Source organism: Leucoraja erinacea, chromosome 21 (assembly GCF_028641065.1).
Source record: "Leucoraja erinacea ecotype New England chromosome 21, Leri_hhj_1, whole genome shotgun sequence".
NCBI lineage: Eukaryota > Metazoa > Chordata > Chondrichthyes > Rajiformes > Rajidae > Leucoraja > Leucoraja erinaceus.
Genome location: NC_073397.1, coordinates 35,555,108 through 35,699,286, shown reverse-complemented (window position 1 = coordinate 35,699,286; position 144,179 = coordinate 35,555,108). Strand labels below are relative to the sequence as shown.

General features: G+C 44.1%; 2 protein-coding genes across 3 annotated transcripts; one reads left to right on the top strand and one right to left on the bottom strand.

The window, feature by feature from the left end:
- Positions 1–50,512: 50,512 nt before the first annotated feature.
- tcea2 (transcription elongation factor A (SII), 2) lies at positions 50,513–76,879 on the top strand. 2 transcript variants are annotated; one of them, XM_055652656.1, is made up of 10 exons: positions 50,513–50,730; positions 53,026–53,088; positions 54,675–54,780; positions 62,907–62,994; positions 65,366–65,496; positions 67,231–67,287; positions 69,388–69,542; positions 70,934–71,080; positions 72,872–72,943; positions 75,905–76,879. In XM_055652656.1, the coding sequence occupies exons 1-10, from the start codon at positions 50,662–50,664 to the stop codon at positions 75,911–75,913; spliced, it is 897 nt and encodes a 298-aa protein (XP_055508631.1). In that variant the 5' UTR covers positions 50,513–50,661; the 3' UTR covers positions 75,914–76,879. The 2 variants fall into 2 exon arrangements, with proteins under 2 accessions (XP_055508631.1, XP_055508632.1); XM_055652657.1 differs by lacking the exon at positions 50,513–50,730 and adding an exon at positions 50,792–51,251.
- A 4,148-nt stretch (positions 76,880–81,027) lies between these two features.
- On the bottom strand, positions 81,028–108,807 carry rgs19 (regulator of G protein signaling 19). The gene is made up of 5 exons (XM_055652655.1): positions 106,856–108,807; positions 106,635–106,766; positions 88,659–88,733; positions 87,012–87,246; positions 81,028–84,326 (listed from the first exon to the last, which is right to left on the bottom strand). The coding sequence occupies exons 1-5, from the start codon at positions 107,005–107,007 to the stop codon at positions 84,138–84,140; spliced, it is 783 nt and encodes a 260-aa protein (XP_055508630.1). The 5' UTR covers positions 107,008–108,807; the 3' UTR covers positions 81,028–84,137.
- Between the last annotated feature and the right edge of the window lie 35,372 nt (positions 108,808–144,179).

Genomic DNA, 144,179 nt, shown 5'->3' with positions numbered 1-144,179 from the left:
ACCCAGGGGAGGACACGGCTAGTCTTGACAACCAAACACAATGCTGCTACTTTGGAAGAATTGAACTCAGACTTGGTGTGCCTTATCAAAACATTAAATCACAATGGCTCAACTCACACCAAATTGGGTTGAAGCCAAAATCTCCACTTCCTTTAGTAATACTGTACCTCACTCGACCCGTACAGGAGAAACAAAAATATATTTTAAAGATTTTATTTTCAAGTCAAAGCACAAACCCAATTTCATTAACGTATATCAACTCTCCAATAACATTATTTCAGGACATGTCGAACATGAAAGGTTATGTTCGTACAATTTTATTTTCAGTAAATACAGCAGATAATTCAGGAAATATTGTGGTCATCTCTCTCACCTCCCATTTATTGGTAATATATGGGATATATGGTGGGGACAAAGTGACTATGCCACTGAGCTTTAATAGGATAAATTCATAAACAAATTACCTTTGGTAGAATAATAAATCCTTTAATCCCATCCAGTAATAACTCTGGTTTCATAAGGACACAAGTGATAGGAGCAGAATTAGGTCATTTGGCCCAACAAGTCTACTCTGCCATTCAATTATGGCTGACCTATCTCTCCCTCCCGACCCCATTCTCCTGCCTTCTCCCCATAACCTCTGACACCCGTACTGATCATTCTGTAGGTTTCTGTTGGTTTTTCTGTAGGTTTAAGTTTAGTATTCACGCCTGTACCAAGGTACAGTACAAAGCTTTGTTTGCATGCTATTCAAGCAGATCAGATATATGGAATATAAATCCAATCAAGTCAAGTAGAGGGGGCATCACGTACTCCATCGCCCCAGTCACACTGCTCGTTCCCCCCCACCTTCTCCTCTCCCATCCTCTAGTCCCATATTTCCATATCTATCCCTTTCCCTTCCCTCCTTCCGTCTACATCCCTCCCTCTGGCTTTACATTTCACTGGCACATTTCCGTCTCTTTTTCACATCTATCCTTCATCACTTACTTCACCCATCCGCCAATCACCCCTCCCACCCCTGCCTCACCTGTACCCACCCATCACTTGCCGAGCTTTACGGCTTTCTCCCCCTTACTGCATCAGTCTGAAGAAGGGTCCCGTCCCGAACCGCCATCTGTCCATTCCCTCCACAGATGCTGCCTGACACACTGAGTTCCTCCAGCACTTTTGTTTTGACCATCATGTATAACTTGGCAGGCCACAAACAACAAATACCACAAATCATATGATCCACTTGAATTTGCTTGGATAATAGGTTCATAAGTGATAGGAGCAAAATGATGCCATTCGGCCCATCAAGTCTACATCGCCATTCAATTATGGCTGATCCATCTCTCCCTCCTAACCCCATCGTAATAAATCAAATCTTTCTATTTCTGCCTTAAATAATATGAAATATAATAATAAATGGATTGATTTATAAATGCATATGTAATGTCAACGCATAAATGCATGAAGCACAAAATATATGTGCATGCTGATGCAACTGTCCTTGACTAGGATCGCTAACATACAGATAACAACACACGTTGGGTCAATTACGTACTGTAGAATATTGAGTTGCATTCATGATTCTTTGATATACGGTATTCTCACTGGCACTGGGCGGTCACGGTGGCGCAGCGGTAGAGTTGCTGCCTTACAGCGAATGCAGCGCCGGAGACCCGGGTTCAATCCTGACTACGGGTGCTGTCTGTACGGTGTTTGTGCGTTCTCCCCGTGACCTACATGTGTTTTCTCCGAGATCTCCGGTTTCCTCCCACACTCCAAAGACCCACTTGGCTTGGTAAATGTAAAAAAAAATTGTCCCTAGTGGGTGTAGGATAGTTAATGTGCGGGGAAGCTGGTCGGCGTGGACATGGTGTGCCGAAGGGCCTGTTTCCGCGCAGTATCTCTAAACTAAGCTAAAGATTACAGGGCATTTTGTAATTTTGACAGAAGGGAGAAATCATTGTAAGTGTAAATTCAATCATAGAGAGGCAAGACAGAGAGAGAGGAAGAATTCAGAAGCTGAAATTTACCAGCAGCTTTTGCCTGTATTTGCCCAATCACGCTACAGGCAGGAAATATGTTCCCAATGTTGGGGGAGTCCAGAACCAGGGGCCAGTTTAAGAACAAGGGGTAAGCCATTTAGAACAGAGATGAGGAAACAGATTTTCACACAGAGAGTGGTGAGTCTGTGGAATTCTCTGCCTCAGAGGGCGGTGGAGGCCGGTTCTCTGGATACTTTCAAGAGAGAGCTAGATAGGGCTCTTAAAGATAGCGGAGTCAGGGGATATGGGGAGAAGGCAGGAACGGGGTACTGACTGGGGATGATCAGCCACGATCACATTGAATGGCGGTGCTGGCTCGAGGGGCCGAATGGCCTACTCCAGCACCCATTATCTATTGTCTATTGTCAAAATTACATTGGCAGAAGTAGTTCTTAAAATATTTAACTTATCTGTATTAAGCAGCTGTATATCACAAATCTGTTCCAAAATTCAAATTACCTATCAATAATCAATGAAAAATATGATGGAATTTATAAAAACAGCATGTCCTTTTTTTTAAAGGTAGGATAATATTTAAAATAATACCTTTGGGTGACAAATAATTACCAGTATAATAACAACTGAGGTATCTTTCAAAATTACATTCAAATACTTAAATTAATTATATTAAACAAAGCTTTCAAAGTAATATAACAGGAAACAGTGAATGATAAAAAATAACAGTTATGTATACTTGAACATAAAGGGCAAGGATAATTACGTTAAAAAAAGAACACATTTTCTTCATCCCAATTAGGTTGCTTGAGGTATCTACTTGGAAAGGGATTTCCAATTCAGATTTATAAAACTCTAATTTCTATTATTTCAGAAGTTGTCCCATCGTTTTGGGCTCCCCTTGGTCAGGGAGCTGGTGAGTTAATATCAGCTGCAGCAACGTCAACATGTGGGTGAAATGAAAATAGCCTCATTGTCATCTTTTCCCTTCCTGGATATCAACTGAGGAGACATCTGCAGAATCGAAATTCAGTACCAGCTGTATGTACTTGGCCAATACTGAACATGGACTTGGCTGGTACTGAATATAGAGTGCTCGTAAATTTTTCTGCCAGTTTTTTTGCACAATTACTGGATGATGGAAATGCTTACATTTCAGTTCCATTTCATTGGTGTTGCCAAATTTCCCCATTAAATACAACAGTTCACTGGATATTCAACTTTCCAATTGTTACAATTTCAGAGCTGCCAACTCTCACGCACTGAGCGTGAAACTGTCGTGAGAAATTCTGTGATCACTGAGAATTTCAAAACCAATATCAACTGCATGGGCCGCAGGTGTTGGAGACCCGGGGCTGAGGGAGTGATGGAAGCAGAAGCAGCGACGGGGACAGCTGCGGATGGGGAGCCGGGGCTGGCGAATGTTTGCGGGGCTGGCAAGTGTTTGCGGGGCTGACGAGTCGCTCGCTGCAGCTCCGGCCATGGAACAGCCTCAGTGCAAGAGTCCCAGACCATTGGAGGCGTCGGAAGGGTTGTGTCGCAGCCGCAAGAGTCTCTGTGTGACTGGCATGGACCAGGCTGTGGCTCGGTGCATCCTGGAGGACAACCAGTGGCTGCTGGAAGTAGGTACCAAGCACTGGGCAGAAGTGGTGGAAGATAGTGGCCTTCCAAGGGAGGTGGTTGGAGAAAGCATGCTGCTTGGCTGCTAGATTTTCACACTGTAACTGCAGGAAAAATGTTCCCGATGTTGGGGGAGTTCAGAACCAGGGGTCACATAGTTTAAGAATAAGGGGTAGGCCATTTAGGACTGAGATGAGGAAAAACTTTCTTCACCCAGAGAGTTGAGAATATGGGGAATTTTCTGCCACAGAAGGCAGTGGAGGCCAATTCACTGGATGTTTTCAAGAGAGTTACATTTAGCTCTTGGGGCTAGCAAAATCAAGGGATATGGGGAAAAAACAGGAAAGAGGTACTGATTTTAGATGAACAGCCATTATCATATCTAAGGGCCGAATGGCCTATTCCTGTACCTATTTTCTATGTTTCTATGCTTGAGTATATGGCAATAAAATTCAACCACTCGATTTTGAAGCATTCATGCATGGTGGAGGTATAATGTAGTCATAGAGTGGAACAGTGTGAAAACAGGCCCTTCTGCCCAACTTGCCCACACACGCCAACATGTCCCAGCTACACTACCTGCTTTTAGTCCATATCCCTCCAAACCTGTCCTATCCATGTATCAGTCTAACTGTTTCTTAAATGTTGGGATAGTCCATGAACACGTAGATGAACATCCTCAAGGAGTGTAATTAGATGAAAACTGATTCAGGTGCGATGTTTAAGCGCTTGTTCAAAGAAGGGGCATATTTTAAAGGAGTGACAGAGATACTTACAGGGGAATGTGTGAGGAGGTTATTATTTGTCTTTAGTTTTAGCTTGAACCAGGACATTTGAAGATTCAAAGTTTAATATAGTAATTGTGCTGATACTGACTTCAACCAACCTTGTAATGAATATCATCCATTCCGGATGCCATTTTTCTGATGCCATTTAAACTTCACTTGGATTTCAATCACTTCAACGTAAAAGTATTTGGGAATGGGGAGCACTGGAACAAAAAAAATGCCCTTGGTACATTAACTGTAATATAATAATGTATGCATGTTGGTAGGTGCAATCAAAACAAAGATCTTTTTTTTATCATTGTTGTGTTATGAATACCACAGAAATAGCACAGTATGTACTCTCAAGATCACATTAAATAGAATATTATTGCTTAAATATATAGTTAGTGGACGTTGCATTGCGGAAATGTCCCAGCTGAGAGGAAGGCAGCAAAATACTGAAAATATTGGGGGTGAAAATAACTTCAGGACAGTTTGTTAGGAAAATGAAGGAAATGGTAACAGAATACTTATAAAGCTGAGTGAGTATAATTTTATGGATGGGAAATTGTGTTCAACCAATTGATTACTTCTTTGACAAAGTAACTAGCATGTTAGATAACAAGGAAGCCAATGGATGTAGCAATTTTTGTTATACAGAATTTGGTCCGTGAAGTGCCCCATTAAAGATTACCACATTAGATAAGCACCTGTGGACTTGAATGTAATAGGTTACGTCCAGGGGGTCAGATATGGGGCTTTATGTGTGGGCCAAATATATTGTCAGTGCAGAGGGGCTAGGGCCAAGGCCAAGTGTGCATCCAGAATCAAGGTCTGGAATAAATACTAGGTGTGCAGTCAAAGCAGGGACAATGGTAGTGTTCAGCACTGGGAACCTAAGCAGGTAAGCAGTTATGATCAGGGTAGAATAGGGGGGGGCAGGTGTAAGGCTGGACTCAGGGTCAGGAATAAGAGAGAGCATGCAACTGGAGTCAGGGCCAGAAGTAGTACCAGGTGTGCAGTGACACCCAGGTTGGTCAACATGGGCCAAGTGTGTGATTATAATCTGATTTCCATACATGAATACACTAAGATCATTCATGTGCTGCACTTGTTGATCAGAGCCTGGCTCCACTGTGGAATGTAATTAGGAATGTAATTTAGCCTAACCTTATTCATAGCTAATCCAATTTAATGCATAAATATTGCACTCAAGTGTAAGTTAAAAGACTTGCTACAGTATGCACCAGATTGCACAATTTCAAGCTTAAAAATGCAAAAGCTCTGTACCATTGGGAGGGGGACACCCCCCTCCCACACCCTCCCCTCTCCCTCAGTCACTACGCTCCCTCAGGCTTGGTCTCTCGATATTTCTCACTCCCAACTCTCACCCAATGTTGGCAGCCCTACAATTTGTGCATAATTCCACCCAGAAGCCACTGAATGGCCAAAGTCACTTGTGTAAGTAAGAGGAATGTGTAACATGCAAATAGAGTGGTAGAACCAAAGACAGCTACGACACAGAAATGGACCCTCTGCCCACCAAGTCTGCTTCAACCATCAAACATCCTCACTGCTTCAGAGATCCGGGTTCGATCCCGACCTTGGGTGCTGTCTGTGTGGAGTTTGTACGTTCTCCCTGTGACCACGTGAGATTCTTCCAGGTACTCTGGTCTCCTCCCACATCCCAAAGACATGCAGGTTAATTGGCCCTCTGTAAATTGCTCCTACTGTGTCGGGAGTGGAGGAGAAAGTGGAAAAACGTAGAACTAGTGTGAAAAAGTGATCAGTATGGACACGGTGGGCTGAAGGCCCCTTATCCAAGCTGCATCTCTAAAAAAATAAGTTGCTGCAACAAGTTTAATATTTGTTTGGCTTTAAATGTCTTTGTGTTAAAGTCTAATATTTATTGGACTTAAATAGCTATTTCAACCATCAACGTGAATATTTTATAATTTACAGGTTTTAATTTAACATTAGAGTCATGGAGCATTAAAACAGGCCGTTTGTCCCAACTCATCCATTCTGAGCAAAATACCCTATCCAAGCTAGTCCCATTGGCCCACATTTGATCCATATCCCTCAAAACATTTCCTATCCATATGCCTATCCTTTTAATTGCTGTTATTGTAAAAAAAAATCCTCAAGAAGTGCATTTTAATGGTTTATGATTAAATTCAGCATAGTGTCTTTATATTCAGTGAACTCCACAATGAAGTGTGGCATTAAGGATATCTTGTGAGCAACTTAATGATGCAGCTTCATTCACTTAGAGCAGCTTTCTCACAACTCCAGCGACCCAGTTCAATCCTAATCTCTGTTGCTCTCCGTGTAGAGTCTGCTCATTCTACTGCTTATTACACAATTTTCTTCTGGGTCTGCAGCTTACTCCCACATGTGCGAGTTGTTAGGTTAATTGGCCAGTTTAAAACTGCACCTGGGGTGTGTATGAGGGGTAGAATCTGTGGAGGAAGTTAATGGGAATGTGTGAAGAATAAAATAGGTTTAGGGTGAACACTTGCTTGATGGTGGAGATGTAATTATTGGGCCAAGGATTCTATCCTTTACAACCATGCCTCTATTAGTAATCTTCCTCCAGCAGTTGGTCACAAGCCATCATTGGTATTTAGTAAGCGGCAATATCACATTGAAACACGCTTTCACCTTGACAGACAAGATCACAGATGATGAGAAACAAATGTTATTCTTGGCATCATTCTTCCCATCCAGCATAACCCGACTAAAGGCCACGTCAAATTTAATTCCCCAAATCATTACTTACTCCTGGAATGTTGACATTTGCTGGCATGATGTCGTTTATGATAATTCCAAGATTTGAACGCATTGGATACTAAGTTATAGCTGAAATCTCTGTTTCCATCCATATTCACTGATAGAATTTTTTTTTTGTGGAGACATGCTGGAACCCTCAACCCATTTTTATTCATGAGATTATTTCCTTTACAGTTACGTAAAATGTTACATTTATATAAATTGAATTGAACAAATCTGATGGTATTTATCCATGCTGTCCCCGATGCACCAGAAATGCAGCGCCCTCGAATGACAACACCGCAGAAACCAGTGAACTATTTGCCAGAACTGTACAGCGGGCAAAATAAAATAAGCGTGATGGGAAACGGTCTTCAGCCCTACAATGCACAGAGTCTTTTACCCAGAGTAGAGGAATCAAGAATCAGAGGATGTATGTCGAGGTGAGAGGAGAAAGATTTAATAGAAAGGTCAATATTTCCATACAAAGGATGGTGGGTTTTGAAAGGAGCTGCCAGAGGAGGTTTGTGTAGGAAGGCACTGCAGATGCTGGTTTAAACCGAAGATAGGCACAAAATTCTAGAGTAACTAGCGGGACAGGCAGCATCTCTCGAGAGAAGGAATGGGAGACGTTTCGGGTCGAGACCCTACTTCGGACTGAAGAAATGTACCAACCCGAAACGTCACCCATTCCTTCTCTTCAGAGATGCTGCCTGTCCTGCTGAGTTACTCCAGCATTTAGTGCCAGCGGAGGTACTTGAGGCAGGTACTATGACAACATTCGAAAGACATTTGTATAAGTACATGGATAGGAAAGATTGAGAGGGACATGGACCAAGGGGACTAGCTTAGATGGGACATCTTGGTCAGCATGGATGAGTTGGGCTGAAGGGCTTGTTTCTGAGCTCAATGACTCTATCTATTACTGCGGGCTCTTCCGTGAACTTGGTAGATATATAGATGACGTAAAGTAAAAAACAGGCCAGAAATCTATTAGCCACGAAAAGTAAAAGGTACACCTTTGCAGCCACCCCTACTTTGGGCTCAGCAGAGTATTGACGGTTAGTCATAATATAATTAGACTTGGTTTTATGAAAGATAAATCAATTTATGATAGATCTATTGACTTTTTTTTAGGGCATGTGACATGGCAGATAAAGTTCAGTGAAGTCCAATTAAAGATATTCCGAGGATCTCAGAGGTTGATAGATGGCTCAGGACCGGTCTCTCGTTGTTGACAGGATGGTTCAGCCGCCTGAAGTGGATGGGTGTGGGTGTGAAAGTAGGATAACATAGAATTAATGTGAACAGGTGATCAAATGTTGGTGCAGACTCAGTGGGTGAAGTGCCCACTGTTTCTACGCTGCATTCTGTACGGTATGACTTTTGGTTTCTTCTTGTTGTACTCCAGTTATTTGAGTTCTGGATATCTTTTTTATAAGTCGTTGGACAGACACTCTATCCTTGTTGCTTCTTTTGGCGAACATCAACTTAAATGGTATAGTAGCATCAAGTTGGGATGTCGGTGCCAAGGGAGTAGCAAAATTGTTCTGGAGCAGAGTCAGAAGAAGGTCCCATGAGAGGAGCAGGATCTACCCACCCACAAACATCGTCCATCCCTTGCCTTCCAGAAGGTTCACCAGATGATTCCTGGCCTGACCTGCTGAGTTCCTCTCTAGAATTTTGAGGGGATTTTGAAACTTACAAAACGAAAGAGATCAGGGTTTTCCGATGTGGGGAAGTCCAGGACAAGGGGTCACAGAGGAACAGGGGGAAATCCTTTGAGAGGAAGAGCAGGGGTAGTTGAGGCCAGTTCATTGGCTATATTTAAGAGGGAGTTAGATGTGGCCCTTGTGGCAGAAGCGGTGCATGGCCTTTGCACCTAATTTCTATGTTTCTATGGTTTTGGACCAGAACAATCATGAGAGGAAGGCAGGTGGTAATCAGCAGAAGAATCTTTGCTGGTTTTGGACCAGAAATCATGACAGTTCACGAGGTTCTAGAGTCAATATTGAAGACTCCAATCTAGAACGCCTCCTCTGGTGGATCTGCTCTGCAGGACCCAGCGATTGTGATGGTAGAGTCTGGCAAGTTGTCTGTAAGGAATGATTCTGTGAGCGCACGCATGTCACACTGTTGCTTGACATCACTTCCAACAGACACATTCCTCTTGAGCCTTGCTGGCCCAGATCTTTGTGAAGAATTGTAAGGCTGGTAGGTACTATTGCAACGTTTAAGAAATGTTTAGATAGGTACATGGATAGGATATATTTAGAGGGATATGAGCCAAACACAGGCAGGTGGAACTAGTGTAGATGTGGTATGTTGGTTGGTGTGGACAAGTTGGGCTGAAGGGCCTGTTTCCATGCTGTATCACTCTATGAATGCGTAAAACTTTGCTATGGTAATGCCAGATGATCCTTCTGATTCTTTCTTTAGTGTGTTTTAATGCAGCACTAAGGCTTACTCTGCCATTTCAGTCATTGTCATTACTGTTAGTCTGGAGTCTCATAGAAACCCGACAGGGACGAGGTGGCAGATTTCCTTCTGACAATCCTGTAGCGTATGGTTACCATTATTTTAAATTACTGATCACTAGAGTAACTAACCTCAAATTCCACAACTGCACTGGTAAAGTTGAGCACATTTATGGTGTTAGCGGAGCTCGGATTCAGCCGCGGGACTGACATTACTTACCATCGCCCGGCGGGGTCACAACATCTGAAGCCTGGATCGCCTCGGCGCAGACGGAGAATAAGAAGGGAAGAGACAAAGACTTAAGGCTTTTGCCTTCCATCACAGTGAGGAGGTGCCTGGTGAACTCACTGTGGTGGATGTTAATTTGTGTTTAATGTGTGTTTTTGTCATTTTTACTATATATAGGACTGCAAGGCAATGAAGGTCTGAATAAATACCACTTTACTTTATAGTCCTGGGTGGTTTGACCACTCCACAATCACCCGGCACCCTCTATAACATGTTTTCCATAACTCTGCTCTGATAATGGAGGTTGTACTAATGTCTAAATTATTATTCAGGTTACATGACCTCATTGGGAAATGACTGTTCCATTTATTAACACTAAAAACGAGTTCTTCTCACGTGGCTCATGAATCAGAAGATAATTCACAGGGAGTGTTTCTGGAGGTTTACCAGTGGGAGGAGTGCAAATGAGCCTAGGGCAGAGGAGGTCCAAATACTGACTGTGGTGCCCACTGGAAGAAGCTATACGAGACATAATGTATTTAATAACATTACGTCTCTGATCACTGATCTTGTAATTGGGGGGGGAAGAGATACACAATAGTAAAAGGTACACAAAAGTGCTGGAGAAACTCAGCAGGTGCAGCAGCATCTATGGAACAAATATCATTCCTATAGTGAGGTGAGATGGGAAAGATTCAATAGGAACCTGAGGGGCAACTTTTTTCACAGGTAGGAAAAAGAGAAGTGTGAGGCAGGTAGGAAAAAGGGAAGTGTAACAAGACCTGGGTGTATTTGTGCACCAGTCACTGAAAGTAAACATGCAGGTACAGCAGGCAGTGAAGAAAGCTAATGGCATGTTGGCCTTCATAACGAGAGGATTTGAGTATAGGAGTAAAGAGGTTCTTCTGCAGTTGTACAGGGGCCTGGTGAGACCATATCTGGAGCAGTTTTGGTCTCCTAATTTGAGAAAGGACATCCTTGCTATTGAGGCAGTGCAGCGTAGGTTCACGAGGTTAATCCCCGGGATGGCGGGACTGTCATATAAAGGGACTGTCCCACTGCGGCGACCTAATCTGCGAGTTTAGAAGAGTTTGCCCTCGACTCAAACTCACAGCATGGTCGACACGTGGTCCAAGGAGATCCTATGAGGTCACTGGAACTCTCCTTCATACTCGTGGGAAGTTCCCGCATACTCGCGGCCTCAGCTAGGTCACGGAAACATTTTCAGCATGTTCAAAAATTTTCCGCAAGTATAATTTGGTCGTCATGGTTCTTTTTGACTCGTAGTGGAATGGAGTGGGGTCGCTATTTAGTTACAGGCAGTCGAGGGCAGCCGTAGGCAATCTCCTTCGCTGACCGGGCATTTTGATTGGCTCATTTGAGTTTTCAGGACCAGGGAAAATGCCCACTAAACTTTATTATATTTCTTAAGTGTCTCCCCCACCCCCCCCCTTCTCTCTCTCCTTCTCTCCCCCTTTCCCATTGCCCCCCCCCCCCCCCCCCCCCCCCGCACTCTCTGAACGACTTACCGTACACTGTGGCAGCCATTTACCTTCCTCTTCATCGCAGGTGTGAATTTCAGACAGCGCTCCCCCGCTTTCCCTGGTCTCCGCCTTTGCGAATGTGTGTGTGTGTGTGTGTGTGTGTGTGTGTGTGTGTGTGTGTGTGTGTGTGTGTGTGTGTGTGTGTGTGTGTGTGTGTGTGTGTGTGTGTGTGTGTGTGTGTGTGTGTGTGTGTGTGTGTGTGTGTGTGTGTGTGTGTGTGTGTGTGTGTGTGTGTGTGTGGTCGATCCAGCTCGAGGTTTTCCAGGCGTGTGCCCTCGAGCTTGAAGGTCGAAGACACTCTTCTTAACTCGTGGATTAGGTCGCTGCAGTGGGACAAGCCTTTTAAGAATAAAGGGGAGGCCATTTAAAAGTGAGATGAGAAAAAGTAGCGACCAATTCACTAGATGAATTTAAAAGAGAGTTAGATACAGCTCTAGGGGCCAGCAGAATCAAGGGATATGGGGAGAAGGCAGGTATGGGTTACTGATTATGGAATGATCAGCCATGATCACAATGAATGGCGGTGCAGGCTTGAAGGGCCAAATGGACTCCTCCTGCACCTATTTCCTATGTTTCTATAATAACTATTTAAAATACATTTGGACAGGTGCATAGATAGGAAAGGTTTAGAGGGATATGGGTCAAAGACAGGCAGGTGGCCAAAAGGGCCTGTTTCTGTGCTGTATGACTATATGACTGGCTAGACTCTAGTTATTTCGAGAGAGCTTGTATACAAAAATAGGGATGTAATGCTGAGACTCTATAAGGCGCTGGTCAGGCCGCATTTGGAATACTGTGAGCAATATCGGGCACCATATCTGAGGAAGGATGTGCTGGCTCTGGAGAGGGTCCAGAGGACGTTTCCAAGAATGATCCTAGGAATGAGTAGGTTAACCTATGATGAGCAGTTGACGGCAGAGGCTTTGTTCCTATGGTATTACTTACAGCATGAGCATTTCACATCACACACACACACACACACACACACACACACACACACACACACACACACACACACACACACACACACACACACACACACACACACACACACACACACACACACACACACACACACACACACACACACACACACACACACACACACACACACACACACACACACACACACACACACACACACACATAAAGCTTCACTTCCAAGAGAATCGTATGAGAAATTAAATCAATCATCGCACTATTGGTAAATTAATTTAGCACCCTAAGTTATCAAACATATAGCATGGCAGCTTTCACATTAAGCCTTCACTGGGAAAGATGACTATCGGACAATCCTTCCCTCTATAAAAAGTAAATCTCCAACATCCTGCGTTAGGTTACAGTGACTGTTGAAAGTTGGACACGGGACAGTTGTATTTCTGCCTTGTGGACAGGAAATGTTTGATGTTTCTGCTGCAGTGGCTGCACAGAGATAAGATCGCTGCAGAACTCAGCGCGGTGACCTCTCCCACCACCCAGCTCACCAGGCCTGGCGTCCGACGAGTTGGCCCTCACCCAGCTGCAGACACTTCTGCTCAGAGTGCGCCTCTGTCCCATACAATCCCTCACAGCCACTGCAGCTGCGCCCCACCTAACAAAGGAAATCTGCCTCAGTCTCCAGACTCCAGGACTTATTTCATTTAAACATACCATTTTTCTCAGCAAGGTCACACTCACAAAGAGTATGGGAATGCAAGTTGAGAGCTATTCATTCTATTTGAAATAGTCTATTTTGGAACTCCAGGATAGAAATAGATTAAGAGGGGAATATATCTGGCTTCCTCTCAAACTTGAATTAATGCAATTTAAATATCAACTATTCCTGATATTGACTTTGCACATAAGTATCTTAATTAGAATTTTAGTTTTGCACTCTATGATTGAAATATGACTGCCAATTATGCACTTTTAGAGTGAAAGAACATTTTATAAGGTCTGTGTGAATTTAAATCCAATGTTTTGTCAGATGTGCTATGAAATTATAATTTGATGCACACAAAAATGTAATTACTGATTCTGTTCCATTCTGTTTTGTAGTTTTTTTGCACAATCTGCAAGCATTGCCACTTTTCATTTCACTGCACATCTCGTATGTGACGAATAAACTTGACTTGAAATTCAAAAAAGAAGTACACGCACTGAAGTTATCTTCTAAGGTTGCGGAGAGACCTGATACAAACATACAAAACTGATGGAGGCATAGATAGGGTAGAGAGCCAGTGCCTATTTGCCAGGATGGAAAAATCAAATACTAGTGGGCACAGCTTTAAGTTGAGAGGGGAAAAATTTAAAGGAGATGTGCAGAGCAACTTTTTTTTTTTAACGTAGAGGATGGTGAGTGCCTGGAATGTGCTTCCAGGGGTGGTGGTTGAGGGCGGATATGATAGTGGCATATAAGAATGTTTTGGATAGGTAGACAATAGACAATAGACAATAGGTGCAGGAGTAGGCCATTTGCCCCCTCAAGCCAGCACCGCCATTCAATGTGATCATGGCTGATCATCCCCAATCAGTTTCCCGTTCCTGCCTTCTCCCCATATCCCCTGACTCCGCTATTTTTATGAGCCCTATCTAAATCTCTCTTGAAAGCATCCAGAGAACCAGCCTCCACCGCCCTGTGAGGCAGAGAATTCCACAGACCCACCACTCTCTGTGAGAAAAAGTGTTTTCTCGTCTCCGTTCTAAATGGCTTACTCCTTATTCTTAAACTGTGGCCCCTGGTTCTGGACTCCCCCAACATCGGGAACATGTTTCCTGCCTCTAGCGTGTCAAAACCCTTAATAATCAATGAGATTCCCTCTCATCCTTCTAAACTCCAGAGTGTACAAGCCCAGCTGCTCCATTCTCTCAGCATATGACAGTCCCGCCATCCCCCGAATTAACCTTGTATAAGTATAATGCAGGGACTGGAGGGTACAGACTTTGTGCAGGCAGATACGAGTTGGTCCTGGGATCATATAAGCACTTGCAGGTGGGTATTGAGTGAAAACCTCATTGATCTTCGCTGGAATGATTAAATTGGCTGCCAACTTTTCTGATTGAATTTCTATATCACGTAATGACAAGTATGTGACATGGAATCAGTAATATTATTATATTTAAAAATCAAAGTTTAACAGAAGTCAATATTTTTGCAATTTATTTCCTTTCTGTGAAACCAGCAACAGAATGAATAGCTCTCAACTTGCATTCCCGTTTCCACACCACTCCCAATGTTTATAATGGACAGTGGCTGTGTAGGAAGGAACTGCAGATGCTGGTTTAAACCAAAGATAGACACAAAAAGCTGGAGTAAGTCAGCGGGTCAGACAGCATCTCTGGGCAAAAGGAATAGGTGACGTTTTGGGTCTGAAGAAGGGTCTCGACCCAAAACGTCACCTATTCCTGTTGTCCAGAGATGCTGTCTGACCCGCTGACTTACTCCAACTTTTTGTGTTTACGATGTACACTTCCTTTGAGCAGGACTGTGTATTTCTTGGTTATTTTTTTCTCTAATTTTATTAAGTTCAAAATGTATCTTAGGAACCCCAGTTTTGACCACGTGGCCCTCACCTCCTTTACTTTCCATTCTCTGGGTCAACTCTGTATTTTCCTCTATGGAGAGTCTTCATTCTCTCAACTCAATCAATGAAAGTTAAGGTATTTGGTCAACTTACTAAGATGCACTCAGGAGTGATCTCAGGTGGGCTGCAAAAGCCGTGTTGCAATAGTGGCATCTGTGGCTTTTAGACTGGCACATCGATATGCAGGGAATGGAGGGATATGGATCAGGTGCAGGCAGAGTAGATTAGTTTAAGTTGGCATCATGTTTGGCGCAGGCATTGGGGCATAAGGGCCTGTTCCTATGCTATATTGTTCTACATTTCTTCAGAACAAGGGTCTCGACCCGAAACGTCACCTATCTGCTTCGCTCCATTGATGCTGCCACTCCCACTGAGTTTCTCCAGCATTTTTGTCTAGCTTTAGTTTAGCTTAGTTTAGAGATACAGCATGGAAACAGGCCCTTCGGCCCACCGAGTCCAAGCTGACCATCGATCGCCTATTCACACAAGTTCTATCCTGCATACTAGGGAGAATTTAAGGAAGCCGGAGAAAACCCACGTGGTCACAGGGAGAACATACAAACTCCGTACAGACAGCACCTGTAGTCAGGATCGAATCCGGGTCTCTGGTGCTGTCTTCTTCTTTCATGTGGCGTGCACAGCCTATTTGTTCTATTTGATCTTCCGTTTGTGCACGTCGAGTTAATTGCATTAGTCGAAACAGGGCGGACTATGTGAAGGTTGCAATCTTCCACCCCTCTGGTGCTGTAAGGCAGCAATTCTACCGCTGTGCCACCATGCCTGCACTGTACCTTAGCTGCAAAGCACCCTATCTGCAGGATGCACTATGGCAACTCATCTTTAGTAGCAAACTAATGGCCACAGACATTTGAATTTGCTGGGGCAATAGGAGAATATGTTTTGGAGACTCTGGACAGACTTTGACTGTAATAACAGCTGCAGTCTGGCCCAGCTAGTGCTGTGAAACTACAGTCCCACTACCCCATTGCATCAACCTCATCAATTTTCACAGTCCTTCCATTCAGAGAGAAACCTCAGGATATCTTTACCAAACTGCTACTTCCAGGTTATAAACCAAGTGGACACTCTCATCTCAACGCTACCAATATTGTTACTTGCATCTCAAGTCAAGTCAAGTCAAGTCAAGCCAAGTTTATTTGTCACATACACATACGAGATGTGCAGTGAAATGAAAGTGGCAATGCTCGCGGACTTTTGTGCAAAAGACAAACAACAAAACAACCAAACAAATTATAAACACAATCATAACACACATATTCTTTTACATAATAAATAATGTAAGGAAAAACGTTCAGTAGAGTTAGTCCCTGGTGAGATAGGCGTTTACAGTCCGAATTGCCTCTGGGAAGAAACTCCTTCTCAATCTCTCCGTTCTCACCACATGGCAACGGAGGCGTTTGCCTGACCGTAGCAGCTGGAACAGTCCGTTGCAGGGGTGGAAGGGGTCTCCCATGATCTCCACTGCTTGTTGCAAAATTCTAGATATTTGTTAGGCATTTACTTTCAATCTATTTTATCTTGCTAACCATTTTGTTGTGTGTTCTGAACATTAAAAATGTAAGTGAAAAAAATGTGCAAAAGACATACAAAATCCTCTAACAAAAGACACAAGGAACTACTGATACTGGATTACAAAGAGAAGCTCAAAGTACTGGTGCAACTAAGTGGGTCAGTCAGGTGGCATCTCTGGAGAATGCGGATAAGTTATGTTTCGGGTCAGACCCTTCTTTATTTCGGGTCGGGACCCTTCTCCAGACTGAAGAAAAGTCATCCATTCATGTCGTCCAGTGATACTGCCTGGCCTGTTGCACTCCAGCACTTGGTGTTTTTCCATAACATCTCTAACTCGTGTGAATCTTTGTTTATATCTCTTGTGGTTCAGAACTCACACTTCAAAACGAATAGAAGGAAAGTTGTCAGTTTTTACTGGCCTGGAGCAAGAAACACTGAAGCTCTTGCTAATCAGACAACTTTTCACATCAACAACGATAAACCTTTTGTACGTTTTTCTTGGAAAGTGGAGGAAGATTATTTATTGCTTGCTTGACTTAAGACATTGGTCGTTGGCATTCTTCTTGAACTACTGGAGTTCTATGTTAATGGTGCTTACAATGACGTTAGATAGGGGATTTCAGATTTACAATAATGAAGACGCAATGATATTTGTCCAAGTCAGAAGAATGTTTGTGACTTGGAAGTGATCTTGAAGGTGATGGCGTTCCCATGACCTTGATGTTTATGTCCTTTGTAGTTGTAGATGTTGTGAGACTCGGAGCTGCTGTCAAAGTAAGTTTGATGAGTTGATGCAGTGCATCCTGTAGATAATACACACTGCAGTCAGAGACAGCCAGTGGTGGACTCTGAGTGCAGGGGCAATGGGGCCAATTCAATGGGATCATCTGGATTGCACGAAGTAAATATTTTCAGCAATTAAATTACATTTCCTTGAAGTAACAGAACATAGTAAACACTGTAAATGTTGCATTCATGGGTATTTTTCTCATTACATGCACTGGATTATTATGTGAAACATCAAAGATGATCCATTACCACCAACTTAAAATAAATAGGTTTGTTTCAAACAAATGGACAGGAAAGTAGAAACAATTCACTGCAGGACAAATGCAGACATTTTCTCAACTTTTTAAACATGAACGTGCTTGTATGCACTTGCTCCTCTGTTTCTGGAAAGCATGTGTATTTATTTGCTGTGAGTTGTTATGTCTAAAGCATTGTTTGGTCACTTGAACTTTGCCTTAAATATCATTAGATCTTGAGTGATGTCTGAATGTATTCTGGACACTTCTGAACAACAGACGTGAAGCTCACCGTTTGACCTGTTTTTACAAAATGTTAAATGGTCAGATCGACATACACTACAAGACCTACACCAAACCCAAACCAATTAGGAGCAGACGAGGGCATTCGATCCAATCTGTGATCCCAGCTACAAAGGCAGATGTGTACAGCAATTCGTTCTTCCCCAGCACAATTAAAGCATGGAATAATCTCCACCCAACTATAGTTACCCAACCAGATGCAACTACATTTAAAGTAGCTCTTTCTTCCCAATAACCCCTTCTGGCTTAAGCCCTCCCTTCACCACCTCCAGTTTAAATTCCATTTGGAATATTTTGGAGGACCAAGAAACCAAGAAACTAGGTTTGTGTAAAACCAGGGCAATGATGCCTGCAGACACTGGAGTCTCCAGCAAAACATAATATGCTGGAGGAACTCAACGGGGCAGGCAGCATCTGGCGAGGCAATAAACAGGCAACGTTTCAGGTTGGGACCATTCTTCAGACTGATCATCTGACCTCAAATGTTGCATTCCCTCCCCAAATGCCCATTCCCTCCCCAGATGCTACCTGACCCACCGAGTTCCTCCAGCACTTTGTGAGGAGGGTTTTTGGATAGGCAGAAGGTTTAATTTTGTAACTAGCCCCTTGTTCGTAAAAACATCCCAACATCTATCCTGTCAAGCCCCCTTTGGATATTTTATATTTGAAAAGGGCTCTGCTGAATCTGCTAAGTTCCCAGAAACACAAACCAAAACCGTCTTGGCTCTCTTGGCAGGACAACCCTCCCACCCCAGGAATTAATCAGGTTAATCTCGTTTACACCGCCTCCAATGGTAATATATTCTGTTTCAGGTCAATACTAGGCACAGTATTCCAGGTGTGGCCTCACCAACACCCTGAACAACTGTAACAAAACTTCACATTTTAAATTCCATCCTCTTTGCAATTAAGGCCAACATGCCATTTGCCTTCATTATTACTTGCTAAACCTGCCTGCTGACATTTTCATAATCATAATCATATTCTTAATAATACTTTATTAGCCAGGTAGGTTTTGAAAAAATACGGGGAATTTCATTTGCCATACAGTCATACCAATAAAAAGCAACAAGACAAACAAAATACATTTTAACATGAACATCCACCACAGTGACTCCTCCACATTCCTCACTGTGATGGAAGGCGAACAAAAGTTTAATATCTTCCAATCTCAGTGATTCATCTATAAGAACATCTAGGTTTTGCTAATTTACTGTCTCTTTCCATTTAGATAATCTACCTTTCGATTATTTTTGAAGATAGACACAAAATGCTGGAGTAACTCAGCGGGACAGGCAGCATCGCTGGAGAGAAGGAATGGGTGACATTTTGGGTCGAGCCCCTTCTTCAGACCGATTATTTTTTACATGACCTCACACTTGCCCACAGTAAACTCCACTTGCCAGGATTTCACCCATTCACTCTATCCATAACCCTTTGCAGAAGCACAAGGTCCTCATCAGAACATGGATTCCCATCTATTTTCATGTCATTGGCAAAATTGGAAACCTTAGATTGTGTTCCCCTTCTCCATGTCAGTATTGTAAACATCTTCTCTGTGGATTGTCACCTTGTCGTGGTGGGAACCTTGTGTGGACCTGAGATCCTGAGAGCGATGCCATCTGGAGCTACGCTCCTGGTAGGGTCACCCATGGCGGTAAGGTCGAGGGGGAGGTCTCTAACAAAGAACAATCCAACCAAGACCTCAATGGCGGAACAGGCGGAGGACGATGGCTGACCTTAGTGGAGCGTCACAAAGGCTGGGAAGGCGGATGAAGGCTGCAGCAGAAAAGGGTCTCCGGTCGTCTTGGACTCCATGCCACTGGATCCTGACCCAGATCTGTTAAGGGCCGTGGGGTGGCTGTCTGTGCACCAGTCTCTCCACGTTAAACAAAGTCAAGCACAGGCGTCCTCCATGAGAGGACAGTCATACTCGTTTCCAGTGACCGCCGCCGACGATTGTAAACATAAACAATTGAGGAATAAGAATTGATCTATGGGACACCCCACTGGTTACATCCTTCAGGCTGTAAAGGAGTCACTTGTCCAACTCTCAGTCTCCTATGTGACAACCAGTTTTCAACATTTTAGTGCCATACTCATCTTGTACCTGTTCATTATTTTTCAAAATTGCTTTCCGTACTTTAAAGGGGTAACATTTACCAGCATCAGATGTCGTTCAGCATCTGAATAATAGTTATTCATGGTGTAAGCACTATCAGGCTAACTCAACTGTGGCCAAGAGGACATCATATTCAAAACACACAGTGCTGGAGGAAGTCAGCAGTTCAGGCAGCATCTGTGGAAAGGAATGGACAGATGATGTTTCTGGTGCGGATCATTCTTCAATTCCCTCCACCGATGCTTCCTGGCCCGCTGAGTTCCTCCAGTGCTCTGTGTTTTGCCTGAGATTCCAGCACCTGCAGTTCCTTGTGTCTCCGATCTCACGTTCAAGTTCAATTCACTCTTCAGCTTGTATTTATTCCATAGATTTACATCAGTGGGAGTGACAATTTGGACGATGGACACATGATCTGGTGCAGCAATTTTCAGTGGCTTTCCTTTCTATAGTTAAAAGACATGGAGGCAAGATGTCGTTGCTCTGTCACCATCCAGCTGAGATCAGTTCACATGGCGGCAGGGAATGCATATGGAGTATGGATATTAATAGACTCAGTGCTGGACAATGAATACATTTGCTGAAGTATTAGGCAGCGACGTTAAGAACTGTTGAGAATATGCCTAATAGCTAATGACAAATTACCTACAAACAATTCAAAACATGCCCATGAGTCTTGCCCAACGTGAATCTCTGAAAACCATTAAACTCAATCTGTCAGTCACTGGACTCTGGGTGGGGACAGTTGTCAAACCTGCTCTTTATATTCTTAAACAAATTCAACGAGACATTGGCCACCAAATACCTCCAAAATACTTCATAATTATATTTATGTCTTCGTCATGAAAGTATTTGCATATTTTCATGACATTAGCATTTATCATAATATTTTCAAAAGTTGTTGTGACATCAAGAATACTGTTTGCAATGAATCTGGTAGTGAATTCATATTTATTTCCACATCTGTTTTGCTATTCCAAAGATTTCTCTATTTTTATTCTGGCAGGATTTATTTATTTGTGACTTGCAATGTTTTCTCCAGAACACTGGAAGTTGAGGTTGAGGGGGAGACTTGATGGAAGTGTATAGAATTATGAGGGGTGTAGATATGGTAGAACGTCTGAACCTTATTCCCAGGGTGGAAATGTCAAAGACTAGAGGGCGCAGCTTTAAGGTGAGAGGAGCAAAGTTTATAGAAGTACGGGGTGAGTGATTTGAACGTGCTGCCAGTGATGTGGCAGAGGCAGATACGATAGTGGCATTTAGGCGGCTTTTAGTTTTAGATAGGCACATGGATGTGCAGGCAATTGAGAGAAATTTACCTGGGCAACAAGTTTGACAAAATATGCATTCCTGTGCTCAACTTTTCGATGTTCTATGTGACTTAAAGTGCAGAAAATACAAAATGTAAGATTAGTGTTGAGCTTCCTAATTGACTTGAGTAGACTCTGATTTGATTTTTGTGTTTTATACTGGAAACCAGAGTGTATACATTGTCAATACATTTACATTTATATAGTTAGACACAAAATGCCGGAGTGACTCAGCTGGACAGGCAGCATTTCTGGATTGAAGGAATGGGTGACGATTCGAGTCGAGATCCTTCTTTCTGCTACATTTATACAGCACAGCCTCCAGAAAAAAGAACACATTAGAGAGAGAGAGAGTCATAATATTATAGCTTCAAGTCTTCAATTGCCTCTGGCAATGTACTGTTTCAGGAGTTTAAGAAGGAACTGCAGATGCTGGAAAATCGAAGGTACACAGAAATGCTGGAGAAACTCAGCGGGTGCAGCAGCATCTATGGAGCGAAGGAAATAGGCAACGTTTCGGGACGAATCCCAAAGGAAATAGGCAACGTTTCGGGTCGAAACCCAAAGTCAAGAGTCAAGAGTCAATTTAATTGTCATTTGGACCCCTGGAGGTCCAAACGAAATGCCGTTTCTGCGGCCATACTTTACACACAAATAGACCCCAGACACAACATAATTACATTTTACATAAACATCCATCACATAGCTGTGGTGGAAGGCCAAAAAAACTTATCTCTCCACTGCACTCTCCCCCCCCCGATGTCAGAGTCAAAGTCAAAGCCCCCGGCTGGCGATGGCGATTGTCCCGCGGCCATTAAAGCCACGCCGGGTGGTGCGAGGTCGCACACCGGGTCTTGGTGTTGGAGCCCCCGGTGTGCGCTCGCAAAGTCCCGCGGCCATTCCAGCCGCGCGGGGCAGTGATGTCAGGCCCCGCTCCAGGAGCTCTTCAACCCCGCAACACGGGCGGGAGAATTCGCCATTGCAAAGGGTTTCGACCCAAAACGTTACCTATTTCCTTCGCTCCATAGATGCTGCTGCACCCGCTGAGTTTCTCCAGCATTTTTGTGTACCTACTGTTTCAGGAGCATGGCCTCATTACAATTGACGGAACACAGATGAGCTGCCCATTAAATCAAATTGAGTTAAAAGGTAAAATTATAACAATATAGTGTATTGATTAACATGGATTCATAATTTAGCATGATTACAGGTCTTTAGTTTGTTTTATGATTGCATTCATGATACAATATTGCATTATTAAATTAACATTACAGCATATTTATAAAGTAACAAGAAATATAGGAATGCAGATACATGTGTGAGTAATTCAATGAGATCACATCCAATTGTATCTTAAATCTTACGACCCATCTAGATTCAATAACCTTTCTATCCCAGCCTCTCCATGGATGCTGCCTCACCCGCTGAGTTTCTCCAGCATTTTTGCCTACCTTTTATGTTGACTTTTATAAATCACCAAGTTACTTTATATTCGTCATTAGGCAATTTACTGCAATGTTGTTAATTATTTGATTATGTTTTAGTTACATGGCAGAGAATTGCAAGGATGGGATTATGATGAAATACCACAATAATGTAGGTATGATGTTGATTCTTTTGAACGCTTAACTGAAAAGTTCACTGTATCAAAGTGCTCACTTGAGAATTCTAATAGTTATGCATATATTGCATCATCGTGATTCAATGATGCCTTGATTAATATCTATAACTACAGGTCAGTTTACAAGTTTCCTGCTTTTGCAAATGAAAGCCGAATTTGCTTCACTAACACGCATATATCAATAATTCAAGTTACTGCTCTGGTTTACCTGAATCGGAAAACGACGGAGACCATCTTTAGAACTAATTAAATTACCTTTTTATTACTGATGCTGGTGATGCAGAAGGGAGAAAACCAAACAAACTGAAAGAGCAGTAGTCCTTGTGTTATTTAATTGATTAAACTATGCTTCCTTTTTTTTGTTTTTTACTGGAAATCAGAGGAAAGGAAAATGTCAGTACATTTACATTTATAGAGTACAGCCTCCAGATGCATTAAATTAATTACCATCTATATCAGTTCAGAACTGAACCAAACTCCATGAACAGTTTGGAAGCAAGTTATTCTTTTGGTTAAATGAAGAAAAGTAACTTTATTAAGTGAGTTTTAAAACTTCAAGAATGCAATTCCAAACTTGAATAAAAAACTAAAATGTGCATTTATCAGCTGGCTTTAAGTTTAAGCAACGTTTGCTGTTGTTAATTTAATCTACCCGGCGTAGGGGAATCAAGAACCGGTGGACTTTGGCTTAAGGTGAGAGGGGAAAGATTTAAGATTAAGATAAAGATTGTCCCACTTTCACGACCTAATTCACGACCTCTGCCGAGTTTGCCCTTGACTCATACTCGCAGCGTGGTTGTCACAAAGTTGTAGGAGGTCGTAGGTGAGTCACAGCAGGTCGTGATGCTAGTCGTAGGTACTCGTGGCATCAAGTAGGTCAGGGCATTTTTTCAACATGATGAAAAATGTCCACGAGTAAAAAAGGTCGTGAATTAGGTTGTGAAAGTGGGACAGGCCCTTTAATAGGAACTTTAGGAGCATATTTTTCACAGAGGCTGTTGGATATATAGAACAAGCTGCCAGAAGAGGTAGCTGAGACAGGTACAATATGGATAGGCACGTGGATTGGACAGGTTTAGAGAGATATGGACCAAATGCGGGCAAATGAGTCTGGCTCAGGTGGGGCATCTTGGTTGGCATGGACAAGTTGGACTGAAGAGCCTGTTTCCATGCTGCAAGACTCTTATTGTTTTGAATTAATTTAATCACAGTAAGCTACAGCTTCATCTTAAAGTACCACTGAGGATACCGAGAACAACTTTTGAGCTTTTATTAATTTGGTTTCTTACAATAGAATCACACTAAAGAGCTATTTACTGAAGCTGTTTGTTTTATGGATTATTTCTGTAGTGGCCTCCTTATGCTGAAGGAAGAAGAAAGATTTTTTTTTTTTAATCCTTTGCCAATTTTTATCAAAGGAGGTTGTATGGTAGTTTATCAGATTACTCCGACAAGCCTAACATAGACGAATGCTATCGGTACTAACCAGATTGAAATCTGGCAGTGGTTTTAGGATAAAAATAAACAAATGGTTTTCATAAGGTGACCAGGATTTATGGGTGTGGGACTCCATATTCACATGAGCACATTTCTCTTTTAGTTGGGCTGTCACAACCCGCCCATGTTTCCAATTAAACAAAACAACAGAAGCCTTAAAGGAGTTGAATATTTTGTTTAATTTACCTTTTTGCCATCAGTTTCCCGTTACAAGGCTGGTCTTGGCACTGAAAGTGGACTGGCCATCCCGGTGTTTCTGTGTCGATAAGACCTGCTGCAGGAAGTTGTGAGGAGGCAGGAAGGAAATGCTATCGGCCTTTGATTGGGAAGCTTGGAACAGTTTGTGTTTTGTAATAGTCAGGACATAAAGTCGCCTTTACAATTTGTAGGCGCTGAGAAATCTCCATGCACATTTTCCATGCTTGAGAAAAAAGACCTATTTTCCAAAGGATCAATTTGAAGATTTGTGTTTACCACAACACAAGTGCAATGTGTTAAACATTGGTTGTGGTTTATAGCTAAGACCATTTACGCAAGCTTTTTATGAAAGATATTGACATGAAAGATGATTAAAATGTATATGAGAAAGACAGTGATGTTTTTCTCCAAATGACGTGCGCGGAAAGAAGTTTGTTAACCTGGCTCAGAAGTTGGTAAACACATCCCCTTCAGAGTGTAGATAAGACTTGTTTAGATTGAGGGCCCTTCTCAGTTTGCGAAGGGAAGACAGAATACATATGGTAACATGAGCGGTAAGACAGGTTTTTATACAGACTGCAGTGACTGTTTGCAGGCAAGTCTGGAAATGTTACCACCGTGATGGCCAGCTCGTTTTATATTATAGATTTTACATAGAAACATAGAAAATAGGTGCAGGAGTAGGCCATTCAGCCCTTCGAGCCTGCACCGCCATTCAATATGATCATGGCTGATCATAGATAGATAGATAGATAGATAGATAGATAAATAGATAGATCCTTTATTGTCATTCAGACCTTTCGGTCTGAACGAAATTATGTTGCCTGCAGTCATACACAGAATCAATAATAACAAAACATACAATAAACACAAATTAAACATCCACCACAGTGAGTTCACCAAGCACCTCCTCACTGTGATGGAGGCAAAGTCTTAGTCTACATCTCTTCCCTCCTTGTTCTCCCTCTAAGCTGAGGCGATCGATCCAGGCCGAAGATGCCGCTCTCCTGTCCAGCGGACCTCCGTGGTGATGTCGCCGCCGAAACCCGGAACGCCATCTGCGCTCCGAGACGGCCCGCCACAGCATCAGCTCCGAGTCCCGCAGTCTCCGCTCCGGCCCGCCGCCCCAGCTCCTGGTCCCGCAGTCTCCGCTCCGGGCCGCTGCCCCAGCTCCGGGTCCCGCAGTCTCCGCTCCGGGCTGCTGCCCCAGCTCCGGGTCCTGCAGTCGTCGTTCCAGGTCCCGCAGTCTCCGCTCCGGGCCGCCACCCCAGCTCCGGTCAGCCGGCCCAGCTCCGAGCCCCGCAGCATCAGCTCCAGGCCGCCGCCGAAAGCCAGAACGCCGCACCAGCAAGTTGGGCCACCGCTGCCTTAGCCCCGAAGATGGCCAGCCTCTCGTTGGTAAGTCCTGGCTGGCTCTGCCTCCGGAGCCTCGGGGTCGGTCGCAGGTTGGAGGCCGCCAGCTCCGCCATTAGGCCTCAGCGCAGACGGAGGCAGAGAAGGGGGATACGACACGAAAAAGTCGCATTCCCCCGAAGGAAGAGACAGAGAACATGTTTCACCCCCTCTGACACAACCCAACAAACTAAAACTTAACCAAAACAAGACAAAAAAACAACAGAAAAAAGTAAAGACAGACGGACTGCAGGCGAGCCGCAGCTGTTAACAGCGCCCCCACTTCCGGACATCATCCAACTCAGTATCCTGTACCTGCCTTCTCTCCATACCCCCTGATCCCTTTAGCCACATAAATATAGAAGGCTTGCTTCTTGCTAACTTGGGGAGAAAACAGAGTTACTCAATTCCATTCTGAATTGGAGGACTGGTAAGGTCTACGGTGAAGGAGGAGGAGATGGCTCCCATGTACTGGCAGTGAGCGTGGGTTATTGGGATGCTGGTTTATACCAAAGATATACACAAAATGCTGGCCAGGCAGCATCTCTCACGAGGAAGAATGAGTGGTATTTTGGGTCAGGACCTTTTTCCAGTCCTGACCCAAAACGTCACCCGTTCTATTTCTCCAGAGATGCTGCTTGACCCGCTGAGTTACTCCAGCACTTTGTGTCTTTGCTGCATTATGTATTTGCCCTTTGCACAGTAGAAGGTCCCATGTTGCATATTGAGGCGAGGTCTCACACATAACAAAGAATCTGCATTTCAGCACCCAGCCAAGGTATTTGCTTCTGGAGCATCAGCAAGATGCCAGCTTATAGACAACTCAGTGCTATTTTCAGACCATTACAATCATATTTAAACCAGGAAATGACCTTTCAAGTTGTTCTGTTTACGTCAAACAAGGTAAATGACTGAACAGCAGTCAATCACATTATATAACCATGAAAAAAAGAGGTTGCAATCACGACAATAACAACAGTGATGCATGTTTGAAAAATAATGTTGGTACTTTATATCTGAGCACATTGCGTGTAACATTTGAAAAGATTGGAGGAATATATGGGAACATGTATGGCTGACATTCATGGCTGACATTCATGGCTGGTTCATATCACAGAGCACTTTCAGGTAGGTCACAGTATTTGAAAATATTGATTCATGAAAGAGGCGTGATATTCTCTTAGGAGCTATGATACCTTGTCATATTGTATGATATCCGTTGCCGTCGCGGAGCTGGCCGAGACCGGAGCGGTGGAGGAACGCTGCTGCTGCTGCTGCTGCTGCCGCTGCTGAGTCGGGGGCTGCTACTGCGGGTCTGCGGACAGCGGCGCCGGGAGCCCGCGGCTCCCTGGAGAGAGACCGCTTTTCGGGGCTCCTGCAACGGAGAATTCTCCCGCCCGAGTTGCGGGGTTGGGGAGCTACTGGAGCGGGGCCTCACTACACCGCCCCGCGCGGCTGGAATGGCCGCGGGTACTTGCGAGCGCACACCGGGGGCTCCAACATCAAGACCCGGTGTGCGACCTCGCACCACCCGGCGTGGCTTCAATGGCCGCGGGACAATCGCCATCGCCAGCCGGGGGCTTTGACTTTGACTCTGACATCGGGGGGGGGAGAGTGCAGTGGAGAGATAAGTTTTTTTTGGCCTTCCATCACAGCTATGTGATGGATGTTTATGTAAAATTGTAATTATGTTGTGTCTGGGTCTATTTGTGTGTAATGTATGGCTGCAGAAACGGCATTTCGTTTGGACCTCTAGGGGTCCAAATGACAATTAAATTGACTCTTGACTCTTGACTCTTGTATCTCCTGATATATTTGTCATATACCGCAGAATATTAAACAATGAACAAGGTTCCGATTCTGATATCTTTCCCCTTTCTCATATTATTTCATAATTACATCATCCTATTAGCTTGAATGGCCCCATAGCAGAAGCGTCCATGTCGCAGGGCTGGAAACTGGAAGTATCCTGGGCTAATCCTGCTACCACCATCATCTACTGCGACAAGTGATGGCTCCCACTGATTGTCGCCGGAAGCATGTGTCCTTTTCAGGACGGACGATGACAGCGAGGTCAACACTTGTAACAAGATGGACATGAAAAGAAGAAGATTAGCTTGATTTCTTTCCTTGTTACTTGGTATTTTAACCTGTGGTCAGTATGAGATATCCATGAACCTTTGGTAATTAGTCTACCACCTGGATCATTTATTAGACCAGTCAAAACATAATTTGATTTCACGTCAGCATAAAAAGTCATCAGAAAGTTAAGAGTGAGCGCAACAGTTAAGGAATTGATAACCGGAATCAGAAAATTAAAAGCAATATCTGGATGTTTCAGTATCTAGGTCTCTTTGGGACAAACTACACTTTGAGAGTTACCTACAGAGCAAAAGCTGATGAGTTGCTTCCTTTGTCTGGGGAGCCTCAAAATATTGAGCAAAGTTTCAGAATAAAGTTTGGCCTACTTTGAGATTTGTAAGGTTTTTTAATACTCCACCTTAGATGGCTAAAAGGCTAAAAGGGAGTTTTGCTCAAAACTGGAGGATGAGATGGATGTTCAGCAGCTGTGGCAGGGCCGATGGGCCTACTCCTGCACCTACTTTCTATGTTTCAATCACTTCCGACACGGCAAAATCAAGTGGCAGCTCAAATAGACAGCAAGGCATCACTATCAGAGGAGCTCAATGCCTTCTATACGCGTTTCGATGGGGAGAACACTGACATGCCTTCTTGCGCCACCATAGCCCCCGATAACCAAAACTGCGGTCAGAATCCTTTGTGAGGGTTTTACAAAAGCACAAAAGAATGTGTAGGAAAGAACTGCCGAAACGTCACCCATTCCTTCTCGCCTGCGATGCTGGTTGTCCCGCGGAGTTACTCCAGCATTTTGTATCTAAGCACATTAGCATAAACTATGACTGCACATCAAAATGACAAAATGAGAAGAAAAAACAAAACCTAAAATGAGCTGTGAATATGCTGCCTTCTATTTATGAATCGGCATCCAGTGTTAAACCAGACACAAAGCGCTGGAGTAACTCAGCCGGTTGGTTGGCATCTCTGGAGAACATGGATAGATGGAGCCTTCTTCAGTCCCGACCTGAAACGTTACCTATCCATGTTCTCCAGGGCTGCTGCCTAATTCGCTGAGTTACTCCCGCATTTTGTGTCATTTTTCTGTGAACAGGTATCTGTAGTTCATTGTGTCGACAGTGTTAAACCAGGCTGGCTTCTGGCTGTTCACTGTCAACACAATACTAAAAACAAACAGCAGGAAAACTCAGCTTTCACACCAAAACATCACTTCCTACTTACAAATCTGGCCTTATGTAATGTCAAGGTCAGTATTATAATTACAATGTAAATAAATAATTGTCGGACACAAAGCATTATTTGCTTATTTTTCTGATTTGCGAATAAAAGTTCACAAATATAAATTGTAATCAGATCATTCACTGCCTCCATGGAGAAATGGGCTCCATATACTGGGAAGTAACATCAATATATGCATGGTCCTGCTGCAGTACACAGAGAACAACACTTTGAGTTACAGAACTAGTCTGGTTAGTATTAGGAACACAGGAAAAGTTGCAAAGAAATTAAGTCCATCCTCAGTATTAGAATTTTTGCATGTAAGGAATTTTTGCATGAAACCGGCTGTGTTTCTCCAGGATTTTTATCGACCTTCAATATTTCCAGCATCTGCAGTTCCTTCTTAAACCTATCATTGATATATTCATTGAGGAACACGTGACCAGGGACCGGGTCGATAACATTGAACAAGATGGTATTCCCACTTCTGGTGTCTCTGCTTCCTTCAGATCCCGCTATCTCTTCAGATTTACAAGCCACAAATGGCATTATTTAGGGGTCTGGCAGGATAAATGGGATGGGAAGGGTGCACGTGCTTAGAATGGAACTGCAGATACAGGTCTACATGGAAGATAAACACAAAATTCTGGGGTAACTCAGCGGTTCAGGCAGCATCTCTGGAGAAAAGGAATTGGCAACGTTTCAGGTCGAATCCCTTCTTCAGACTGGTTTCGACCCGAAACATTGCCTATTCCTTTCATCCAGTGATGTTTCTTGATCTGCTAAATTACTCCAGCATTTCGTGACTATCTTCGGTGCAAGTGGTTAGCAGGACTTGAGCAATTTCACGATTTGGCTGCAGATCAAATAATAATGTAGAAATAGGAATGGGGCAGGGGACTATATACAACATTTTAGGAGTCCTAGTCTAGCAGTAACAAAACCAAAAGGAGATAACGACATAATCCCTCCTGTCCCTGATGCAGAGATTCAGATTCAGATTCAATTTTAATTGTCATTGTCAGTGTACAGTACAGAGACAACGAAATGCATTTAGCATCTCCCTTGAAGAGCGACATAGCAAACGATTTGAATTAAAAAAAAAAAAAAGTGTCCGGGGGGGTGGTGATTGGCAGTCACCGATGTTTAGTAGAGTGACAGCCGCCGGAAAGAAGCTGTTCCTCGACCTGCTGGTTCGGCAACGGAGAGACCTGTAGCGCCTCCCGGATGGTAGGAGGGTAAACAGTCCATGGTTGGGGTGAGAGCAGTCCTTGGCGATGCTGAGCGCCCTCCGCAGACAGCGCTTGCTTTGGACAGACTCAATGGAGGGGAGTGTGGAACCGGTGATGCGTTGGGCAATTTTCACCACCCTCTGCAATGCCAGAGACAGAGCAGTTGCCATACCATACTGTGATGCAGTTGGTAAGGATGCTCTCGATGGTGCAGCGGTAGAAGTTCACCAGGATCTGAGGAGACAGATGGACCTTCTTCAGTCTCCTCAGGAAGAAGAGACGCTGATGAGCCTTCTTGATCAGATCACACTGGGGCTGCAAGGTAATTCATTGCTGGAAATGTACAGTGAACTGACTAGTGCAATGTGAAACGACTAGACGAAATTACCACACATTTCACTCAGTGAAAAATTGGATTTCAATTAAAATTTGTTGCGTCTAGTTTAGTTTAGTTTAGTTTATTATTGTCACGTGTACCGAGGTACAGTGAAAAGCTGTTTTTGTTGCATGCAACAGAATGCTACGCAATGTTATTTTGGCAGAATCATTGGGTTGTTTATATTTCCACAAGTTTCACAAGGCACTACATGGGCGGCACAGTGGCGCAGCGGTATAGTCGCTGTCTCACGGCGTCAGAGACCCGGGTTCGATCCTGACCACAGGTTCTGTCTGTACGCAGTTTGTACATTCTACCCGTGACCTGTGTGGGTTTTCTCTGGGATCTCTGGTCTCCTCCCACACTCCAAAGACGTACAGGTTTGTAGATTAATTGGCTCGGTATAATTGTAAATTGTGCCTAGTGTGTGCAGGATAGTGTTAGTGTGCAGGGATCGCTGGTCGGTGCGGACTCGGAGGGGTGAAAGGCTTGTTTCCGTGCTGCATCTCTAAACTAAACTAAACACCACAGTTTATGTCATTATCAATACTCATCCTTTCCTTATATTATATACTGCTTACCATAACTTCTTAATTGAGAATGGTAAAATAGCATTCAACAGGCCAGCAAAACCTGTAGCAATCACAGTTAGTGAACCCTTGTCAATTTGCTACTCTGATTTGTTTTTCTTCTTTTTCTGTTCCACATAAGAGGGCTGCATTTTGCATGTTACTCCAACACAACAATCTCAAGCTTATCGCCTTCATTAATGACATGATGTCAAAAATCTGCCTTTTTTAATCTTACTTTTCTATTTCAGTGGCATAACATTTGAAAGAATGATGCCCTTACATATGTTGTCTTATGAAACAGCTATTCAATCACTTAAAGGAGGATAAAGGTGAAAGAAATTGGCAGCTACTATTATTCTGGGAGCAGACAAGCAGGCTGGCATTTTAGTCCTTGGGGAGGTTTCAGTGAAAAGCTGTGAACTTCTGGTAATTGTGTTCTTAGGAGAAGACTGTATTGTTCAGCTTCAAGTGCAGTTTGCTGATGAGATCAGAGCAGTTGCTGTTAGCCATGAGATGGCTTGCTGAGTGTTCTGTCTGCACCATAAGTAATACGGAGATAAGAAAATTAACCCGTTCAACGTGTGACCAATGCAAAGTATTGATATTAATGCAAAATACCACGTTAAGAGCATTTCATTATCTCATGCCAAGAGTTCACCATTTTTCTTGAGACAAAATGAACTATTAACAAAATTCAACGGCAACATTTAAACCCAGTGAGCACTGGAATATGTTTTTTAGAGATAGAGGAACATTCGTAAACAGTCATCATGAAGGCAATAAGACGGATCTAGGAAATGGGAGTGCAAAGGTGAAAGATGTGACCACACAAACGCCTGAGAATATTTGTAAAGGAAGGTAGTACCTAGTGGGATTGGCAATGTTGGATAATAGAGTTAATGGCCTTTAGAGAGACACAGGTGGAAGTGGGGCAGGACAATGTGCAGTTGGCAGAGCTGCTGCCTCACAGTGTCAGAGACTCGGGTTCGGGTGCTGTCTGTGTGGGGTTTGCACACTCTCCCTGTGATCGTGTGGATATCCTCTGGGGGCTCTGGTTTCCTCCCGCATCCCAAAGACACGAGGGTTTGTAGGACAATTGGCCTCTGTAAATCCCCCCCTAGTGTGTGGGTAATGTTTGTGAATGGGATAACATAGAACTAGTGTGAATGGGTGATCGATGGTCGGCATGGACTCGATGGGCCAAAAGGCCTGTTTCCATGCTCTATCTCTCAATTCAATTCAATAGAGCCACGCATCTTGGATTTTACAGCACCTTCTGTGGTAGAGAATTGCACAGATGCACTCTCGCTGGGCAGAGATCTGTCTCCTCTCTCTATTCTAAATGGCATTCCCCGTAACCTCAGCCATCAGAGACATCCTGAGCATGCAAATACACCATAGATGTTACAATTATGTCTGTGCAATGAACTAGAAGGTCTTGAAGATGACCGAGGTTCCAAAACCCCATTTCAGATTAAAGTTAAACAATAATTGGCATCATAAATGGACTTGCAGCTAGATTAGTAAAGTACATCCACAGGTTCTTACCTTGATGAGAACTGTATTCCAAGAATCTTTAGGATAACTATTGACTGATGTGTCTTTTTCCAATAGATGTTCTCCCTGATAATACAAATGCATTTACTAGGAAGTATAGAATGCTTTCTATTCATCACAAGATGCAGCAAAATAATATCAGACATTTAAATGATAATCTATTGCATGAAGAGAGCAATGATCCTTTCAAAGTGTGGCACTTTAGGTGGTTGCAATCCTGAAATCAATCGAACCTGCACTTTTCAAAACAGCAAGTACCTCAATAATGTTGTTGGAAATGAGAAAATAATGATCGAAGTGCTGGTGACAGTTAAAATAGACTTTGCAATTTAATATTCTGTGCTTTCTGTGAGTCAAGCCAATCAAATCATTCCGATGAATTCCAAACATTCCAATATAAATTGCAGAACCAAATGAGTATGTAACCAAATGAAGGTCTGAAGAAGGGTCTCGACCCGAAACGTCATCTATTCCTTCTATCAGGAGATGATGCCTGACCCGCTGAGTTTTGTGTCTGTCTTGGGTGTAAACCAGCATCTGTAGTTCCTTCCAACACATTGAGTATAGCTTAATTCTGACATTACGAATTCACCCGCAGAAATGCCATATGATTTGTGGTCTTAAAGATCTGTGGATTGTCATGTCTGCGATGGAAAATTCAAATGGTGATGCGCCGGTTTCAAGAATCTCATGCATCATAATTCACATGTTTGCATTCTTGACTACCTATCAGTGGTCCACACACACTGCATGCAGCCTGAGCCCCATAGTTTAACACAGAGTGGATACACCACTTACCCAGCTCCAAACATCAACACTCACAGGGTTGCTGGTTTACACAGAAGATAGACTCAAAATGCTGAAGTAACTCAACAGGTCAGGCAGCATCTCTGGATAGAAGGAATGGGTGACGTTTCGGGGTGAGACCCTTCTTTGGACTGAGAGTCAGGGGAGAGGGAGACACAGGGTTGACCCTCTTCACACTTAGACTCGAAGACACTTTGACCCTCTTCACAATAAACTACACATATCTAATCATGAAAGTTGAATTAAATCAGTTGAGCGTTGTTCTATTAACATAATACTACTATGATTTAAATTAATATATGAATTGCAGGTATTATCTCAATATTTAAGAAACATTTTGACAGGTACATAGATAGGACAGGTTTAGAGGGATATGGGCCAAACGCAGGCAGGTGGGACCAGTGTCGATGGGACATGTTGGTCAATGAGGGCACGTTGGGCCAAAGGGCCTGTTTCCACACTGTATGACCATGACTATAAATGGACCAACTTACTCAGATGAATGGGGTCTACAAAAACATGCAGTAGAAACAAAGAACTACAGATGCCGGTTTATAGCAAAGATAGAAACAAAGTGCTGGAGTAAATCAGCGGGTCAGGCAGCATTTCTGGAGAACATGTTTGGCTGACAAGGCAACTGAGACTTCTGAGGATAGGTCCCGACCTGAAATGCACCCATCCTTTTTCTCCAGAGATACTGCTTGACCTGCTGAGTTACTCCAGCACTTTGCATCTATCTTCGACAACAGCATTCGTTCCCTAGTTAAAAATAGATTGCTAGGGAAAATAACAGTACGTTTGCATCCAAGCAATCAAAGGGTTATCATGTGCCTTTCTCTACTGCAATCTGACCTATTCTGGTAGCTACACTAAAATCATGTGTGAATATCAGCTGTAGTGTAAATGTACATTGAAGTTATGGGTATTAGCAAACAGATCACAAGTGGATACACCATCTGCATTTTTATCAGGTATAACAATAACATCAGGGAAACTGACTGCATTTGGTGACATGCATTTATTCCCAAACAACAAATGTTTGTAATGATATTTTGGCCTGTTTCCATGTTCAGCAAGGTTAATAGGAAGCAACAGTGGCCCTTTTCCTACTGTTAATAGCATGCATCCCCACTGGACAATGCCTTAACAGATCTATCTGGTTAAAGTCCAATAGGAAATTTCCTATGAGAAGGAGTGTGAGAGATCAGATGCATGCACCTTCCCATAGAACGCTTTACCAGGTCAATGTTACATAACCTTGCATTCTTAACAAAGGGGAAATATAATTATATCAGAATTCTGGAGGTCCTAGACAAAGAGTTCTCTGAAGTCTGAATCCTTGAGTTTAGTTTTTATATTTATTCAATATCAATACTGCTCATCTAATCGCATTGTCCAAAGTACAATCAAATTAAGATATTCTAAGCACAGAATTAGGATAACTGCATCAATCGAATGAGTTTAGAATGCTCCTAATAACTTACCAATGCTGAAATCACTAGTTAAGAGTTATGCCCCTGTCCCACTTAGGTGATATTTTAGGCGACTACAGTAGACTAGGCTGTCGCCACATGGTCGCCGGGGTGTCGCCTGTATGGTCGTGAGTCGTCTCCTCAGTCGCCCAAAGAATCGTAGCGTTTTTCTGGTCGCCGCTGGATTTTGAAATGTTCAAAACTTTTCGGCTACAGTCGGCGACATTCGGCTTGACTTGACCTCCTGAATTGGTGTTGCTGTAGGTTGTCGCCAGGATGACGTAGGTTGTCTCTGGTGCTGACTTCGGTGAATTCCATTGGTGACTGCCTACATCAACCGGCAACAGGTACCGGCGACTGAATTGTTTTACCTTGTCGTGGGTGGACGTAGGTTGACGTAGGTGTGGTCCTAATAGGTCGTGGGTGGACGTCCTAATGGGTCGCCGGTTGTCGGTAGCTCTCCGTAGCTTGACGTTGACTAGATTGTAGGTTGTTCTAGACATTGTCCTAGGCATTGTCGTAGGCGCGTCCTGTCGCCGATTGTTTGACGACCTGCTACGACTATGATAGTTGCCGGCAGTCGCCGAAAAAATATCCCCTAATTGGGACAGGCCCATTACATGGGATAAATTATGGAGCTTTTATTCATACAATTTTGTGTATCATCTTTCTTTCTAAGATGAATATTTGACAATTGTTTTCTTCTCTTTGGAAATGAATTAAATTCCTCCTCTCACATATTAAACTAATGAAAGTTTACAGCCACACTTTATAGCTAAGAATGAAATATTTTTCAAAATACATAATAAGGTTAGAAGCATGCACTTAAATTAGAATGGAAGCTGAAAAATAATTTGACAATCTTTGTGATTTAACCATTGTGCCGCACTATCTATCAAGCTGAATAACACTTTTCATAACCCCAAATTTTCACCTGAATGTGTAACAAATTTGGAAATTTTGCGTTAATTGATCAATGTCTATTTTACCTGACAGATTTTATTGTTTATATTTTTAACGGAGGTTTCGAGGTCCTCAGTTGACAAATCACTGCATTCCTTTTCAAAATTAATTATCCTTAACAGCAACATATGCTTTGGCAACCCTCCCACATCCTGTTAAAATCAGGAGGAGCCAAGCATAAATCACACTCGATGCATTCAAGATTCATTCTGGTTATTAAATCGTCATTCCACAGTCATGGAATTTGGTTAGATTCCATCAAAAATATAAAATGGTTAAAATGAAATTCACATTCTTTCTCAGGGACAAAAGAAAAAATTCCTGGGAGTTTTCTTTGCACTTTATCTGTGTTATTTCTTTTCTATTGCAGAATTGTGACCCCCCCCATCTATACAGAAGATAACTGCTAACAAATAACAACCTCCAATGCAACAGGACTGCTAAATCATTGCACTAGAAACACATCTTCCTCCTTCTTGTTGTCTGTCCTTTTAATGTGCTTGTATTATCCACTGAATAAAGAGAATCCACAGTTATTTGAACAATGGAACAGTATTGAAATCTTGCAATGCATAGACCAATTTGCAGATGTTAAATTAGGAGTCAGAGCCGCAAAACTAAACCATGGAGGCCATTTAGCTTGAATTTAAGCATGCTGACCACACCCTTTGGTACCTGTATTGCCTGCCAAAATCTGGAGGAATAGTGTGGCACAGCGTGAGAGTTGCTGCCTCTCAGTGCCAGAGACATGGGTTTAATCCTGACAACAGGTTCTGTCTGTATGGAGTATACACATTCTCCCTGTGACCACATTGGTTTTCTCTGGGTGCTCTGGTTTCCTCCCACGCTCCAAAGACAGACAGGTTTGTAGGTTAATTGGCTTCTGTAAATTGTCCCTATTGTGTAGGGTAGAACAAGTGTACAGGGTGATCGCTGGTCGACAGGGACTAGATCAGTGGTTCTTAACCTTTTTGGCATGCGTACACGCATACACGAACAAAATACTGTATGTGGTATGTACCTTTGTTAGGTTCCTAAAAATGGTCTCAACACATGGATATGTTATTTATGGCCTCTTCATGCAATGGTTGCTCGTGCAATTTGTAACAAGTCCCAAATAGGTGAGGAAGCTTTTTTTGCATTGGAGCGCTAATGCTATTAACACAATGACACTTTTCACAATTCATCCATCTTTCGTTGGAAATAAATTAAAATAGTAGAAATATTTAAAATGGTATGTGGCATAATTACAAGGGGTCATTTAGTAAGCCGGACATTTTGAAAACTTAAATTAGGTTGTGTAGAGTTTAGCTAAATTTAAACCATGCAGTAAACGCAGCCAAAGAGAAACACCCTGGCTGGGAACAGATCACGCACTGTTGACATGAGTTTCATAAGGATCCTAATTCTGGTAATGACAGAAATATGTTGGCACTGTTAAAACAATCATATCAAAAAATGCAGAGAATGCTTCCCTTTTAAAATTTCCTTAAGTTTGATTTTATGCCAAATTTATCAGAAATCAAGAATAATATTGGCATTGAAGTTGGTTTTCCAAAGTGGAGATATTTTCTTAATTTTGTCAATATTTCAGGTCTGAATAATCATCAATCCTTTGAATTATTATATTCATAATTTACAACAGAAATATGTGGAACAGTTACATAAGTAGGAAGGATTTATGGGGATATGGACCAAAGGCAAATGAGACGTCCAATGTGCTAACTTGGTCAGCATGTATTAGGCTGAAGAAACTGTTTCCATGCTGTATAATCCACCTCCAGTTTAAGTTCCATTTGGAATATTTTGGAGGACCAAGAAACCAAGAACCAAGACGCTATGTTCTTAAAGTTTCACCATTTTATTTAAACATTTGATGAGACAACAATCTTGCTCTGAATGCCAGCAAGACCAAGGAGGAAAAAGCTGAGGATCCACGATCCTGTCTTCAACAATGGGTTGATGGTGGAAAGTCAATTTCAAGTTCCTGTGTATGCGTATCTCTGAAATTCTGTCATGGGTCCAGCATATTGATGCAATCATAAAGAAAGCCTTCCTTAGATGATTGAGGAAATTCGGTATGTCGACAAATATTTTGTTGAACTTCTACAGATGTACGGTAGAGTGCGTATTTGACTGCTTGCATTACAGCTTGGATTGGCAACTCGAATGCCTTGGAATGAAGGAGGTTATAAAGCGTGGTGGGCACTGCTCGGTCCATCACAGGTACCGATCTCCCCATTATCTTGTAGGGCTAATTATGGAAAGAAATCTAGTTCCTTGCCTCTGCCCTGATAATAGTCATATAGCCTGGAACCAGGCCTTTTGGCCCAACTTGCCCACGCCAACCAACATGCCCAATCTACACCAGTCTTACCTGCCTGCATTTGGCCCATATTCCTCTAAACCTATCCTATACCTGTCCAAATGTTTTTTTTTTAAACATTGTAATAGTACCTGCCTTAACTACCTCCTCTGGTAGCTCGTTCCATATTCCTACCACTCTTTGGGTAAAAAAGTTGCCCCTGAGGTTCCTATTAAATCTTTTCCCCCTCTCCTTAAACCTATGTCCTCTGGTTCTTGATTCCCATACGCTGGGTAAAAAATACTGTGAATTTACCCTATCTATTCCTCTCATTATCTCATGCAGCTCTTACACTCCTCGTACTCCTGCGCACCAAGGAATAAAGTTCTAGCCTGCTCAACCTCTCTCTACAGTGTAGCCCCTTGAGTTCTGGCAACATCCTCCTAAATCTTCCCTGCACCCTTTCCTGCTTAACATCTTTCCTATAACAGAGTGATCAAAACTGAACATAATACTGAAACATGGCTTCACCTATGTCTTGTCCAACTGTAACATAACCTCCCAATGTCTATACTCAATAGTCTTGACTGATCATGGCCGATGTGCCGACAAAAAGCTGCACTTTACTGATTTCATCATTTAAAAGTGGGGTTACAATGAAAATATTCAATAATTCTAGTTTTACTGGAATATTGAACATGCCATTCTGGGTTGTAAAAAGATGCATCAGTACCTAAGTTTACTGATAGCAATTCAAACCAGCTTCTCACGAGTGACTCAATGGGTTTTTCCATTAAAGCAGGTTAACTTCGGCTGAGGTGCGGTTTCCTCCAGCCATGAACCACCCAAACAGCAGCAGAAAGTACAGAATGTCTGCTGCACACTCTAGGGGTTTTTCTTAGAGACACAAGTCTCATATCAGTGGAACCTGATGACATATACAATTTTTGTTTTGCTTGAATAACTTCCTTTGTCGTCTCATAAAAAGTCTCAAAAGATTGTTATTTATCGGTTAATTTCTGTTCAGTCATTAGACACTCCCTTCCTACTGATTTCCTGTGGACATATTTATAACTTATTTTATATTGTAATTGTTTAGAATCCAATTCACTTTTCATGATTAACTGGTCTTTATTGATGGACCCACCACCAAGATGGAGCTGATATCCCCATCAACCAAAACAGTTAAAGACTCCAAATATATGCATTTTCCATGAATGCAGAAGCACTTCGTTGGAGTTATCATTAAATGTTGCAATGCTAGGATAAAATAAGCTTAGTTCGAAAAGAAATAAGAGAGAAAAAAAACAGGAAACTACTGATCCTCATTTCAGCTTTAGGGAAAATGTTGGAATCTAAAATGAAGGGTGCAACAAAACACATTAAAAAAATTAATAGGATTCAGTAAAGTCAATCTAGATTTATGAAAGGAAAATCATGCTGTCTAATCTTTGGGAGTTCTTTGAGGATATGACTTGTGAAGTAGATAAGGAGAACTAGCATCTGTGTTATTTTTGGATTTTTAGGAAGTATTTGATAATATCCTACACAGGAGGTTAATTAGCAAGAGCACAAGAAACTGGGGGTAATATACTGAACATTACTTGAGAATTGGCAATTAGATAAAGAGCGTGTATGAGTGGACCATACTCAATTTGGCAGCTGTGACTGGTGGAGTACCTTGGGGATTGGTGATTGGCCCCCGGATTTGCACAATCTTCATCAATAATTTAGGTGAAGGGACAAAATATCATATTTCCACCTTTGTTTAGTTTTGTTTAGAGCTACAACGCGGAAACAGGCCCATCGAGTCCGTGCCGACAAGCGATCCCCACACACTAACACTATCCTACACACACTTGGGCCAATTTACAATTTTACCAAGTCAATTAGCCTACAAACCTGTACGTCTTCGGAGGAACTGTACCGCTGATAACAGAAAAGAGAAGTATTAATTAAATGGCAATAGGTTAGATGGTGTTGATGTTAAAAGAGCTCCAGGTGTTCTTGTACATACAGTGCCACATTCCAGCAGGTGATCAAGAAGAGAAATTGTCTGTTAGTCTCTACTGAGAGGATTTGAATATGCGAGTAAAGACGAATTATGCAGGAATTTGGTAAAATTGCATGGTATATAGTGAGCAGGAGGTACTTGCATATAGAAACTGGACTAGCACTGTGCCCTGTAGGGTTTAGAAGAATGAGATTTCATTGAAATGTACAAAATTTAAAGATCTTAAGAGAATAGATGACATTTTCCTTTGCTGAGGCAAATCCAGTCCACTATTTCAAATTAGGGTTGCCCATTTAGGCTTAAGATGAAGAGATATGTCATCAAAGAGTATGAAATTATTTGGACATTTTCTGCCATAGAGGGCAGCACAGTGACATGACTGGCTGAGCTACTGCCTCACAGCTCCAGAGACATGGGTTAGATCCTTACCTCGGTTGTTGTCTGTGTGGAGTTTGCACGTTCTTCCTGTGACTACGTGGATTTTTTCCGGGTGCTCCGGTTTTCTCCCACATTCCAAAGTCGTGCATGTTTGTAGGTTACCATAATTGCCCTCTGTGAATTGCCCCAGGTAGGTCAGGTATGGATGAAAAAGTGAGATAATATGGAACTAGTGTGAACGGGTGATTGATGGGTCTCAGTGGGCCAAAGGGCCTGTTTCTATGCTGTATCTTTCAATTCAATTCAATAATCCCACCTAATCTTTCCTCACTGATTGATGGTCAGACTGGACTCCATGGACTGAAAGGCCTGTCTCCATGCTGTATCTCTAAACTAAACTAAAGACTCAGTGTTGATGTAAAAAATAATACTTCTAATGTGTTGCTAATATTTTTGTGCAATTTCAGCATTCCAATTTCAGGTTTATTAAATGTAGAGAAGAATTAGAATTTGGACAGCAACTGAAATCACTTTATAAACATTCACACGATTAATTGTTCATATTTTAGTTGTTCAATGAAGTGGAATTGGCTTGATTGTTTTTACATACAGAGACCTGAAATTTCCACAGCTGCTGCCTGGTAAATCCACTCTCACCTAGAGTGGTTAACTTGGAGAGAACTTTGGAAGTAATTAGTTCCAGGTTGATGGCAAGGAATGAAAATCTCGACAGTTGGTTAAGCCACACATCCAAGCAAATTTAGTTGCTAAAGCTGCCAATAGGCTAACATGATTATAAATGTCCCACATATTCACAAAAAATAAATAAAGATATAAATGAAAAAATAAGGCTACATCTCTGGAGGACATGAATTGATGATGTTTCAGGTCCGAACCCGAACTGTCATCTATCCATGTTCTCCAGAGATGCTGCCTGACCATTGAGTTATTCCAGCGCATTGTAACTTATTTTTCCAGTGTTATGTTTTAGACAATAGACAATAGGTGCAGGAGTAGGCCATTCGGCCCTTCGAGCCAGCATCGCCATTCAATGTGATCATGGCTGATCATCACCAATCAGTACCCTGTTCCTGCCTTCTCCCCATATCCCCTGACTCCGCTATCTTTAAGAACTCTATCTAACTCTCTCTTGAAAGTATCCAGAGAACCCGCCTCCACCGCACTCTGAGGCAGAAAATTCCACAGACTCACCATTCTCGGTGAGAAAAAGTGTTTCCTCGTCTCCGTTCTAAATGGTTTACTTATTCTTAAACTAATGTAATTTTAATATAATTCAATGACAAATATGAAATAATCCATGCTTTAAAGCATTTTGAATTTGCATCATAATTTAATTCTGAAAAATAAGGGCTTCTCAAAGCAATTGATAGAAAAACAAGTCTTATGTGACAGAACATTTTCAATTATCGACTGATATTTGCCAATAAAAGGTAAAATGCTGCCATCGTGTGGTGTCTCTTATATCTAGCAAAATATGTACAATAAACAATATAAAAGCAGTGACATATATTTTTAATTAAAACCAATTAAAAATGGCTCATTTTAGACAATAGACAGAGGTGCAGGAGCCATTCAATGTGACCATGGCTGATCATCCCAAATCCGTACCCCGTTCCTGCATTCTCCCCATATCCCCTGACTCTGCTATCTTTAGAAGCCCAATCTAGCTCTCTCTTGAAAGTATCCAGAGAACCGGCCTCCACTGCCCTTTGAGGCAGAGAATTCCACACTCACAACTCTCTGTGTGAAAAAGGTCTGGTGTGCAATTTAAACATACTTAATATCTTCATCATTAATAGCGCTGATTTGTAACTACCTTTAGAACATTACAATGCATCATTCCTGTCAGTCCAAATCATATCATACAGCACACCCTTGTTTTCATCCTCTGTGTTCTATTTATGTTTGACCTGGGTGGTGTTCCTGGCCATGTTCTTAAAACCTGTGCAGACCAACTGGCTCACTATTACCAAGGTCCCCAACTGCTTTAAAGGGGCATCCTTAATACAGGTGCCCAAGAGTGAGGTGACATGCCTCAACATTTACAGACTGGCAGCACTCTCGTCCATTGTGATGATGTGCCATCAGAGGATGGTTATGCTCAAGAAAACAGCTATCATCATCAGAGACCCACACTACCTTGGCTATGCTCTCATCCCGCTGCTACCATTGGGAAGAAGGTACCATCGAAGGGATCTATTGTAGACGCTGCCTCAAAAAGGCAGCCAACATCATCAAAGACCCACAACATCCTGGCCACACACTCATCTCACTACTACCATCAGGAAGAAAGTACAGGAGCCTGAGAACTGTAATGTCCATGTTCAGGAACAGCTTCTTCCCTACAGCCATCAAGCTATTAAACACTACAACCTCATAAGCTATGAATTACAATAGACTATTATTATTATTATTATTATTACACTGTTATTGTTTGTTCTTTTTTTCTGAGTTTTTGTAATATTATTTATTATGATTACATATTCTGTTGTGCTGCAGCAAGTAAGAATTTCATTGTTCTATCTGGGACATATGACAATAAAATACTCTTGACTCTCTTGACCCTTGAGCCTGAAAGCCATTATCTCCAGTTTCTTCCTATCATTCATTAGCCACTGCACAGCCTTAACCACACCATAGCTTAGCACCAAACTGCTATGGACATTGTGCAGATTGCACTACAGATTTTTTGGTTACCAAATAAAACTAATAATTGATATTATTCTTTATTGTATATTTATTTGTTGTGTTTTATTAATGAGACTCTCAAGCTGCAGCAAGTAATAATTTTATTGTTCTGATTCTGGTCAATTGTTTCAATCAAATTATTAATATGAATTGTAAACAGCTGAGAGGCCAATACTGATTCCTGTCAAACCCTACCAGTAACAGCTGATGAATTAAAAAAAGACCCATTTATACTAACTCACTATATTATTTTCTTAGATGTAAGATGGTGGCGCCTCGTGGCAGCGGCCTCTCAGTCTGTCTTTTAAAATGTTTTTGGCCTGTTGAGTGTACAGTTTGGTTGTAGTTTATATATTGTTTTTAGCTGTGTAATAGTGGGGGGAGGGGATACTTTCAAATCTCTTCCGTACGGGGACCCGACCTTTTCCCTGTCGGGTCTCCGTTGTCGTTGGGACCTAGCATCGTGGAGCGGCCTCCAACCGGAACGACCTGGGGGCTCCAGTCGTGGAGCCTGCGGACTCACCATCGTGGAGCTGGCTGGCTATGACGGCGCGCGGCTGCGACCCATCTTCAGTGCTTCGGAGGCTCCGGCTGCAGGCCCTGTGAACGGTGACATCGGGAGCTCGCGGGTCCCTGGTGGGAGACCGCTTTTCGGAGCTCCCGCAACGGCAACTTCTCCCGCCCGAATTGCGGGGTTGAAAACGACCCGGAGCAGGGCCTTACATCGCCCGGCGCAGCTTTAACGGGACTTACCATCATCCGCCGGGGGCTCCAACATCAAGACCCGGAACAGGGCCTTACATCGCTCGGTGTGACCTTAACGGCATTTGGTGCGGAATGGGTCGAGGCAGGGGAATTAGTGCGTGTTGGTTGGAGTAGGTTAAATTGTGAGGGGAGAGCGCGGGGGATGCCAGTGGCGTTGAATGGGGGGAATCTGTGCAGGATGGATGGGGGGATCAGTATGGGATGAATGGGATTAGACAAAATACTGGAGAGTTACTACAGTTTTTTGGGTCTATCTTCGGTATAAACCTATCTTCGGTATAAACCAGTATCTGCAGTGCCAAGCCGGGCTAAATGACTCGGCATTTAGGTTGCTCGGCGGCACTTTGGGCGGCCATTGGAACCCAGGTAATTCCAAGCCCTGTGATGGACAACTTGGGAGAAAGAATGACTCGATTTGTGAAAAGAAATTACATTTGTGATGAATGCAGACAGACTTTCAAACAGCGGAAACAACTGTCAGATCAACAAATGCGCCATACTGGAGCAAAACCTTTGCAGTGTGAAGTTTGTGGTTTCCAGTGCAGGCAAAGAGCATCCTTGAAATACCACATGACCAAGCACAAGGCTGAATTTGCCTGTGACCAATGTGAGAAGCGGTTCGAGAAGGCTCACAATTTGAGTGTTCATATATCCATGGTTGATCCCTTGACCCAGAATACAGATAAAAACAAACCATATATAACAATTACAGCACGGAAACAGGCCATCTCGACCCTTCTAGTCCGTGCCGAACACATAATCTCCCCTAGTCTCATATACCTGCGCTCAGACCATAACCCTCCATTCCCTTCCCATCCATATAACTATCCAATTTATTTTTAAATGATAAAAACGAACCTGCCTCCACCACCTTCACTGGAAGCTCATTCCACACAGCTACCACTCTCTGAGTAAAGAAGTTCCCCCTCATGTTACCCCTAAACCTATCGAAATTGAATCGTCAGCTAAGTATAGAAACATTAATTAAGCAGGAACCCAGTTAATAGTTATTTAACTGCTAAATGATGAATCTAAAGAATCTTGCACCCTTTTTCAATGTCAGCAAGACACAAAAAATTAACATCAATAAATGTAATCAAGCTAGGCTCACCTAAAATAGGTAGAGGTGAAAAAGCTCTCTAAAAAGTACTATAGGAAGTTCTGTTCCTCTTCACACTGGAAGATCTTCATGTTCTTTCGAGTTGTCAATCATCCAAGTTCTGTTCCTTATCTGACTAGAGAGCACAGTGCTATTTTCAAGGCTAAGCTGCCAATAAACTGGCAGCTACTACTGTGCTAAGGATTTCACTATGCCTGTGTCATTTCTCCCAAAGCCTATCTGGATACTTGACATCCAGTCCCAGGCTATAGTTATATATTCATATATATGTCCCTTTTGATGAAATGGTCCATGTCAGATGAAATAGGATGTAATTGAATGTGACTGCAATTTCTGAAAATTAATTGTTTATTCTTTGTTTTCTATTAACTTTAAGTTTATTTTTTTCCCTATTTCTTACCTTTTGAATTCAAATAAGAGACCTGAATCCCCGATGGTCACGTGGCTTTCAGGTAGATGTGTTAGATGAGATTGGAGATGTTTGGCATCCTTGTTTCCCTTTGGATAAGGATCTTTCACTCAGATTTAGAAGGTGTGTTTTATTAATAAGAAAATGTATAATTACACTAATTTCCCTTTGTTCTTTGAGTGGAGCCTGAGAAGCACTGAGCAACATTTGTGCTCATTGTAGATCTTTGTCACTACTGTCTGATGAATCAATTAAAGATTGCCATGGTTTATTCTTTGGATCTTCTCTGGGAACCAGATCAACCTCAGGCCAAGGGATCACAATATGTTCCCGGGATCTTCTTCGGGAGGTCGGTCACAAAGGGTCCGACAAGTGCACTCTTCTCCCCTTCATATCCCGGTCTACTACAACCTCTTACTCAGTCATCTGTTGCTGGTCCCAGCAAGATCCCTGACGACTACAGCCAAATGTCAAAAGAACATCAAGCCTAGCATCGAAACTCAAACACTACAGTAATTACTTTATTTTTGAATTTTGCTTAAAATGTATATTAAAATAACGTGAAGAAATTCATAAAATCATAAGTGATAGGAGCAGAATTAGGCCATTTGGCCCATCAAGTCTACTCCGTCATTCAATTATGGCTGATCTATCTCTTCCTCCTAACCCCATTTTCCTGCCTTCTCCCCATAACCTCTGACACCCCATAACCAAATTACATCCCATAACCATAAAATTTGGTTTTACGGGGATTTTTTCCCCAAAATGGTATTCATACTATCCCATTAAAACCTACAAAGTTCCCATGAAATAAAATGTAACATTTTCAAGGCAACATTGCAAAATTGATTCATAATTATCTAATTTTTAAAACTAATTTAAATGTCTTTCCTTCAACGGGTTGGGGAAAGCTTCAAAACTACATGATGATTTTCCTTAAACTTTATAGGCACTGAAGTTGCTGTCAGTTCCATGGTGGATTGAAGACAATCGTTAACAGGTTTGGTGATATTCAGGAAGAGTTATAATTAAAGGCAACTAGGGTTGTCTTTGCTGTCTTAGCAGCATCAAGAGTCAAGTCAAGAAAGTTTTACTGTCATGTGTCCCAGATAAGACAATTAAATTCTTACATGCTTATATCAACCGATTTCTATTTCGTTTCTCCATTGATTAAATTAGATTAGATCCTTTATTTGTCACTCAGACCTTTCAGTCTGAACGAAACGTCGTTTCCTGCAGCCATACATATAATAATAAACAACAAAACACACAATAAACACAAATTAACATCCACCACAGTGAGTTCACCAGGCACCTCCTCACTGTGATGGAGGCAAAATCTTAAAGTTACTGTCTCTTCCTTCCTCATTCTCCCTCTGCGCTGAGGCGATACCCCACCGGGCGATGGTAGTCAGTCCCGCGGCTCAACCGAGCTCCGCGAACGGGCCGGTTCCCGCTTTGCGGCCCGGGGGGTGGTCGAAGCTGCCGCCCTCCAGTCCAGCGGATGCAGCTGTTGCCGCGGGAGCTCCGGAAAACAGGCACCAGCCTGTGACCTGCGAGCTCCTGACGATGTCGTCCACGAGCCCGCAGCCGAGCCCCGGATTCAGGTCGCCGCCAGAAGGCCACCTCAGCCACCGGAGCGCCGTCTCAGCCCAGAGCCGGGCCGCCCTCACCGGAGCGCCGTCTCAGCCCCGAGTCGTGCCGCTGCCACTGGAATGCCGGAACGCCGCCGCCGCAGCTCGAAGACGGCCAGCCTCGCGCTGGTGACTCCTGGCTGGCTCTGTTTCCGGAGCCTCGAGGTTGGTCGCAGTTGGAGGTTGCCAGCTCCGCCATTAGGCCTCAGCGCAGACGGAGGCAGAGAAGAGGGGATACGACAAGAAGAGTCGCATTCCCCCGAAGGGAGAGACAGAAAACTATGTTTCAGCCCCCCCCCCCCCCACACATAACATAGCCTAATAACTAAAATTTGACTAAAAACAAGACAGAAAAAACAAAAATAAAAGTAAAGACAGACGGATTGTAGGCCAGCCGCAGCCGTTCAACAGCTCCGCCACTTGCGGAAAGTGTAGAGGAAACCACACTGGCAGCTCTGAATGTAATTCACAAGGTTGGATGAAATGCATGTGGACTGTTGCTTCTTTTGGAATGATTGTTTGGAACCCTAGATGGTGGTAAGGGATGAAGCAAAAAGTGTTGCATCTCTCATGGATGGAAAAGAGTTATTTGAAACAAAATGTAACAAAATTTGTTAACTTATGGCACAACCCTAATATCGGCTGTAAGGATTACACTGCCTACAGGTGGCACCTGATCCATTGACCCTAAACAGGCTTCATCAGGATGGCCGTAGAGGGAGTACAGAGAAGGTTCACCAGACTGATTCCTGGGATGTCAGGACATTCATATGAAGAAAGACTGGATAGACTCGGTTTGTACTCGCTGGAATTTAGAAGATTGAGGGGGGATCTAATAGAAACTTACAAAATTCTTAAGGGGTTGGACAGGCTAATGCAGGAAGATTGTTCCCGATGTTGGGGAAGTCCAGAACAAGGGGTCAGTTTAAGGATAAGGGGGTAATCTTTTAGGACCGAGACGAGGAAAACATTTTTCACACAGAGAGTGGTGAATCTCTGGAATTCTCTGCCACAGAAGGTAGTTGAGGCCAGTTCATTGGCTATATTTAAGAGGGAGTTAGATGTGGCCCTTGTGGCTAAAGGGAGAAAAGGCAGGTACAGGATACTGAGTTGGATGATCAGCCATGATCATATTGAATGGCGGTGCAGGCTCGAAGGACCGAATGGTCTACTCCTGCACCTATTTTCTATGTTTCTATGGTTGTCAATGAAGAGAGTTGCCATACTGGTTGCCATACCACTGGTTTGGTGGATTTTGGGGTACTATTGAACTGGTAGCCATACCTTTAGTTTGGTGGACTTTGGGGTACTGTGATACATTATGGCCCTATCATTCTGCTAATCATTGCTCTAATTGGTTTCGTAAATTATAGATCTGATGAATGTAGAGGCCTGTGGGAAGATGGAGGACAAGGGGAACCCTAATCTTGTTTTACCCAACAGGGGCGGGAAGCCCAAGTGCAAGAAATTGAGATGATCTGGTGGAAAGTGTATGGTAGAAGTGAAGTGATGGCTAAGGAAAAAGGAAAGTCTTGTTTCCCATGCAGATACAATGGAGATTGAGAGGCTGGGAGAATGAAACGTAGACTATACAGTACAGCCAGGTATAGTCATGACAGCAGTGGAAATTTGTGTGCTAGGTCAAGGTCAAGTCTACCCAAGTGACAGAGATTAAAGACAGCATGAAAGGTTGGAGATATGCTGAAAAGAGCGCAGAGAAAATTTCAGAGGATTTTGCCAGGAGTCGAGGGCCTGAGCTATAGGGAGAATGGGCAGACTACGGCTTTATTCCTTGGAGCATGGGAGGGTGAGGGGCAAACTTATAGAGGTGTATAAAATCATACGGGGAATAGACAGTCTTCTACCCAGAGCGGGGGAATCAAGATCAAAGCATTGGTTTTAAGGTAAAAGGGGGGGGGGGGGGGGGTGTAAAAGGGAAATAGATATAAATACTGGAGTAACTCAGCGGGTCTGTAGAAAATGAATAGGTGACGTTTCAGGTCGAGACCCTTCTTCAGAATTTGTGACTTGAGGATGAATGATGAGTGTGGGGGAGGGAACAGGATGACAGGGGTCGTAGAAATTAGTGCACATTGAGGTGGAGGGAACAGGGGGAAGAGACTATGGGGACATAATAGGGAAATATGAGTTGTTTGAAAAATGGAAGATGAGTTTACCAAATAGGAGAAAGGAGCAGGGTGACTGGGGTGGTGGGAGATGGAGGGGGAAATGGGTGCACACTAGTATGGGTGGGTGGCACAGGCAAGAGAGAGTGGATTGTGGGTGAGTATGACTTAAAACTAGAGAATTCAACGTTCATAACGCTAGATTGTAAGCTACCCAGGTGGAATATGAGAATATAAGTGTTCAAGAGGGAACTGCAGATGCTGGAAAATAGAAAAATGCTGGAGAAACTAAGCAGGTGCAGCAGCATCTATGGAGCGAAGGAAATAGGTAACGTTTCGGGCCGAAACCCTTCGGGTTTCGACCCGAAACGTTGCCTATTTCCTTTGGGTTAGGCCGAAACCCTTCTTCAGAAAATATGAATTATAAGTGTTTTGTTAGTGCAGACTCTATCCGTAGCCATGGGCAACACAGCCTCCACAAACCCTGCTTTAAAACCGCAACAAACCGCTCACTTCACCAGGACCTGGACGTGAAAACCAGACATGGAAAGAATGATTACGATTATGATTATTATTATGATTATTATTATTGTCCGACCTGAGGCGAGTGAAGGCTTCTCACCTCGAGACGGCGGCTGTGGAGCCGGGTGGCGCGGTGCGCGCCGGGAGTTGTAGTGCGGCTGGGCGAGCGCGACGGGCGGGGCGGGGCATCGGGGGCGCGGTGTGGGACTACAGCTCCCGGCAGCGCTTGCGGGCGGCGCCCGGCCAACGGTCGCGGCCAGCCAGCGCCATGTACAGGAGGAGAGGTAGAAGCCCGCGCTCTCTCCCGGTGCTGATGTGAGCGGCCATTGCGTCCCGTTCTCCTTCTGAAACTACCCTTCCCCTTCCCCCCCCCCTCTCCCACCCACCCCTCCCTCAAAAAACAACAACAACACACGACGTAATGGGAAAGTTGGAGGAGATCGTGCGCATCGCCAAGAAGATGGATAAGATGGTGTCGAAGAAGAACACGGTGGGTGATGGCGCCGGCGTCGGCGCCGGGCTAGGGATGGCTCCTGGCCGCAGTGATGTCTACAGCACTAACCGGACAACCCGCTCTGGGGAAGGAAGGCTGACAGAACAGCGCATTAATATTGACTTTGTTAGGGATCAAAGGATGGTGCCACGCTTGCAGTGTAAATATACCTTGGGTGGGAATGCCTATGGGCTGAATTTTAATGCTTATGGATTTATTGGAATGCAATCCAAGGAACCCTGTCTAGGACTGGAATGCCACTGGACTGAATTATAAGTCTCAAGGGCGCTTATTTGTCATCTGAACTGGAACAATATATATATATATATATATTATCTTGCTGTAGGAGAAGCAACAGCGATACACATGCAGTACATTTTTGATTATTCTAAGTAAGCTAGATCATGGTACATAAACCAAAGTACTTATGATCAACGACAGTGATGCAATGGAGAGACAAAGAACTGCCGATTTTGGAATCTTGAAACAAAACACAAAGTGCTGGAGGAACTCTGCAGGTCAGTTCAGTTTGCTTTATTGTCAGTTCTGAACTGAACTGACCTGCTGAGTTCCTCCAGCACTTTGTGTTTTTCTCAAGATTCCAGCTACTGTAGTTCTTTGTGTCTCCATTGTCTTTCAGGCAGCATCCGTGGAGGGAATGGACATTTGAAGGATCATAACTTGAAATGCCATCTGTCCTTTCCTTCCAAAGATGCTGCCTGACTCGATGAGTTCCTGCAGCACTTTGTGTTTTGCTTCAGCAGTACAAAGACTGTAGTGGTTCGGTAAGGTTGTGCATGGTGGTTCAAGAAACTGATGGTTAATTGGAATATGCTGCACTTGAACCTGGCGATTCTTGTACTCAGGCTCTTTTACTTCTTTCCAACAATAGCAGCAAGAAAAGAATGCCAAGGCAGTGTGAGTCTTTGATGCTAGATGCTTCTCGGGGTAGTGCTTCATGTAAATCCTTTCAGTAGTGTGGAAATCGGTACCTGTCATGGACCGCGGCAAGGTTCATCACATTCTGCAACCTCCTCCGCTCTTGGGCGTTCCATTCCTGAACCAGGCCGCGATGCAACCAGTATGTTCTCCACCATGCATACGGTTGCAGAAATTTGAGGAAGTATTTGGCGTCATACTGAATCTCCTCAAACTTCTGAGGAAGCAGAGACATCAGTGAGCTTTTTTTGCAATTATGTCAATGTACCGGGTACACCACAGGTAATTAGAGATGTGTGTGTCTTGTAACTTGAAGCAGTTGATCTCCACCACCTCTGCGCATCTGCATTAAATTAAATATATGGCTCTAATTATTAAAAACTATGCAAACAGAACTTTTAGATTTATTTTCAACTTTAATTTTTTGTTGTGGTCATTAAACCCTTGCTAAAGATGAGCATTGTAGAAAATTGTGCATATTGTTCTCCGCTCAGACATCACAGTGTAAACAGGCACGGGAATTTGTTGTGGGTTTCAGTTTTATTTTAAAAATATGCTGTTTGACCTTTCCCTTTTCTGTAAGAGGGCATTTAACTATATTTGGTTGAATATTTAAAGATGAATATTGTAGACTTTGTTCCAATATCGATTTAAAAAGAGCCTTTGCTTAGATGCATTGTAACCTATTGGTTTGCTGAGCATTAAACGAAACAATGAAATGTTCCTGTAGTATCCAAAGGGAATGAAGGCCACCAACAATACGCTGAAACAACATTGCCTTCTGTACCACTGAATCTCAGTCCCAGGGTTAATGTTGTAAACTCGTGTAGGAAAGACAAAGCCTGATTAACTTGAGAATGTGGATGAAGGAATGCTTGTGGTATATGTATTAAAAAATCCCCAAACAACTGATGCTGTATGCATGTCAATCTTTTGAATTTAATAATAAGATGGGAGCTCGTCATGTATATATGGATGTCCATAGGTCATGCATTCATAACACATTCATGGTCTGTGTAGCTTTTGAGTTGCTAGTCACAGACACTACAGTTTGTATTATTAAATACTTTTGGAATATGTTTTTCTGCTTAGACTTGACTATCTGCAGCACTGCAACTTTTCTGCCAGAAATAGATTATAACTGGGCTACTAAAAGCTGAGAGAAGACTGACTGCTTTGTCTTTCCAGCATTTTCAGTTCTTAGTTATTATCAGTACTTTTAATTGTTTCTTATTTTATGATTGTAATTTATGGGGAAATTACATCCTTTCTATTAGTAAAGAGTGTGATTCTACAAAAACATTTGGTTTATACCACTTCAACTAATACCCTGTTTCTCTATTAATTCTGCAGAATGGTGCTATCGATTTATTGAAGGAGCTTAAAAGCATACCAATGACTTTGGATCTTTTGCAGGTAAATAAAAAAATAAACAGTAGGAGTCGGTCACTTTCAATATTGAGTTTGCTTTACAATTTCATAAGATCTCAGCTGATCTTCTGCCCTCTTTTGACTCCTCACTTCATTCAAATCAAATCCATGGGTATCTACATGGTACCTAGCTACGCCTTTTCACCGGTTACTTGGAACGATCCCCGTTCCAAACCTTCTCTGGAGAACTTCTGGTTCTCGCTTCACTGTAACATTTACTGCATTGGTGCTGCCTCCTGCACCCCTGCAGAACTCATCAATTTCAACCCCTTTGCCACTATCTTTCACCTTGATCTCAAATTCACATGGACTATTTCTTGCCTCCACGGATGCAACTTGACCTGCCGAGTTCCTCTAGCAGATTGTTTGTTTCTACCTTGTATACCATTTCCCTGTCATATCTCCAGTTTCCTTGATAGCAGTTTAATAAAGAGAATAACCCTCACCTTGTACCTGTTCCCAGTTTAGACTCTCCAGGCAGAAGAGTCTACATGGTCCAAGGACTGTACTGCTCCTACAAAGGTTGTCATGTAGCACATTCCATTAAACCTTGCATCATTTACATCACAAGCATCTATGCAATGCCACTAGTGATTTGACTTAATCTAGTGTGGATTTCTACCAAATCCAGAGTACATAAAATCAATAAGCTTTGACTCGCTGCTGTAGAAATATTCTGCTGCTCAAAGCTGGTCTACTTAAATTATGAATGTTTGTATTAGATTAATCCTGTAAAGCCTCTTCAGAATCTTGTATGCTTCATGAAAAATCCTCCTGTTCTATTCTTGGAGTATCTGTCTATTTTGCTTGATCTTTCCTCGTAGGATAAAATTAATGTCTGGTATCCATCTCTAATGCAGTTCCACCTCAAAGGCCAATGCATCAATTATGGGGTTTGAACCTCGCAGTATTCCAGGTGAAGTCTTTTCAAGATCCAGTCCCATAGCAGTGAAACTTTCTAACTTCCCAGCATACTTGCAACAACTTACAACTTTGCTAATTATTTGCATATATCCAAAACACAATTAGCCAAATTTTTACTAACATTGCACATTAAAATGTTTTTGTTCTTGCTCGATCTGTTAATTTTTTTGCTTCTCTATGTTGTCTGTACTGTTTCATCTTCATAGCTGCTTTTCCCACAACCGATATATTATCTATAACCTTATACATTATACTTGTACCTTATTCTAAGTCATAATGTTCATCACAGATGACCAAGCTGCCTTTCCAATAATGTTAGCCCAAGTAGGATCTGCCTACCAACCTAACAATTTTCCCTATTAATCCAGCCCTTTGGGCCATTTTGTTTATTAAACAATCTTTTGTATAGGTCAATGTCAGATATTTCTCAAAATAAAAATAACTTTTCTATTCAAGGAAAATAGATTTTTTTTTTCATAATCTACAAGTGTTAAGATTGCAGGAGGAGTTTACGCTAAAATGTTTCTTTCATTAAGATGCCGCCTAACCTTAGCTTAGAGTTACTAGCACTTTGTCTATTTTTGTTTAATTAATGGAACTTTAAACAAGGAAAAATGCTATTGATTAATATCTACTCATCCTTCTAGTCCACACGGGTGGGGATGTCTGTGAATGCTGTTAGAAAACAAAGCACAGATGAAGAAGTCACAACACTTGCCAAATCACTCATCAAATCATGGAAAAAACTATTAGGTAATGTTGAGTGCTCTAATCAAAGATAGTATGCCCTAACAATGTACATTTAAACCAACAAAGCTAAGTAAGCATATTTGTTGTGTGCAGTATATGATCCCGATGGATTTATTTTTAATATGTGCATGATTGAATGACAGTAAATGTCACAGGAATTTCAGTTGTAAAATTAACTTTTTATCTTAATTAAAACAAAAAATATTCTGGAAAAAGGGAAATAATTCTAGCTTCGTGATCGTAAAATGCAAATAATAATTGGGTAAGACTAACAACTAACTAGGCCATTTTGTGTTCCGTTTATTGTTTGTTTTCAAGACCTGTGATCCTGTTGGACGAATCTTTTTGTCCTCCGCTTGCCACTGTGTACTTTTTGTACTGCCATTCTAATTTGGTTCTTATCTTTTAAAACAATGCAGGATTTTATTACATTTAATGTTGAATTTGTATATTTGCAGTTGTAAATTAAATTCAACATTTAACTTGAATCATGCAATATATAGTTCCAATCAGGACCGATTTTCTGCACATGTAGCAGCATAATAATTAAGTATGAGAGTCATCCTATTTATGAATCATTGTAAAGTGTTAAGTATTTGTCGTGATGAGCACGATGTTGTTACATTACTCAAAATATTAAATTACCTGTGTGTGTGCATATCAGTTTAGGTTCTAATGGTTAGTTTTATATTCTAAAGATATTTTTTAGCAACAGTTAATATTGTGCTTAAATCTTTTTGTGTTGCCATTTATTATAGTTTTCTTGGTGCATTTTATTAACATTTAATATGAAACGAGTTCATGTTAATACTTTCTGGTGTATTTTACCAGTATTACTTTGTGAAAGGTTTGACTGAACAATGAATTGTATAAAATTTTGATTACCTCCTAAATTATTTAGAAAATGTACCATCTTTTTTTTTTAAAGTTATTAATTTGCACCATTTATTGTACTACTAATTCTAATTTCAATCCTGGATTCTGAGTTTGCTGATTTAAAAAAAAAAAATTAAGGATGCATAATTAATTTCGGTATTTCCAGTTTAAGGAGGGGATAATTTGCCCAGGGTTCCACCTCCTGATTGCTAACTATTTACTGTCTGTTGGAAAATTTGTGGTGGATATTTGGCATGGAGAGAATCAGTTTGGCTGTGATAATCTTGGATTAACAGCATTCAAACTCCTGTCCAGTCTCCAACGCAAACAGTGACCACACGAGTAAAGCTTTGGCAACTGCTGCTGCTTGTACCTCAGTAAAAGTTGAAGGCCTTCAAGTGAGGATGAGTGATGAGTAAACCACAAGGGGGTGAGATTACTGTTAAAGATTTGCACTGCATGCTGCTTAAAAGTTGGATCCATTTTTTTTGTTTTGTTTTATTTTGTGGGAAGGCATGAAGTTTCCTTGGGCTGATTTCTGACATTGTCGAACTACAGCAGCTGTGTGATGCTTGTCATGGATAGAGCTGGTGAGGCAAACCTTGCTTCCAAAAATGGCGTCTTGAAAATCTCCAGACCATTCCCAGTGGCACTCATCAGCAAACTCAGGTGAAATGTTAAAATAAAGCACTTGCATCATTTTTAAACCACCACTGGATTGAAGAGGTCCAGAAGTCAAGAGCAGGTCAAAACTGCTAAAAGATAGTTGCAGTGAAAATAAGTTGTGTTTAGGTTTTTTGTGAATTTAATGTTTAAGTTAACTCTCTTTTAAAAGTCCTCTGGTAACAATAATATATAAGTTGGAAGGATGGTTAGGCATGTTTGCTTGAATTGTAACATATTTTACAACTGGTGTTTTATGCCAGTTGGTTCAAGAAACAAAACAGTCCACAAGAGGTTTGGGCAGGTGGATAGCATAAATAATTTGAATTAGATGCAACATGGAATATCAGGCTCGAGCTTTTGGACATCGAGGCTCTTTTCCCCACTCCCCTTCCCTTGGAGTTATCAACTCCCAGTTTCCTAGATTGATTATTTTATAGATAAAGGGATCAAATTAATTGTGCTGATTTCTAAAGCAGTTGGATTTGCTTGGAGCTTGATTATTTGAGGTGGCAAAGTGGTACAGTGGGTAGATCAGCCATATCACAGCTTCAGTGAATCAGGTTCTATTCTGACCCCCGGTGCTGTTTGTGTGGAGTTTGTATGTTCTCTTTTTTTACTACGTGGCCTCCCACTGGGTATTCCCACACGTCAAAGATGTGCAGAAAGGCTAACTGAGCGCTTTCAGTTACCTGCTTTAGAGGTGAGTGGTAGGAGAATTAGGGTGTGTGGGAAGGCAATAACGGGCAGCGAGAATAGATTAAAGGAAACAAGATCCTTAAAATTGGACTGAAGTGGCATTGTTATTTATGGTGCAGCAACTCTGGGCCGGATTAAATGCCAAGCCATAGATGTTGTCATCCCTATCATTCCACTTTGTTTTGCTATTACTTTTGATAAGACATTCTATTTGCTTCTCGATTATGCTTGCCAAATCTGTTTTGCAAGATATAATGCAAATCTGTCATTTCAAGCATTATATGTTCTATAAAGTGTGTGCAATAATTACTGTAACTTAACCATTAATTACAGTGTGATTTTATACTTCCTCTTCTTGTGCATCATGTTGGTTTTAGTATATCTGATTTACACTCAGTTCTTCTCCTATTTGTTTTACAATCCTCCCTCCATTTATTCATTCAGTTCTGATCGCATGGTTACATTGCTTTGTTGATCTGTTCACTTCCAGCCACTTAATGGACACATTGAGCTGGAGAGTGCAGGATGTCTAAATTAAAGCATAAATCAGATACCACAAGAATGCCCTGTTGTAGCAAAATCTGGGCTGGTACTTCATCATAGTAAACATCCTGATATTGGAGCCTCTTATTAAATGCCTTAAAGAAAGGAGGGAGAGAGAAAACAGGGAATTATAGACCAATTAGCCTGACATTGGTGGTGGGGAAGATGCTGGAGTCAATTATAAAAGATGAAATAGCGGCACATTTAGATAGCAGTAAGAGGATCGGACTGTCAATATGGAATTACGAAAGGGAAATCATGCTTGACTAATCTTCTGGAATTTTTAGAGGATGAAACTAGGAAAATGGACAAGGGATGTAGTGTACCTGGACTTTCAGAAAGCCTTTGATAAGGTCCCACATAGGAGATTAGTGGGCAGAATTAGAACACTAGTGGGCAGAATTGGGGGTAGGGTACTGACATGGATAGAAAATTGGTTGGCAGACAGGAAACAAAGAGTAGGGATTAACGGGTCCCTTTCAGAATGGCAGGCAGTGACTAGTGGGGTACCGCAGCTATTTACAATATAGATCAATGATTTCGATTAAGGGATTAAAAGTAACATTAGCAAATTTGCAGATGACACAAAGCTGGGTGGCAGTGTGAACTGTGAGGAGGATGCTATGAGGATGCAGGGTGACTTGGCCAGGTTGGGTGAGTGGTAAGATGCATGGCATATGCAGTTTAATGGGGATAAATGTGAGGTTATCCACTTTGATGGCAAGAGCGGGAAGGCAGATTATTATCTGAATGGTGTCAAATTAGGAAGTACAACGAGATCTGGGTGTCCCATGCAGGTATAGCAGGCAGTGAAGAAAGCTAATGGCATGTTGGCCTTCATAACAAGAAGAGTTGAGTATAGGAGCAAAGAGGTTCTTCTGCAGTTGTAAAGAGCCCTGGTGAGACCACACCTGGTGTATTGTGTGCAGTTTTGGTCTCCAAATTTGAGGAAGGACCTTCTTGCTATTGAGGGAGTGCAGCGTATGTTCACGAGGTTAATTCCCGGGATGGCTGGACTGTCAAATGTTGAAAGAATGGAGCGACTATACACTGGATACACCTTTTTGTATATGGCGTGCACAGCCTAAAGTTGTAGAAAAACTTGTTCTATTTGATCTTATTTGATTGTGCACCCCAGGTTGTTTGCATTTGTCGAAACAGGGCGGACCACGTGAAGGTTGCAATCTCCCACCCCACTGAATACAATTTAGAAGGATGGGAGGGGATCTTATTGAAACATAAAGATTATTAAGGGATCGAACACGCTAGAGGCAGGAAACATGTTCCCAATGTTGGGGGAGTGCAGAATCAGGGGCCACAGTTTAAGAATAAGTGGTAGGCTATTTAGAACGGAGATGAGGAAAAACGTTTTCACCCAGAGAGTTATGAATCTGCAGAGTTCGTTGCCTCAGAAGGCAGTGGAGGCCAATTCTCTGGATGCTCTCAAGAGAGGGTTAGATAGAGCTCTTAAAGATAGCGGAGGTCAAGAGATAAAGGGAGAAGGCAGGAACGGGGTACTGATTAGGAGTGATCAGCCATGATCACAGTGAATGGCTCGAACGGCCGAAAGGCCTACTCTTACACCTATCATCTATTGTCTATATAAGATATTAAAATTGCATAGTATCCCTGTACTGATTACTAAGTTAGCTTGGATTGTAACCAATTTGAGACCCTTTAATTTTACAGAAAATTAGTTAAGTCAATATTGATTTTATTGTTATGGTAAGCTACACCTTAATGATATAAATAATATTGAGGAATATCACTAAGGTTTGTTACTTAATATAGTTTAGAACAGAACGAGAGCTGCTATTCAAGCAAATAAAATTACATATTTGAAGCTTGATATGCATCAATTAGCTTGATGTAAAGTTAGAAACTGCTAACACTTAATTAAATAATTAGTTGTGGGGAGATAAATATAACGGGCTGTTCAGAAGAAATAATAGATAAATACTTGTAAATTCAAATTGCATAAAAGCCATAAAGTAATGTGTCTCACTGGCGGGTACTTTATTCTGTTCTCTCTTTAAATTGTCTTTTGACTTTATTTCATTTCTAAAAAAAGAGTACATGGCCTGGACCTTGCTGGTAAATGTTGATCGTTCCAAACAGCACCGATGGCATTCAGTTAGCATAAATGCAGGAGCTCTGCACAAGTGTAGGCAAAGGTGGAAGTTGCACAACAGGGCAGAATACTGCAAGTCTCCAATTCTACACCAAGTTAGACGTGGTGCTGAATCCTCACCTCTTTAATTTACATGGGGTTTAGAAAGCTGAGGCAAAGTAGGGCTTGAGGTATTGTCTTTATAACTGTGAACATTTTCAATATTCAGCTTTTTTAATAGCTCAAAACACTGATCGCTTTTTCAGGTAGCAGATTTGCTTGTGGGGTTATGTCAATTGTCAAAGCTTCAATAGTTGGGTGGTATTGGGGGATGGTGTTGGGGCGGTGGCTCTAGCACACTGCTTTTGGAGCAACTGAGGTTTGTCTTCTGTATCTGGTCCAAGCAAATTCCCTTGTAAGGTGACTGCAGGTAGCAGTCTTGGGCAGCCAGCAAGCACCCTTCTATGCTATTATTATCTATCATTATGCAAATGCACCATATGCTAATCAGCCTGGCTTGCTAAATCTTTCTACATTTTCATCATTTGCAGTTGTGTGCCTTTTGGGAGCATTTGTTTTGCTGACTTTGCAGATAATTTGTTTAATTCTATCATGTGACAGACATTGATAGCTTCATAATTCCTGGGGGCTTTTGTGCAAAGTTAATGTTTGTTATTGCTCACATTGGGATGCCAGTGGGTGATATATATGTTGCTAGTATAAATAACGATTCTAATATTTTTGAACTTGGGTATATAGGGTGTGCTTGGCCTTTTCGTGGAACTTCTTGTACTTATTTTGAAGTTGCAACATTGTTTTTCTTGCTTTGTATAGTACTTATAAGTTTCCTAACCCTGGCCTTTAATGCAAGCTACTTATTATGAATGTCACAGACATGTAAAGCAAACAATAGCTTGATCTTAATTGTAAAAATATATAGGCATTTGGAATTGAAACATATCAGTTGAGTGTAATCAAATATACAGATTCTAAACTGTAATGACATTCCAAAGGGCATTGCTGCCAGCGTTGAAGTGTTAATCTCCAGCAGTTAAAATGCATGTTAGAAACATGGAAAATAGGTGCAGGAGTAGGCCATTCGGCCTTTCGAGCCGGCACCGCCATTCAATATGATCATGGCTGATCATCCAACTCAGTATCCTGTACCTGCCTTCTCTCCGTACCCCCTGATCCCTTTAGCCACAAGGGCCACATCTAACTCCCTCTTAAATATAGCCAACGAACTGGCCTCAACTACCTTCTGCGGCAGAGAATTCCAGAGATTCACCACTCTCTGTGTGAAAAATGTTATCCTCATCTCGGTCCTAAAAGATTTCCCCCTTATCCTTAAACTGTGACCCCTTGTTCTGGACTTCCCCAACATCGGAAACAATCTTCCTGCATCTAGCCTGTCCAACCCCTTAAGAATGTTGTAAGTTTCTATAAGATACCCCCTCAATCTTCTAAATTCTAGCGAGTACAAACCGAGTCTATCCAGTCTTTCTTCATATGAATGTCCTGACATCCCAGGAATCAGTCTGGTGAACCTTCTCTGTACTCCCTCTATGGCAAGAATGTCTTTCCTCAGATTAGGAGACCAAAACTGTACGAAGTGTGGTCTCACCAAGACCCTGTACAACTGCAGTAGATCCTCCCTGCTCCTCCTATACTCAAATCCTTTTGCTATGAAAGCTAACATACCATTCGCCTGCTCACTGCCTGCTGCACCGAAGAAGGCGAATGGTATCTCATGTTGCCATGAGATGAATAATTTGATTCCGTTGAAAGGTCTTAAAATTTACAAACTGTCACTTAAGTTTTCCTGTTGAAATATCTTTAGCGACAAAATGTCACTAAAGATATTTCCATATTCATGTATTGAACTTGGGGAAATGGCATGTTGCTTGCTAATAACTGAATCTGGGTCAGTTTATACAATAGGTAAGTCACTAAAACTGTGGATCATTTGTGGTAAGCATGAGACTAGTTGGCGTACTTTAAAATTAAATCAAGTATTCATTTGCAAGAACTATCAACTTCTCAAGTTTAGTCATACAATTTTGCTTGCAAAGCTCATGATTTTGATTTCTCTTTTGCTCAAAGCTGGTTCGTGTTTTTTGGGAAGTCTATGGGTTTGATTTGAGTATGACTTAAGTGACTTTAGAAGTTAAACATAATTTATCTGGTTGTTAATTGGACATGTAATAAAAATAGATATATAGCTGGCTGGTCAATTTTTAGATAGACAAAAATGCTGGAGAAACTCAGTGGGTGAGGCAGTATCTATGGAGCGAAGGAAATAGGCAACGTTTCTGGTCGAAACCGTTCTTCAGACTGATGTGATGATGGGGGGTGGGGAAGAAGAAAGGAAGAGGTGGAGCCAGTGGGCTGAGGGAGAGCTGAGAAGGAGAGGAGAAAGTAGGGACCACCTGAAATAAGAGAAGTCAATGTTCATACCACTGGGGTGCAAACTGCCCAAGCGAAATATGAGGTGCTGCTCCTCCAATTTACGGTGGTCCTCACTCTGGCCATGGAGGAGGCCCAGGCCAGAAAGGTCGGATTCGGAATGGGAGGGGGAGTTGAAGTGCTGAGCCACCGGGAGATCAAGTTGATTATTGCGAACCGAGCGTAGGTGTTCGGCGAAGTGATCGCCAAGCCTACGCAAGTGCAGGTGAACCTCTGCCGCACCTGGAAAGACTGTTTGGGTCCTTGAATGGAGTCAAGGGGGGAGGTAAAGTGACAAGTATAGCATTGCTTGCAGTTGCAAGGGAAAGTGCCCGGAGAGCGGGTTTTTTGGGTGGGAAGAGACAAATTGACCAGTGAGTTCCGGAGGGAGTGGTCTCTGCGGAAAGCAGACAGGGGAGGAGATGGGAAGATGTGGCAAGTGATGGGATCACTTTGGAGGTGGCGAAAATGTCGGAGGATTATTTGTTGTATGTGACGGCTGGTAGGGTGGAAGTTGCAAGGGAAAGTGCCCGGAGAGGGGTGCAAGGGAAAGTTTAGATAAATGCCTTTCCCATTAATTTTTAATAAATCTTTACAAATAAAATTATTTTTGTATATTAATGGGTAGTATATATCAGTGAATACTGTATCGTGTCTTTTGATTTTTGTAATCTTTCAACTAAAAAAAGCATTTGATTTTTTGATATATATGGTATGATAATTTAAAGTTCAGGATTAGTCATTACAGTAAAGAGTCCAGTAATTAATGTTTTCTGAAATCAATGCTTTGCAGATGGCCCAGCAGGAGACAAAGAGGCTGAGGATAAGAAAAAAGAATGTTCAACTTCCTCCAAAAACAATTCAGATTCCACAGAGCAAAGGTCATTGCAGACATTTATTTAAAAAAATCCTTCAATGCACTAATTCCATTAAATTAAATAATTGCTTATTTATTCCTTTATGGTCTCCATATGGTTAATTTATCTTCCTTGGAACATAACTAACTGACCAGTTGTCAATTGATGTTGCCCCCATGTTCTGGCATTTCACTGCCTCACCAAAGTAAGCGTGTTTGCCTCTGTACCCCACAATTTGAGATTTGTAATAGAAAATTGGTTAAAGTGGACATTGTCAGCTTTTAATAAAGACAATTTTTATACATTTTGGTTTCACCATTTAGAAAAAATTATAACAGTGTTTATACATAGCCCCCCCATTTCACGGCACCATAATGTTTGGGACACATGGCTTCACAGGTGTTTGTAATTGCTCAGGTGTGTTTAATTGCCTCCTTCATGCAGGTATAAGAGAACTCTCAGCACCTAGTCGTTCCTCCAGTCTTTCCATCACCTTTGGAAACCTTTATTGCTGTTTATCAACATGAGGACCAATGTTTTGCCAATGAAAGTCAAAGAAGCCATTATGAGACTGAAAAACAAGAATAAAACTGTTACAGACATCAGCCAATCTTTAGGCTTACCAAAATCAACTGTTTGGAACATGATTAAGAAGAAAGAGAGCACTGGTGAGCTTACTAATCGCAAACCGCAAAGGAAGACCTCCACAACTGATGACAGAAGAATAATAAAGAAAAATCCCCAAACCTGTCCGACGGATCAGAATCACGCTTAAGGAGTCAGGTGTGGATTTGTCAATGACCACTGTCCGCAGAAGACTTTATTAACAGAAATACGGAGGCTACACTGCAAGATGCAAACAACTGGTTAGCCGCAAAAATAGGATGGCCAGGTTACAGTTTGCTAAGAAGTACTTAAAAGAGCAACCACAGTTCTGGAAAAGGGTCTTGTGGACAGAAGAGACGAAGATTAACATATCAGAGTGATGGCAAGATCAAAGTATGGAAGAGAGAAGGAACTGCCCAAAGATCCAAAGCATACCACCTCATTGTGAAACACGGTGGTGGGGGTTTTATGGCCTGGGCATGTATGGCTGCTGAAGGTACTGGCTCACTTATCTTCATTGATGATACAACTGCTGATGGTAGTAGCATAATGAATTCTGAAGTGTATAGACACATCCTATCTGCTCTAGTTTAAACAAATGCCTAAAAACTCATTGGCTGGCAGTTCATTCTACAGCAAGACAGAGATCCCAAACATACTGTTAAAGCAACAAAGGAGTTTTTCAAAGCTTAAAAAATGGTCAATTCTTGAGTGGCCAAGTCAATCACACGATCTGAACCCAATTGAGCCTTTTAAATGCTGTAGAGAAAACTGAATGGGACTAGCCCCCAAAACAAGCATAAGCTAAAGATGGCTGCAAAACAGGCCTGGCAGAGCATCATCAGAGAAGACACCCAGCAACTGGTGATGCCCATGCATCGCAGACCTCTTTCGAGCAGTCATTGCATGCAAAGGATATGCAACAAAATACTAAGCATGACTGCTTTCATTTACATGACATTGCTGTGTCCCAAACATGGTGCCCTGAAATGGGGGACGACGACTATGTATAAACACAGCTGTAATTTCTACATTATAAAACCAAAATGTATAAAAATGGCCTTTATTAAAATCTGACAATGTGCACTTTAACCACATGTGATTTTTTTTCTATTACAAATCTCAAATTATGGAGCACAGAGGCATATAAATAAATGATGGGTCTTTGTCCCAAACATTATGGAGGGCACTGTATATACACACACTGAACTTTTTTTCCCTCTTGTTTGTTATATTGTGTACAGTATGCCATGTTTACATATTCTGTTGTGCTGCTGCAAGTAAGAATTTCATTGTTCTATCTGGGACACATGACAATAAAACACTCTTGATGCCACACATCTTGACTGACTAACAGGCCAGCAGGTATCCGTTTCGGTTTGTGTGGGCCAGTCCATTTAACTTTGGGGAGAATGTGTGGAGGAGGAAAGGATTTAGATTTTCATTGTAATTCCACTGTAATTGTGATTTACAATTCATTGCCTAGATTCGCCCAAAATTCTTCAAATCTTAACCATATTCATTTACCATGCGAAAATAACGCACTGTAATTTAAATGTTAAATCGGCTTGAAGGCTGTTCATGAGCAGATCTTAAACTTTGAACTCAAATCTTAATTGATCTGGTATATTTGCGGTATAACATCCCAAAGAATGAAACCTTTGATTAAAAAAAATATAGAACTATTGATTTGAATGGAAATAGTATTCTAGCCTTTAAATTAATAGTAGGTTTGCACATCCTTTGAAGATTTTTAAATAATTGCACAAATAATGTCTATCTCTTGTAGCTCCAGTAAGAGACCAGAACCAAGAACACCCACAACTCCAAAGATGACATCATTTCCACCTATTCCTGTTACCAGTGATACCGTCCGCAACAAATGTAGAGAGTTATTGTCAGCTGCTCTGCAAACAGACAGTGAGTAAAACTTGTTTAAGAAGGAACTGCAGATGCTGGAAAATCGAAGGTAGACATAAATGCTGGAGAAACTCAGCGGGTGAGGCAGCATCTATGGAGCGAAGGAAATAGACGACATTTCGGGTCGAGACCCTTCTTCAGACTCAAGTAAAACTTGTAATAAGTGCTTAGAGGGACAATGTTCTGTGATCAGATGAAATGTTGGCTCTCCAGCTAATGTTAGCTCACAGTAGCCTTTTTTGTTTATCACTCATGATTCATTTATTAAAAATATTACAAGAGCTCTTTGAAGCTACAACTAGCAGGATTGATAGAGTCGATCTTTGAATATAGTATACAGCAAACCGTGGTTAATCTGTCATGAATGTGCATTGCCGGACTGGAGCTACAAGACACGACAGATGCTGGAATCTTGAGTGAAAAACAAACTGCTCGACGAACCCAGGAGGTCAGGCAGCATCTGGAAGGAATTGGACAGGTGTTGTTTTAAGTCAGGATCTGTACGGAGTATTTGATGTTACTAATGTATACGTTTTAAGTTCCAAAAGTCATTCAGTTAGACCCATGGGATGAGAGTAACACATTAACATGGATAAAGTGTTGCTTGTTAGCCAATTTTTTTCATCCAGAGTGGAACTAATGCTGGAAACCTGTAAGTAACATTGAAGTTCGGCGATTAGTACAGGGGCTCTGTGTATTTCCATTATATACTTGTGACTAGATGAAGGGACCGAGTATAATGTATCCAGGGTTTGCTGATAATACTGTACATAGTTTGAAAATAAGTCCATGCATAAAGTTTGCAAAAATATACTTGACCTGTACAAGACCTATAAATGTTGACAATAAACAGAGGATGCTGGGAATGGTCAGTAACTTTAAGGAGACAAATAGGATTAATGTTCCGGGTTGATGATTTTTCAAAGGAACTGGGGAAAATGTTAGGCTCCATAGAAGTTGGATGTTTGTGATGGAACAGAAGGCAAGAGAGTGAATAACAAAGGTGGTAGAGCCATCTACAAGGGTGGTGAGTAACAACATGTATTATTTGGGGTAAAAAAAGATAGTGCTGGAATAAATCATCGGGTCAGGCAGCATTTTTGGAGAATGTGGATTGGCGACATTTCGTTTGGGACCCTTGTTCAGACTAGAAGGGACTCTTCTGAAGATGTCCCAAAACGTCGCCTACCTACGTTCTCCATAGATGCTGGCTGACCCGCTGAGTTACTCCAGTACTTTCTTTTTTTTGTTAACCAGCATCTGCAGTTCCTTGTGCCTATGTATATTATGGGGTGATTTAAATATGAGACGATTAATGAATTATTAACGTTACTGGAAGAACTGGGAAAGTTGTGAAAGGTGGGAACGAGAAAGAAGGCTGGACATATAATCTGAGATTGTGGAAGGTTATTGGCCCTTGGAATGGTGTACAATGCTGTAGACAGGTTGAAGTAGGTAGGAGTGAGTTGGAGAGTTAAAGTGATGAACGCCTTACTTTGGAAACATTATTTAATGAAACATTAAAGCCGAAAAAACAGTATAATCAAATTGTTAAATTAGAGGCCGTGAACAATGTAGATAGTGTATTTTTTTTTAGTTCTGTGAGAGGAAAATGAGCCCATAATCTGGATGCAAGACCCTTTTGCACTAGTTAATCTCTTGTGTTATTTTATTTTCCTACTGAAATACATATATCTGGAGTATTCACTTTCTCAATTTGTATTTTGATTACAGATGATTATGTTGCAATCGGAACTGACTGTGAACACATGGCAGCACAGATTGAAGAAAATATCCTTTTATGTTTCCCTCAGTCTCCCTGCAAAAAAATACAATTGTCCGCTTGGTGTTCAAATGGCAAAGTGACTTTCTGCAATAACACTCCAAGCCACAGTTCAGAACTGCCTCCGTACAACGGCATGCATTGGAACTTGATTGACAGTTTTATTGACTTTACTATTTTTTATTAGACAAATTTATTTTATATTTATGTTTATTATTGCCATGTGTTACGAGGTCCAGTGAATAGCTTTGTTTTGCATGCTGTCCAACCAAACCAGATAATACTATATATGGGTATACTCTGGAAATTAGAAGGATGAGGGGGAATCTTATTGAAACATATAAGATTATTAAGGGTTTGGACAAGCGAGAGGCAGGAAACGTGTTCCCGATGTTGGGTGATTGCAGAACCAGTTTAAGAATAAGGGGTAAGCCATTTAGAACAGAGATGAGGAAACACTTTTTCACACAGAGTTGTGAGTCTGTGGAATTCTCTGCCTCTGAGGGCGGTGGAAGCCGGTTCTCTAGATACTTTCAAGAGAGCTAGCTGGGGTCTTAAAGATAGCGGAGTCAGGGGATATGGGGAGAAGGCAGGAACGGGATACTGATTGTGAATGATCAGCCATGATCACATTGAATGGCGGTGCTGGCTCGAAGGGCCGAATGGCCCACTCCTGCACCTATTGTCTAAATCAACCAAGTCAAACTTGACTACAATGGGTAGAGCAAAGGGGCGGCACGGTGGCACAGCCGTAGAGTTGCTGCCTTACAGCACCAGAGACCCGGGTACAATCCTGTCTACGAGTACTGTCTGTACGGCGTTAGAGGTGGATCAGACAGTACCCTAGCTTATGGAAGAACCCTTCAAAAGCCTGATAACAATGGGGAAGAAGCTGTTGCTGATGCTGGTGGTGCACACTTTCAAACTTCTGTACCTTCTGCCTGAGTGGACCAGGGGGGAGGAGGAGGAATAATTAGAGTGGGGCAAGTTGTAAATTATGTTTATATAATTGTAAATTGACAAAGTGAACGTTTTTTAAGCTGAAAATTGTTTTATATATATATTGTACTGTAGTAATGAGACTTCACTCTTCATAGATGTTGAGTGTTTAATACGTAATATCAACATTATATACTTGTGTTTGGTTGCAAGGAAATGTATCTTATTTTACAACAATCAATTGATAATCAACGTTGACCCAATAAAGATCTATGATGTTTAATGTGGTGACAGAGACCCGGGTTTGATCCTGACTACGGGTGATGTCTGAATGCAGTTTGTATGTTCTCACCGTAACCTGCGTAGGTTTTCTTTGTTTTTTTTCCCCACAATCCAAAAACGTACAGGTTTGTAGGCTAATTGGCTTTATATAATTGTAAATTATCCTTAGTGTGTGTTGGATAGTGTTAGTGTGCGGGGGTCACTGGTCGGCGTGAACTTGGTGAGCCAAAGGGCCTGTTTTCACTCTATTTCTAAACTAAACTATAAAAGGTAGAGTTGGTGAAGTAAGCTTAAGCACGGTGGCACAACGGTAGAGTTGCTGCCTCAGTGCCAGAGACCCGGGTGCGATCCCGACTACGGATGCTGTCTGTACGGAGTTTGTACGTTTCCCCGTGACCGCGTGGGTTTTCTCCGCGACCTTTGGTTTCTTCCCACACTCCAAAGACGTACAGGCTTGTTGGTTAATTGGCTGGGGTTTGTATACTTGATATGTGTAAATTGTCCCTAGTGTGTGTAGGCTTGTGTTATTGTGAGGGGGTCACTGGTCGGTGCGGACTCGGTGGGCCGAAGGGCCTGTTTCCGCGCTGTATCTAAACTAAACAAAGTATCCACATCATTTTTGAAGGAAGGGGCTGCGGTTAAGTGCTCAAAATACCAATTCCCAGCTCTTATTGCTGTATTGTAGCTGATATATGTAAGAGCAGGAAGGATGGTCACATGTGGTTTGTCTTTCAAACCAAAAATCACATGAGAATAAATGGCGTTTGTCGGTTTGTCTGCCTAAGTTTTCCCCGTGTGCCACGTTCCTCGAGGTGAAGCGATTTACATTGGGCTTGTATAAGTAGATGTGCCAGTTTTTGATGATGATTCCTTAATTTACTCGATACTAGTCTTCCAAGAGATGGGCAACACAGACATGAAATACAAAAACCGCGTGAGAAGCAGGATAGCCAACTTAAAGGACACAAAGAACCCCAATTTAAGGAAAAATGTTCTGTGTGGGAATATTTCAGCAGAGCAGATTGCAAGGATGACAGCTGAGGTAAGTTTATATTATTGCTGCAATTGTTTAATTCATGAAACTTTATTTCCAAAGTAGAAAATATTTCCGGGCAGTGCCAGGAACTGTCATTAGTCCCAGCTTCATTTTATTTGCCACAGAAAAGCTAAATTGACTGACACACAGATTCAAATCAATAATATTATTCAATAAATTTTACTTTGTTAATATCAAGTATAATTATGGATTGTACTGTTTTGTATATTTAACTTGCACTGTTAGAATAACAGGATGTATCACGCTTAAACCATAAGGAATCATCTGTCCACTAGGTGTTGCTGCTGCATTGTAAATAGTATACTATTATGAGTCTCTAATCTGGCATCTTGCTCATTGTTTGGGTAGCATCTCTGGAGTACATGGATAGGTGGCCTTTCAGGTCAGGTCCCTTCTTCAGACTGATTTGTAAAGCAGCAACTGCAGTTCCTTGTGTCTACAATTTAGTTGTGCAGCAGAAACATCTCAAAAAGCTCCAAGCCAAACCTTCTGCATCTTTCCATCTTGTTATACTTTGAACAATTTTCACAAGTCAGAATTATCTGATTATCAACCTCTGCTATTTCTGTCTTATCTAACACGATGCCAGTGCTATTTCATGTTGGGCTACAGACCTTTGGAGTTTTGCGTTGGAGTTGCCAGCCTCTTCAAAATAATTGCATGCGCACCAGGCAGTCAATAAATCATCAGTTATCACGCACGAGAGAAGGTAAAGTGTTGCAGGACAGTAGTAGGTCTGGCTGGGTACTGAACCACAGTGACTTATTGCTTGATGTACCTTTAACCAGTATTAGCTGAGCAGCTTGATGAAATGACAAGATTAGACTTGGTAGGTGTTTGTTCAGCTGTAAACTGTAATGAAACTAGACATCTTTGGTAAGTTCTGTGTCCGATTTTAAGAACAAAAGCATCTTCTGGTATGTTATAGCTTGGAATTCTACATTTTTATATTGAAAGATTATTTTTAACTGGCTTCCTCAAAAAGGCAGCTAACATCATCAGATGTAACCATCTACACCACCCTGGCCACGCTCTCATTTCACTCCTGCCATAGGGAAGAAGGTTCAGGAGCCTGAAAACTGTAACATCCCGGAATAGGGGCAGCTTCTTCCCTGCAGCCATCCAGGCTATTAAACACTCCAAACTCTAAATATGCTCCAAACTACATAAACTTGGGGGCATTATTTATGGGTTTTATAAGTGTACTATATTTACATATCTGTTGTGCTGCTGTAAGAATTTATGTTCTGTTTTTGGGACATATGATAATAAAACAGTCTTGACTCTTCATTTGGAGCCACTGTTTTAAAAGAAAGCTATGAAATCCTTGAATTAGATTTTTATTGGACTTCTTTTTTTTCCCAATAAAAATAAAGGAAATGGCCAGTGATGAGTTGAGGGAGATTCGGAAGGCTTTAACCAATGAAGCTATCAGAGAGCATCAGATGGCCAGAACCAGCGGCAGCGAGACCGATTTATTTGTTTGCGGAAAGTGCAAGAAGAATAACTGCACATACACACAGGTAACAGTGCGGACAATGCAAGAACCAATTAAATGAATGTGCTCTGGTTAGCAATGTTACAAAATTTTGAGATTTAAAAAATCAAGTCTGCAATTTATCCCATCAGATAAAGCATAACAATAAGTTTAATTTGACACCAAATTCACTTTCATATCTCAAGTATTAAAAAAGTTATGACCATTTTCATACTCGGAAATTAGCATCTTGTTCCCTATTGATTTTCAATGGGCATTACAAAAAAGCTGTGATCTTAGATAGTCAAAAGCACATTTCTTAAGGAAAGATTAACATTTTTAAATAGCCTAAGTGTCCAAAGATTATTCACAAATAATTCACAATATAACATGATTTTTATATCTAATTTACATTAATTTATAGGCCAAATGGAAGGAATTTAGTGTTCAATTGCTGTAAATAAATCGGTTTTCTAGTGGGTTCATGTGGAACGCGCAGGTTTAGAATGTTGACAGCGCGCTGGATTAGTGCCCTCAAATGCCGAGAAAAATACTGGGGGATATAAAAAGCCCAAAATGAGCTACTCGCTATAGAAAATTATAATTGTAGGGTTATATACATGCCCCATTTAATGTAAAAATAAGGTACATACCTTTAATTGTTTGCTTTATAAAACCCTGGGGCTGCCAGAGCTTGCGGAATGAACGAGAGCTTTTAAATTTATTATATCTACTCTTCGAGGCCTATAAAACTAATAATAGCTTTTGGGACCGGGTCTTGCAGCGATTCTCCGTTAATGATTTACTAGGCTGAACATCTGCGATTGGAACAGCCTAGTAAAAATCGGGTTTTAAACCCGCCCCCTCCAAACAGCTCCAAAATCACACACAAGGGGAGGGGCAGATGCTCAGCCACGATTCAGGGTTAAAGAGGGAACTGCAGATGCTGGAGAATCGAAGGTTACACAGAAAAGCTGGAGAAACTCAGCGGGTGCAGCAGCATCTATGGAGCGAAGGAAATAGGCAACGTTTCGGGCCGAAACCCTTCTTCAGACTGATCAGGGGTGGGGGTGGGTGGGGACAAGAAAGGGAAAAGGAGGAGTAGCCGGAAGGCTGGAGGGTGGGAGGAGACAGCAGGGGAGCTGAGGAAGGGGAGGAGACAGCAAGGACTAACAGAATTGGGAGAAGTCGATGTTCATGCCCCCGGGGTGCAGACTCCCCAAACGGAATATGAGGTGCTGTTCCTCCAATTTCCGGTGCTGCTCGCTGTGGCCATGGAGGAGACCCAGGACAGAGAGGTCGGAGACGGAGTGGGAGGGGGAGTTGAAGTGCTGAGCCACCGGGAGGTCAGCTAGGTTATTGCGGACCGAGCGGAGGTGTTCGGCGAAACGATCGCCCAACCTCCGCTTGGTCTCACGATTCAGGTACGTTTTGTAACATACCTACTCTGGTGCATAGAGGGGCTTATTATATTGGCTTAAGTATTTCTGCCCATCTCATTTCAGTATCGTGTGCAAGCTTCGTTGATGTACATTAATAATAACTACCATTTTGTTTGTCTATCTCTAAACAAAACTGAACAGTTGAAAAACTTTTATTTGCACCCTATGAAATCATACTGTACACAAATACAATCAAGTAAAATGCTAGTCCAGAATTAAAACAAAATCTTTCAAAATAAGTTGATATAATTAATATTTTGCCGAGTTACAATTCAGTTTTTGGCGGGTGGTAACTAATTTGACGTTGATAGTGTTATCACCCGAGAGAGTCGAAACGTTCCTCATTTATGGAAAAACCCGCTTTGTGATGTATAATCTCTCTCGTCATTCTCCAGGTCCAAACACGAAGTGCAGATGAACCTATGACAACGTTTGTCTTTTGCAATGAATGTGGCAATAGATGGAAGGTAGGTGTTCACTCCCGATTGTGCAGATTGTGTGGAATAGAACTTGTAACATTTCACAAGAGCTGGGTATCTGGCAGCCATACCAGGGCAGAACCCAAGTGTCACCTGCACTGAGTAAGCTTAGTGCAGCTTTGTGGATACAAAAATCAACCTGATGCAAACATTTTAAACAAAAGTCAAAGCTCCTGTAATCCAATAATCTTTGTGGAACCCCCCTGAAAGAGTTTAATTTGGTCAAGTTTGGTTCGTAAATTAAAAATGGAGATTTGTTGAAAAACCGAAAACGGTCAAATAAAAAAAAAAAGAATTTTCCCAGACTTTATTCTGCTGTGAAAATTCTCTTTTAAATGTGCCTGCTTTCTGTCTTTCAGCAAATCTCCATGTTTAATTTACGAACCAAACTTGACCAAATGAAACTCTTTCATTCCCTCCGCTTTATCACAGTGTGATAACCTTCACAGTCCTCGGTATTTACACAATGGTCGCAAGCATTTATTGTTGACAATTAGACCAATGATCAAAAGAAAGATGAAGCCATAATGTATCAGGGTACCCCAAATTCCACTGACCCAATTTTTTACCCCCCCACACCTGCAATGGGATTCTGTGTCTTTGGTGTCGGTGGTGGGAATATGCAGAAAATCAGTTAATCTGAAAATTATAGGGTCCCTCACAAGTGAACATATACCCTCACTGCCGTTTGTCTCAAGCTCTAAATATTTGCTTGAATATTGTCCCCTGATTAATTTGTATTTTATTCCATGTATTCCTGCCCACCCCCACCTGCTGCTATTACATTGTTCCACTTTTCACTTGATTATCGGGAAACCAAATGTACTTTCATGAATTTCTATCACGTAAGCTTGGTAATGCCTCTACAATCCTGTCTTTGACATGTTTTGCCCTCAGTCCCACCCTCCCTGGTAATATCAATTTAATTGGGTGTATTGAAATTAAACTCTTTAGAATTTCCTTACAAAGTTGAAATGATAGGAACTGTCCATATTTCAGAGATTTAAGTGGGTTGGGGATTTCCCACCTCTGAGTTATTTTGCTTGTTGCAACATGTCACACTTTGTTAAATGTGTAGAAAGGAGCTGCTGAATATCCCGCAATCTAGGCATAAGCTTAGGGGCGACTGCACCTTTGTGGTTGCAGCTCCTAGACTGGAACAGCATCCCCCTTCCCATCAGAACTGCCCCCTCCATCGACTCCTTTAAGTCAAGACTAAAAACTTATCTATACTCCCAAGCCTTTCCTGACATCCACTGAGCGAGGGCTATATGTATATATGTATGTAGTTTGTTTGTTTATACTATTCTTATAACAAATGTAAAGCACTTGTTGTTTTTTAAATGTGCTATATAAATAAATGTGACTTGACGACTTGCTGATGCTGGTTTACACTGAAGATAGACACCAAATGTTAGAGTAACTCAGGGGAACAGACAGCATCTCTGGAGAGAAGGAATGGGTGACGTTTCAGGTTGAGAAGAAGGGTCTCGACCCAAAACGTCACCCATTCCTTCTCTCCAGAGATGCTGCCTGTCCCGCTGTGATACTCCAGCATTTCGTGTCTACAATTAGTTAAATGTTGTCCAATGTCAGATGCCAAAGTCAATATTTAGGCTAAGGCCACAATGTGGTCTTGACCAGGTGAAATCCAGGCTAAGCTAGTGAGCATGTTATTGGGCAATAAATGCTGCTGGATAGCAGTGGGGTTAATGCTTGTGCATCTTCTGTACTGCAGCAGGATGTTGTCCTGCCCCAGAGATGGTGCTGTATTCACAGGTGGTCTCTGAAGTTTAGTTTGTCATGTGTGACGAGGTACAGTGAAATGCTTTTTTTTGCGGGATATCCAGTCAGCAGAAAGACAACACATGTTTACAATCGAGCCATATACGGTGTTAAGGGAATAACGTTTAGTGCAAGGTAAAGCCAGCAAAATCCGATCAAGGATAGTCCGAGGGTCACCAAAGAGGTATACAGTGGTTCAGCACTGCTCTCTGGCTGTGGTAACATGATTCAGTTGTCTGATGAGAGCTGGGAAGAAACTGTCCCTGAATGACAGATGTAGTGCCACGTCCCTTTGCGACTGAAACTGATGCCTGGCAGCTATCAAGTTTCAATGGCTGAATATCGGCTCCAACCAAGGCACTCAGTTGAGTGTAATAAAAGCATGATGGTGAAGAGTTAAACTCCATCTTACAAGAGATCTGCTTTGTACGCAAGGCTTAAAATATGTTTCTAATGCAGTAATTCTTAATTTATTATCAATTTTAATACATAAAGGACATCAAGTCAAGTCAACTTTATTTGTCACATACACATACAAGATGTGCAGTGAAATGAAAGTGGCAATGCCTGTGGATTGTGCAAAAACTACAGAACAGAAGAGAACAGAATCAGTATTTACATGTTAGAAAATAAAAACATTTTAAAAAGACACAACACAACAGTAAATGAGTCCCTGGTGAGATACAGTCCTGTGGCCTATGGGGAAAAAGCTCCGACTCATCCTTTCTGTTTTCACAGCATGACAGCGGAGGCGTTTGCCTGACCGTAGCAGCTGGAACAATCTATTGCTGGGGTGGTAGGGATCCCCCATAATGTTGCCGGCTCTGAATCTGCACCTGCTGGTGTATAGGTCCTGCAGGGGGGCGAGTGTAGTTCCCATATTGCGTTCGGCTGAACGCATTACTCTCTGCAGAGCCTTCCTGTCCTGGGCAGAGCAGTTCCCAAACCAGATTGTGATGTTGCCGGACACGATGCTTTCTACAGCCCCAGAGTAGAAGCACTGAAGGATCCTCAGAGATACTCTGAATTTTCTCAGCTGTCTGAGGTGGTAAAGGCGCTGCCTTGCCTTACTGACCAGAGTGGCAGCGTGTGTTGTCCATGTCAGATCCTCTGTGATGTGACATAATTGCCAGGGGAAATAATCTCACAATAATCTTCTCTTAGTTCTGTTAATAGATATTCAGAAGACCATGTTGAAGACACCTGGATCAGAAAATGAAAGTTCTGACTTTAAAGCATCATCATGTAAATTAAATTAATCATTTTGCTACATACATTGTTGTAAAGTAAACAATCTTTGATGCGACTACACTCCCTACAAACTGAGTATTCTAAAATTGTGCAGACACTAATTGAATAATTTTGTTAATTACACATTGTATGGTACAACAAGTTGCACTTCAGTTTTAGACTGTATAATTTAATTTTTGATGATCTGCCTTTATTAGCATCAGATGGATCTATTAGATCACTTTTTATTTAAAATGTGATGACGGTTCAAAGCAACTCAATTGCTTGCATATTTGTAAATTTTACAACTTCATTTTATATTTTCTCATTTTTTTCAAATATTGTAATATTCTCTGTAGAAAGTGTTTCAATTGCAAAAAAAAAAAATCAGTGATTTCCTTCATTACCACAACTGCATTCCTAGTATTTGATGTTACTGTGAGACATGCAAGATTTGTATTGGTTGTGAAATGTACTTGGAAAAACTCACTAAAGATTTTTGGGGTGTTAAATGTAATTGTTTTTAATTGCCGTAATCCATTTTAAATTCAAAAAAGCATATTAAATTTTCTTCTGTAATTTCCCACATGTCTTTTAAAACAAGCCAGTTAATTCCTATGTAAAAATGCAAATGTTTAATTCTCCTAAAAAAATATTTTCCCTGCAATTTTGCAGGTTAGAACTATTTCTTCTCAAACCTTTTGTTTACACGTATATGTCACCATTCTAAAATGTACAAGCTACAGTAAAATGATCTAGGCCAAGTGCAACAAATTTGTAGAAAATTGCACTTTAAACCAGGATTTTGGTTCAGCTGATTAAGATTTTTAATATGCTATCTGTGTATGTTAATGTTTTTTTAAAGTTCCTGAGAAGCAACATTCTATAAAATTGGTACGTTGAAGTAGACTAATTGTGTTGGGTTCCTCCATTTTCACCATGTCTTCCAGTAATGGAACCCAAGGCAGCAGTGCTGTTGGTTGGGAGAAGTATCCCTTTGATAATTACATTGATTTTATAGTTGACATTAAAGGGCCTGTCCCACTTGGGCGTCATTTGCGCATCATTTACGCGACATCATTTAGCGTCATGATGCGCATTACGCGTGCATGGTGCGTGGTGACATAGGCAGTGGCGTACGCTACCCCCCTCCCCCTGCGCCACAAAATCTTTGCGCGCCATCTGCGTGACACGCAAATGACACCCAAGTGGGACAGGCCCTTAACTCAATTCACCAGTCAACGATTTTGATGTAAGCAAAAGGGATGCATGGCTTGAATGTTGTGCTGATGCTGGTTTATTTTTAAATGGTGATACCTGCTTCCTCTCCTGGTATCCTTTGTATTTTCAGTTTGTTGGTGGCTTTCCTTGCTTCAAATTTAAACCATATCTTCAAAGGCCCTTTGTGGTTATAACTTCAACTTTAATAACCTGGTGTGTTGAAAGCTTTGATTGTTCTTCAAAAAAAAATCTTGAATCTGTAGCACCATTATATTGATTTTTGCAATCTGTTTAAATTACTTTTCTTTATTCGTCATCTCAAAGCTTTTTAGTTATCACTGGAAAAAAACTTCTGAGGTTAAAATGCCACTGTTCTGATCCAGTACTGCATGCATAGGATTCATTGTTGTGCAGATATTTGTGACCCATGTGCTTTGCAAACCAATGAACAAAGATAATCATAGATGCATTACGAATGCAATATCTCTGAATATTTTATTCAACAATTCCAAGTATTACCGTGAAGGCAACACACCAGCAGGAAACAATCTTCATTTTGCAACCAGACTGTCAATCTTTTGTAAAGCCTGACATCTTGTGTACATGGTTATTGCAAATAAATCATCCGCTTCCAAACACAATTCATGGCATTCAAATTTGAATAATCCCGGGAATGCCAAAAGATCTGTGAAGGTGATGCAAGGACATGATCATTCGAGAGTGATTGTGTGTTACACTTGAAAGCCAACCATCTTCGCTGGCACCTAAATGACAACGTAATTTAGCAGTGGTGTTGCTGAATAGCAGGATCTCTTCTCCAGGATGATATCATTGCCTCTGGTAGTTGATGGTGATGGTGTCGTCAGCATCTACATGGATTCTGCACATAGTGTTATTTGGAGCACATAAGCAGTTCCCATTGCTGATCTGTAGAAGTTAATCTCCATAAATGAATTAGTTGCTCTAGGTGATAAAACCAGAGGATGTCTGAACTGAAGGGCTTGAAGTGCACAAGAGTATAAAAATTGTTTCCAAACCATGTTAATTTTTGCCCATTGCATTCAAGCCTGTTATTCAAGGGCAACTTGCCAACCTGTTTTAAGCAGTGTGGCCAAGTAACAGGAGGTGCTGAATTGCCAAAGAACGATACAAAGTGCTGGAGAAACTCAATGGATCAGGCAGCATCCCCAGAGAACATAGAGGTGATGTTTTCAGTTGGTCCCTTCTTCAAACTGATTTTGGGGGGGAGAGCCAAGCTTTGGTTCAGATGATGGGGATTTCAGTGTATATTTTCAGTATATAAGCTGTGCCTCTTAATGAATGTAAAGTAATTGATTTGTTAATGAGTGACAGGATCATATATTTTCGATTAAAAATGTATTTTAATCGTTTAGGGCTTGTTTCAAAGGGCCAAGGGAGCTTGGGGAGTGATTAGTATGTCAGTGCAATTTAAAATGGTGTAGATGGAACACAGGAGCAAGTCCTTTGGCCCACAGTCCACACCAAGCATGATGTCAGGTTAAACTAATCTGTTGCATAAAGTCCCTTCATTCCTTGCACATCCATGTGCCTATCTAAAAGCCTCTTAAATCCTGCTATTGCATCTGCCTCTATCACCACCCCTGGCAGTGCATGCCAAAGACTTAGCTGTTTGTGTAAAATAAAAACTTGCCCTGTACATCTTTAAATTTTGTCCCTCTCACCTGCACCCTCTGGTCTTTGACGATTGACGTCCCTCCAGTAACTACTTGCAGGTGCAAAATCAGTGTGTGATGGGTGTGGCCCAGACTGATTGGGTGGGTGCTCCCATTTTCACACTATTGGATCCCTTCTCTAATCTAGGTACTTCAACTTGAAGGCCTGCAATATTGGCTGAGCCTGCCAGTGTCCCTGAACTGTAAGTAGGAATATGTTTCAGACTTTGCAAGCTGTTTAAACTTTGATGAGTAAGATTCTTCCAAAAGGTCTGCTGTTTGAAAAATGAGCAATTTTGCTACTGGTGGCAGAGTTTGTCAAAAGATGTTAGGGGTTTCACAGCAAAGAATTTTTTCTAAAATGTAAAGTCACCGAAAGAGGAATATTATCTTCCTCCCATGTACAACCCACTCTTGGGACCGTAGTAATTGTAGTATATTACTTGGATATAATTGTAGTATGTGGGTTGAAAATATGGTTAGAATTGTTTTTGGTGGGTGTTTCAAACAGAAACTACCAGATGTAAAAATAATAACATCTTTGAATTTATTAAATAAATCATTTACATTAGATGGTGTATAAATGTAGCTGCAATTAACCTAGCTTTGATATCTCTACACACTCATTTGTGAAAATTCTACTCTGATGAATATAACATTTCCATATAAAAGCAACAACATCTAATATTGTAATTTTTTAACTGACTTCTCTAAATTGGTGCCAAAAAACTACTTGACATAATGAATAATAGATCTATAAGAATTACATTTCCACTGGAATGAAATTTGATACCATTGTTTATTGTCTGTCAAAATCAACAAAAAAATCCAAGCATCCAGCAATTAACAAGACTCTGTGAAGCCTATTTAAAAACCGAGTGGGATAAAAAGAAAATACTGGGATATGGCAGCACTGGGGAAGAGAGAACCCAAATGAATTTTTTTTTTTTTTTAGGTGACTGACCTTCCACCAAAAATTGAAACCGTTAACTAACATTTCAGGTGCAGTGAAAGTGGGACAAATTGAAGAAAAATGTAGAAGATGAAGAAATGTAATGACAAAAGGGAATGATGATACGAAGTGAAGGCAGACAAAAATGCTGCTGAAACTCAGCGGGTGAGACAGCATCTATGGAGTGAAGGAATTGGTGACGTAGGTCACCTATTCCTTTGCTCCATAGATCCTGCCTCACCCGCTGAGTTTCTACAACATTTTTGTCTTCCTTTGATTTTTCCAGGATCTGCAGTTCTTTCTTAAACAAATGATACAAAGTAAAATATACTCGCTGGGTAAGTAAGTGAATGATCAATTTGGAGATGTCAAGAGAATATGCAACGGTGGTGTGGTTTTAAAACGTTTTTATAAATATTGGGTATCATCAAAAGGCCAACCTGGGGAGCATGGATTTCTCTCGGGGTTATGGGAAGAGGTTGTGGACAGATTTGAAGATGAAACTTTTGAACGTGGTTGCAAAAGGTGACTCGTGGGTAATAGGTAAATGAACCTTTGTGGGGTGGGAGTAGCATTTGATGACCTCAAGTTTAGGAAGATTCGAATAAGCGAGGTAGTCTATTTGTACGTGGTTGTGTTAGCTCAAGTCCAGTAGGAATACTAGTGGATAAGGGCTACAGTGTTAAATGAGCCGAGATACAGAGATGGGCAAGTGTTATAGATGGGTCAAGAGTTTTCTGTGAAGAACGGAAGATGTGAAGGAGGAGACAACTTCTGAGATGAACTATTAACATCAGCTAACATTGGAGATCGGAGTACACTTGGAGTGTTGTTCAGGTAGTGGGATGAAGCAAATTAATATGAAAGACAAGATTATAATGTAGCAAGATTATGATAAAGACATTTTGAGAAGGTTGCCATTGGAATAAAACCTACCTGTGGGAGCAACTATGATTTTCTGTTTGGAAGTAAAACCCATTAACAGTTGATCGCAGATGTTCAGCCAGGACCATCGCTTTCGTGTTAGTTTTTTTTTAATAAATTTAAAAAGCTCTCGTTCAGTTCGCAAATAAAGCAAACAATTTAAAGGATGTACCTTATTTTTAAAGGTTCAGCGCGCTGTCAACATTCTAAACCGGCGCGTTCCACATGAACCCACTAGAAAACCGGTGCAATTGACTGGCAGATGGGTGATGTAAGTGACAAAGGCTAAAGGTGGAAAGAAGATGGATGAGTGTCGGATAAGGAAAGAGGAGTGAAATATAGTGAAAAGGAGAAATGTAAAGGGTGTTTCAATAATGTGTATGGTGACGTGATACTAGTGTTTATATGTCGGCACTTGGCTGAGATATTACATACGAACACTAATTAACAATGCATATCAGTGATGGATTGTTGAGGTGGAATGAATATAATATGGCATCTAAAAGCATTCACTTATTTCGATCTTTCAGCTTCTCATGGCATCGCATCCAAGTCCTTGAGTCTTGCCTTAAGTCATTTATTTCTGCTGCTTTTGATAGTCTACACAAAGTCTTGCACGGATTTGGACTGGCTATCCCCATGGTTCTTGACTCTGCGATTCCTCACACACAGAATTGGCGAACGTGCAAACTACTGTGGACATCTTCTTCAGTCCGGTTGTACACAACGGAGCCAATCTCTCCTGTTTCCATCGTTCTTGAATGCTTTCTAGGGCAGAAGGTCTCCCAAAGTGCCTGCAGTTGTATGCTGTGGCCATTAGGAGGAGGTAGATCACAGCTGCAACAATTGTCACACAGGGACACACACAAGACCAATAGACAATAGGTGCAGGAGTAGGCCATTCGGCCCTTCGAGCCAGCACCGCCATTCAAGGTGATCATGGCTGATCATCCACAATCAGTACCCCGTTCCTGCCTTCTCCCCATATCCCCTGACTCCGCTATCTTTAAGAGCCCTATCAAGCTCTCTCTTGAAAGCATCCAGAGAACCGGCCTCCACCGCCCTCTGAGGCAGAGAATTCCACAGACTCACAACTCTGTGTGAAAATTTTTTACATGCGAACCTGCTGTTTACCAAAAAAAACAAAGTGCTGGAATAACTCAGCGGGTCAGGCAGTATCTCTGGAAAACATAGATAGTTAATGTTTTGGGTCGGGACCTTTCAGACAATGGTGATTATTCTTAGTGGTACTGCAAGCCATTCATAAAATTGGATGGTAAGATCAGCAGAGGCTATGAGCAGAGACCATGTAACAGACAGTTGCATGAAAAGTACGAGTTACTAGTGCATCACAATCTCACACCTTTTGGTAAGTTGTCTGCTTTAATCCCAATTTCCCCATATTTTCAAATGAAAGACAAGGTTCATCAGTTTAGCGATGTTATTTATTTAAATTTTAACACATTTTCGTTAACCGTGCTTTAAAACATTTTCAATTAATTTAAAAAATGGTAGTAATGAGATTTCTTTAATTGCTAATATAATTATCGAATTGATCTTTTTCATCTTGTAGGTAAGCCTTCATGAATTTAAAGCCCTTTGGTTGACTACCTGTGACCAAGAAGAAAATTGCACAAATATAAACTATCATCAATATAACTGTTTCAGACAACTGGCTAAAGGGCCTGTCCCACTTGTGCAACCTTTACAGGCGATCGTGATAGGTCGCCAAAATTTTCAACATGTTGAAAATTCAGCGGTGACCAGAAAGACGCTACGACTTTCTGGAGACCTCTCGACCATACAGGGACCCCTGGCGACCATGGTTTTCTTCTTCTGTCGTGTGTCTTTTAGACCTGCAGCTCCGTTGAGGCGAGCCAGGCCAACGTGTCATCGTCCAGGCCAATCAGACATCGTTCACCATTCGGTGGCCAACCGGTGTTTGGGGCAATTGGTGATGATGTGCTCCACTGTCTGTGTTGGGTCCCCACACTCGCAGGAGGAGCTCGCTGTCCACGAGGCCCCACCTGTTCATCGATACTCCATAGCGTCCGATGCCCGTCCTCAAGCGGTTGAGGGTTGTCCACTGCTTTTGGGGCAGGTCCTGGCCAGGGACGTCCATGGGGTCATTGATGTAATGGTGTAGCCTAGATGGTTCCGCTGACTTCCACTGGTCTCTCCATCTCGTCTTGAGGTCTCCTATGGTCGTGCGAGGTCTCCAAAGAGTCGTAGTGTCTTTCTGGTTGCCGCTGAATTTTCGACATGTTGAAAATTTCGGCGACCTATCACGGGTGCTGGCAGTCGCCTGTAAAGGCCGTGTAAGCGGGACAGGCCCTTACCAATAGTCTTCTTTAAAGTTGCCGATGCAGCCTAATTGGGAAATGCCCCGCAAAAAAAATTGGCAACTCTGCTGACAATCACAAGTGTGAAACTTAACAATTCTTGTGCACTTGCTCTTGAGTCCATTTGGTGACATGCACGTCAACAAGTTCATAAGGTATAGAAGCAGAATCAGACCATTCGGCCCATCAAGTCTTCAAAGCCATTCTATCATGGCTGATCTATCTTCCCCTCTCAGCCCCATTCTCCTGCCTTCTCCCCATAACTCCTGACACCCGTACCCGTTGCAAGAATCTTTCAATCTCCACCTTGCAAATATCCACTGACTTGGCCTCCATAGCCTCCTGTGGCAAAGAATGTTCCTTTTCGGCAAGAAATCACACCTACCCCTCCATCATCTCATTTTTCACATCCTTAAGAGGTTCTTTTGTAATGATCAAACCAAAGGAAATCTTGTATTAAATGGTTGTGGGTTGAAAACAAGATTAAGCAATGGCTCATGACCATTGGGAAGGGACAATCCTTAAAGACCAATAAAACCATTAGCAGCAACAATGATGTTTCACAAAGGTAGGTATGCGCGCCGGACTGTTTTAAATATTCTCTTGTGTAATTGTGTTTTTCATGGTCACGTTCTAATATAAAGGCTAAGAACACATCCCTCTCATCAATATCGGTTTCGTTTTTCACGTAAAGCCATTCTGAAATTAATCTGATGATACAATATTTCAGATATTATGCTGGGAGAGATTGTATCTGACTCTAAGATTAATGCAAAACTAACCCATTCCACTAGGTTTATTTCCGAATGTTTGCAAAAAAAAAAAAAAAGAAAGACCAAAATCAGTATTATTTAAGCCATCACAAGAGTCTTGCAGTCTTTTAGTGCTTCTGGCATTTTCAGGCAACAGGAAATCAGTAGTAAAATAAACCTGAGTTTAATTTTTTTTCTTCTTCTTCTCTTGGTGTTGACCTTGAACCTGTTTTACTTTTTTAAAAAATGAGCTTTTTTTTCTGTCGTGTACAGTTGAAATATTTAGGATTCTGAAGCTGTGCTGGTCGACATCTGGAGCAGAGACTTGTAAATGGAAGAGTTCAGGAACCGTGGGTACGAGTCCCTGTGCATCAAGGTATAAATCTGTAGTTGTGCATCGTCGAATACCTGGTTTGACGGATCCTCCATCTTTTTGTTGATGACTTCACGCACTCGTGAATCGAGGCTGACCTGGAAGAGAGATAAAATAAAAGATAGACACAAAAATGCTGGAGCAACTCAGCGGGACACTTACATAGAGGATATCCTTAAAAAGTGCCATCAGAGACAGTACCTACTCAGGAAGCTGAAGTCATTTGGGATTAACAAAGACATTCTCACCACATTGCCTCGATTGCCACTTTCATTTCACTGCACATCTCGTATGTGTATGTGACAAATAAACTTGACTTGACATTCTCACCACATTCTACTACGCATTCATTGAAAATGTAATAACCTTCTCTTTCACTAGCTGGTTCCACTCCATCACCCTGCAAAACAGAAACCGCCTGTTGAATGTGGTCAAGGTCTGCTCAAAAATCATTGAGCAGCCCGTCCGAACTCTCACTGCCCTATGCGACCAACAGTCTGTAAAGTTAACACGCAGGATTCTTCAGGACCCCTCTCACATCCTGTTTCCTGAGTTTGAGTGGCTCCCCTCAGGACGCAGACTCCGCTGTCCGGGTTGCCGGACACACAGGAGGAAGGCAACCTTCATCCCCAGGGCTGTCCAGCTTTTTAATGCTGATCACTGACTCATGAACATATGAAATGAAATAACCTTCTATATGTACTTTTTAATTGAAGCACTTAGGAAGCACTTTAAAAACTATTGCTATGTGTTGAATGTTGATGTGCGGTGTGTGATTGTGCAGTGTGTCTGTGAAATGCGTGTGCTGGTTGATTGTGCAGTATGCGTGCTGCTTATGTTTGTTGATTGTGTCCCTTTTTAAAAAGCCACTGTAATGCGCCCTTTTAAATTGCCCCTCGGGGAAGAATAAAGTGCTTTGAATTGAATTGAATTGGACAGGCAGCATCCCTAGAGAGCAAGGACAGGCGACGACTCGGGTTGAGACCCCTCCTCACACTATGTAAATAAACAGGAATCCGCATTCACCTTTTAGAATCGACAATAGGTGCAGGAGTAGGCCATTCGGCCCTTCGAGCCAGCACCGCCATTCAATGTGGTCATGCTGATCATCCCCAACCTGCCTTCTCCCCATATCCCTTGATTCTGCTACTCCCTAGAGCTCTATCTAACTCTTAAATTAATCCAGTGAATTGGCCTCTACTGCCTTCTGTGGCAGAGAATTCCACAAATTCACAACTTTCTGGGTAAAAAAGTTTTTTTTCATCTCAGTTTTAAATGGCCTCCCCTTTATTCTTAGACTGTGGCCCCTGGTTCTGGACTCCCCCATCATTTGGACCATTTTTCCTGCATCTAGCTTGTCCAGTCCTTTTATAATTGTATACGTTTCTATAAGAAACGTGTGGATGGAGTCAATGTGGAGGAGGCTGGTTTGTGTGATGGACTGAGCTGTGTCCACCACTCTCTGCTACCTCTGCAGCTCATCCCATATATACATTCTGTGTGTGTGTGTGTGTGTGTGTGAAGAAATTGCACCAATCCACCTCATCGCAGTTCTTTGCATTTGTTACCTGCAGCTACTATTGCAGCTTGTAAGAAATATTTAGACAGGTACACGGATAGGACAGGTTTAGAGGGGTACGGGCCAAACGCAGGCAGGTGGGACTAGTGTAGATGGGGCATGTTGGTCAGTGTCGGCAAGCTGGGCTGAAGGACGTGCTTCCACGTTGTATGGCTCTATGAATCTTGAGCGCCCCTTTAAAACGTTACCCTCTCACCTTAAAACTTGATAAGTATTTCATTTTCAAGACTCCCCTACCTTGGGGGGAAAAAGACTGCATCTGTTCACCTTATCTATGCTCCTCTTGATTTCACGTACCTGTGGGAGGTCACCCCTCAGCATCCACCTCTTCAGAGGTAGAGATCCCGGCCTCTCCTTATAACTCCAGCCCTCCAGTCTGGGTGACATGCAGTGCTGGAGGAACTCGGCATGCACAAACCAGCAGGTGCACTTCCTTCTGAACATCCTCACAAATACACTTTCCAGGATATTCCACAATCCATGCCCTTTCTATCTTAATGGCACGCCAGCTCTTTGCTTTCTCGATTTCCCTTCTAATTTTCCCCTTGCACTTCCTATATATTTTTTTGTCTTTCTATGGATCATTTTTTTGTTGACTAACCTCATCAATAAAAAAGACAGGTTTATTCAATCAGTTCTCACATCAGCTATGATTTCAGCAAACGGCAGAACAGACTTAAGAGACCAAACAAATAATTGTACTGTGTCATAGTCATACGGCGTTGGAACAGGCCCTTCGGCCCAACTTGCCCATGCCGACCAACATGCCCCACCTGCACTAGTCCCATCTGCTTGTATTTGGCCTATCTCCCTCTAAACCTCTCCTGTCCATATACCTGTCTCAATGCTTCTTAAACATTGCGATGGTACCTGCCTCAACTACCTCCTCCGGCAGCTCATTCTACACACCCATCACCCTTTGTGTAAACAATAATGCTGGAGAAACTCAGCGGGTGAGGCAGCATCTATGGAGCGAATGAATAGGTGACGTTTCGGTCTGAAGAAGGGTCTCGACCCGAAACATCACCCATTCCTTCGCTCCATAGATGTTGCCTCACCCACTGAGTTTCTCCAGCATTTTTGTCTACCTTCGATTTTTCCAGCATTGGCAGTTCTTTCTTAACCCTTTGTGTAAAGGTGATATTACCCTGTTTGATTTTACCCTTTGATTTTAAAAACCGAACGCAAGATATATAAAATTTACCTCTTTCGGAGAGAGTATTGAAATAAAGTCTTCATAGATAGTTCGTGCTTTGTCCTCAATAGCAGTTATATTTGCTTCGGTTTTGAAATCCTCGCAAGCTAGCCAAAAGAGCATGTTTTCTTCACTATATTCAGTTCTTAAGAATTCTCTGAAGCTGTTTCTCCCTGCTGGTGTTTTCAGCAGCTTGTCAAAGGATTGGGCCCATAAGTGTATCTCTTCTGCTGTCGGCTTGGCACTGCGTGGCATAATCAGTGGAAAGAATGTGAGTCAATAGACAAAAGGAATTATCCATAATCTGTTATGTTGAACTAGTATTGGATTTTATTAACATCTATCCATATTACCAGAGATCCTTAAATTTGCATTTACTAAAAACTACCTGACCGTGTTTTTACCACTGATGTTGGAAATATCCTTGCTGTATTTGTGGAAAGCCTGAACCTATTCCAAGCTTAAAAGCTCACTGTCGAGGTGTGAGACTTTAGAGATACAGCGTGGAAACGGGCCCTTCCGCCCTCCAAGCCCATGCCGACCAGCGACCAGCCCTTATGCCAGCACTATCGTACACACCAGGGATAATTTACAATTAACAGATACAATTAACCTACAAACCTGCACGTCTGTGGAGTGTGGGATGAGTAGGTGATGTTTCATCCTTCAGACTCACATTTCGGGTTGGAACCCTTCTTCAGACTGAAGAAGGGTTTCGACCTGAAACGTCACCTATTCCTTTTCTCCACATTTTCATTGCTCCCTATTGATTCACTTCACCTGCAGATTGTTTGCAGTGTTTTCTGTTTTGTTGCTGATATTAAAAATGTTTTATCGTGCATTAAAATGGGGTCACGATGAACTGCAGATGCTGGAATCTTGAGCAAAAATACAAGGGCTGGAGGAACCGAGCGGATCAGCTAGCATCTGTGGAGGGAATGGACAGACGACATTTCCCTGGCCAATTCGTCCCTTTCCACCCAAACCACCCCCACCCCGGGCACTTTCCCTTGCAACGGCAGGAAAAGCTACACTTGTTGCTTTATCTCCCCCCTTGACTCCATCCAAGGACCCAAGCAGTCTTTCCAGGTGAGGCAGAGGTTCACCTGCACCTACTCCAACCTCATCTACTGCATCCGCTGCTCCAGGTGTCAACTTCTCTGCATCGGTGAGACCAAGCACAGGCTTGGCGATCACTTCGCCCAACACCTCCGCCCAGTTCGCAATAACCAAACTGATCTCCCGGTGGCTCAGCACTTCAACTCCCCCTCCCATTCCAAATCCAACCTTTCTGTCCTGGGCCTCCTCCATGGCCAGAGTCAGGCCCACCGCCAATTGGAGGAGCAGCACCTCATATTTCGCTTGGGTAGTTTACACCCCAGCGGTGTGAACATTGACTTCTCCAATTTCAGGTAGTCCCTGCTTTCTCCCTCCTTCCCCTTCCCTTCCCAGCTCTCCCACAGCCCGCTGTCTCCGCCTCTTCCTTTTTCCCGCCCCCTTCCCCCTCGACATCAGTCTGAAGAAGGGTCTCGACCCAATCGTCAACTATTCCTTCCCTCCATATATGCTGCCTCACCCGCTGAGTTTCTCCAGCATTTTTGTCTACCTTCGATTTTCCAGCATCTGCAGTTCCTCCTTAACCACATCTTAACTTACTTCAAGTCACAGTTCTCCAATGTCTCCATTGTGATGTTGTGAGATATCCTTCGGTTTCGATCCTCATCTTCTCTCCTAATAAAAAGACCAGCCGTTAATAATTGATTTTATTTTTTGATTCATTTAGATGGTAGGGACTTGCTTACCGGCTCAGTTGAGCTGCATATTTTGATTTGAGCCACTTTAGTGTCCGAGCTACGAATGTGCCATTTTGTACATTGTTTAGTTTAGAGATTCAGCACGCAAGACATGACCTCTGGTTTACCCTAACGTCAACTCCCTACACACTGGGGGCTATTTACACAGGGCCAATTAACCTGCAAATCTGCACGCCTTTGGGATGTGGGAGGAAATGGGGGCACCTGGAGAAAACCCACGTGGTCACGGGGAGAACATGCAAACTCCACATACGCAGCTTCCCAGGCCAGGATCGAACCCGTGCTGTGAGGCAGCAGCTCTATTGTGCAGCTGCCAGAGGAAGCAGATACAACCATCACCATCTGAATCAAATTCCGTAAGAAATTGCAACGAGTTGTGGACGCAGCCCAGACCATCACACAAACCAACCTCCCTTCCATTGACTCCATCTACACCTCACGCTGCCACTCCAAGGCCAGCAGCATCATCAAGGACCAGTCACACCCTGGCCACTCCCTCTTCTCCCCTCTCCCATCGGGCAATAGGTACAAAAGTGTGAAAACAAACGCACACCTCCAGATTCAGGGACAGTTTCTTCCCAGCTGTTATCAGGCATCTGAATCATCCTACCACAACCAGAGAGCAGTGCCGGACTACTATCTACCTCTTTAATGCCCCTCGGACTATCCTTTCTGGCTTTACCATGCACTAAATATTATTCCCTTATTATTTATCTATACACTGTGATCATGTATGTCTTTCTGACTGGTTAGCATGCAACAAAAAGCTTTTCACTGTACCACCTCGGTACACGTGACAATAAACTGAACTGAAATATGACAAGTTCAACTCATTCCTTAAAGGTTTTCTTTACCAGTGCAATAGAAAATATACCTGCTTCTGCTTGGAATATCAAAGTGTCTGACAATTGACAAACCACTCGGCTAATGCTCGAGTCAATTTAACTTCCAAGGTGATGTCTAGAGGTGGTGTAGCGCCATCTTGTGGAATGTCAACACAGGGAGTTTAGTTGTCATCGGTATTATGGAAAGGTGACATTCTTAAGGGGCTGTCCCACTGTACGAGTTCATTCAAGAGCTCTCCCGAGTTTTAAAAAAAAAAAAATCAAAAGCGTGGTAAGCATGTACAATGAACGTAGCGGGTACGTCGGAGCTCGGGGACGTCTCTTAGCGGCTCGTAACGCTAACGGCAGGTACTTGGGAAATGCGGTAAGCACAGAACACATAAAAGTGTATTCAAATAACCAACCTGATCCCCCGGTGGCTCAGCACTTCAACTCCCCCTCACATTCCGAATCCAACCTTTCTGCCCTGGGCCTCCTCCATGGCCAGGGTGAGTCCCACCACAAATTGGAGGAGCATATTTTTCGCTTGGGCAGTTTACACCCCAGCGGTATGAACATTGACTTCTCCAATTTCAGGTAGTCCTTGCTTTCTCCCTCTTTCCCCTCCCCTTCCCAGCTCTCCCACAGCCCACTGTCTCCGCCTCTTCCTTTCTTCTTCCCGCCCCCCACTCCCACATCAGTCTGAAGGAGGGTCTCGACCCGAAACGTCACCTATTTCCTTCGCTCCATAGATGCTGTCGCACCCGCTGAGTTTCTCCAGCATTTTTGTGTACCTTCAAACGCAATGGAATAGGATTAGAGTTGATAGTCCCTAATACTCCCTTAGACACCTCCTTAAATCCTTCCTCTCAGATTAAGCTTTAAGTCATCTGCAAAAAGCTCCTTCTCTGGCTTGCCATCACCTCTTTTCAATAATTCTCTCCTCTAAGAAGTGCCTTGGTATGTTTTGCAACATTAAAAACGCTAAATACATGGTTGGTGGAGTTGGTGTGAAGCTAATGTTGACACAAAAATAAGACTCCAGATGGTATCCTTTGGTGTTAATAATGTGTATGATTTTATACGCTGTGTTCAGTGTTCAAAAATTCTGAAAGGAAGATTTGTTTAATTTACATCAATATAAGATACAGAATAGGTTTCTGCATCTTGTATTGATGTAAATATTCACCAGAGCCTGACCAATGAAACTGAAAGTTTCAAATGGAAGTGTTTAATTAGCAGATTGCAAACTAATATGTTCATGTAGGTTGATACAAATACATCTCTTGATGCTCCTGAACACACAATCAGTGATGTAGCCTGGGGGCATTGGGTGTTTCGGGTCTTTCAACATCAGACACCCTCACCCAGGCGACCCAGACGTGGTTGATCAGACCACGACTCGTGTTCAGGTGGCATTCGCTCCTCCCCATGGACCTTCTCTCCTGATCCAGAGCCATCTCGAGGCCTTCTCCGCTGCCTCTGTGGTGTTCTTGATGGCCCTTCTCCTCACCACTCTGTTGATGCCCAGTGCACTCAAGGCTTTGTAGAGCGATTGCCCTGCAAAACCTCTGCAGCCAACCTCGATGGGCCTTCCATCCTGCTTACGGCAGTCTATGACCAGCTCTTTGTACATGGTCATTGATGTCCTCATCGAACTGATGCCAGTCTGCCGTCTCGGTGGCCTGTGGCCATTTGACTCGAACCTTCTCTGGAGGTCCGTTCTGAGGGACTAGTTGCGCCACTTGGAGTCTTCGGGCTCTGTGGGGAGCTTCCGGGCCCGGCTCCTCCTGCGTGAAGGAACTGCAGATGCTGCCTTACACCGAAGATGGAGACAAAATACTGGAGTAACTCAGCGGGACGGGCAGCATCTCTGGTTAGGAGGGGTAAGGGTGACGTTTCTGGTCAAGACCCTTCTTCAGTTAGTCTATTATCGGACCATGATGTAGTGCTCATCAGTGGTTAATTGAATCAGAGATAATACAATATTGAGAGATGTTTTAAAAACATGGACACAGAGTGCTGGAGTAACTCAGCGGGCCAGGCAGCATCTCTGGAGAAAAAAAATATGGTATCAAGGAGCATCTGCTATTCCTTCCTGCAAATTAAAAAAAACCTGCCTGGTGGTTGTAAACAGTGTTGTTGTGAAGAAGTTAACACCACAGTGGAGATGTGGGTCACAGAAATGACCGAGACACCACATCTAGAAAAAATAAGGCTTGTCTTGACCGACAAACCAGATCAATATGTTCTCCTTTTATTGAATTTCTTCAACAACTTAATGGTTGAACACAAACTCAAAGCCGTCAATAGATATTTTTAAGGCAGAGACAGATAGATTCTTGATTAGTACGTGTGTCAGAGGTTATGGGGAGGAGACAGAAGAAGGGAGATAAAGTTTAGCAATGATGGAATGGCGGAGTAGACTTGATGGGTCGGACGGTGCGAGTTCTTTCAAGAGCTCTCCCGAGTTTAAAAAAAAAACAAACTCACGTTAAGCACGGAGAATGAACGTAGCGGGTACGTCGGAGCTCGGGGACGTCTCTTAGCGGCTCGTAACACTAACGGCAGGTACTCGGGAAGACTCGCTAATGGCAGGTAAGCTCGAGAGGACTCGTGAGGATTTTTCAACGTGATGAAAAATGTCCACGAGAGCCCCGAGTACCGACGAGCGGCCATTACCGTAAATCTCCGAGTTTGAATCAGGGCAAACTCGGGAGAGCTCCCGGAATGAACTCGTACCGTGGGATGGGGTTTAACTCTGCTCCTATTCCCGCTGGAGTGGCCCAGCCCGAGGGAGGAACGGCACTCCCGCTGGAGTGGCCCAGCCCGAGGGAGGAACGGCACTCCCGCTGGAGTGGCCCAGCCCGAGGGAGGAACGGCACTCCCGCTGGAGTGGCCCAGCCCGAGGGTGGAACGGTACTCACGTGGGGGCGATCCGGTCCGGTGGCTGGGACGACGTTCTGGCGGCGGTGTCCAGAGTCCTGGGTTCAGCCGCGGGCCGGCGGCTGCGTGTGCTGGACTGGAGGTGCGGCGGCTTCGACCACCCCGGGCCGCAGTGTTTGAACCGGCCCGTTCGCGGGGCTCGGTGAGCTGCGGGACTGTTTATACCATCGCCCGGTGGGGAATCGCCTCAGCGCCGAGGGAGAAGAGGGAAGAGACTGCAGCCCTAAGATTTTTGCCTCCACCACAGTGAGGAGGTGTTTGGAGGACTCACTGTGGTGGATGTTAATTTGTGTTTATTGTTGTTTATTATTGTATCATTGTATGTATGACTGCAGGCACGAAATTTCGTTCAGACTGTAAGGTGTGAATGACAATAAAGGAAAATCAATTCAATTCAATTCAATTATGACCTTATGGCCCTAGTACAACCCGTCCATGCAAAGCAAGATGCCCCATCTAAGCTAGTCCCACCTGCCCACGTTTGGCCCGTATGCCTCGAAACCTTTCCTATCCACGTACAAGTCCAAGTGTCTTATAAATGCTGTTTCAATGGATTGTGATGCAGGACAAAAGGGGAAGAGACTAACACCAACACACCGACACATTGGAGGTCGTTAAGGGAGATTTCTACAGTACCAACACGTTGGAAATAGTTTCTAACATTTTACACGCTGCCATTAGCAACTAACTTACACACTTTTCCAAAACCTGATTAGTACTATTCTATTTATATCAAACGGCAGCACTATTGGGTTGCAAGCGATCTCTTTGGAAAAGGCACTGCAATTGTATCCATAAAACATCCTCAATTAGATGAGTTTATTAGTTATAAAGAGAGGTTAGACAAACTTGGTAGGGAAGAACTGCAGATGCTGGTTCAAGTTTGTAGATGACTAGTGCATGTGCCTTTAACATAGTGACCTCACCACTACTAACCACTCCCCTTATTAGATGTATAATTGCAACCTCCCCACCCATAGTTCTCTCTCTCTAGCTCCGGTGACAGACCATGTACAGCTAGAACAGCAATGCTTGCGAACTATCAATAAACAATTAGTAAAGACACGATGTGTTGGTGAGACTTCTTTACAAAGTTCAAGTGAGTTTATTGTCATGTGTCCCTGTATAGGACAATGAAATTCTTGCTTTGCTTCAGCACACAGAACATAGTAGGCATTGACTACAGAACAGATCAGTGTGTCCATATACCATAATATAAATATATACACACATGAATAAATAAACTGACAAAGTGCAAATAACAGAAAATGGGTTATTAATAATCACAGTTTTGTCCGAGCCAGGTTTAAATCAAAGGTAGAGCTCTTGGAATGAACTTGTACCTTGGGCCAGGGGTTTAAGACTGGTGGGAGAATTGGGAATGGGGTGGGGATGGAGAGAGAGGGGCTGAGGGGAGACCCTATATCAAGTTTGTAGTACAGAATTAGTTATGTCTATGTGTTATCGTTACAACAGTTACCCGGTAGAAGTCTATAAAATTATGAGCGACATAGACAGGGTTGGGAAACAAAGATGGGGTGGCTAGGCAAACCTTTTGGGTAGAAATGTCAAAGACCAGAGGGCATATATTTAAGGTGAGAAGGACAAAGTATAAAGGGGATAAGATAGACACAAAATGCTGGAGTAACTCAGCGGGACAGGCAGCTTCGCTGGAGAGAAGGAATGGGTGACGTTTCTGGTCAAGACCCTTCTTCAGACTGAGTCAGGAGAGAGGGAAGCACAGAGATAAGGAAGGGTAAGGTGTGAAAAATGTCTCCATCTGAAACGTCACCAAATGAGAGACACAAAATGTTGGAGTAACTCAGGAAGTAACTCAGCATCTCTGGGGAGAAGGAATGGGTGACGTTTCTGGTCGAGACCCTTCTGCAGACTAGACTCTGACCTGAAACGTCTCCCATTGTTTCTCCCCAGAGATGCTGCCTGTCCCGCTGAGTTACTCCAGCATTTTGTGACTATCTTCAATTTAAACCAGCATCTGCAGTTCCTTCCTAGGCATCTTGACTGAGTTCATTACTAAATTGCGTTCCCTGTCGAGTGGGTATGAACTAATTCTACACTTTAGTTCAGAACAGCAGTAAGATTCTCGATGAGCACAAAATGTGTAAATGCACAAAGAATAATCTACTTAGTCTAGCTTTTGGCACAGGGACATTTCACTGTAATGTCCATTAATAACTCTTTGGCACCTTAATTGCTACATGTGACAATTACATTGAATCTTGAATCTCTAGTTTTGGATCAAGTATGCAAGGAAGGAAGTTTAACACTTGGTTTAGTTTCGAGATACAGAGCTACCACTTGTCATTCAACTTTATCACTAGACACAATCAGGGCCTGAACAAACGACACAAAGTGCTGGAGTAACACGTAGGGCGGTCACGGTGGCGCAGCGGTAGAGTTGCTGCCTTAAAGGGCCAGTCCCACTTTCACGACCTCTGCCGAGTTTTCCCTTGACTCGTACTCGCAGCATGGTCGTCATGAGGTCGTAGGTGGGTCGTGATGCTAGTCGTAGGTACTCGTGGCATCAAGTAGGTCGGGGCGTTTTTCCATCCAGATGAAAAACGTCCACGAGTAAAAAAGGTGGTGAATTAGGTCGTGAAAGTGGGACAGACCCTTTACAGCGCTTGCAACGCTGGAGACCCGGGATCGATCCCGACTATGGGCGCTGTCTGTACGGAGTGTGTTCGCTCTCCCCGTGACCTGCGTGGGTTTTCTCCGAAATCTTCGGTTTCTTCCCACACTCTAAAGTCGTGCAGGTTTGTAGGTTAATTGACTTGGTACAAGTGTAAGATGTCCCCAGTGTGTGTAGGATAGTGTTAGTGTGCGGGGATCGCTAGTCGGTGCGGAAGGGCACCATCTCTGGAGATCATGGATTGGTGACGTTTCGGGTCGAGACACTTCTTCATCCTGATTGTGGGGGGAGGGGGGGGGAGAAAATGGAAGAGTGGAGGAGCAGGGTAGACCATGGCCAATAACAGGTGAACACAAGCGAGGGGGGTTGTTGATAGACAGATTGATGGACGAGGGCCAGAGATGAAAGGACAGGCGTGAGTCCAAAATGAAAACACCTTTTGATTCAGTTGTTTGGTAACATTTTAAGCTGGTGGATTCCAGGAAACTATTTTCCTTTATTTAAGATTAAAATCTACACGACACATGCTGTAATTCAGGCATTAATCTTACATGTAAAACGGTATAAATTTTACATATCCAAAGAGGAAAACAACATAGTATTTTCCAGGGTCATTTGAATGTCAAATTTATGTTCTAAATGATGAGGTAATCTTGGACCAGGTATGGAGATGTATTCTGTTATTCTTTTAGTAGATTGATGGGATTATACTGCATGGAAACTTGCCCTTTGGCCCAACATGTCCATGCTGACAAAGATCATAAGTGATAGGAGTAGAATTAGGCCATTCGGCCCATCAAGTCTACTCTGCCATTTAATCATCTGCTAATCTATCTCTCCCTCCTAACCCTATTCTTCTGCCTTCTCCCCATAACCTCTGACACCCCATGCTAATCAAAGATGTCTAAAGTGAGCTAGTTCCATTTAAATGTGTTTGATCCATAACTCCGTGAACCTTTCCCAACCATGTAGCTGTCCAAATGTATTTTAAATACTGTTATTGCTCCTTCCTCAATGACTTCCTCTGGCAGCTTGTTCCATACACCCACCAGCCTCTGTGCTAGCCAGCAATCAATAGTGTTGCCACATGTCCCTCGATACAGTTTAAACTCTTAACAATCCACTAAAATCACACTGTACATTCTTCTTGTCTTCTTAAGCACTTTGCTCCTCTAGAGAGACAAATGTCCTCCACCTCACTCAGTTGTTGGCTGTTCTTTGGAGATCTGCCAACAGGGGGTGACCCCTTGTTCCACAACAAGGGGTCACAGTTTAAGGATAAGGGGGAAATCTTTTAGGACCGAAATGAGGAAAACCTTTTTCACACAGAGAGTGGTGAATCTCTGGAATTCCCTGCCACAGAAGGTAGTTGAGGCCACAGTTCATTTGCTATATTTAAAAGGGAGTTAGATGTGGCCCTTGTGGCTAAAGGGATCAGGGGGTATGGAGAGAAGGCAGGTACAGGATACTGAGTTGGATGATCAGCCATGGTCATATTGAATGGCGGTGCAGGCTCGAAGGGCCGAATGGCCTCTACTCCTGCACCTATTTTCTATGTATCTATGTTTCTATGATCGCCCCAGTTGAGCTGACTCTCAGACATTCCTGTTTGGACACCTCTTCTCCAGCTGTTTCCGGGGCGACCTCTTGTCCTTTTTCCTTGGGGGTTCCATTTCAGGGCTTGCGGGGTGGTGTTTGTGGCAGGTTTCCTGAGGGGGGGGGGCAATCCAACACCATTTCATCTTTCAAATTTGTAAGTCAATGGGCTCCTGACTTGTTCTTTTCCACTGGTCCACATCCCTTGCTTTGTCTCTCCACCAGATGTTAAGTTCTTCGTCATCACGATGGCCACTCCCTCTTCCAGTCCGGAGTACATAATGGACTGCCCGCTGACCAATATGATCTCCCTTGACTGTGTCCATCTTGTTTCAGCCAAGCCCAGGACTAAGAGATTGTTGCACACCATTTTGTTGGCAATCATGGCAGCCTTGCCAGCCTGGACCATGGTTTGGATAATAGACAATAGACAATAGGTGCAGGAGTAGGCCATTCGGCCCTTCGAGCCAGCACCGCCATTCAATGTGATCATGGCTGATTATCCAAAAATCAGTACCCCGTTCCTGCTTTTCCCCCCATATCCCTTGGTTCCTTTAGCCCCTTAGCCCTAAATCTAACTCTCTCTTGAAAACATCCAGTCAATTGGCCTCCACTGCCTTCTGTGGCAGAAAATTCCACAGATTCACAGATCTCTGGGTGAAATTTTTCCTCATCTCAGTCGTAAATGGCCGACCCCTTATTCTTATGCTGCCAACATAATTGTACTAAAAATAGAGTCAGTTTTCTTTTGGAGTAAGATGTTTTGAATGTTTGATTTTCATTTACATACAGGATTATGGCGCCTGAATAAGGTTGTGGTTAGTGAATAGAAGGGTTCGGGACAGCATGCAAAGTGGATAGGAAAAACACAAGCGGTTGATTCTCGGCTTAATGGCATATATATATATACACGCGCACACACACACGCACACGCACACAAATACATTATATATATCTCTTCAAGAGTTCAGTCTTTCCTTTGAACATCACAGACACTAACAAGGTGTCTTCCAGCATCTGCAGTTCCTTCTTGAACACTATCAATGTGTCCTATTTTAGGCCAACATAAGCATTACAATTCGTCAGTATAAAAATTCTCATGTCTATATATATATATAGTGCAAAAATATAATGTGTCAGAAGGAACTGCAGATGCTGGTTTACACTGAAGATTGACACAAAATGCTGGAGTAACTCAGAGGTCTGAAGAAGGTGTCTCGACCCCAAAACGGCACCTATTCCTTTTCTCCAGAGATGCTGCCCGACCCGCTGAGTTACTCCAACATTTTGCATCCATCTGCAGCGAAAAACAAACGTTTGAAAAAATATGAAAAGTGCCTGAAATAGCAACATTTAATTGTGGAGGAACGGGGAGATCTTCGGGTTCAGAGGGACATTTTGAGATGAACTACAGGCAAAATAGACTGTACTAAAACGCAAATGAGTTTCGGGGATTTGACTTACGAAACGAGCCCTGTTGAATTTGCCGATGAATTTCTGACATCATGAGGGAATAGATAGAGTAAATGCACAGAGTATTTTTCACAGGGTAAAGGAATTAACCGGGAATAGGTTTAAGGTGAGAGGGGAAAGATTTGAGGGGCAACTTTTTCCATACAGAGGGTGTTGGAGAACGAGCTGCCAGAGGAAGTAGTTGAGGCAGGTACAATAACAACTTTTAAAAGGCATTTAGGCTGGTACATAGAATAGAAACATAGAAAATATGTGCAGGAAGAGGCCATTGGCCCTTTGAGCCAGCACCGCCATCCATTGTGATCATGGCTGATCGTCCCCTATCAATAACCCGTGCCTGCCTTCTCCCCATATCCCTTGACTCCACTAGAGCTCTATCTAACTCTCTCTTAAATCCATCCAGTGACTTGGCCTCCACTGGCCTCTGTGGCAGGGAATTCCACAAATTCACAACTCTCTGGGTGAAAAAGTTTTTTCTCACCTCAGTCTTAAATGACCTCCCCTTTACTCTAAGACTGTGCCCCGCTTTATTCTAAGACTCGCCCAACATTGGGAACATTTTTCCGGCATCTAGCTTGTCCAGTCCATGGTTGAGGACACGTGTAAAAGGGACTAGCGTAGATAGGGGCCTCTTGGTCGGCATGGATGAGATGGACTGATGTGCTTCATAATCTATGACTTCAATGAACATGTGTTTCAAGTATTTTGCTCAATACTTTGCTCCTAACAGAATGAACAGATAATAATCGTAAAAATTAATGATGATGTTACTCAGGCCGAGGATAATAGCCTAAAAAATTCCACAACATAAATTTTACAAGAATGATCCCAGGAATGAGCAGTTTAAGAAAGAACTGCAGATGCTGGAAAAATCGAAGGTAGACAAAAATGCTGGAGGAACTCAGGGGGTGAGGCAGCATCTATGGAGCGAAGGAATAGGCGACGTTTCTGGTCGAGAAGAAGGGTCTCAGCCCAAAACGTCGCCTATTCCTTCTCCACATAACCCCTGACACCCATACTAATCAAGAATCCATCTATCTCTAATTTAAAAATATCCATTGACTTGGCCTCCACAGCCTTCTATGGCAAAGATTCCACAGATTCACCACTCTCTGGCTAAAGGAATTCCTCCTCATCTTCTTAAAGGAACATCCTTTAATTCTGAGGCTATGACCGCTGGTCCTAGACTCTCCCCATAGTGGAGTCATTCTCTTCACATGAGAGGGTCCCCCTCTCATCCTACTAAACTCCAGCGAGTACAGGCCCAGTGCCATTAAGCGCTCATCATATGTTAACCCACTCATTCCTGGGATCATTCTTGTAAACCTCCTGGGACACTCTCCAGAGCCAGCACATCCTTCCTCAGATATGGTGCCCAAAATTGCTCACAATACTCCCAATGTGGCCTGACCAGCGCCTTGTAGAGTCTCAGCATTACATCCCTAAAGTACACTAAATGAAATTTAAATGACTCTTGAGCAAGGGACATGGTCGGACAGGTTTGGAGGGATATCGGCCAAACGTGGGCAGGTGGGACAAGTGTAGATAGGGCATCTTGGTTGGCATGGACCAATTGTACTCTATAACTCTACGAACATTAAGACTCGGGGGGTAAGGTGGAGAAGTTCAGAGCTGGAAGTGTGGGATGAATGGAGGAGTTTAGCAGGAGTTTGTCTGAAGGCTTCAGGCTTCAGTTTCTAACTGGCTGTGGCTCTTTCAGAATGTCAGGATTATCAGGAATATCACTGATATACAGGATTGTAAATTGTTGGAAGTTTTAGTTTAGTCTGAGTTCAGAGATGCAGTGTGAAAAACAGGCCCTTCAGCCCATCTAGTCCAAAATGACCGTCGATCCGTTCGCAATAGTTCTACGGTATCCCATTCCCTGCGCACTTGGGGGTGATTTAAAGGAGGCAATTAAACACCATGATCGGTCTGGTAACCACATTTGGGTTAAAAGGTCAAAGGCTCAAATCCCCATCTCGTCACCAAAATCTAAAATGATGGATACTGTACTGTTGATGTCCTCCACTTCGATAAGAAGTCCCGTCAAAGATTTCAGGGCTCAGTTTCAAAGTGGACCAGGGGGGATTAATCCAGCCAATATTTGATGCCTTATACCATATCACTAAGGTTAGATTAGGTGATCATTATCTCATAGCTCTGTGTGTCAACATGCTGCATGCAGTCTGATTGCCACATATCCCACACGCCGGAGACGACACTTCAAAAATACTCAATTTACCGTAAGCACTTGGGCAAATCTTGATCATGGCAGGTGCTATACAAATGCACATTTTTAACACATTGTCTGAAAGTTGTGAGAAATGATTCTCCTATTTGAAAGCATGTCATTAAAAAGGGGTTTCCATATGGGGGCCTGTCCCACTTACATGATTTTTTTCGTCATAGTCACAGCAGGTCGCTGAAAATTTTCAACACATTGAAAATCCAGAAAAAGGTACGACTGTCATATGCTGAGAGAATGGAGCGGCTGGGCTTGTACACTCTGGAGTTTAGAAGGATGAGAGGGAATCTCATTGAAACATATAAGATTATTAAGGGCTTGGACACGCTAGAGGCAGGAAACATGTTCCCGATGTTGGGGGAGTCCAGAACCAGGGGCCACACAGTTTAAGAATAAGGGGTAAGCCATTTAGAACGGAGACGAGGAAACACTTTTTCTCACAGAGAGTGGTGAGTCTGTGGAATTCTCTGCCTCGGAGGGCGGTGGAGGCCGGTTCTCTTGATGCTTTCAAGAGAGAGCTAGATAGATTTAGGGCTCTTAAAAATGGTGGAGTCAGGGGATATGGGGAGAAGGCAGGAACGGGGTACTGATTGGGGATGATCAGCCATGATCACATTGAATGGAGGTGCTGGCTCGAAGGGCCGAATGACCTACTCCTGCACCTGTTGTCTATTGACTCTTTGGGCAACTACTTACGGTCATACAGGCGTCACCCTGCGACATGTCCCCACGTGACGCCTGTAAGGCTGTGAGTAGTCGCCCAAAGAGTCGTACCTTTTTCTGGTCGCCGCTGGATTTTCAGCAGTCGCTGAAAAACCTGCGTAAGTGGGACAGGCCCTTTAGAGGTTTGTTGGATATTAAACACGTGAGAAAAAAACACGCCTTGGAAGCAGCTTAAAACTGCTGGAAGAAAATTTGAGAGAAAGTTTCTCTTCCACGTGGCAATGATCAGTTGGGTGAGTTCCCTGCTAATGCAGACAAAAATCACAGATGTGTTTATCACTCACACAGCCAATTAGCTGCAGACAGAGGGCCTCAGTACAACCAGTTAGCTATGCTTCTCAATATTACTGAGAGTTGTGAGTGATTGACTTGCTGCTGTGAATGCTGGGGTTTATATAACAATTGCTTGAAATAGAAACATAGAAACATAGAAATTAGGTGCAGGAGTAGGCCATTCGGCCCTTCGAGCCTACCATTCAATATGATCATGGCTGATCATCCAACTCAGTATCCCGTACCTGCCTTCTCTCCATACCCTCTGATCCCCTTTAGCCACAAGGGCCACATCTAATTCCCTCTTAAATATAGCCAATGAACTGGCCTCAACTACCCTCTGTGGCAGAGAGTTCCAGAGATTCACCACTCTCTGTGTGAAAAAAGTTCTTCTCATCTCGGTTTTAAAGGATTTCCCCCTTATCCTTAAGCTGTGACCCCTTGTCCTGGACTTCCCTAACATCGGGAACAATCTTCCTGCATCTTGCCTGTCCAACCCCTTAAGAATTTTGTAAGTTTCTATAAGATCCCCTCTCAATCTCCTAAATTCTAGAGAGTATAAACCAAGTCTATCCAGTCTTTCTTCATAAGACAGTCCTGACATCCCAGGAATCAGAAATGGTTGTAAACTGCGGACTAGAATGCATAAAAGTAAAGAGGGGCAAAGTTTTGAAAAATAATTTAGTTTCATTTCTCTTTAAATTGCGATAAACTGCATTTGCAACGGAAACCGCAGTAGGAACTGAATTTCCTGTTTCGTGGGTGTTTCAAAAAAAGGTCTTCCTTTGCGAGCAGGCATCAACTGAACTGGGCCCGTGCTCACTTCCCCAAAATGGTTCTCAAGAAATGTGCATTTTCTTCCTTCAGTGACTTCTGACAACCCACTTCTGCTTCAGCGTGCAAGGATTGTGCAAAGAGAAAACTGATGGAGTTTAATTTCCCGCTTTGCCTCTGAGATTCTTCCCGCTACTGTTCATATTTTATCCTTCACCCGTTTAAACTCGATTGCAATGTCGAATATCACTGTACATGTATGTTAATATAACAACTATGGTATAACAAAGTGTAATTAACCGATTGTAAGATGCAGCGTGGAAACACTTTGGCCCACCGACCGACTCCACGCCCACCATCGATCACACTAGTGCTTCCACTTTCCCATCCACTCCCTACACACCTGGGGGAAACTTACAGAAGGCCAATTAACCTACAAACCCGCACGCCTTTGGGATGTGGGAGGAAGCTGGAGCACCTGGAGGAAACCCATGTGGTCACAGGGAGGGGAGAACGTGCAAACTCCACACAGTCAGCACCCGAGGTCAGGATCGAACCTGGGGCTCTAGTGCTGTGTGGCAGCAGCTCCACCAGTTGCCCCACCGTGCTGCCATGGTGCCACAGTGACCTGTTTGGCACACGACTAGGATTTAAACTATAAGGTTACTTTTAGTTTCAGTGATAACGTTCGTGCCTGAACGCACAAGTCTCGGGTTGAATGCAACTCTGTCGACTGAGGTACATCAAGCAGATCGGCTATTTACTGAAACACTATGAACTTCAATCAAGACTTTCTTCTCATGGGTGTAGTTTTCCTGCGTGGAATTCTCCTGTTACTACTCTTTTTTTTTGCCATCTATAAATCCAATTGCCTGGTTATTTATCCGATTATTGTTCGCGAGCTCGCTGCGATCACACACGCCGCCTTATCGTACATTACAACAATGACAAGAGTTTAAAAAGAACTCCATTGGCTGCTGGCACTTCAGGAAGTCGAGATCTTTCGCAAGTTCTTTCTTTTACTTCCTGTTATAACAGACTGAACTCATGTTCCATCACGTTGCCAGGGGTGGGTGTATTTTAAAGTAGAAGAGTTTCACTTGGCAGGAAGACTCCATCTTGCTATTGAGGGAGTGCAGCGTAGGTTTACAAGGTCAATTCCCGGGATGGCGGGACTGTCATTTGCTGAGAGAATGGAGCGGCTGGGCTTATACACTCTGGAGTTTAGAAGGATGAGAGGCAATCTTATTGAAACATATAAGATTATTAAGGGTTTGGACACGCTAGAGACAGGAAACATGTTCCCGATGTTGGGGGAGTCATGAACTAGGGACCACAGTTTAAGAATAAGGGGTAAACCATTTAGAACGGAGAAGAGGAAACACTTTTTCACACAGAGAGTTGTGAGTCTGTGGAATTCTCTGCCTCAGAGGGCGGTGGAGGCCGGTTCTCTGGACGCTTTCAAGAGAGAGGTAGATAGGGTTCTTAAAGATAGCGGAGTCAGGGGATATGGGGAGAAGGCAGGAACGGGGTACTGATTGGGGATGATCAGCCATGATCACATTGAATGGTGGTGCTAGCATGTCCAAACCCTTAATAATCTTATATGTTTCGATAAGATTCCCTCTCATCCTTCTAAACTCCAGAGTATACAAGTCCAGCCGCTCCATTCTCTCAGCATATGACAGTCCCGCCATCCCAGGAATTAGCCTTGCAAACCTACGCTGCACTCCCTCAATAGCAAGAATGTCCTTCCGCAAATTAGGGGACCAAAACTGCACACAATTCATTGCCTTAGGGATCACCAGATGGTCCAATTTTGTGAGAATCCAGCATTGGGCAAGTCTAGATAGTGGCGACTGAGGCTGTATTTACTGAGATTGCCTGTAACTTGGTAACTTTTTTTCCCATAGGTTTGAGATACTGAATTATAGTTTAGCTCCGTTTAGAGATGCAGCACTGAAACAGGCCCTTTGGCCCACTGATCCCCATACACAAGCACCACCCTACACACACTGGGGACAATTTACATTCTCTACCACAGCCAATTAACTTTTCCTAACAATTCTCACAATTAACATTAGCACTCATCTTTCCGTTGTCACCAGGAAGAAGGTACAGGAGCCTGAAATCTGTAACATCCAGGTTCAGGAATAGCTACTTCCCCACAGCCATCAGGTTATTAAATACAACAACAAACAAACTCTGAACAACAACAGTCTTTTATTACTATTGCCCTTTATCAGTTTATCTATTGTATATATCTGGTCTATGGTCTATAGACACACTGAAATGTATCTCCCATTCCGGATTATGTTGACATATTCTGTTGTGCTGCAGCTAGTAAGAATGTCATTGTCCTATCTGGGCCACACGACAATAACACTCTCTTGTGTCTTGACTAGTCTCTTGACTCTTAATTACAAACCTGTGCGTCTTTGGAATGTGGAAGGAAACCCGGGCACCCGGAGCAAACCCACGTGGTCACGGAGAGAACGTACATACTCTGTACAGACAGCACCCGTAGTGAGGATCGAACTCGGGTCTCTGGCCCTGTGAGGTAGAGAATCTACTGCTGCGCCACCGTGCCAGTGGTACCGTGCATGGTAGCTAATGGCTGACAACAGGTATAAAGACACAGTTTGGGACACTTTGGTTGCCATGGCAGTGAGGGAGAGAAAAGGTCTCCCCTGCAGGGATTGAAGAAGGATGGAATGAGATCAGCACCAGAGACCCATATAAATACGAAAACAGGCCCTTCGGCCCAACTGGTCCATGCTGACCAAGATGCTCCATCTGCACTAGGCCTACCAGCCTGCCTTTGGCCCATATCCTTCTAAACCTTTCCTATCTATGTCCCTGTCCAAGTGTCTTCCAAATATTGTGATAGTGCCTGCCTTAACTACCTCCTCTGGCAGCTCATTCCAGTTACTCACCACCCTATGTGTTGGAAAAGTTGCATCTCAGGTTTCTATTAAATCTTTCCCCTCTCATCTTAAACCCATGTCCTCCGTTTTTTTATTTCCCTACTCTGAGTAAAAGACTGTGCATTCACCCTATATATTCCCCTCACAATCTCATACACTTCTATAAGATCCCCCCTCAGCCTCCTGTGCTCCAAGGAATAATGTCCAAGGCTGCCCAACCTCTCCCTGTAGCACAAGCCCTCGAGTCCTGGCAACATCCTCATAGATTAGTTTTAGTTTTAGAGATACAGCATTGAAAAAAGTCCATCGACCCGCTGAGTCCATGCCAACCAACAATCAACCAACACCAATTCTAACCTGCACACTAAGGACAATTTACAGAAGCCAATTAACCTACAATCCTGTACGTCTTTGGAGTGTGGGAGGACAATAGACAATAGACAATAGGTGCAGGAGTAGGCCATTCGGTCCTTCGATCCAGCGATCATGGCTGATCATCCCCAATCAGTACCCCGTTCCTGCCTTCTCCCCATATCCCCTGACTCCGCTATCTTTAAGAGCCCTATCTAGCTCTCTCTTGAAAGCATCCAGAGAACCTGCCTCCACCACCCTCTGAGGCAGAGAATTCCACAGACTCACCACTCTCTGTGAGAAAAAGTGTTTCCTCGTCTCCGTTCTAAATGGCTTACTCCTTATTCTTAAACTGTGGCCCCTGGTTCTGGACTCCCCCAACATCGGGAACATGTTTCCTGCCTCTCGCGTGTCCAAGCCCTTAACAATCTTAGATGTTTCAATGAGATCCCCTGTCATCCTTCTAAACTCCAGAGTGTACAAACCCAGCTGCTCCATTCTCTCAGCAAATGACAGTCCCGCCATCCCAGGAATTAACCTTGTAAACCTACGCTGCACTCCCTCAATAGCAAGAATGTCCTTCCTCAAATTAGGGGACCAAAACTGCACACAATACTCCAGGTGTGGTCTCACTAGGGCTCTTTACAACTGCAGAAGGACCTGTTTGCTCCTATATTCGATTCCTTTTGTTATAAAGGCCAACATGCCATTGGCTTTCTTCATTGCCTGCTGTACCCGCATGCTTACTTTCATAGACTGATGTACAAGGACCCCCAGATCCCGTCGTACTTCCCCTTTTCCCAACTTGACGCCATTTGGATTGTAAACCGGAGCAGCTGGAGAAAAGCCACGCACACATGGTCACGGGGAGAACGTACAGACTCAGCACAGACAGCGCCCCAGGTCAGGATCGAACCCGGGTCTCTAGCGCTGCGAGGCAGTAACTCTACCGTGCCGCCAGAATGGCAGACGCCCGAATGTGTTTGATGAAGGCGTGGTCGTACTGTAGGGAATAAAGTGGAGAACATACCAGGAGTTGCTACAGCAACAGCACCAACATAGACAGCAAGCGTTTGACCTGTGCCCGCCACCGGCTTGTGTGGTGGTGAAGTTCCCATTCTGCGACATCTGACGGCCCCTTCTCTTGCTCAGACCTCGGCCACTGGAATGAGAGAGACACCGTTTGCAAGGCTCTCACATTGACACACACACACACACACACACACACAACAACATTCCCTTCCCACGTACCTGGTGCGGGGAACAAAGCAGAAGCTCTGTGATTGCACGCAGAAGTGAACCTCCAAACATGGCACATTTTCTAACAATTTCTGCACCAAGGCACACGTCACACAACCACCTACATCCGGCAGTGCTCTCCGCACAGTTTCCTGTGGCATCATATGACATCTTCTTCTTCACCCAGTACAACTACAGCCCTCTTTCTTCTGCATGTTGTCTGCAGCTATTGCATTTAGAGGCATATATCGACAATAATCACCAGCTTACCCAAAGAACAATGGAAACTGGTACAACACTACACATAGTTAAAGCAGACGCTGGCATCCATTGCTTCAAGCAAGGCGAGAGACAAGCAGAAATTCTGAAGACATTTAATGCGTATGTGCCTTTTGCAGTTTAGTTTCATTACTAACAGCAAGGAAGAAAGGCCCTTCGGCCCACCGAACCTACAACGGCATACTAACAGTACTCTACACACACTAGGGACAATTTACTATTTTACCAAGCTAATTATACCACAAACCTGTACGTTTTTGGAGTGTGGGAGGAAACCGAAGATCTCAGAGAAAACCCACAGAGAACGTACAAACACCGTACAGACAGCACCCATAGTCAGGATCGAACCCGGGTTTCTGGCGCTGTAAGGCAGTGACTCTACCCGCTGCGCCACCGTGCTGCCTTTAACTGTACAGAGAGTGAAAGGGAATGTTGTACGCAGAAGGTCTCGAATGGGCTCAAATTGTGAAGGGTGATGTTTTGGGTCGAGACCCTTCTTCAGACCTGATGTAGACTCAAAACGCCACCCATTCCTTCTCTCCAGAGATGCTGCTTGTCCTGCTGAGTTACTCCAGCATTTAATGTCTATCCACTGAAACCTTTTCTGTCCACATGTCTTTAAAATGTTGCACTTGTCTCAACTTACTCCTCTGGCAGTTCATTCCATACACCCACCACCCTCTGTGTGGGAAAACTTGCCCCTCAAGTTGCGATTAATTGTTTTCCGTTCTCATGTGGAACACTCTGTGCATTCACCCTGTCTATCCTCCTCCTGATCTCATACATCTCTATATGATCACCCCTCATCCTCATGCGCTCCAAGGAATAAAGTCTCAAGGCCCTGTCCCACTGTACGAGTTTACCCAAGAGCTCTCCCGAGTAAAAAAAAAAAATCAAACTCGTGGTAAGCACATAGAATGTACGTAGCGGGTACGTCGGAGCTCGGGGACGTCTCTTAGCGGCTCGTAACACTAACGGCATGTACTCGGGAAACGCGGTAAGCTCGTAAGAGTGGTGAATCTCTGGAACTCTCTGCCACAGAAGGTAGTTGAGGCCAGTTCATTGGCTGTATTTAAGAGGGAGTTAGATGTGGCCCTTGTGGCTAAGGGGATCAGGGGGTATGGAGAGAAGGCAGGTACGGGATACTGAGTTGGATGATCAGCCATGATCATATTGAATGGCGGTGCAGGCTCGAAGGGCCGAATGGCCTACTCCTGCACCTAATTTCTATGTTTCTATGTGACGTTTTTTCAACAGTGTGAAAAATGTCCACGAGAGCCCCGAGTACCTACGAGCGGCCATTACCGTAAATCTCGGGAGAACTCTTAAATGAACTCGTACAGTGGGACAGGGCCATAGGCCTGCCCAACTTCTCCATGTACTGTAGCTCAGCCCCTCGAGTCCTGGCAACATCCTCGTGAATCTTCTCTGTACTCTTTCCAGCTTCCATACAATACTCCACATGTGGCCTCACTAACGTCTTGTACAAGTGCCACATAACGTCTATACTCAATACTCTGACTGATGAAGGCCAATGTATCGCAACCACCCAATCTACCTGAGGAGACACTTACAAAGACCCATGTACCTGCACTTTATTTCCCACTGCCAGCGTGACATCCACCATCTCAACTTTTCCACTCCCCTTCCCTACTCTAACCTCACCCCCTCTGAACATACGGCCCTCCGCTCACTCTGCAGCAACCGCGACCTTATAATCAAACCCGCCAACAGGGGGAGTGTCGCGGTAGTCTGGCGCGCTGACCTCTACCAGGCTGAGGCCAGGCGACAACTCTCAGACACCTCCTCCGACTTCTCCCTGGACCACGACCCCACAGACGAGCACCAGGCCTTTATCTCAAACACCATTTCTAATCTCATCACTTCTGGATGTTCTTTCCGACACGTTCCCACCAGACCCCACAGAGACGAGGAAACACTTTTTCACACAGAGAGTTGTGAGTCTGTGGAATTCGCTGCCTCAGAGGGCGGTGGAGGCCGGTTCTCTGGATGCTTTCAAGAGAGAGCTAGATAGGGCTCTTAAAGATAGTGGAGTCAGGGGATATGGGTAGAAGGCAGGAACGGGGTACTGATTGTGGATGATCAGCCATGATCACATTGAATGTCGGTGCTGGCTCGAAGGGCTGAATGGCCTCCTCCTGTACTTATTGTCTATTGTCTATTCCCTCTAAACTTTTACTATCCATGTACTTGTCCAAGTGTCTATTAAATGTTGCTCTGGTACCCACCTCATCTATCTCCTCCTCAACTCCCTTCTTTTCCTTTCCACAATAGGCACATGAACTTTATCTGCTCGGTGAGGATGTACTGGAATTTACTGTGTGTTACCACTAAGTGTAGATAGATACAAAGTGCCGGAGTAACTCAGCGGGACAGGCAGCATCTCTGGAGAGGAGGATTGGGTGACGATTTGAGTCGAGACCCTTCTTCAGTCCCCTCCCGAAAATGCCACCCATTCCTTCTCTCACTGATGGTGACGAGTCAGAGTATAGAAGTGAGATCGACCGATTGACCAAACGGTGCCAGCACAATAACCTGGCTCTCAACACCAGCAAAACCAAGAAACTGATTGCGGACTTTGGAAAGGGTAGGATGGGGGTCCCACAGTCCCGTTTATATCAACGGGTCGATGGTGGAGAGGGTAAAGAACTTCAAATTCCTGGGTGTGCATATTTCCGAAGATCTCTCCTGGTCCCAGAACACTGATGCAATTATAAAGAAAGCACATCAGCTCCTCTACTTCCTGAGAAGATTACGGAGAGTCGGTTTGTCAAGGATGACTCTCTCGAACTTCTACAGGTGCACAGTAGAGAGCATGCTGACCGGTTGCATCGTGGCTTGGTTCGGCAACTTGGGCGTCCAAGAGTGGAAAAGGCTGCAAAAAGTTGTAAACACTGCCCAGTCCATCATCGGCTCTGACCTCCCCACCATCGAGGGGATCTATCGCAGTCGCTGCCTCAAAAAGGCTGGCAGCATCATCAAGGACCCACACCATCCTGGCCACACACTCATCTCTCCGCTGCCTTCAGGTAGAAGGTACAGGAGCCTGAAATCTGCAACATCCAGGTTCAGGAATAGCTACTTCCCCACAGCCATCAGACTATTAAACTCAACTTCAAACAAACTCTGAACCATAACAGCCTATTGCACTTTATCTGTGTATTTATGTGTGTATATAATATATTCTTTAGTAACATAGAAACATAGAAATTAGGTGCAGGAGTAGGCCATTCGGCCCTTCGAGCCTGCACCGCCATTCAATATGATCATGGCTGATCATCCAACTCAGTATCCCGTACCTGCCTTCTCTCCATACCCCCTGATCCCTTTAGCCACAAGGGCCACATCTAACTCAGTCTTAAATATAGCCAATGAACTGGCCTCGACTACCCTCTGTGGCAGAGAGTTCCAGAGATTCACCACTCTCTGTGTGAAAAATGTTCTTCTCATCTTGGTTTTAAAGGATTTCCCCCTTATCCTTAAGCTGTGACCCCTTGTCCTGGACTTCCCTAACATCGGGAACAATCTTCCTGCATCTAGCCTGTCCAACCCCTTAAGAATTTTGTAAGTTTCTATAAGATCCCCTCTCAGTCTCCTAAATTCTAGAGAGTATAAACCAAGTCTATCCAGTCTTTCTTCATAAGACAGTCCTGACATCCCAGGAATCAGTCTGGTGAACCGTCTCTGCACACCCTCTATGGCAATGATGTCCTTCCTCAGATTTGGAGACCAAAACTGTACGCAATACTCCAGGAAATATTGCCGAAAATATTCTGTTGTGCTGCAGCAAAGCAAGAATTTCATTGTCCTATCTGGGACACATGACAATAAACTCTCTTGACTTGACTATCTTTCAAGCAATCATCCCATCAGATCCACACACACACACACACACGCACGCACGCGCACGCACACACACACACACACACACACACACACACACACACACACACACACACACACACACACACACACACGCACGCACGCACGCACACGCACACACACACACACACACACACACACACACACACACACACACACACACACACACACACACACACACACACACACGCACGGCCTGTTGCACTTGGCGATTTTTTAGACGACTGCCGGCATCATTGCCTGACGTATCAGGTCATCGAACAAGTCGCTGCGTGATGCGGCGTGATGACGTACAACGCGCGATGTGTTTTTGAGCGTGCAGCAACATTCGCCGCTGGATTTTGAAATGTTTTAAATCTTTTTTGTCGCCGTAAGAAAATCGCCAGGTGGGACAGGCCCTTTAGTCTGAGCCTCACGCACACACTTCCCCTTCTGCACTCAGCCAAACGTACAACATATCTCAAACATCTCAGACACATCGTCACGAGCACGTCCTTATCTCCTGGGAGAGTAGATGACACGTAGGTGGTATTAGCGGTAGTGGGCCCGCAAGGGGGATGTGTGTCAGACGTCTTGGTAAACAGGCTGGGGAGAAGATGGGCGATTATCTCTCCAGCCATCACTGAGTCTGTGACCAGCGGCAATGTAGAAATGATTGAATATGATAACATGCACAAACCTCATCCTGTTCGTTACCCTCTGCTGTCCTCTTATCTACAGACTGTGTGAAGGGACTTTAAGAGTTGTTGCATCTCCTGCGGTTGAAGGGGATAGTATTGGGGGAGGTGGTGGTTTGGGTGGGAAGGGACAAATTGGCCAGGGAGTTACGGAGGGAAGGGGTGCTGATATAGCGCGGAAACAGGGCCATTGGCGGACGCCAGCCAGGGATCCCCGCACATTTACGCTATCCCACCCACGTACTGGGGACAATTTACACGTACACCGAGCCAATTAACCTGCAAACCTGTACGTCTTTGGAGTGTGGGAGGAAACCGAAGATCTCGGAGAAAACTCATGCAGGCCGTGGGGAGGACGTGCAAACTCTGTAAAGACAGCACCCATTGTCTTTACATTGTCCCTCAGATCCACACCAGCCGGTCTCCTCTCCATCCACAAGTCCAACCTCCGCAGTTTTGGGGACAGAGCCTTCTCCAGGGCAGCTCCCAGGCTCTGGAACTCCCTCCCCCAACTGATCCGCAATTCCGTGTCCCTCACCATCTTCCAGTCCCGCCTCAACACCCATCTCTTCACCTCTGCCTATCCTTAGCCCCACGTCCCCCTCCCTTTTCATCTGTGCATTAATTGCCTCATATTGTGTTTTGAATTGAATTCTGTCTTTACTTTGTGTACTGGTCATGTCTCTACTATTTATTTCATTCCCCTTACATGTTTTTCCTCTACCTGCTAAATTTTTGTAAGGTGTCCTTGAGACTCTTGAAAGGCGCCCATAAATAAAATGTATTATTATTATTATTATTATTGTCGGGATTGAACCCATGTCCCCGGTGCTGGATGATCAGCCATGATCACATTGAATTACAGTGCTAGCTCGAAGGGCCGAACGGCCTACTCCTGCACCTATTGTCTATTGCCTTAAAAATATCCACTGATATTTGTGGAGAGTGCAGTTTGTTTTCAGACAGTTGACACGGAGAATGATGTAACCTGTAGGTCTGATGAGCTGCTTTAGTTGGAGGATGTTCCTGCTCAACCAATATTTCATGTCAGTTGAGCTGTTTGGAAACAGTGGTCAGAGTCTGTGGTGATGAAGTAAAGCTGGGTGCCTGCAACATGCATGTGGAAACTGGGGCTGATTGAAAGAAGCAGCATGGAAGCTTGCCATAGAGGGAGTGCAGAGACGGTTCACCAGACTGATTCCTGGGACTGTCAGGACTGTCTTATGAAGAAAGACTGGATAGACTTGGTTTATACTCTCTAGAATTTAGGAGATTGAGAGGGGATCTTATAGAAACTTACAAAATTCTTAAGGGGTTGGACAGGCTAGATGCAGGAAGATTGTTCCCGATGTTAGGGAAGTCCAGGACAAGGGGTCACAGCTTAAGGATAAGGGGGAAATCCTTTAAAACTGAGATGAGAAGAACTTTTTTCACACAGAGAGTGGTGAATCTCTGGAACTCTCTGCCACAGAGGGTAGTCGAGGCCAGTTCATTGGCTATATTTAAGAGGGAGTTAGATGTGGCCCTTGTGGCCAAGGGGATCAGAGGGTATGGAGAGAAGGCAGGTACGGGATACTGAGTTGGATGATCAGCCATGATCATATTGAATGGCAGTGCAGGCTCGAAGGGCCGAATGGCCTACTCCTGCACCTAATTTCTATGTTTCTATGTTTCTAAGTGGGCCCTTCGGATCGACCATCGATCACCCATTCACACGGTTATCCCAATTTCGCATTCACTGCCTTCACAATTAACCTACAAACCCGCACGTCTTTGGGATGTGGAAAGAAACCGCAGCAGCTGGAGGAAACCCACGCAGTCACGGCGAGAACGTGCAGGCTCCACACCGGCAGCATCCCGGCTCAGGATCAGCTGCACCACTGTGCCACCCAAAGGTATCATTGAATGAAGCTGTTAATAGAATGCCCATGTAAAAACAAGAAGGTCTTGATAGATGCTGGGAGTATCTGAGCTAATGGCATGTTTGCAGGAAGAGATAAAAAGCTATTGGGTAATTTTTGGCTGCAACTGGAGCCACTGCTTCATCGCTTCGGAGATCCAGGTTCAATCCTGACCTCGGATGGTGTCTGCGTAGAGTCCACACGTTCGTTCTCCCTGCGACCACGTGAGTTTCCAATAGGTATTTTCCTGCCCCATCCAGAAACATGCGCAGATAGATAGACGCTGGCGTACCTCAGCGGGAACGGCAGCATCTTTGGAGAGAAGGAATGGGTGATGTTTCGGGTCAAGACCCTTCTTCAGGCTGAAGTCAGGGGAGAGGCAGATACAGAGATAACAATGATATATTCTACTCCCCCCCCCCCCCCCCGATCTCCATCCCCTTTATCTCATTTTCACACTTTACTTCCTTATCTCTGTATCCAGCATGTTGTGCCTATCTTCGGTTTAAACCAGCATCTGCAGTTCCTTCCTATCTAAGACATGCAAGTTGGTCCGTTAATTAAATCGATAAACTGCTCCTCGTGTGTAGTTGAGTGAGTACAATCTGGGAGAACTGATGGGAATGTGGGGGGATTAATATAGGATTAGTGTACATGGTCAGTGGGCCGAATGGCCTGTTTCAGCGCTACATCTCTGTATCACCCTATGACTCTATGATGCATGACACAAAAACATATTTTACCATTTCTGCATTTTAATATGAATGCAATAAAAGTTGATATCATTATGATTTGATTTAGGAAAGCGAGTGTCGTGAGACAAAATGCATTGAATTACAATATGAAACTAAAACAGGAGAAATGCAAGAGCCAGATCGTTACACATCAGTAATCAGCAGCTGCATGGAATTGCTGTCAGAAAAAGTAGAATGATGTGACTCGCACAGATATTTGTCAAGAATAATTAAGAGGGACGAGCAAAATGATGGGAATATCAATAACCGCCAAGAAACAGTAGGTGATGTTGGAGCAAGGAAGCTACACGCATAAAATGCCGGAGTAACTCAGCGGGACAGGCATCATCTCTGGAGAGAAGGAATGGAGTGATTCAGTCCGATTCACCTCTACCCCATTGCGGACATTGGACCTTGTCTATGGAATCGACGCACTACAATGCTGAGAACTATATTCTGCACTCCACATCTTTCTCACGCAGTCACGGTGGCGCAGCGGTAGAGTTGCTGCCTTACAGCGAATGCAGCGCCGGAGACCCGGGTTCGATCCCGCTTACGGCTGCTGTCCGTACGGAGTTTGCACGTTCTCCCTGTGACCTGCGTGGGTTTTCCGCGAGATCTTCGGTTTCCTCCCAATTCCAAAGACGTACAGGTTTGTAGGTTAATTGGCTTGGTAAACGTAAAAACTGTCCCTAGTGGGTGTAGGGTAGTGTTAATGTGTGGGGATCGCTGGTCGGGGCGGACCCGGTGGGCCGAAGGGCCTGTTTCCGTGCTGTATATCTAAAAAAAAATTAAAAAGTAAAAAAACTTTGCCCTATCTATTGTACTGGAGTTTGACTTGAATGTATGGTAGCTGTCAGTCTGAAGAAAGGTCTCAACCCTAAACGTCACCCGTTAGTTCTCTCCATAGACGCTGCCTGTCCCGCTGAGTTACTCCAGCATTTTGTGTCTTTCTTCGATTTAAACCAGCATTCTGCAGTTGTTTCCTACACATTGATGCAAGGAATATGAATAAGAAAAGCAGTTATTGAGGAGAAGAGGTGCATGATATTCGAGCAATGGGGCATTTGAACAAGAACATGTGATGAATCTTCAAAGAAGCAAAGATTACCATAGAGGGGGCAGCTTCAAATAATTGAAGTGTGGAACTAAATAATTCTGAGTAATAACAGAGATCACCAAAAAACATCGTAGTGTGGTGAATCGCAGGAATACATTGATAAGATCAATGAGATGCCCGATCTGAATCAGATCTGTGAGAAAATTGTCCAATTCAATGGATTCCCTGTAAATGCTAATTCTCCGGGGGCTGCTGTGAAAGTGATGTGAGTCGCGAAGAAAAAAATCCCAAACCTCACGAAAAATGCTTCCAAAAATGAATTAATTTAAAAAGAAGTGAATATTGAATAAGTTGCTGGAATAAGTGCAAGGAAGTGGCCGATTCGGAAATCCTAGCCGCGGAGGGTGTTCTCCGTTCCGACGCTGGAACTCCGATCATCCCGGCGAGAGGGCCTGAAACATCGGGCTGCCCGTAGCGGCGAAGACCCCGACCACTTTATTGCCTTCCCACACAGTGGGGAGTGGGAGGTACATAGAAAAGGAACTGTATAGATAAGGACGTGAAAGGTGTGAAAACAGGATAAAGGGAATGGAGATCAAGAAAAATGTAGAATAGATCATTGTTAGTTGGGAAAAGGAAACAACAAAGAAATGTTGATTCTGCTGTGTGGGGAAGTTCATGTTAAACTCTATCATGCATTGTGTGGCTGCATGGCAACTCAAATCTCACTGTACCAATTGGTGCACGTGACAATAAATGTCTCTTGAACTCTTGAACTCTTGAAAATGTGGAAATATATCTTCTTTGATTGCAGAGGCGTTATAACATAATGGAAACCTTTCTTATTGTTGCACAGCGGGTCATGGCAGCATCTCTGGAGAACATGGATGGGTGACGTTTCAGGGTCAGGACCCTTCTTCTGCAGATCCGAAACGTCACCTATCCATGTTCTCCACAGATGCTGCCTGACCCGCTGAGTTATGGTGCAGCAGCATCTATGGAGCTAAGGAAATAGGCAACGTTTCGGGCCGAAACCCTTCTGGAAATAGGCAACGTTTTGGGCCGAAACCCTTCCGGGTTTCGGCCCGAAACGTTGCCTATTTCCATAGCTCCATAGATGCTGCTGCACCCGCTGAGTTACTCCAGCACTCTGAAGTTCCACACCTGCAGTTCCAGGCGTCTCCTTTCTTTGATCTCATGTGCCGAGTGAGTCCAAAGAAACACCACTCAAAAATGTTGGTAAAACACCAGGCTGTTGTATCTTTTGAGAACATTTATTTTTTGACATTTTTTTATAAAGATGAGTGAAATTGCTCCTTTACAGTTAGATAATGAGATATTAATACACAGGAAATTGGCTTGGTGAGACTGCTCTATAAAACAGCGGTGAAGTATTTTGATAACTGGCGCATGATGGAAATTGTTGAGAAAATATTTGTGTTGTGAAAGCGAAATACTGTGAAAATCTAAAATTAAAAAATAGCTGATAGTGCAAATGCTTGACAGATCTGGCAGGCAGGAAAGAACACACACCTGTCACTGCTCCCCAGACTGTTTGAACTGACTTGTGACCCTCTGGCAGGCACTTAGAAACATAGAAACGTAGAAAATAGGTGCAGGAGTAGGCCATTCGGCCCTTCGAGCCTGCACCGCCATTCAATATGATCATGGCTGATCATCCAACTCAGTATCCCGTACCTGCCTTCTCTCCATACCCTCTGATCCCCTTAGCCACAAGCGCCACATCTAACTCCTTCTTAAATATAGCCAATGCGGCAGAGAGTTCCAGAGATTCACCACTCTCCGTGTGAAAAAAGTTCTTCTCATCTCGGTTTTAAAGGATTTCCCCCTTATCCTTAAGCTGTGACCCCTTGTCCTGGACTTCCCCAACATCGGGAACAATCTTCCTGCATCTAGCCTGTCCAATCCCTTAAGAATTTTGTAAGTTTCTATAAGATCCCCTCTCAATCTCTTAAATTCTAGACAGTATAAACCAAGTCTATCCAGTCTTTCTTCATAAGACAGTCCCGACATCCCAGGAATCAGTCTGGCGAACCTTCTCTGCACTCCCTCTATGGCAATAATGTCCTTCCTCAGATTTGGAGACCAAAACTGTATGCAATACTCCAGGTGTGGTCTCACCAAGACCCTGTACAACTGCAGTAGAACCTCCCTGCTCCTATACTCAAATCCTTTTGCTATGAAAGCTAACATACCATTCGCTTTCTTCACTGCCTGCTACACCTGCATGCCTACTTTCAATGACTGGTGTACCATGACACCCAGGTCTCGCTGCATCTTCCCTTTTCCTAGTCGGCCACCATTTAGATAATAGCCTGCTTTCCTGTTTTTGCCACCAAAATGGATAACCTCACATGCTGGATGAAGGTGACCATAGCTTTAAGGTAAAAGGGGCAAAATTTAAAAGAGATGTGCGGGGCAACTTTTTTTTTTACACAAAGGATGGTGAGTGCCTGGAGGTGGTGGTTGGTTGATTAGGAAAAGGGGAGATGCAACGAGACCTGGGTGTCATGGTACACCAGTCATTGAAAGTAGGAATGCAGGTGCAGCAGGCAGTGAAGCAAGCAAATGGTATGTTAGCATTCATAGCAAAAGGATTTGAGTATAGGAGCAGGGAGGTTCTACTGCAGTTGTACAGGGTTTTGGTGAGACCCCACCTGGAGTATTACATACAGTTTTGGTCTCCAAATCTGAGGAAGGACATTCTTGCCATAGAGGGAGTACAGAGAAGGTTTACCAGACTGATTCCTGGGATGTCAGGACTGTCTTATGAGGAAAGACTGGATAGTACTCGCTAGAATTTAGAAGATTGAGGGGGGTTCTTATAGAAACTTATAAAATTCTTAAGGGGTTGGACAGGCTAGATGCAGGAAGATTGTTCCCGATGTTGGGGAAGTCCAGAACAAGGGGTCACAGTTTAAGGATAAGGGGGAATTCCTTTAGGACCGAGATGAGGAAAACATTTTTCACCCAGAGAGTGGTGAATCTCTGGAATTCTCTGTCACAGAAGGTAGTTGAGGCCAGTTCATTGGCTATATTTAAGAGGGAGTTAGATGTGGCCCTTGTGGCTAAAGGGATCAGGGGGTATGGAGAGAAGGCAGGTACAGGATACTGAGTTGAATGATCAGCCATGATCATATTGAATGGCGGTGCAGGCTCGAAGGGCCGAATGGCCTACTCCTGCACCTATTTTCTATGGTTCTATGTTTGAGACAGCTACGATAGTGACATTGAAGAGACGTCTGGATAGGCACAAGGATATGGAGGTGCCTCACATGTTACACACGGGTTGCGTTCGTGAAAAGCAGCTTGCATTCCACAAACACGTAAATTAAACATATGTGCGTTTAGGCTGGTGCACGGAGGAACTGCAGATGTTGGGTTTAAATCGAAGATAGACACAAAATGCTGGAGTAACTCAGCGGGTCAGGCAGCATCTCTGGAGAGAAGGAATGAGTGACGTTTCGGGTCGAGACTCTTCTTCAGGCTGATGTCAGGGGAGTGGGAGGTGCATAGATCTTCTTGTGTACGACGTGCACAGCCTAAAGTTGTAGGTCAACTTGTTCTATTTGATCTTATTGGATTGTGCACGCCGGGTTGATTGCATTCGTCGAAACAGGGCGGACCATGTGAAGGTTGCAATCTCCCACCCCAAGGTACATAGATAAGGAAGTGTGAGATGTGAAAACGGGACAAAGGGAATGGAGATTTGTAAATTGTCCCTAGTGTGTAAGATAGTGCAAGTGGACGGGGATCGCTTGACTGAACAATATCATGTTATGACAATTTGCTGAGTATTTGTTTGCCAATGACATTTCTCAACATAACTGTGTCAAACTTGCATGAGATCAAAGTGTAATGTGCTGTGGTTACTTTAGCTTCTGTCAGCTGCATTACATGGATAGTACTGGATCAACAACCCACTTTAGTGTTTAAGTTTAGTTTAGAGATATAGATATAGATGTTTTAGCTTGGTTTAGACACAGTCCACTTTGGGCCACCAAATCCGCACCGACCAGCGATCCCAGCACATTAACACTATCTTACACACACTAGGGACAATTTACCCGTACACTAAGCCAATTAACCTACAAACATGCACGTCTTTGCAGTGTGGGAGGAAACCGAAGATTTCGCAGAAAACCCACGCAGGTCACGTGGGAGAACGTACAAACTCCGTACAGATGGCACCCGTAGTCGGGATTGAACCCGGGTCACTGGCGTTGCAAGCGCTGTAAGGCGGCAACTCCATGCCGACCTTCTTTTACTTCTCAATTCCCAAATCTAAAACAATATTAGCAGGAAGGCAAACTGCTCATGTGATTTTCATGCTCATGTTAAGGGGTTGGACAGGCTAGATGCAGGAAGATTGTTCCCGATGTTGGGGAAGTCCAGAACAAGGGGTCACACAGTTTAAGGATAAGGGGGAAATCTTTTAGGACCGAGATGAGAAAAACATTTTTCACACAGAGTGGTGAATCTCTGGAATTCTCTGCCCCAGAAGTTAGTTGAGGGCCACAGTTCATTGGCTATATTTAAGAGAGAGTTGGATGTGGCACTTGTGGCTAAAGATATCAGGGGGTATGGAGAGAAGGCAGGGATGGGATACTGAGTTGGATGATCAGCCATGATCATATTGAATGGCGGTGCAGGCTCGAAGGGCTGAATGGCCTCTACTCCTGCACCTATTTTCTATGTTTCTATATTTCTATGTTAGGTCTGGCAGGGTGTCACAGGTCTGTTCTCCGCCCTGCACGTCTTTAACACATCTCTGCCTTTTCCTTTATTCCCCCCCACTCCCCCCCACCCCCGACATCAGTCTGAAGAAGGGTCTCGACCCGAAACGTCACCTATTTCTGCTCCCCATAGATGCTGCCTCACCCGCCGAGTTCCACCAGCGATTTTGTTTGCCTTCTGCAGTTTTTGTTTGGTTGCATTCGAGATCATTATCTGAGCACTTGGCAACAAGTTCAGGAAACAAGTGTCTGCTGCATTTTCCTACCCCAACACTTATTTGCATGCACCTTTGCTGCGTGAATTTCCCTCTGCAAACTTCTCTGAATAAGTTGCGTGCATGTGCATGTGAAAATGTACCTTCACAATAACAGCGACAAATGAGCAAATAAATAGTCTTCTTGAGGATGCAACAAGTAGGATAGGCTAAAGTGAACCAGTGTGTGGAGTGTGTATGAATAGCTAACAAATAATTCACAAGGCTTTTCCACACAAAAATGTACATACAAACATATTAACAGTAAAGCTAGATCTCGTCAGGTAGACAAAGGTGTTGGAGAAACTCAGCGGGTGCAGCAGCATCTATGGAGCGAAGGAAATAGGTAACGTTTCGGGCCGAAACCCCTTCGGGTTTCGGCCCGAAACGTTGCCTATTTCCTTTGGGATTCGTCCCGAAACGTTGCCTATTTCCTTCGCTCCATAGCTGCTGCTGCACCCGCTGAGTTTCTCCAGCACCTTTGTCTACCTTCGATTTTCCAGCATCTGCAGTTCCTTCTTAAGCACTTAGGTCTCAGCAGGTTTTGGTTGACCGATAGTTAGGAAACAGAGTGTGTGTGAACAGGTTTGTCTCAGTTCGGCTTGCGTTACCGGTAGAGTCTCACGGGTCTTTGGAATGTGGGAGGAAACCCACGGGGTCACAGGGAGAACGTGCAAACACCACACACAGACAGCACCCGTAGTCAGGATCGAACCCAGGTGAAGTCTGTGCGGAGTTTGCACGATCTCCCTGTGACCGCGTGGGTTTCCTCTGGGCGCCCTGGTTTCCTCCCACATCCCAAAGACGTGTAAACCTTGCAGGCTAATTGGGCTCTGTAAATTGCCCCTAATATTTAGCGAGTGGGTGAGAAAGTAGGATAAGATAATAATAAAAATAATAAATTTTATTTATGGGCGCCTTTCAAGAGCCTCAAGGACACCTTACAAAAATTTAGCAGGTAGAGGAAAAACATGTAAGTGGGATGAAATAAATAGTAGAGACATGACTAGTACACAAAGTAAAGACAGAATTCAATACAAAACACAGTAATAAGGCAATTCAAGCACAGATGAAAAGGGAGGGGGACGTGGGGCTAAGGATAGGCAGAGGTGAAGAGATGGGTCGAGGCGGGACTGGAAGATGGTGAGGGACACGGATAGAAAGATAGAGCTAGTGTAGGTGGCTGATGATTGGGCAGCATGGACTCGGTGGGCCGAATGGCCTGCTTCTTTGCTCCATCTCAAAACTTAACTAAACGTACCAGCCCATCACACCCACTAACTTATTTAACGTGCGTTTATGCGTGTTTGTGTGTGTGTGTGTGTGTGTGAGAAAACTAGTCTAAGCAAATAAATCTTATCTTTAACGTCATTCTGTGTCGTCAATACACACGGGGATGTGGTACAATCTGAATGAGATCTTGGCTGATTACAAAAACACATCAAAAAGGAGGAGTTTTTTTTTTTGACTATCAACCTTCAGTTTAGATTGAACAGAAAACATTTCCTATAAGAAACTTAATCTAGTATTCATTAAGATATAAAGACATGCTGTCATTTGAAATATCAACTTTATGTCATATTACACCAGCACAATGCTTTTTGTATGTTACATGTTAAACAAATAAATCCTGTTTACAGTGCAAATCTTACTTTATGTTCATATAATTGTAATACTTCCAGGTTGTTTTAAAGGACATTAGACCAAGGGGGACCCGTAGGGTCTCGTCCCCTCAACACGTGATTGCGGGAGGGGGTGGATCGGCCTGCGGCGTCACACACACTAACCACCCCCCCCATACATACACACACACACACACCCCCACACACACACACACACACACACACACACACATCCCCACACACACACACACACACACACCCACGCACACACACACACACACACACACACACACACACACCACACACACACACACACACACACCCACACACACACACACACACACACACACACACACCCACACACACACACACACACACACACACCCACACACACACACACACACACACACACACACACACACACACACACACACACACACACACACACACACTAACCCCCCCACACACACACACCCACACACACACACACACTAACCCCCCACACACACACACACACACCTACCCCCCCCCCACACACACACTAACCCCCCCCCCCCACACACACAACACCCCCCCCACACACACTAAAACCCCCCCCCCCCCACCACTACACACCCACACACACACACACACACCCCCCCCCACACACACACACACTACTAACCCCCCCCCCCCACACACACACTAAACCCCCCCATACACACACACACACTAACCCCCCCACACACACACTAACCCACCCACACACACACACACACTAACCACACTCCCCCCCCCACCACACACACACTAACCCCCCCCACACACACACTAACCACCACCCCCCCCCCACACACACACTAACCACCCCCCCCACACACACACACACACTAACCCCCCCATACATACACACACACACTAACCACCCCCCCCACACACACACACTAACCACCCCCCCCCCACACACACACACACACACTACACACTACCCCCCCCCCACACACACACACACTAACCACCCCCCCCCACACACACACACACTAACCACCCCCCCCACACACACACACACTAACCACCCCCCCCCACACACACACACACATTAACCACCCCCCTTGATATTATATTAATATTATTCATTGGCTCCTTTTACCCTATCCCCGCCGTATCCACTCACGCATAGCCCCCAACTCGCAGGTCACGTCTAGAGAGGGAGAGGTAAGTGGGGGTAGAGAGAGAGAGGGCAGAGAGAGAGGGGGCAGAGACAGGGAGAGAGGGGTATGGAGAGTCCTTGGATAGGGAATACGCGGTGTCCACGGGGATTTTGGAGGCTTTCCGTGGGCGCTGGTCACCACGTGGGGTTGAGAATATTGTAATCAATGAATTCACTGTTGTGCTAATAATTATTATTTGTTATATTGTAATTTCTGATTATGTTTTGATGTGTTGTATCATATGATTGTGTCGAATAAAGTTTTTGAAAAGGAAAATATAGGAAGGATTTAAAAGGCTTTTGTGCCAAATGCAAGTATATGGGACATTGCCCAGCATGCCAACTTAGTCAGCAGTGACAAAGTGGGCCGAAGGGTTTGTTTCTGTGCTGTATAGTTCTATGGCTGTGTGAAGTGTCTCGACCCGAAACGTCACCTATTTCTTTTCCCCAGAGATGCTGCCTGACCCACTGGGTTACTCCAGTGTCTATCTCTACTCTCATAGATTCATTGGAAATATGGCAAGTGTGGATTTAGCTGTTTCTCAATATGATGACTGCTGTTCCTGTGCTAAACAAGAAAAATACCTAACCGTGGCTTTGCTTTGGAGACAGTTTGCTAATTCATTCACCAGCTTCTACAAAGGAAACCACAGATTTGCACTGAGTTTATCCTCTGGAGTTTCGACACTGCTCTGCTGCACACACGGAAATAGGCAAATATTTTGTGCCAAGTGAATTAATATTTCTGAATACTGTAATATGTTACTGCCATCTTAAACTGATCCAATTCTTTTAAAATATCAACATATATTATTGATGGAAAGAAACAGCATGGAAACAGGCCCCTCAACCTATCTCTCCCTCCTAACCCCATTCTCCTGTCCTCTCCCCATAACCCTTGACACCTAATCACAAATTTGTCTATCTCTGCCATAAAAATATCCACTGACTTGGCCTCCACAGCCTTCTGTGGCAAAGAGCTCCACAGATTCACCACCCTCTGACTAAAGAAATTCAATAGACAATAGACAATAGGTGCAGGAGTAGAGGCCATTTGGCCCTTCGAGCCAGCACCGCCATTCAATATGATCATGGCTGATCATCCAACTCAGTATCCTGTACCTGCCTTCTCTCCATACCCCCTGATCCCTTTAGCCACAAGGGCCACATCGAACTCCCTCTTAAATATAGCCAATGAACTGGCTATCTTATGTGGCAGAGAATTCCAGGGATTCACCACACTCTGTGTGAAAAATGTTTTTCTCATCTCAGTCCTAAAAGATTTCCCCCTTATCCTTAAACTGTGACCCCTTGTTCTGGACTTCCCTAACATCGGGAACAATCTTCCTGCATCTAGCCTGTCCAACCCCTTAAGAATTTTGTAAGTTTCTATAAAATCCCCCCTCAATCTTCTAAATTCTAGCGAGTACAAGCCGAGTCTATCCAGTCTTTCTTCATATGAAAGTCCTGACATCCCAGGAATCAGTCTGGTGAACCTTCTCTGTACTCCCTCTATGGCAAGAATGTCTTTCCTCAGATTAGGAGACCAAAACTGTACGCAATGCTCCAGGTGTGGTCTCACCAAGACCCTGTACAACTGCAGTAGAACCTCCCTGCTCCTATACTCAAATCCTTTTGCTATGAATGCTAACATACCATTCGCTTTCTTCACTGCCTGCTGCACCTGCAAGCCTTTCAATGACTGGTGTACCATGACACCCAGGTTTCGTTGCATCTCCCATTTTCCTAATCGGCCACCATTTAGATAATAGTCTGTCCCTTGACTCCACTATCTTTAAGAGCTCTGTCTAGCTCTCTCTTGAAAGCATCCAGAGAACCAGCCTCCACCGCCCTCTGAGGCAGAGAATTCCACTGACTCACAATTCTCTGTGTGAAATATTCCTCCTCATCTCCTTCCTAAAGGAACATCCTTTAATTCTGAGGCTCTGACCTCTGGTCCTAGACATCCATTAGTGGGAACATCCTCTCCACATCCACTCTATCCAAGCCAACAGACCATTTGCCTGCTGTCTGAAGAAGGGTCCCGACCTGAAACGCCACGCATTCCTTTTCTCCAGAGATGCTGCCTGACCCGCTGAGTTACTGCAGCCCATATTGTCCATCTTCTGTGTAAACCAGCATCTGTAATTCTATCCAACACCGTTTGCCTTCCCGAGCACTCACTGTGCATGGGCGACGGCTTTCAGTAATGTGCGCATCTCAGAATCAAAAATCACTAATTAAAATAGGCTGAAAGGATAATTGACAAAAGGTTCAGTGCCACAATCCCAGGGCAAGCAGAGAGAGAACATCATTGCAGTTTTGATGCTAACTTCCACATTCTAATAACGAAATAATACTGAGCAATGATACCAGGAAGCTGAACAAACAGAACCAATCTATGAAAAACCCTCACAGGTCTCAGAATCCATGTACGCACAACCTTTCAATAACCACAAAGTGTTTTATATGGTAAAGTTCATCTTGTTATCATGGACTGAAGAATCCTGACACTACTGGGGCACATCATTTAGCCAATGGGAGGTGCTGCAAGGTGGAGTACCAGTTTTGCTCTCCTAATCTGAGGAAAGACATTCTTGCCGTAGAGGGAGTACAGAGAAGGTTCACCAGACTGATTCCTGGGATGTCAGGACTTTCATATGAAGAAAGACTGGATAGACTCGGCTTGTACTCGCTAGAATTTAGAAGATTGAGGGGGTTATTTTATAGAAACTTACAAAACTCTTAAGGGGTTGGACAGGCTAGATGCAGGAAGATTGTTCCCGATGTTGGGGAAGTCCAGGACAAGGGGTCACAGCTTAAGGATAAGGGGGGAATCCTTTAAAACCGAGATGAGAAGACCTTTTTTTTTTCACACAGAGAGTGGTGAATCTCTGGAACTCTCTGCCACAGAGGGCAGTTGAGGCCAGTTCATTGGCTATATTTAAGAGGGAGTTAGAGATGTGGCCCTTGTGGCTAAGGGGATCAGGGGGTATGGAGAGAAGGCAGGTACAGGATACTGAGTTGATGATGATCAGCCATGATCATATTGAATGGCGGTGCAGGCTCAAAGGGCCGAATAGCCTACTCCTGCACCTAATTTCTATGTTTCTATGTTTCTATGTACTCGCTAGAATTTAGAAGATTGAGGGCGGATTTTATAGAAACTTACAAAACTCTTAAGGGGTTGGACAGGCTAGATGCAGGAAGATTGTTCCTGATGTTGGGGAAGTCCAGAACAAGGGGTCACACAGTTTAAGGATAAGGGGGAAATCTTTTAGGACTGAGATGAGAAAAACATTTTTCACACAGAGAGTGGTGAATCTGTGGAATTCTTTGCCACATAAGTTCTCCCTGCCACGTGAGTTCTCCCTGCCTGAGGTCATCTGTTGTCAGCCGTGATTTGTGTTGGTCACTTCTTGCTTCCAATTCCTTCCCCATCAATCAATCTGAAGAAGGGTCCAGACCCGAAACAGCGTCTACCCTCTTTTCCGAGATGCTGCTTGACCCACTGAGTTACTCCAGCATTTTGTGTCTTTCGTAGGAGTCAACTGGGTTGGAGTCACACAGAGCAGGTGAGAGATGGATGGCAAACTTCATCCCCAGAGGGCATTAGTGAACCAGGTGGGTTTTAACAACACCGCTGAGTTTCTCCAGCTTTTTTGTGTAACCTTCGATTCTCCAGCATCTGCAGTTCCCTCTTAAACACGGGTTTTAACAACAGTTCTGTAGTGTGGTGGCCATCGTCAGAAAGGACACGAGAAGTCACAGAGTGCTGGAGTAACTCAGCGGGTCAGGCAACATCTGTGGAGAACATGGATAGGTGACGTTTCACAGAGTGCTGGAGTAACTCAGCGGGTCAGGCAGCATCTGTGGAGAACATGGATAGGTGATGTTTCACAGAGTGCTGGAGTAACTCAGCGGGTCAGGCAGCATCTGTGGAGAACATGGATAGGTGACGTTTCACAGAGTGCTGGAGTAACTCAGCGGGTACAGCAGCATCTATGGAGCTAAGGAAATAGGTAACGTTTCGGGCCGAAACCCGGAAGGGTTTCGGCCCGAAACGTTGCCTATTTCCAGAAGGGTTTCGGCCCGAAACGTTGCCTATTTCCTTAGCTCCATAGATGCTGCTGCACCATAACTCAGATCATGGATAGGTGACGTTTCACAGAGTGCTGGAGTAACTCAGCGGGTCAGGCAGCATCTCTGGAGAACATGGATAGGCGATGTTTTGGTTCAGGCCCTTCTTCAGACTGATGCAGAATGGCCTTACCTTTGTGTTTATCTTCGATTACAAATGACTAGTTTGTTTTCAAAATTCTCTCCCAATTTAGATGACGAACCAATTCCATGAGCAAACACACAGTGCACAGTACCATAAATATCACTTCCATAGCAAACGCAACGGTGTTGAGACTTTGCTGTGTTCCCTTCAGTTCACTGGTCTCCTACCAATGATTACAGAAGCACCTCTTGGTTATAAAGTGCTTTAGGTTGAAAGAATTTCATTTCAAAATGAAATTACTGAAATGTAAGATTAAAATATCACTGACGCCACAACACCGAGAGGTCAAACCAACCTTCAAAACCTGCGATTTTCTAAAAAGTGAAGCAACGCAAAATCAAACCATGTGTTTTTGAATGTCAAATAAGTTAAGGGCCTGTCCCACTTGGCGATTTTTTTGGCGACTGCCGGCATCATTGACAGTATCAGGTCTCTGTAAAACTTGCGGGCGTGACGTCACGTGAGGACGTATAGGCGCCCGGTGTTTTTTCAAGTGTCGCAACTTTTTTCTGTCGCCACTGGATTTCGAAATGTTCAAAATCTGCGAATATACTCGGGCCTGTTCCATGCTGTATCTCCAAAGCCTAAAGTAATTTTTGGAATTTGTTTGGAAGCGCTGGATACATTAGGTTAATGTGGGACACTGAGAGAAAGTCAGCTGAGATATTTTCTGAATCCGAACGCCTCTTTCCTTTCATAATCACTCAAACCGTGCAAAAGGGAGGGTGATACTCTGTCACTCTGCGTAGTCATAAGGTCAAAAGTGATAGGACCAGAATTAGGCCATTCGGCCCGTCAAGTCTACTCCGCCATTCAATCATGGCTGATCTATCTCTCCCCGCTAACCCCATTCTCCTGCCTTCTCCCCGTAACCCCTGACACCCAGCCTCATTGTTACAGTGCAGGTCATAATGTGGCATCTCCCATGATAGAATGGACACTGCATCTGTTTGCTGCTAAATAAATCTTAACCATTTTTCTGATTCATAATTTAATTCTAGCAGCATCTATGGAGCTAAGGAAATAGGTAACGTTTCGGGCCGAAACCCTTCCGGGTTTCGGCCCGAAACGTTGCCTATTTCCAGAAGCGTTTCGGCCCGAAACGTTGCCTATTTCCTTAGCTCCATAGATGCTGCTGCACCATAACTCAGCGGGTCAGGCAGCATCTCTGGAGAACATGGATAGGTGATGTTTTGGTTCAGGCCCTTCTTCAGACTGATGCAGAATGGCCTTACCTTTGTGTTTATCTTCGATTACAAATGACTAGTTTGTTTTCAATACCGCGGTTAATATTACAAACTTTTCCACTTGTGTCAACGTATTAATTATGTTGAATCATTATTTTAGTTTAAAATTAAATATAAACCAGCAAAAACAAAGTGCAGCAGTGAATGGACTTAGTTGTAATACAAAGTAGCATTCAGTTGGAGATATTCGCATTGTAGCGCAGTGGTAGAGTTGCTGCCTTAAGGGCCTGTCTAACTTGGGCGTCATTTGAGCGTCACGCAGATGGCGCGCAAAGATTTCGTACGTCACAAAATACTAGGGAGCCGCGCGCACCCGTGCGTCAGTGCCTACGCGCGCGGCCATACGTCACCACGCACCATGCGCGCATCACGTGCGCGGCACAACACGCACGTCGTGACGCATTAATTATGCCGCGTAAATGTCGTGCAAATGACGCCCAAGTGGGACAGGCCCCTTACAGTGCCAGAGATCCGGGTTCGATCCTGACTATGGGTGCTGTCTGTGTGGAGTACGCACGTTCTCCTGTGACCACGTGGGTTTCCTCCGGGTGCTCTGGTTGCCACCCACATCCCATAGACATGCAGCTTTGTAGGTTAACTGGCCCTTGTGTGTAGGGAGTGGATGAGAAAGTGGGATGATATAGATCTAATGTGAATCGGTGATCGGCGTGGACCCGTTGGGCCGAAGGGCCTGTTTCCGTGCTGTATCCTTTCAATCAATCAATCATTGGTTATAAAAGACTTGTACCTGGTTAGGGAGGGAGAATGGTGAATCGATCAGGATCTTCGACGTACACAATGCTTACGTGACGAAGTGTTTACATGGCCAGTTCGGGTTGCCCCACCACAAGCTACAGTGCTTTAGTATCAAACCACAGAGGTAAGGTGGCCTTCACCACTTCTAACACAATTGTGGTTGAGTAGGAAGGGGGACAAAGAGATGAACGGAACTGACAATTAAAAGTGAATTTAAAATACCGGCCCACCTTGCCATCTCCATTTCTGTTGTCCCACCCCGCCTCCTGTCAGGACTCTATTCCATTTCCCCAGTCTTCTGTCTTAAGGGCCTGTCCCACTGTACGAGGTAATTCAAGAGTTCTCCCGAGTTCTCCCCTGATTCGAGCTCGTGTAATAACCATATAACCATATAACAATTACAGCACGGAAACAGGCCATCTCGGCCCTACAAGTCCGTGCCGAACAAATTTTTTTTTTCCCCTTAGTCCCACCTGCCTGCACTCATACCATAACCCTCCATTCCCTTCTCATCCATATGCCCATCCAATTTATTTTTAAATGATACCAATGAACATGCCTCCACCACTTCCACTGGGAGCTCATTCCACACAGCTACCACTCTCTGAGTAAAGAAGTTCCCCCTCATGTTACCCCTAAACTTCTGTCCCGTAATTCTGAAGTCATGTCCTCTTGTTTGAATCTTCCCTATTCTCAAAGGGAAAAGCTTGTCCACATCAACTCTGTCTATCTCTCTCATCATTTTAAAGACCTCTATCAGGTCCCCCCCTTAACCTTCTGCGCTCCAGAGAATAAAGACCTAACTTATTCAACCTATCTCTGTAACTTAGTTGTTGAAACCCAGGCAACATTCTAGTAAATCTCCTCTGTACTCTCTCTATTTTGTTGACATCCTTCCTATAATTGGGCGACCAAAATTGTACACCATACTCCAGATTTTGTCTCACCAATGCCTTGTACATTTTAACATTACATCCCAGCTTCTATACTCAATGCTCTGATTTATAAAGGCTAGCATACCAAAAGCTTTCTTTACCACCCTATCTATATGAGATTCCACCTTCAAGGAACTATGCACGGTTATACCCAGATCCCTCTGTTCAACTGTATTCTTCAATTCCCTACCATTTACCATGTACGTCCTATTTTGATTTGTCCTGCCAAGGTGTAGCACCTCACATTTATCAGCATTAAACTCCATCTGCCATCTTTCAGCCCATTTTTCCAAATGGCCTAAATGTACGTAGCGGGTACGTAGGAGCTCGTGGGTGTAACGTTGCGGCTCGTACGAGTAACGGTAGGTACGCGGGAAACCCGGTAAACTCGTGACGTTTTTTCAACACTGTGAAAAATGTCCATGAGTAAGAAAAACACTCGTGATGAAAAAAATTGTTACTTTTTACTCGTATGACCCGCTACCCGATCTCGACCTCACCGGGGAAGTCTGTGGAATTCTCTGCCTCAGAGGGTGGTGGAGGCCGGTTCTCTGGATACTTTCAAGAGAGAGCTAGATAGGGCTCTTAAAGATAGTGGAGTCAGGGGATATGGGGAGAAGGCAGGAACAGGGTACTGATTGTGGATGATCAGCCATGATTACATTGAATGGCGGTGCTGGCTGGAAGGGCCGAATGGCCTACTCCTGCACTTATTGTCTATGGTCTATTGACTTCTGCGGCCGATCGGCTGGTCAAATGTTCCCCCTGCAGCCGGGGTTCCGGAACTTCAGCCCGGCTGGAGCTGGCAGATCCGTTCCCGCAGCCGACTTCCAGAATGTTCCTGTAACGTTGAACTCCTCTTGGAGGCCGTGACCTCCGTTGGTCCGACAACAGGGATAATCCAGAAAGGCTGAGTTACTCCAGCACTATGCTACAGAGAATGGTGGACACTGCCCAGTCCGTCACAGAAACTGACATTCCCACCATCTAAGGGGTTACTCTTGAGGAAAGAAGGGCAGTAGTTAAAAGTGCAGGGAGGACTGACGTGGAATTTATTTTGTTAATGTTTTGTTGTTCACTTGAAATCAATAAATTACGATAGATTGAGAGTGGCCGAATTACATTGAGGATATGAAAAATGAATTTTAACCAGATGCATCCTGATTTTTTGCAAAAGATAGACACAAAGGCTGGAGTTACTCAGCGGGTCAGACAGCGTCTCTGGAGATAATGTGCCGATTCGGGTCGAGACTCTTCTTCAGTCTCAATTCCGGAAGTGGCGGCGCTGGGAACGGCTGCGGCTCGCCTGCAGTCCGTTTGTCTTTTACTTTTTTGTGTTGTTTTTTTTCGTTTTGTCTAGTTATGTTTTTGGTTTTTAGGCTGTGTTTATGTGGGGAGGGGGGTGGGGGGTGAAACGGGGGCTGCTGTCACTCCCTTCGGGGGAATACGACCTTTCCGTCTACGCTGAGGCCTAGCGGAGCCGGCGACCTCGGGACTCTGGAGGCAGCTGACAGGACTCGTCCTGGGCTCGCTCCCGGCCCAGCCCGGGATGGAACGGTGCTCCCGTGAGAGCGGCATGGTGAGGGGCTGGAGTGGCCCAGCCCAACGGCACTCCCGTCGGAGTGGCCCAGCCCGAGGTAGGAACGGCACTCCCGCTGGAGTGGCCCAGCCCGAGGGAGGAACGGCACTCCCGCTGGAGTGGCCCAGCCCGAGGGAGGAACGGCACTCCTGCTGGAGTGGCCCAGCCCGAGGGTGGAACGGCACTCCCGCTGGAGTGGCCCAGCCCGAGGGTGGAACGGTACTCATGTGAGGGCGATCCGGTCCGGTGGCTGGGACGACATTCTGGCGGCGGTGTCCAGAGTCCTGGGTTCAGCCGCGGGCCGGCGGCTGCGTGTGCTGGACTGGAGGTGCGGCGGCTTCGACCACCCCGGGCCGCGGTGTTTGAACCGGCCCGTTCGCGGGGTTCGGTGAGCTGCGGGACTGCTTGTACCATCGCCCGGTGGGGAATCGCCTCAGCGCAGAGGGAGAAGAGGAGGGAAGAGACTGCAGCCCTAAGATTTTTGCCTCCACCACAGTGAGGAGGTGTTTGGAGGACTCACTGTGGTGGATGTTAATTTGTGTTTATTGTTGTTTATTATTGTATCATTGTATGTATGACTGCAGGCATGAAATTTCGTTCAGACCGTAAGGTCTGAATGACAATAAAGGAAATTCAATTCAAGAAAGGTCTCAACCCGAAACGTCACCTATTCCTTTTCTCCAGAGATGCTTTTTGTGTCTATCTTCGGTTTAAATCAGCATCTACACGTCCTTCCTTCACATTCCTACCGATTTATTTGCACCATTAGAAGGAATTTTATGAGGATGTTGCCAGGACTCGAGGGTTGGAGCTACAGGGAGAGGTTGAGCAGTCTGGGACTCTATTCCTTGGAGAGCAGAAGGGTGCGGGGTGATCTTATAGAGGTGTATAAAATCATGAGAGGAATAGATCTGGCAGATGCACAGAGTATCTTGTCCAGAGAAGGGGAATCGAAACCTAGAGGGCATAGGTTTAAGGTGAAGGAGAAATGATTTAAATGGAATATCCGCTGCTCTAGGTGTCAGCTGCTCTACATCGGTGAGACCAAGCGTAGGCTTGGCAATCGCTTCGCCCAACACCTCCGCTCGGTTCGCAATAACCGACCTGATCTCCCAGTGGCTCAGCACTTCAACTCCCCCTCCCATTCCAAATCCAACCTTTCTGTCCTGGGCCTCCTCCATGGCCAGAGTGAGTCCCACCGTAAATTGGAGGAGCAGCACCTCATATTTCGCTTGGGTAGTTTATACCCCAGCGGTATGAACATTGACTTCTCCAATTTCAGGTAGTCCTTGTTTTCTCCCTCCTTCCCCTCCCCTTCCCACTGTCTCCACCTCTTCCTTTCTTCTTCTTCCCCCCCCCCCCCCCCCCCCACCCCCACATCAGTCTGAAGAAGGGCCTCAATGTTTCTATGTTTCTATCTATGGAGCGAAGGAAATAGGTAACGTTTCGGGCCGAAACCCTTCGGGTTTCGACCCGAAACGTTGCCTATTTCCTTTGTGTTTCAGCCCGAAAAGTCGCCTATTTCCTTCGCTCCGTAGATGCTGCCTCACCCGCTGAGTTTCTCCAGCATTTTTGTCTGCCTTCGATTTTTTCCAGCATCTGCAGTTCTTTCTTAAACAATAGGAATATGAGGGGTAACTTTTCCACACTGAGAGTGGTGGGTACATGGAAGTTGCTGCTGGAGCAGGTAGTTGAGGCACGGACTATCACAACGTTTCAGAAGCAATTGGACAGGTACATCGTTTGGACAGGTTTAGAGGAATATGGGTCAAGGTGGGACTAGTATAGTTGGTCGGAGTGGGCAAGTTGGGGCAAAGGGCCTGTTTCCATGCTGTATCACTCAATGACTCTAATTCTTGAAACACTGATGGCCCTGCCAATGAGCAGCACAGAAGGCGGCTGCCTGCCCCTTTTCCGGGGATACGTCCGTGCCTGGATGGAAAGGGAATAAGCCCCGTCTACGGGAACCCTGAGGGAGTTCCGCCACCGCTGGGCACCGAGCGGGGTTGAATGTATCCTGGACAAGGATTGCAATATAGTTGTTTAGCATATTTGTTTCATGTTGTATTATGGTGGTCTTTTGTTTTATTGTATTGTAAATACTATTTTAATATTTGAATAAATATTTTTGATTTAAAAAAAAAAAAAAAAAAAAAAAAAATGAGCAGCACAGAAGTTTAATCAGGGCACGCCGTGGAAAGTTTGAGGCATTACACAATGCACCAGTGAGACCATTACTTCTGCAACACGCCAATTGTGCAACCCAACGCTGCAAAGCTGGTAGAAATGGCTCAACCGGAAACATTTGATGTGACATGCAGACCCAGTTTTGCGTCACACTGCTCATTTTGCATTTCGTTGTCCCTGTACTGTACACTGACAATGACAATTAAAATTGAATCTGAATCTGAATCTGGATTTTTCTCGAGACCTTCACCACTCTGCAAACTTCATACAAATGCATGCTACAGAGGTTTGCATTACGGCATGTTCACATGTCCAGGACAAGGGGTCACAGCTTAAGGATAAGGGGGAAATCCTTTAAAACCGAGATGAGAAGAACTTTTTTCACGCAGAGAGTGGTGAATCTCTGGAACTCTCTGCCACAGAGGGTAGTTGAGGCCAGTGCATTGGCTATATTTAAGAGGGAGTTAGATGTGGCCCTTGTGGCTAAGGGGATCAGGGGGTATGGAGAGAAGGCAGGTACGGGATACTGAGTTGGATGATCAGCCATGATCATATTGAATGGCAGTGCAGGCTCGAAGGGCCGAATGGCCTACTCCTGCACCTAATTTCTATGTTTCTATGTTTCACAAGTCATAGGAGTAGAATTAGGCCATTCGGCCCATCAAGTCTACTCCGCCATTCAATCATGGCTGATCTATCTCTGTCTCCTAATCCCATTTTCCTGCCTTCACCCCATAACCCTTGACACCCAAGAATTTGTCTATCTCTGCCTTAAAAATATCCACAGACTTGGCCTCCACAGCCCTCTGTGGCAACTAGTTCCACAGATTAACTACCCGCTGAACAAAGAAGTTCGTCCTTACCTCCTTTCTAAAAGAGCGCCCTTTAATTTTGGGAAGCCCAGGTCTCGTTGCACCTCCTCTTCTCCTAGTCTGACACCATTCTAATAACAATCTGCCTTCCTGTTCTTGTCACCAAAGTGGATAACCTTACATTTATCCACATTATACTGCATCTGCCATGCTTCTGCCCACTCACCCAACCTATCCAAGTCACCCCGCAGCCTCATAGCATCCTCCTCGCAGCTCACACTGCCACCCAGCTTTGTGCCACCCGCAAACTTAAAGATGTTATATTTCCCTCGTCTAAATCGATAATGTATATTGTAAGCAACTGTGGTCCCAGCACCGAGCCTTGCGGCACCCCACTAGTCACTGCCTGCCATTCTGAAAAGGACCCGTTAATATCAACTCTTAGTTTCCTGTCTGCCAACCAGTTCTCTATCCATGTCAATACCCTACTCCCAATACCATGTGCTCCAAATTTGCACACTAATCTCTTGAGTGGGACCTTGCCAAAGGCTTTTTGAAAGTCCAGATACACCACATCCACTGGCTCTCCCTTATCTATTCCACTTGTTACATCCTCAAAAAATTCCAGAAGATTAGTCAAGCATGATTTCCCCTTCACAAATCCATGCTGACTTTGACCGATCCTGTCACTGCTTTCCAAATGCGCTGCTATAACATCTTTAACAATCGACTCAAGCCCCACTACCGATATAAGGCTAACTGGTCTATAATTCCCCGTTTTCTCTCTCCCTCCTTTCTTAAAATGTGGAGTTACATTGGCAACCCTCCAGTCCACAGGAACTGATACAGAGTCGAGAGGACATTGGAAAATGATCACCAATGCATCCACGATTTCTAGGGCCACCTCCTTGAGTAACATTTAGCAAGCCAGGCAGCATATCAATTATGAAAATAATGAACTACTTTGATCATTTATTACAAATCGTTAAAGTGTATTCTTTACCATCATTCTACCTTTTTGGTACATTCAGTAGATATTAAGTGTAATAAAGAACTGCAAATGCTGGTTTACACCGAAGACAGACACAAAAAGCTTGAGTAACTCAGCAGGTCAGGCAGCATCCCTGGAGAAAGGAAATACGTGATGTTTCTCAATCTGAAACGTCACCTATTCCTTTTGTGTGGAGGATAGAACCAGTGTACGGGGTGATCACTGGTTGGCATGGACACGGTGGGCTGAAGGGCCTGTTGACACACTGCATCTCTAAAGTCTAAAATAAAGTCTAAAAAATCTATCCAACATTGCCTGAAAAATACTCAAAGACTCTTCCTCCATTGGCATTGAAGGAGGAACTCCATTCACCTGGGACCCTCACGAGAAAAAACCTTGTCTCGGAGCTTGTGAACCATATAAAACGTGAAGAAGATATGAAGATGAACAAGGCACAGTACCTGTGTTTATATTGGCATGTGCTGACTCTATGCGCCTGATCTCCCATCAATTTGGATCTCCTTGTCATTGTTGGTCCAACAGCAAGAAGGTCCAAGACAAGTAGACACAAAATGCTGGAGTAAGCCAGCGGGTCAGGCAGCATCTCTGGAGAGAAGGAATGGGTGATGTTTCGGGTCGAGACCCTTCTTCAGACTTCAGGTCCAGGTGTCATAGGTTATGGCTGACGAAGGCAGGAGAATGGGGCTAGGAGGGAGAGATAGATCAGCCATGATTGAATGGCAGAGTAGACTTGATCGGGCAGCTGGTGTGCAACCACCAGCCCACACCATAGGATTCCAGACACAGGCATCCATCCCTGAGCTGCCGTAGAAGGAACTGTACTCACTCGATGGAGTTACAGCATGGAAACAGGCCCTTCAGCCCATCGAGTCCACGCCGACCAGCGATCACTCGTTCATGCGAGGTCTATGTCATCCCACTTTCCCATCCCCTCTCCACACACTAGGGACAATTTAAAGAGGGCCAATAAACACACACCCCCCCACCCCCGCAAGCCTTTGGGGTGTGGGAGGAGGCCAGAGCACCCGGAGGAAACCCACATGCTCAAAGGGAGAACGTGCAAACTCTACGCAGACAGTGCCCGAGGTCAGGATCGAACCCAGGTCTCTGGCGCTGTGAGGCAGCAGTTCTACCAGCTGCGCCACCGTGCTCGATTCGAAGACTTGACTCAAACAGAAGGTTGTGAGACCAGAGGGATTTCCAGAGTTACGAAACCACTCACTAAAAGATATTGGGTAACCCTCCACTTTATGCTGTTGTCACATGTATAAAACGGCACAATTTTAATGGCAAGTCTTCTATTCCACAGGAAACCCAAATAGGCATAAAGTTTTAACTGACGTTCATTGATCTCATTGATCAACACATAAGTATTTGATTTGAGGTCAATAAAGAAGGGGGAGGCAGGCCAGGTCCAAGCCAGGCGGCACGGGACAGTTCAGATGAGAATCGGTCAGTACAAGCTATCCCTGTGACACAGTAGACACAAAGTGCTGGAGTACCTCAGCAGGACAGGCAGCATCTCTGGAGAGAAGGAATGGGTGACGTTTCGGGACGAGACCCTTCCTCGACCCGAAACATCACCCATTCCTTCCCTCCAGAGATGTTGCCTGTCCCGCTGAGTTACTCCAGCATTTTGTGTCTATCATTGGTGTAAAGCAGCATCTGCAGTTCCTTCCTGCACGTCTCAGGGGCATGTTGGGACGGTGAAGATGGAGGGGGGGGGGGGTCCCATCCTGGAGGGGCTGAGCATGAGGTGGGGGGGGGGGGTGCAGGTGGGAGGGCAGTGGGAGGGAGGGGGGGTGGCTTGGGGCTTGGAACCCACACCCGGGCGGGGGGAGAGAGCGCGGACTGCACCCGACTAGGGGCTACAGGGAGAGGGGGTGTGGGGATCCTAGTTAGGGGGGGGGGGGGGGAGTGCAATGCAAAGTGCAGTAACTTCGAGACCCGGCACGTCTTCCCTGTCCCTATCCCTTTCCGCCCTCTCCCTCTACCCCCCTCTTTCACCCATACCTAACCCCCCCATCTCCTCCCTCTCCCTCCCCCCCTCTCTCTTCCTCTCCCCCTCTTTCACCCCCCCATAACCCCATCTCCCTCTCCCCCTCTCTTGCACCCTCCTCATCTCCCCCTCTCATCCCCCCCCTCTCTCTCCATCTACCCCTCTCTTTCACACCCCTCTCCCTAACCCCCCATCTCCCCCCCTCCCCATTTCTTTTTCACCCCTCCCTCACCCCCCTCATCCCTCCCTCTCTCTCCATCTCCCCCTCTCTTGCACCCCCCTCATCTCCCCCTCTCCCCCCCTCTTTCTCTCCTTGCACCCCTTCATCTCCCCCTCGCCCCCCTCTCTCTCTCTCTCTCTCCCCTCTCTTTCTCCCCCCCCCCCCTCTCCCTCTCTCTTTCTCTCTCCCTCCCCCCCCCCCCCCCCTCTCTCTCCCTTTCCCCCTCTCTTTCACCCCCACCCCCCCCCCCATCTCCCCCCTCTCCTCCCCACCTCCCCCACAACTAGTCCCAACGCCCACACTCGCCAACTTCAGTTTCCAAAACTGCGGGCAACGCTAGGGCGAGAAATACTACAACGTGGAGCAAACGGATAGGAGGGGGTTTGGTTATACCCCCCTCCATAAAAAAAACAACCAGCTGTAGAGAGCCAGCACTCGCGCTGCACGATGCAACGCTCAAATAAACGCTGACACGAGGGACCACCGGCACTGAAGAAGCGGCCTGAACCTCAACTCCAACCTCAACCCCACAGACGCTGCCCGACCCGCTGAGTTATTCCGGCATCGCACTTCAAGTAAACCAAAAAAAATGCACGCCTGGTGCAAAACTCTAAATGCACCGAGGCCCCGCAAGGAACTGCAACAAATTAAAAAAAACCTTGCAGGTTTGCACACACACACACACACACACACACACACACACAAAAGTGTTTAAGAAGGAACTGCAGGTGCTGGAAAATCGAAGGTAGACAAAAAATGCTGGAGGAACTCAGCGGGTGCAGCAGCATCTATGGAGCGAAGGAAGTAGGTAACGTTTCGGGCCGAAACCCTTCCGGGTTTCGACCCGAAACGTTGCCTATTTCCTTTGGGTTTCGGCCCGAAACGTTGCCTATTTCCTTCGCTCCATAGATGCTGCTGCACCCGCTGAGTTCCTCCAGCATTTTTCTGTACACAGATAAAAGTGCTGGAGGAAAAATCGTTCCCTATGTTGGGAGAGTCCAGGACCAGGGGGGCCACACACCGTTCGAGGATAAAGGGGTAGGACATTTTAGGACTGAGACGAGGGGAAACTTTTTCACCCAGAGAGTTGTGAATCTGTGTGGAATTCTCTGCCACAGAAGGCAGTGGAGGCCAATTCACTGGATGTTTTCAAGAGAGAGTTAGATGTGGCTCTTGGGGGCTAATATGGGAGAGAAAGCAGGGACGGGGCACTGCCTTCGCTCCATAGATGCTGCCTCACCCGCTGAGTTTCTCCAGCATTTTTTTTTGTCTACCTTCGATTTTTCCAGCATCTGCAGTTCTTTCTTAAACGCACCGACTGTGGACGATCAGCCAATGATCACATTGAATGGCGGTGCTGGCTGGAGGGGCCGAATAGCCTGCTCCTGCTCATTCACCTGTTCCGTGTGTTTCTGGGTGGACTGGCGACTCCACCACCCCGGGCTGATGTGGATGCATTGGAGCGTTTTGCAAGGAGATGGTTTATTTGATGCAGCGCCGCGTACAGCTTTGCAAGAGAGGGGTTTTTGCTCCCACTCCCCACCCCCACCCCCCCCCCCCCCCCCCCCCCCCCCCCCCACCCCCCAGCCACACAGACTGACCCCTCGCCAGCTACAGTGACAGAGCTGTCACCCCGGTGTGTGTGTGGTGTGTGTGTGTGTGTGTGTGTGTGTGTGTGTGTGTGTGATCTTCTCTGTCTCCCTCCCACCTCCCCACCCCCAGCCCCACGGACTGACCCATCGCCAGCTACAGTGACAGAGCTGTCACCCCCGGGGTGTGTGTGTGTGTGTGTGTGTGTGTGTGTGTGCGTGTGTGTGTGTGTGTGTGTGTGATCCTCTCTGTCTCCCCCCACCAACCCTATCTCTGCCTCTCTCTGCAACACTCCCTCCACCTGCATCCTCATCGTTCACACATCACATCCACTCACTCACTCACTCACCGGTTACTGTGGCATTAATGCCCGGGCGGCGGCGGCGGCGGCGGCGGTGCCTGTCTGTCTGTCTGTCTGGCTGTCTGTCTGTCTGTCTGTCTGTCTGCCCGTGTAGTCAGTCCGGTGCTGAAGGAGCGAGCGAGGCACCAAGTGTCCGCCCGTCAACCCGGCGGCGACACGCTGCGCATGCGGGCCCGACCGGGGGGAGGGAGATGGGGGAGAGAAGGGGAGGAGAGAGGGGGAGGGGGAGGGGGTAGAGGGGGAGGGGGGGGAGGAGTGAAGGGGGGGGGGAGGGAGGAGAGAGAGTAAGAGGGGTGAGGAGAGAGAGGGGGGGGGGAGGAAAGAGGGGGGGGGGAGAGGGGAGGAGAGAGGGGGAGGGAGAGTGAGAGGAGGGAGGGAGGGGAAGAGGGGGAGGGGAGGGCAGGAGAGATGGAGGGGGGAGGAGGAGAGAGTGGAGGGAGGGAGAGGAGGGAGAGAGGAGGAGAGGAAGAGGGAATGGGGAGGAGAGAGGGTGGGGGGAGAGGGGAGGAAATTGGGAGGGGAAGAGGGGAGGGGAGGGGACACAGAGAGAAAGGGAATGAGTGAGCCCAATCTCACCTCCGCCTCAATCCAAACATCCCCCAAGTCCGTTTATATTGAAATATTCATGGTCAAACGAGGATAGGGCAGGTTTAGAGGGATGAGGGCAAAATGTGGGCAGGTGGGACTAGTGTAGATGGGGCATGTTGGGCGGTGTGGGCACGAAGGGCCTGTGTCTGTGCTGTAACACTCTGTGCCGTTAGTCTTCTTCACCACATTGAGGAAAAATGTGAGGATCTGGGCGATTTTGAGTTGAGGGGCTGGGCCGAGAACAAGACCAGGACCCTTCTTCAAACTGACCCATTCTTATTGTTTGAAGTCCGAAGAAGGGTCCCGGTCCCAACGTCGCCTGTCCATTCCCTCCGCAGATGCTGACTGGCCCGCTGAGTTCCTCCAGCACTTTAGCTCAAGATTCCAGCATCTGCAGTTCCTCGTGGCTCCATTATGTACATTGTTGGGTGGGTTCTTTAGATTTTTACATGAATATATATACATGAGATTTTAAGCAATTAGTCAAGTCAATATTGTTTTATTGTCGCGTGTCCAAGATAGAACAATGACATCCTTACTCGCAGCAGCACAACAGAATGTGTAAATAGTGTACAGTGTAAATAATATACTAAACTGAAACATAGTTCTGTCAATGTATGTATATTTATACTTATATATACAGGTATAACTTTCAGAGAGAGTATATATACGCATACTTACATACACCATATACAGATCACATATATATATATATGGTAGCTACAACATGCTGGAGTAACTCAGCGGGACAGGCAGCATCTTTGGATAGAAGGAATGGGTGACGTTTCGGGTCGAGACCCTTCTTCAGACTGATGTCTATATATAAACATAAACACACACATATATATATATATATATATATGAAATGTGTCTATATGTTAGTATGTGAGTATGTGTATATATACTCTCACTGAACGTTATATTTATATATATATATATATATCACTTGCGGGCAGAGCACCAAGGCAAATTCCTTGTATGTGAATACTTGGCCAATAAACTTATTCATCCATTCATACACACACACACACACACACACACACAAACACACACACACACACACACATACACACACACACACACACACGTACACACACACACACACTCACACACACACACACACACACACACACACACACACACACACACACACACACACACACACACAGACACACACACACACACGTACACACACACACACGTACACACGCACACACACACACACACACACACACACACACACACACACACACACACACACACACACACACACATTAGCTCTACCCGAACGCTATGTTTTATCCCTACTAAGGTATAGCCGAGAAATTTACTTAAATTCTTACACATGATGCATTAGTTAAACTATGATTTATTTCTGAAGGATCCTGACCCAAAATCGCCTTCAATCCATTCCTTCCACAGATGCCCCGATCCCGCTGAAACCCTCCAGCACTTTGTGTTTTTCTCACGATTCCAGCGTCTGCAGTTCCTTGCTTCTAAATCGTTAACAACAAAACACACATAGCTCAGTGGGTTTGGCAGTATCACTGGAGAACATGTTTCAGGTCTGGACCCTTCCCGACCCGATAGATCACCTATCCATACCCTCCACAGATGCTGCCTGACCCGCTGAGTTCCTCCAGCACTTTGTGATTTGCTCAAAATTCCAGCACCTGCCGTTCCCCGTGTCTTCAAGAAGCTGATTTCAGCAGCAGCTTAACTACCTGCTTTGGGCACCGACAAAGTGAAAGCAAATTTGTTTAAAAACAGGATGTGATACGAAGCAGTTCATTCAATTTCTCTCCCGTGGAAAGTTTTTTTTTGTTTGGTGATAAAATACAATCAAAATACAAAAAAGAACCAACAGAGTGAATTGGATTAAATACCAGAGATACGAGGAACTGCAGATGCTGGAATCTTGAGCACAGAAAAAGGTGCTGGAGGAACTCAGCGGGCCAGGCAGCATCTGTGGGGAGAATGGATGGAAGATATTCCGAGTCAAGACTTTTTTCAGGAATAAAAATTCTTCTTTGATGTCCTTTGATGTCTCGTTTTCACACCTCATCCTTCCATATCTCCGTGTCTCCATCTCACTATGAAGAAAGGTCTCGGCCCGAAACGTCACCCATCCCTTCTCTCCAGAGATGCTGCCTGTCCCGCTGAGTTACTCCAGCACTTTGTGTCTATCTTCAGTGTAAACCAGCATCTGCAGTTCCTTCCTACACATAGTAACATCGGATATGTATGGATTTGAGTCGAGTGTATTTGTTACATGTCGGTGTACATTTGAAGGTCTAATGTTTATACATTAATGTCAAATGCTAAATTACTCGCCCATCCATCCATCGATGGAAACACGAGGAACTGCAGACGCTGGAATCTTGAGCAAAACACAAAGTGCTGGAGGAACTCGGTGGGTGAGGCGGCATCTGTGGACCGAACGGACAGGCGATTTCTTCAGTCTGAAGAAGGGTCTCGACCCGAAACATCGTCCACCCATTCAGACATATGCTGCCTGACCCTCTGAGTTCAGTAGACAATAGATAATAGGTGCATGATTAGGCCATTTGTCCCTTCGAGCCAGCACCGCCATTCAATGTGATCATGGCTGATCATCCCCAATCAGTACCCCGTTCCTGCCTTCTCCCCATATCCCCTGACTCCGCTATCTTTAAGAGCCCTATCTAGCTCTCTCTTGAAAGCATCCAGAGAACCTGCCTCCACCGGCCTGAGGCAGAGTTCCTCCAGTACTTTGTGTGTGTGTTTTTGTTGCTCAATCTAATAATGGGATAATTTTACGGTGTAATTCTTGTTAAACCTATCCGTGAACTAAATTGTCCAAGCGAATCTTTCAAACGCGAGCAAGACTAGCTCTTGATCAGAAATACTCAGCAGGTGGGAAAGCGTTGGGCGAGAGTAAAGCGAGTTCCCGTTTCACATCCATGACGTGTTGTCAGAATTCAAACGAGTCGACCCTTATCAATAATCATAGCATTTTAAATTTTGATCAGACGCAAGGAACTGCAGATGCTGGAATCTTGAGCAAGACACAAAGTGCTGGAGTAACCCAGCGGGTCAGGCAGCGTGTGTGGAGAGGGTTATCTCAATGTGTAGTCGGTGTATGGCACAAAAGGCTTACATCGACATGTTTACAGTTTATACACAAAAATGCTGGAGAAACTCAGCGGGCGAGGCAGCATCTATGGAGGGAAGGAACAGGTAGCGTTTCGGGTCGAGACCCTTCGCTCTATAGATGCTGCTGCACCCGCTGAGTTCCTCCGGCATTTTTGTCTACCTTCCATTTTTCCAGCATCTGCAGTTCCTTCTTAAGCATTTTTACAGTTGATGTTGGTGATTGTGGATCTGGGGACGATATTCGCATCGAGATG

What these genes read in the sequence shown, in the direction of transcription:
- tcea2 (XM_055652656.1), top strand. Translation starts at nt 50,662, where the DNA reads ATGGGAAAGTTGGAGGAGATCGTGCGCATCGCCAAGAAGATGGATAAG. An exon ending in TCAGATTCCACAGAGCAAAG is followed by an intron (nt 62,995 to 65,365) that starts GTCATTGCAGAC and finishes TATCTCTTGTAG; the next exon opens with CTCCAGTAAGAGACCAGAAC. An exon ending in TTGCAAGGATGACAGCTGAG is followed by an intron (nt 69,543 to 70,933) that starts GTAAGTTTATAT and finishes ATAAAAATAAAG; the next exon opens with GAAATGGCCAGTGATGAGTT.
- rgs19 (XM_055652655.1), bottom strand. Translation starts at nt 107,007, where the DNA reads ATGATGCCACAGGAAACTGTGCGGAGAGCACTGCCGGATGTAGGTGGT. An exon ending in TGTTGCTGTAGCAACTCCTG is followed by an intron (nt 88,734 to 106,634) that starts GTATGTTCTCCA and finishes TCTTTTTATTAG; the next exon opens with GAGAGAAGATGAGGATCGAA. An exon ending in TTGGAGAACTGTGACTTGAA is followed by an intron (nt 87,247 to 88,658) that starts GTAAGTTAAGAT and finishes TATGCCACGCAG; the next exon opens with TGCCAAGCCGACAGCAGAAG.